The following is a 144,179-nucleotide window of genomic DNA, read 5'->3' as shown; positions in this document are numbered from 1 at the left end:
TTGAGAACTTGTGGTCAATCCTCAATAGGCGGGTGGACAAACAAAAACCCACAAATTCTGACAATCTCCAAGCATTGATTATGCAAGAATGGGCTGCCATCAGTCAGGATGTGGCCCAGAAGTTAATTGACAGCATGCCAGGGCGGATTCCAGAAGTCTTGAAAAAGAAGGGTCAACACTGCAAATATTGACTCTTTGCATCAACTTCATGTAATTGTCAATAAAAGCCTTTGACACTTATGAAATGCTTGTCATTATACTTCAGTATTCCATAGTAACATCTGACAAAAATATCTAAAGACACTGAAGAAGTAAACTTTGTGGAAATTAATATTTGTGTCATTCTCAAAACGTTTGGCCACGACTGTACACATAATACCCCTTAATAACAAGGTAAAAAGGTTTTTAGAAATGTTTGATAATTTATTATAAATTAAAAATAGAAATATGACATTTACATAAGTATTCAGACCCTTTACTCAGACCCTTTTTTGTTAAAGCACTTTTGGCAGAAATTACAGCCTTGAGTCTTCTTGGGTATTCTTGGCAAGCTTGTCACACCTGTATTTGGGGAAGGTTCTCCCATTCTTCTCTGCATACCCTCTCAGGTTGGATGGGGAGCACAGCTATTTTCAGGTCTCTCCAGATATGTTTGATCAGGTTAAAGACCGGGCTCTGGCCAGGCCACTCAAGGATATTCAGAGACTTGTTCCGAAGCCACTCCTGTGTTGTCTTGGCTCTGTGCTTAGGGTCATTGTCTTGTTGGAAGGTGACCCTTCGCACCAGTCTGAGGTTCTGTGCGCTCTGGAGCAGGTTTTAATCAAGGATCTCTGTACTTTGCTCAATTCAACTTTGCCTCGATCCTGACTAGTCTACGAGTCCCTGCTTCTGAAAAACACCCCCAAAGCATGATGCTGCCACCACCATGCTTCACCGTAGGGATGGTGCCTGGTTTCCTCCAGATTTGACGCTTGGCATTCAGGCCAAAAAGTTCAATTTTGGTTTCATCAGACCAGAGAATCTTGTTTCTTGAGTCTTTAGGTGCCTTTTGGCAAACTCCAACTGGGCTGTCATGTGCCTTTTACTGAGTAGTGGCTTCCATCTAGCCACTCTACCATAAATGCCTGATTCGTGGAGTGCTGCAGAGATGGTTGTCTTTCTGAAAGGTTCTCCCACCTCCACAGAGGAACTCTAGAGCTCTGTCAGAGTGACCATCGGGTTCTTGGTCCCTTCCCTGACCAAGGCCCTTCTCCCCCGATTGCTTAGTTTGGCCGGGTGGCTAGCTCTAGGAAGAGTCTTGATGGTTCCAAACTTCTTCCATTTAAGAATGATGGAGGCCACTGCGTTCTTGGGGACCATCAATGCTGCAGAAATATTTTGGTACCCTTCCCCAGATCTGTGCCTCGACACAATCCAGAGCTCTATGGACAATTCCTTCGACCTCACGGCTTGGTTTCAAGTCTCATAGCAAAGGGTCTGAATACTTACTGTTGAAGTCGGAAGTTTACATACACTTAGGTTGGAGTCATTAAAACTTGCTTTTCAACCACTCCACACATTTCTTGTTAACAAACTATAGTTTTGGCAAGTCGGTTAGGACATCTACTTTGTGCATGACACAAGTAATTTTTCCAACAATTGTTTACAGACAGATCATTTCACTTCTAATTCACTGTATCACAATTCCAGTGGGTCAGAAGTTTACATACACTAAGTTGACTGTGCCGTTAAACAGCTTAGAAAATTCCAGAAAATGATGTCATGGCTTTAGAATCTTCTGATAGGCTAATTGACATAATTTGCGTCAATTGGAGGTGTACCTGTGGATGTATTTCAAGGCCTACCTTCAAACTCAGTGCCTCTTTGCTTGACATCATGGGAAAATAAAAAGAAATAAGCCAAGACCTCAGAAAAAAATTGTAGACCTCCACAAGTCTGGTTCCTCGTTGGGAGCAATTTCCAAACGCCTGAAGGTACCACGCTCATCTGTACAAACAATAGTATGCAAGTATAAACACCATGGGACCACGCAGCCGTCATACCGCTCAGGAAGAAGACGAGTTCTGTCTCCTAGAGGTGAACGTACTTTGGTGCGAAATGTGCAAATCAATCCCAGAACAACAGCAAAGGACCTTGTGAAGATGCTGGAGGAAACAGGTACAAAAGTATCTATATCCACAGTAAAATGAGTCCTATATCAAAATAACCTGAATGGTCGCTCAGCAAGGAAGAAGCCACTGCTCCAAAACCAAAAAAGATCGTACTTTTTGGAGAAATGTACTCTGGTCTGATGAAACAAAAATAGAACTATTTGGCCATAATGACCATCGTTATATTTGGAGGAAAAAGGGGGAGGCTTGCAAGCCGAAGACCACCATCCCAACCGTGAAGCACGGGGGTGGCAGCATCATGTTGTGGGGGTGCTTTGCTACAGGAGGGACTGGTGCACTTCACAAAATAGATGGCATCATGAGGAAGGGGAAATTATGTGGATATATTGAAGCAACATCTCAAGACAACAGTCAAGAAGTTATAGCTTGGGTCTTCCAAATGGGTCTTCCAAATGGACAATAACTCAAAGCATACTTCCAAAGTTGTGGCAAAATGGCTTAAGGACAACAAAGTCAAGGTATTGGAGTGGCCATCACAAAGCCCTGACCTCAATCCTATAGAAAATGTGTGGGCAGAACTGAAAAAGTGTGTGCGACCAAGGAGGCCTACAAACCTGACTCAGATACACCAGCTCTGTCAGGAGGAATGGGCCAAAATTCACCCAACTTATTGTGGGAAGCTTGTGGACGGCTACCCAAAACATTTACCCCAAGTTAAACAATTTAACAGAAATGCTACCAAATACTAATTAAGTGTATGTAAACTTCTGAGCCCATGGGAATGTGATGAAAGAAATAAAAGCTGAAATAAATCATTCTCTCTACTATTATTCTGACATTTCTCATTCTTAAAATAGTGGTGATCCTAACTGACCTAAGAAAGGGAATTTTTACCAGGATTAAATGTCAGGAATTGTGAAACTGAATTTAAATGTGTTTGGCTAAGGTGTATATAAACTTCTGACTTCAACTCTATGTAAATAATTGTTTTCAGTTTTTATTTTTAATACTTTTTCAAAAATGTCTAAAAACCTGTTTTTGCTTTGTCATTATGAGGTATCCTGTGTAGATTACTGTGGATTTTTATTTGTTTAATCCATTTAGAATAATGCTGTAACGTATCAAAATGTGGAAAAAGTAAAGTGGTTTGAATACTTTCTGAAGGCACATAGGGCAGCAGTGTACTGTATGTGTGTTTCTATGCAATTTATCTAAGTAGGTCCTTTAGAAACAGCATCGCCTACCCCTGGTGGTACAGTCAGAGGAACAGAAAAATATTTTGTGTATAGGCAGCCATTGTCCCGGGCATGCTGGTAGGACGATTGTCACCCCATAGAGTTGTTCCAGACACTCCAGCAGGGAATGCACCGCACAGTTCCGCTTGGCCCCTGAGTACCTAGACACACATCAGTAGCACATTTCCTGGGCCTCTTAGTCATGCATGCGTCACTTATTTTTGCTCCCACTGAACAAGATCCCTCTCCTACACATGCTGGCGGAAGCCATGCGTCACAAGAGCTGAGCATCACACTGTAAAATCCCAGAAGTGAGTCCCAGAGTTGAAATATGTCAGTAGTTAAGGAAAGAGTTGTGCCCAACAAGTCAAGACAGACATAAAACTCCTCAACACATAAATTAAAGTGCCACTTAAACACACGTTAGGCAGTGTGGATTGTCTGCCAAACTAATTCCAGGCCATGAGATCTTCTCTTTGCTCAGCTCATCCAGTGTTTTCCATTGTGTGACTAGACTCTGTGTCATACACACTGGCCGCACTGCAATAGTCCATTAGCTTTGGCAATTACATCATTATACAGCTAAGGAAATATAGACGTCAGTGTGGTCTGCAATAACATGTGTGCACAATTAGCAACAAAAATCCAATCTCCTCTGTCATAGTAAATTTGATCTTAATCACTCTCTGCACATGCTCTTGCAGTACCCAAGAGATCTTGATATCATGGTAGTTTGAGAGTGACTTTATGACCCATTGCTTCACTAACACATTATTACAGTCTTCCCTGAACATGTCTAAGACATGAGTGTGAACACAAAGTGTGCCTCCATCCCTAATCTCAGAACCAGGTCACCATGGTGAGGAATGGTGGCAGAGGGCCACAGCAGACAGATTCAGATCCCTATTTGTATATTTCCCAGGGTGCCTTTTCGAGTGAATTTTACAGTTAGCAGTACCACCCATGACTGTGTTTGCTAGTGACAGAGACATTGCTTTTGCAGTCATTCATTTTCAGATCTGTGGCCTTCACCATTATATCCTAGGTGAATATGTCATCATTGAAATACAATTATTTAAGACAATACTTTACTTACAATATTTAATACAGCCTTCTATGAGGGCCTAGTTTTACCCATATTCAGTGGCCTGAAACTCACAGGTTTCAGGCCACGTCGGGCCTGCAAGTCGCATTATGTTGGCTTGCAAAGTGAAGTGTAATTCCTATTGGAATCCAGCCAGAGTTCGCATATTCACCCTCAACCTGCATTCAGAATGACTGCCATGGTTGGGAAGACTAAGATATGAGACTACCTAAAGGATCTAAATTGGAATAACCATTTCAGTAACGGGTGCAATAAGTCCAACTAATTTATTCTGATCTTTTTTTCACTAATTAGTCTTTTGACCAATTAGATCAGCTCTGTAGAAGAGCTGATGTGAAAAGATCTGGTGTGATTGGTCAAAAGACCAATTAGTGGAAAAAACATCAGAATTGGGCTGCCTGACTAAACGCCGTCAGATTGGACTAGTTTATAAAAAAATATGCTATTTATATTTGTGTAGAATAAGATTAATTAATCAATCAATGTACATGCATAAACATAGATATTGAACAGTGGCAACCCGTCATTCAGGGCAGGTGGGGCTTTTCTCCACGAGGAGGTGATATTATAATGTTTTTGGGTCTGTAACCATGTTTCCCAGTGAAAGTTCAGTAATAGACCCATGAAATTCCAGTTGATATTGCAAGGATTGTTTTGTTTGCGCAATGCACTGTTTGTGCTTCGGTATAGGCCTATTCTCTATAAAGTGGATCCCTGTGATTGTATTTTCCTTCCTTTTTAGACAACATAGGCCTAATAAAATACTATTAAGCTAACCGCGTCTCACTCTCGCTCTCTCTATCTCTGGTGACTTAAAGAAGAGTAAAATTAACGCCTCAGCATCTGCTGAATATATCTGAACTAACACCTACCTGAATCTCTATCTGTGTCCATTTTGAAGGTGCTGAACGAAGGCCTACCTCTTCGCAGCTCGTTTTCTTGCACTTACTGTACTTATAATTAGAGCTTAGTGTTAATGATATAAGAACAAACATTATGAATCTACTGAACATAAATGTAATAATGTTTGTGTTTGGTTCAAGAGTCAAAACTCATGTCGGCATTCATTATTATTGAAGGAGAAAATGTTTTTTATAGAGTTACACAAATCCACAAGGAGTCAGTAGAAACTATATTTATTTAAGCAAGTCAGCCATATCAGCTATGGTTTTTAAAAAGGCTGAGGCTGAATTAAGGTTTTCGCTGCAAGATGAGGCTCCACTGATAGCCAGGTGTAGCGGGGGTAAAGATACAGGGGCTCCAGAGTGGCGCAGCGGTCTAAGGCACTGCATCTCAGTGCTAGAGGTGTCACTACAGACCCTGATTTGATTCCAGGCTGTATCACAACCGGCCGTGATTGGGAGTCCCATAGGGTGGCGCACAATTGGCCCAGCATCGTCCGGGGTTAGGGTTTGGCCGGGGTAGACCGTCATTGTAAAAAATAATTTGTTCTTAACTGACTTGCCTAGTTAAATAAATGTTAAATATATATATTTTTTTTAAATACACTCCATGGTGCTGAAAGAAAGCTCCACTGTCAGAACAGCTTTATGTAGGCCCTAACAGTTTGTGGGCACTGCTTGTCACCGTTATAGTGGAATTAATATATTGTTCAGTGTTGTGTTGTGTAGTGGCTTTGCTGGCATGCATCTATTTTTTTGTTGTTGAGTTTGCCCCACCAAGATTTACATACTAAAATCGCCACTGATATTGAAACAAACAATTTTAAAAAATCTACCTGCAATAGAGCATGCTGGGAAATCTGATAATGATGGGCGTGGATTTGGTTTAACTCTGGTTGTTAATACCAACACTGGGGTTATTTTACAACAAAGAGTGTTGATTTAACTCTTTACGGTATTGATTTAACTCCTGAATCAACACTAGAAATGTTACATGGAAAAATCAACACTCCTTAACAATTTGCTATGTGCTATGAAAGGGACACATCTGCCGGCTTCCATACATTTCAAAGACCTTTTAGAATTCTGAAGAACGGTAGATGCCATATTAAGGTTCCTTATTGGGCAAGAGTTCTCCAAGGAACATCAAGTGCTAAGGAAGAACCATTTAAGAACTTTATTTTGTCCACTGTGTTTGACACAGCATATGTCAAAAGGCTGAGTGCGGTGAAAACAATACAATTACCTAAAGAGCAACAACAATATATAGTACCAGTCAAAAGTCATCTAGTCACCTACGCATTCAAGGGTTTTTCTTTATTTTTACTATTTTCTACAATGTGGAATAATAGTGAAGACATCAAAACTATGAACTACTGCATATGTGTGAAAGCTGTCATCAAGGCAAAGGGTGGCTACTTTGAAGAATCTAACATCTAAAATATATTTTGATTTCTTTAACACTTTTTTGGTTACTACATGATTCCATATGTTTATTTCATAGTTTTGATTTCTTCACTATTATTCCACAATGTAGAAAATAGTACAAATAAAGAAAAACCCTTCAATGATTAGGTGTGTCCAAACTTTTGACTGGTACTGTAGATGGTGGAGGAGATACATAGTGGGGCTAGTGCGTCAGACTGTTATTGTCGACACGCTCCTGCACTGAGCCGGGACAGATGTTATCAGGGCAGAGGCAAGCAGGCAGGCAGGCAGTCCTCCAGTCTAGAACTCCCTCACCATAAGTCTGTTGCTGAGATGTGTGTAATAGTCAGAGGAAATAGATTCCATATGGCCACAGGAGTTCACTGGGGGTACATTGTTCCCTTCTGATGAGAAGGGAATTCTCTGCAGTTACTTTTGCTATCTAGTTGTGTCCTTGTGTTTAATCTATCAAGTTGATATAAATTGTCACTGTTTGCTTGTATCTTCGAAACGTTGATTTATGCTGCTGAATGTGCACTTGTCAAAAGGTTATGCATAACTTCTGTGAACGAATACAACCAACTATCTATGACAAATAGGCAGGCATTTTGGCCCTATCTTGAGCCAACGTTTATAAAATAGTTACTACCTGTGTCTAAATTAGCCCACCGAATGTAGGGCAGTGATGTTGCTGATGGTGTAAGAAACAACATATGTACAGATCTACTCAGTTGACTTTGGGTAAGACTGGGAACATTCAGTTATCATAACTTCCCCCAATGACGCATTCAACCTGTGCCCGCACCTGGGTTCAATCAGTGACCTTGTCATCACAGGGTGCAGAGGGTCAATCAACAATAATCCTATCCCATTCCTAGACCAAACAATTAAATGGTTGTTTGTCACAGCTGTAATATTTCGCTGAGAATCTGTATGAAAATGATATCACACTCCAGAAAATCCAGCTGCCGTCTCCACTGACTCAATCAGACCACACACAGACACAGTCAGGGGTCAGGCTGTCCCAGTAGACGCATCCAGGAAAATAAAAGTTGCATAATTGGGGACAATTAACTTTTTGCGCAACTTTCCAAATCTGTTGATCTCTTGTCTTGATGGTCTGATTATCCCCCCGCAATTGAAAGCATGGCCCTCAATTGCTAACAGGGCACTGCTGGTGTTTAATGGTGCAGGTGGAGTGATATGTTAGCCTAGTGGTGGCACAGTGGATGGCAAGTTTATGTTGACAACGTAATGATGTAGTCAAAGGGATACATATCTTGCTGTACTTGAAGCCAATTACAAACAGACTCAAAGACAGGTGCTCATCACATATTAAAATAGTTGTCTACTATGCTACTAATTAAAAAAGGTTGTATTTTATATATTTATTAAGGCACATAAATTATATTTGACTATTTTATTAGGTTCCATCAATATTTTAACTAAGCAAAAACTGGTTTGTAATTTTTTTTGCTAATTTATAAAATAAAATTAACTGAAATATCACATTTACATAAGTATTCAGACCCTTTACTCAATACTTTGTTGAAGCACCTTTGGCAGTGATTACAGCATCAAGTCTTGGGTATGATGCTACAAGCTTGGCACACCTATATTTGGGGAGTTTCTCCCATTCTTCCCTGCAGATCATCTCAAGCTCTGTCAGGTTGGATGGGGAGCGTTGTTGCACAGCTATTTTCAGGTCTCTCCAGAGATGTTCGAGTCCAGGCTCTGGCTGGGCCACTCAAGGACATTCAGAGACTTGTCCCAAAGCCTCTTCTGCATTGCCTTAGCTCTGTGCTTAGAGTCGTTGTCCTGTTGGAAGGTGAACCTTCGCCCCAGTCTGAGGTCCTGAGCACTCTGGAGCAGGTTTTAATCAAGGATCTCTCTGTACTTTGCTCCATTCATCTTTTCCTCGATCCTGACTAGTCTCCCAGTCCCTGCCGCTGAAAAACATCCCCACAGCATGATGCTGCCACCATCATGCTTCACCGTAGGGATGGTGCCAGGTTTCCTCCAGACGTGACGCTTGGCATTAAGGCCAAAGAGTTCAATCTTGGTTTCATCAGACCAGAGAATCTTGCTTCTCATTGTCTGAGAGTTTTTTGGTGCCTTTTGGCAAACTCCAAGGGGGCTGTCATGTGCCTTTTACTGAGGAGTGGCTTCCGTCTGGCCACTCTACCCTAAAGGCCTGATTGGTGGAGTGCTGCAGAGATGGTTGTCTTTCTGAAAGGTTCTCCCATCTCCACAGAGGAATTCTAGAGCTCTGTCAGAGTGACCATCAGGCTCTTGGTCCCCTCCCCGACCAAGGCCCTTATCCCTCGATTGCTCAGTTTGTCTGGGCGGCCAGCTCTAGGAAGAGTCTTGATGGTTCCAAACGTCTTCCATTTAAGAATGATGGAGGTTACTGTGTTCTAGGGGGCCTTTAATGCTGCAGAAATTGTGCCTAGACACAATCCTGTCTCGGGTCTGTACGGACAATTCCTTCGACCTCATGGCTATGTTTTTACTCTGACATGCACTGTCAACTGGGGGACCTTATATAGACAGGTGTGTGCCTTTCCAAATCATGTCCAATCAATTGAATTTATCACAGGTGGACTCCAATCAAGTTGTAGAAACATCTCAAGGATGATCAATGAAAACAGGATGCACCTGAGCTCAATTTCGAGTCTCATAGCAAAGGGTCTGAATACTTATGTAAAAATATCTAAAACCCTGTTTTTGCTTTGTTATTATGGGGTATTCTGTGTAGATTTCTGAGGAATCTTTTTTATTGAATCAATTTTAGAATAGGGCTGTAATGTAACAAAATGTGGAAAAAGTCAAGGGGTCTGAATACTTTCCGAAGGCACTGTATATTAATTTGTTTCAGCTGTGGGGTTGGGGATGTTTAAAATCAAGTGGTGTGATGTGGAGAGTGGGTGGTCTCTTTGCGAGCCCCAGCATGTTTTTGTCGAGATGTCTATGACAATCAATCTATTGGGCGTAACTTACTGGAAGTTGTCAGTCGACTGTAGGAAATGACGCACCATGACGACGAAAAATAGACAAACATAGGCATGGAGAGAGAGCAATGAGGAATTGTGTATGATCAAAATGGATGGACCCAACAGCTCTCAAACTTGAGTGTGTAGACTTAGTTGCTACAAATGTTTGTTTCAAAGTCTAAACATTTCACTTGGAGCTCCTGACAGAGGGATTTGTGCATCTGTTAGATTCATAGCAACAGAGCAGTGTGTTCTGGGAAAACCCACGGATTTGCATGACGCATCATCTACAGCAGGATTACACACTCAGTCCCACTCCCTCCATTCAGGAAGTGGCCTTCAGAACAGCCCCCTTATGTGTAGAAAACAGATTGCTCTGTGGAGCATGTGATCATGGTGTGTTACGAATCGCAAGCCCCAGGCCGGGCAACACACAAATGGGAATGGACGCGAACTGGCAGCTGGAAGGCTGTACCATTTCCTGCTGTTGTGCCCTTGAGCAAGACACGTAACCCCCCACAATTGCGCTCCATCCAGGGGCACTGTACTGCTGCTGACCCTGTGCCTCTCGACATGTGTGTATGTGTCCGGCAGTGGAGGCTGGTGGGACGAGCTATAGGAGGACAGGCTCATTGTAATGGCTGGAATGGAATTGTGGTTTTCATATGTTAGATGTGTTTGATACCGTTCCATTAATTCCAATCCAGCCATTGCCCGTCCTTCTATATCTCCTCCCACCAACCTCCTCTGGTATCTCAGGTGTTGGGAAAGACTGAAAAACATTTCATTTTCAACTAATTGACAATAAATTTGTTTTCTGTTCTACTGTTCGGTCACAGATATTCCTTTGGGTCACAGTTTAGTCTAGATTGGTGCCAGAAACATTGGTTTTGTTTATTGGGTGGGTCACAAGACAATTGAAAAGGCTTTAGATGGGTCACATCCCCAAAACGGTCTGGAAACCACCGCCTTAAAGCGTGTACATTTTCCCATGCTCTCTCCATAATTAAACTTTACTTTAAATTCCTTACATTTTAGGCCCTTTGGTACTTAACTGTAATATAGAATAGCCTGTGGAATATACTTTTATATGCCAATTATCACCATATGAAAAACTGAGCTGGCATTATTGAGTGGTGCATGCCATTGGATCACATTGAGGTCAGATCTTGGTTGCTGATGACAAGATCATCAGGCCATTAAAGTTTGTACCAGAACTCAGTAAACTAGGCTAAATGGAATGGGTTAGCAGCGTCACACATTCTTCCCGCTATGTCATCTGATACCGTATAATTTCATTAGAAAACAGAAAAGGAAATAACATAATTTACAGTAGAGAACAAGAAATAAGATGCATGCATATCAGAAAAACAACCACTTTTCGATGGCATTGTTATTGCCCGTTCGAGCAAACATTTAAGTCCTTTCCCAATGTAATAAAAGGGTGCTTGGATCAGAATATAAACATCTCCCAAAGTTAAACCAGATGCTGGCCCAGTCAGTCCAGGAGTGGTTCTCAGTCAGAGTAAGGAAAACAAGGAAGGTATTTCATACAGAAAAGTGAGTCAGTCAGTGGCCCTCTGTCTCTCACCTCACCCACCTCCTCTCCTCCAGAGGAGGCTCCAAAGGGACAGGAAACGAGGGCCTGTCCCCCTGCTTTGATGCTCCACCGCCCCTCTCCTCTGGTCTCCTCTCCTCTGAGGCCTGTCAGTGGGCTGTCAGGCGCCAGGGCCATTGCACGCACAGAGGCTGCAGCATTGTAAAAGCCGTCCATCACTCTAGCCCACCTGCTGCTCTTCTGTCAGGGTAGTTAACGTGGACAGTTCACCACAGTTCATAATCATGAACGCGACCTCCTTTTGGCAGTAAGTGATAGATGCTGTGCATATAAGCTTGTCGCGCAGCCACATGAGGCTTGCAATGACTGCCATTGATACATTTCTTTACTATTGTGTGTATTTTTAGACTGACAAAAGGCATATAAACATTACATATAGAATGGCAATTACTGTGCATGCAGTGTCTGTACTGTAAGTGATATGTTGTATGATAGATAGTTAATAACAGAGGGTAGGACAAAGCCTGTCTGGAATTATACACTAAACCAGAGAGACCATAGCCTGAGTAATATTTTCTTTAGCTAACATTCCACTCCTTGTCATTGCCAATGAGACAATTCTGACTTGTGTAACAGGTGTTGCTCATTTGTGCTGAATTTAATGACGGTTGAAGTCGCACCAGAAATTAAAGAGGCATCATGACAAATACTATAGTTTATGTTGAGAGTACAAAAATATAAAAATAAGAAGATACATTTATCATTTAAATTTCACAGTAGGTACACTGGTACATGTACATGAAATGGAGTTGTATTTACAATAAACTACTTTTAATTGTTCAACAACAGTATGTATTTATTTATTTTTTATCCCAAAATTAATTAAATCATCTAGATAAATGGAAACCACTATTCATTCACATTACAATAACCAATAGCTATTTGCAAATAGCTATCTGCCCATTTGGTTCAAATGGTTGACAGTATTTCAACATTGAACAGATATATTCAGCTGCATCGTCTGGGGATCCGGTGAGTTAACTTGAGGTCATTTGGCATTCCCAGACAAATTTGATTCTGTTTTCAATTTGATAAGGCTAACAACATTTGTCAGATTTTTCAGTTCCACTGTTATGGTGTATTCAATAACCCGAATGGCATTATATTGAACTCGTATGACCTACAAACATATGAAATAAACAAAGCCAAGACTTCAACAGCGGAAATATTGTAAAGGCTTGGTGTCGAACAAACAGCCTAATAAAACTACTGCAGACAGAACTAAACTTTTAATTTCAGTAATCAGCGGGTGGCTCAGAGTTTTGATTGGGCTCCAGCGTAAACAGTATCATACTCTGTGCAGGCAGAGCAAGAGGAGACATGCTGTATACTTTGTTTTGGCTGAGTCTTCCCTCACCTTCAAACAAAGACTGAAACATACTTGACATACATGACTTCACATGGTTGACATCTACTACATGTGGTATCCAGTAACCAAACAAATTGAGGTTGCGTGCCATGTTGCTTTTAGGGGACTAATGCACTTAATTTAGGGATATGAAAAACACAAAAATAAAAACAACTCTCTGAAATAAAAGAATGTCAGTGACCATTGAAATACATTTACATCTAAAACCAAAATACAATATATACATTTTTTTGTAAAAGCTGACCTATGGATATATGGATTTGTATACAGAGTAAAAACATAAATATAACAGATTTGATACCTTCTCCAATAAATAGTAGTGGTATTTATTTACAATATACACATATCTTCCTCTACTCAAAGTCGACTAGATATTTATTTTTTTAAAGATATATGCCTTTCATCTGTTTCCACAGTTTTACGAGCAAATCATCCAATTTAACATACATTGCATGCATCAACAAATACAGTATTGGTTTCCTTTTGGAATAAAAATGGTTTCTTCCAGCAGGTTCTCCCACATCAAATGTATCGTCATTCTATGTACAGGTGGTAGATATGGAGGGGATAGGTGATTGTAAAAAAGATGTCAACATCAATCAGAGCTTGGGGAGTGAACAGCGGGACAACACTGGTTCACCTATCGAACGTGATCTCTTGGAAATCTTCTTACCAGGTGGACTGTAGTACCAGGTGGACCACATCAGAACTGTCCCCCTAGAGTGAATTCTCCTCACTGCCCTCCAAATCCAGAGTGTTCCTCGGAACACCTGGGAGAGAGAACCCAAGAGAAAAAGATCAAGCACAGCCAACACATGCCAAATCAATGCAAAGTACGAAATATCTAAAGTTACTAGAAAATGTATTTAGGTTGTTTATTCATTTCTATACTTAGGCTGTGTTGACAGATCAGGAAAGGTGAAGGGGACTTACTAGAGCAGTTGCCATAGTGACGCACTCCTATGGAGCGCCCCAGAAAGCAGGTGGCTCTGCGGAGGTGGCAGGCGCTGGGGTAGGTGATGTTGTCATTGCCACAGATAGGCACCTCGGACTTCAGCGGTATTGGGCAGGGGGTCATGCGGCACATGACACAGTGGGCACTGTTAGTCTGGTCCGTCACACAGGTGTGGGTACCCGGGCACACCACGTTGGAGCACGACTCTGGACAGAACAAGGACACATATTTGTATCCGATATTGTGTGTAATATTGCTTCAGTAGCACAATGAGTACTTGAAATAACCAAACTGCTGACATATGCAAGATAACTTGTTCGAAGCACAGGTGTCCTCACTTTTGCATTCTCCCTGGTACATGACCTCCAGATCAGGGTGGCCCTTACAGCGGGCCATCAGCAGAGCACACTCATCACGGTAGGACTTCCCATCGCTCCCACACACAGCATGCTTTATGGAGATGTTAGTGCAGTCAGGAGAACACACACACTGAGGACGTCCAACCATCATCTTACACACCTTCCCTGGGCCGCATTTCACACCATCACAGGTCTCTGCCCAACATAGAGTAGAAAATCAGTATTATTGTCAAAGCGTTAACTTACATTCAATGTTCTGTCATCAAGTGATCCAGATCATCTGACGCTCAAGATTCATTCTCCACAGAACAGAATAAAATGGATGAAAAATTTTGTCTTCACTGCAGCATGATTCATCCAGCAAAACATTTGCAATAAACACATATTTTGTTTATGGTCATGCTCGAGGATGTCTAATCTGTAGGAATGTGTCTGAGGTTGTGTCTGTTTCCATGACAGTGGAATGGATCCCTGCAATGGGCTAAGTCTCATAGATGGATGGAGGGGTGTTCGAGCAGACCGAGCCAGTTCAAAGGCCTGTCACTGGGTTTTACAGGCTGATAGATGTGGCAGGAGGAAACGCAGGCTAAACAGACACTAGTAGACTGTCCAAGGCCCAGCCAGGTCAATAGGAAGTCTCCAGGTACTGTAACCCTAAAACAACACAGATACCATCGTCACTTTTCAACAGGCTTCTCGGGACCCGTTTGATCCTGATACAGAGTGATGTTCGGCCCAGATCCCTGAGATCCTGTAAAAAAGCCGGACTTTATTTCCTTTCTCTGCGAGCACTTGCTTTAATATCCTGTTATTCTCCATCTCCAAAGAGGCCAACTCTGCTACCTCTGGGTTTCTCACACAAGTATTAGATTCAGGGATCCAAGCAGTTCCCTTTTTCTGTTATGTTTTGGTCCAGCTTTACTGGCAGCCGGTTATGATTTTATACATTTTCACAAATCAATGCAGATTGAAAGATAGGCCAGTCATGGAGTTCTAGTCAACACCCAGGAATGCTTTGAACCACTGGAAATCAGTAGCCCCAAGAGGACCAACTGTGGAGGTTCAGTCTGAGTCTGACAGGGAGTGCTACAGTATGATAATAGAACAGCACTTCCCCACAGTATCACATGTACATTGATGCTGTAGTTTTGTTCTTTCAGTTGGACTAATGATCCAAATAGTGCTCCACATTATGAGGAACAGACGTCTGGGCATGTGGCAGACATTTCTCCTGTGGTAAACAGGAATGTGTTTTTTTTTCTCTGAGGGGAGGCAACCAGGCCTGTGTCCCAGCCAGCATTGGGAAATAATTCATGCAGAGTGAATTAGAGGAGGGAGGGAGGAGGAAGGTTATTTCCCATTTATTCAATTTTTTCAATGTCATTCATTTGCACTGCAACTTTGAGGAGATATATTAGTGAACAATTCCATTGTGGTAGACCAGCCTCTCGATAGAGAGATACAAATGCAGATAAATGATTGAATTTTGTAGCTTGTCTTTTATAACTTGTCTGCTTCTCATTCTGGATCACTTGAGTTCATTCACTTATCATTGAAGCATCATGTTATTAATGAGAACATTTCATTGTTTCCTTATGCTGACATGTCATTCTAATGCTGTTGTTGATTTGGCTCATAGCGTTTTGGTAATAAACAGCATGCTGGAATAGCCTTAATCTTGGATTAAAAAACATGATCCATCATACACTAGTTGGCAGGGATGCTACTGCATTTTGAATCTACGATTCAATTGGTATTTGGTAGCTGCTCAAGGCTTCAGCCTTGCTGACACTAATCATCCTCACATGGTTTAAAATAATCCTCTCTACCCTGGCCAGAGATCACATGCACATGTTCAGGTGCCTTAGTTTCTAAAGACAGGAATAAATATCCTTGAGTGAACCTGAATACCTGGCCAAGGCTTCCAATAGTGGATGCGACTCAAAACAGCTGGACAGAGTTAGATGGAACGCCTGGCCCAGATCCACAGCTAACTTTTCAAAAAACTTAGAAGAGACCTCTGGAAATCAACTTAGCTTGGAAATTCCATATGGATCAAAGTTATCCCAAGAAGAAGACAGGTGGTCTGGTTATGGCCAAATGAGCTGCCATTTGGAGCTATACTCAAATGTGGCCCCTAAACTTCTTTGCTTTTTGTTGCTATGTATTAAATGTGATCTATCTCTTATTCATCCAAATAGGCTCCAACACATCTAAATGAAATGTGGCAGTATTCAAAATGTTTTGAGAGGAACACAAAGGTAAGGAGGTTTTGGTGCTACATGTGAGCAGCTGTTTCTCATTTCAGATCGGCCACTGCTTCTCAGTGACTACATTTCCCCACAATGACAAATGAAGACCTGCACCCAATCTTGCATTTCGCCACTTCTTTATCAGAGGCTGACAACAAGGGGGGACCATATGAAGAAGCTTAAACCAAACCTAACTTGTCTGAAGTACCTTTAGGACACTTCCTGGGATGGTGGCTTGCAATGAAATGATAAAGCGTCAAGGATTGTGATAGTAGGGAATCATAATCAAAATAAATCAGCATCTACTTTTAAGTCCAATAGTTTGAGAAAAAGCAAAACACCCTCATTGATGATAGGGTTGACTAATGTTGTCATTTTGACACAGTTGGTTCACAGCAGGTCATTGTGGGAACTGTAGTGTGCTGTTACCTTTGCAGAGTTTGCAGGACACGATTCCCAGGAAGCCCAGCAGGCTGACCTCGTTGATGGGCAGACTGGTGTTGGACCAGGCCGTGTCTAGACGGCCCCCGGCGCAGCATTCCTCCCTGCTGACCCCACGCATCAGCACCATGTCACAGCGCTGCTCCTGGCTCTGCTGCAGCCAGCACATCCCCGCTGAACACACCACAACAAACACGTCTAGTTGGATTTTATTTACATACTTGACATACATGACTTCACATGATTGACATACTTAAAGTAGACATACTTAAGCAATAAGGCCTGAGGAGGTGTGGAATATGGCCAATATACCATGGCTAAGGGCCGTTTTTCTGCACAACGCAACGTGGAGTGCCTGGATACAGTCCTTAGCCGTTGTATATTGGCCATCACAAACCCCAGGTCTGCCAAGTGGTGCAGTGGTCTAAGGCACTGCATCGCAGTGCTAGCTGTGCCACTAGAGATTCTGGGTTCGAGTCCAGGCTCTGTCGCAGCCGGCCATGACCGGGAGACCCATGGGGCGGTGCACAATTGGCCCAGGGTAGTCCGGGTTAGGGGAGGGTTTGGCCGCCAGGGATGTCCTTGTCCCATCGCACACTAGTGACTCCTGTGAGCAGTACACGCTGACACGGTCGCCAGGTACACAGTGTTTCCTCCGACACATTGGTGCGGCTGGCTTCCGGGTTAAGTGAGCATTGTGTCAAGAAGCAGTGAGGCTTGGTTGGGTTGTGTTTCGGAGGATGCACGGCTCTCGACATTCTCCTCTCCCAATTCTGTACGGGAGTTTCAGCAATGAGACAAGACTGTAACTACCAACTGGATACCATGAAATTGGGGAAAAAAATGGGTGAAAGTAACAAACCCCAAAAATGTAAATATATATTTATCACAAACCCCAGAAGTGCCTTATTGCTATTATAAACTGGTTACCAACGTAATTAGAGCCTTAAAAATAAATGTTTTGCCATACCCGTGGTATACGGTCTGATATACCACGGCTGTCAGCCAATCAGCATTCAGTGCTCGAATCACCCAGTTTATAATTGAATGTATACAATGGCCTCATGGAAATACAAATAGCCCACTTAGGTTGACTTCAGAGCCAGAACCCACTTGTACAATATTCAGGACTCAGTCTACTCTACATCAAAGTGGGCTGAATGGACCAGACCAGTCATAGCCAGACCTGGCTGACCTCTCTCTCCACACACAATACACTTTACCAGCATTTAATCCACCAATTCAGACAGGAGAATAGAGACCTGCTGTTGCACTGTCATATAGTTTTGTTTATAGGTTTTAGAACTCATCACTTACACATCTCTCATATTGTTTAAAAAATAATATATAAAATATACTAAAGTAGCCAAAATGAGACATTAAAATTACTTTGGAATCCAGAAATATGCAGTTCTGTATACTAATTCCAACCAGTGATGAAGTAGCTAACTGTATGTAATACATACATTATTACTAAGCTGTAGTAACACCATGTGCACCTGCACTCTGTAAATATATAATTCTCAGTATCAAGCGAGTAAAAATATGGCTTTAGTTGGTTTATTTTCATTATACTTTTTTTTACTATCAATTTTGAATGATACAAAAAACTTTGAATAACGTTTAAACATGAACTAATAAAGTTAGACTATTATTTTTTTAGCAAAACTTTTCTAATTAATCATAATGTATAAAACATAATTTATTAGAAAATACATTTGAAAAGCTTTACTCACCATTTACATGGTAACTTCCAAAGATTTGACACAAAGCAACAAGTGTCACACCGAAAAGAGCAGTCAAAAAGCCCATGGTGACAAGAAAATATAAAGTTCTAAAATAAAAGTTGTGGCAAAACTTGCAAAAAAAATGTGTTTGTCCTTTTGCAAATGGTTTCAAATATTTTGAACTTGCCAATGGAGAAGTTTGCAGAGTTCTCTCTCTTAAGTGAATGAATGTGTAAGTGATGGTGTTCCCCTCTTTATAAATATTTAGGCCTAACCCACTGAGTTATGCTGCTGGGATAGGCAATGGTCTCAGCCAGTTAAAATGCTGGAACGGACAGTGTTCTACGTGAGACGTCCCCTCACCAGAGTGCAACAGATGTAACTGCACCATGCATCTTCTGATAATGTTATTGTGATTGTAAAGTAGGCATACCACATTTCGAATTGGTGTTGCGTCATTTTAAATTATTATATGGAAATAAGTACTACATAATTTTTCACATAAATATTTCAAATAATGTAGAACCACTTTAGCACTTTTCAGCTTTCAATTGTGTTACATAGAGATAATCTGTGGACAATGTTAGCTATAATCAATAAGAACAATATCACAATTCTGTCTTTAAAAAATTGTATATACCGATAACAGGATATACAGTTCCTTCGGAAAGTATTCAGACCCCTTGACTTTTCCCAATTTTTTTTACGTTACAGCCTTATTCTAAAATTGATTAAATAAATAAAATAAAAATCCTCAGCAATCTACACACAATACCCCACAATGACAAAGCGAAAACAGGTTTTTAGAATTGTTTGCAAATTTATTACAAATAAAAAACAGAAATATCTTATTAACATAACTATTCAGACCCTTTGCTATGAGACTTGAAATTGAGCTTAGGTGCATCCTGTTTCCATTTATCATCCTTTAGATGTTTCTACAACTTCATTGGAGTCCACCTGTGGTAAATTCAATTGATTGGACATGATTTGGAAAGGCACACACCTGTCTATATAAGGTCCCACAGTTGACAGTGCATGTCAGAGTAAAAACCAAGTCATGAGGTTGAAGGAATTGTCTGTAGAGCTCCAAGACAGGATTGTGTCGAGGCACAATTTCTGCAGCATTAAAGGTCCCCAAGAACACAGTGACCGCCATCATTCTTAAATGGAAGAAGTTTGGAACCATCAAGATTCTTCCAAGAGCTGGCCGCCCAGCCAAACTGAGCAATCGGGGAGAAGGGCCTTGGTCAGGGAGGTGACCAAGAACCAGGGAGGTGACCAAGAGTTTGTCTGTGGAGATGGGAGAACCTTCCAGAAGAACAACCATCTCTGCAGCAATTCACCAATCAGGCCTTTCTGGTAGAGTGGCCAGACGGAAGCCACTTCTCAGTAAAAGGCACATGGCAGCCTGCTTGGAGTTTGCCAAAAGGCACCTAAAGACTCTCAGACCATGATAAACAAGATTCTCTGGTCTGATGAAACCAAGATTGAACTCTTTGGCCTGAATGCCAAGCGTCACGTCTGGAGGAAACCTAGCACCATCCCTACAGTGAAGCATGGTGATGGGAACATCATGCTGTAGAGATGTTTTTCAGCAACAGTGACTGGGAGACTAGTCAGGATTGAGGCAAGGATGAATGGAGCAAAGTACAGAGAGATCCTTGATGAAAACCTGCTCCAGAGCACTCAGGACCTCACAAGTCTCTCAATGTCCTTGAGTGGCCCAGCCACCCAATCGAACATCTCTGGAGAGACTTGAAAATAGCTGTGCAGCATTGCTCCCCATCCAACCTGACAGGGCTTGAGAGGATCTGGAGAGAATGGAAGAAACTCCCCAAATACAGGTGTGCCAAGCTTGTAGCGTCATACCCAAGACGACTCGAGGCTGTAATCGCTGCCAAATGTGCTTCAACAAAGTACTGAGTAAATGGTCTGAATATTTATGTCAATGTGATATTTCATTTTTTTCAAAAATATATCAAAAATATTTGTCATTATGGGGTATTGTGTGTAGATTGGTGAGGGTGAAAAAACGATCTAATCAATTTTAGATTAAGGCTGTAATATAACAATGTGGAAAAGGTCAAGGGATCTGAATACTTTCCAAATGCACAGTATGACATGCAGCTTTTCTTATAGCCTGGATTGTTTTAAGAGTGTAGTGACCATAGTGACTTATTAGGAATATTTTCTTTGCAAATGGAAGCAGTCTCTTTACACTTGTCTGGCTCTGTTGTCTAGGTTCTGTCTGGTTTCTGTTGCATGTCCTCTCCTCCAAACGGAACTCAGCAGATTGTGAGATGTGATTATGGGAGACTGCTGTTACACAAGTACTTAGTGCTTTGTGGATGTGTCAGATTTTCCTTATGGGTTAATTAACTCAAAAATAAAGAATGGTTTATGAATTCAATAATGATTCTTAATTTCCCTCAGTGCAGACGAGCCTAATTTCCTCAACTATACAGACTATTATTGCGCGATAGATTAACCTAAACTGTATGCAAAGTGAATCTGTATCATAACTAACCTATGAAATCAGACACATCCTGCCTATAGACAGTCTACTACCACTGAGCTCGATGTGGTTAGATAAATACCCACATATTAGAGATGGGTTGTCAGTCTTTGGGCAAGCTAGGGGACAGGCTTTTTCACTTTTTATGAGGGAGGGCACATTAAAGCTAATACGTGATAAAATCAATTTGTGGCCCCAAGTCAGTCTTCAACAGCGGCAGGGCCACCAAGGCAGAGAAGCAGAAGCAGATACAAAACATCTGTATCAGAGTGATGGCAGGTGATTGTGGTGGCTTGGAGGGGGACTGGCACCAAGGCAGGGTAGGTTACTTTCAAAATGTTAAAAGTTACTAGTTACCTGTCCAAAATTTGACTTTTTTAGATTACCCAAACTCAGTAACACACTCTGATTACTGTTACTTTTGGATTACTTTCACCTTAAGAGGCATTAGAAGAAGACTAAAAGGATCCTTCAAACTCATTTGGTGTGTCATCATAGTGGTCTTTGACTTGTAGTCAGACTCGCTCAGGTGGGACAAACTTAAACTTGTGCCTTTTTTCAACGCTGAATTGAATGTCATTGAGAAAACAGAAAGGCGTCATAATGTTTTTTTTTCTATTTCACGACATCCTTTCTGAATTGAAGTAATGATCAAGTTATTCAAAAGTATCTGTAATCTAATTACAATATTACTGCTGGTTAAGTAACTGATTACAGTTAGAGTTTTTTTTGCAATCAAATGACATGTAACTGATTACATGTAATACATGTAATCAGTTGATCCGTAACCCTGTCTGGCACTCATTTCACCGATAGAACCCCTAAGTGAGAATGGCAGAGTGAGCCCCATTTTAGCCACACGTATGCCTCCATCATTCTTCCTGCATCCCTGGATCCCTGGTTGTCTATATGAGAGCCGTCCTTGTGGTCTACATGGACACATCTGGCTGCTAGCCAATTGATTTCTGTGGAAAGGAAATACCTTTCAGACCCCCCCCCCCCCCCCCCCCCCCAGCCGGCTCATTTCTTTCTCCTGTCCCCTCTCACTGCCTCTTTCTTCTGTGGAGTATGATGTTGCTTGGGAGCCAAAGTTGTGTCAATCTTCCCATCTGTCTGTCTCTGGCATTAATGTAGTCCCTTTGATGGTGGAGAAAATTAAAGTAGCATATGCTGTTGCTGTAAGTTGTGATGAATGATGTTGCCTTCTGTTGCTGTACAGAGACCCTAGGGCACAGCAGGAATGCAGACCCGTCAGAGTGGTGCAGTGGGTGGGCTGGAGCACTGGGTCACTGCAGCAGCTCACATGGTTTGGATCATTGGGCCACACAGATAATGAGGCCAGTGCATGACAACCCAGACTAACCACTTCAAATCTCCATTATTTATGTAATCTATGGCAAAGCAATACTGATGGGACCTTTCAAGTTGGAGAAATGTTGTGAAACAGCATGAAATTGAAGTATGTGTGGAATCTAGGGTTTTCACAAAGCTATCAATCATATATTCTGTCTTCTGTTTGTATGTCTGTCTTTTCTCTTCCATCCATCTGTCTGTTTACTTGTAGGCTGTGTAGTAATGTGCCACTGTATCATTGGGGCCACTTTGCATTTGTTCCAGAAAAATATAATCTACCAGTGCTGCCATCAACTGGTGAGTGTTAACATCACATCCACATAAGAGAAGGCTGAATAAAATCTAGCTAATTATTATAATTTATTAGCATAATCCAATAATGTATTCATGCAGCATCACCAGCTGATATTGACATGATAGGGCCCTTTCACAGGGCCCTCAATCCTTTGCTCATAGACATGTTTTCATTGAGGTCAACTCACAGAAACCATCATGTTTCTTCGGAAAAAACTACACATGGTAAAAACACAGTATTTTTTTGTTTTTGTTTTGTTTTGAGCATAACCAACCTTAGTAGCAGACTACTGTATGACTTTGATATGGAGAATTTTAACCCCTCGGAGGATCACGCCATGTATTCTTATACCACAATTCTTAGCGGTTGAAATATATTTCTGCATGATACATTTCTATGGTTTGGACACAGCGTTTCTAAACCCAGAGGTCAACATAGCGAGACTTCCGGGAACGCTTGCGAAACAGACCAAACAGACCAGGCCGGGGTTTGGGGCTTGATAAGTTAATGAGAGAAAATAAGAAGTATTCCTTAGTTGTTAATTTTCTCGAAATCTAAATGCACAACCTAGATTCAAGACAAGTACTTAAGTAGTTGAACATGTTATTCCTCCAACCTCGAGAAAGTGACAAAATGAAACGTTTTTATTTTAGTCTAAAACAACTTTATATCGAAGGAGTGCCTTTGATTTGTTTGAGTTTAGCGCGAGACGACCATTAGACACGATGACGTATTGTCACGCATGCGCGTTGCTAGTCAACGTCGCCATGACATCGCCTACAACGGTGATCGGGGATTTCTATTGGAGAAGCAGTTTTACCCTATCTTCATATTGTACTGTCTTTGGTTTGGAGCATGGAGTATGTAAACAAGATGGAGGCGTTTCTGACATCCAGCACTTCTACATGGGCAATCGGTGATATCGGTCAAGTAGCATTCAAGGTAAAGTTGACCTCTTTCAACATACAAAACATGTACCCCGTAACTGCAAATGCTATAAAAAATGACGTGGCGACTGGGGACGTGAAATAAATGTAGCGTTCGTTACGTTATCTAGCAGGTTTGTCGCACATAGCTAGCTAGCTAGTATGTATGCTTGCTAAGCTAGCTAGCCGAATGCTAATAACATTGCTTGGTTTGTGGATGGGACTGCGAAGCGTTACAGTAGTGAAGAGCTAGTTGGCAAACTGACTAGCTAGTTGGGGAGATATTGTTATTACACAAGAGTTGGCTGCTACAATCAATCGAATCAGAAATGTTATTGTGCTTCTGTGTGCCCGTACGGAAGCTATCTAGCCTCGCTAGCTATCTGCTGGTTTGCACTATCCAAGCTCACTGATTACTGTATATTACCCATGACCTGCTATTGTTGTTGAATGGATGTGATGTTCATAAGAAGATTTAGCATTTCTTGTTGTAATTGGAGCTAGTATTCAAATGTAAATCGTTATGATAGCACATCCATATCATTGGTAGTGTGTATTTGTCATATTCCAAGCATTTGGAAGGTGCCATCTCATGATGTGAATTTCATCAAAATGCTTATGCGATTGTGCATTTGTAATGCAGATCTGAGGATCCCTGCAACGATTCATTGACGCTGGCAGACCAGTTTTGCAGTCTTGGCAAGTACCCCGGATTTATTCGGTACATGGGATGGAGGAAGAAAATTTGATCAGCTAAACATTGTAGAAGAACTCAATGAAAATCATATACCAGATTCACAATTAAGTTGCCCAAAACATGACATTCACCAAGAACCAAAGAAAGCTGCACACATCACAACACTGCAGGTCCCAGGTGTCACAAGGACATGGATAAGAAGGAGGGAATAGGCCTATATCATCAGAGAACAAAGAACCAAACCATTCCCTCATACCATAGCCAGACATTGTAATATTGGACAGTACCCAAACCCAGTCCACTCACTTCTCTGCTCAAGCAATGCTGCATGGTCAGCAGGTTAAGGAAAACATTCTGTAGCCTTTCTGCTGTTGCATTATCCTGCATTTCATTATTCAATATTGGAATATTTTTCTTGCAATTTCATATTGTCCGACCCAGGGCATCCAGAAACAAACAGTACAGTAGTATTAAAGAACAGTCAAGTTGCTGAAGGGGCAACCATGAATGACGAGGACATCCATGAACACATGGACTATTTGGAGAATGACTTGACCATGTGCATGGAAACCTTCATCCACCGCATCGACTCCACTGAAGTCATCTACGAGCCGCGGAGGAAGAAGGCCAAGCTGATTGGGAAGTACCTGATGGGAGACCTGCTGGGGGAGGGCTCCTACGGGAAGGTGAAGGAGATGCTGGACTCTGAGACCCTCTGCAGGAGGGCAGTCAAGATCCTCAAGAAGAAGAAGCTGAGACGCATCCCCAATGGGGAGCAAAATGTGAAAAAGTATGTGGAATGCTTTGCATGGCTTTTCAGTGCTTTTAGTGTTGATCTACAGAATAAGCTAGCTGTGTTGATGGATTTGTTGTTTTGGTGTGTGAATATGCTTTATATGATTATATACTTCAGGAGTTACTCTGAGGAATTACTGAATGTAAAATTAACCTCACTATTGATTGAAGTGGGATGTAAATTGAGCTTTTCAGGACACTAATGTTTATCTCAATAAGTCTTGCCTTTGAAAGGCCAGAAGATAAAACAACATGAAGGTTGTTCAAATTACTTTTGCCCTGTGTCTTTTGTTGTGAGTGCTGATGAAAATGCAGTATTATTCCATAGTGCAATTACTCCAGTTTTCTTATTACCATATCTGAACACTTTTATTTCTTTACAGAGAGATTCAGCTGCTACGAAGATTGAGGCACAAGAATATTATCCAGTTGGTTGAAGTTTTGTATAATGAGGAGAAGCAAAAGATATATCCTTTAAAAAATGTTTTTATTCTTTAGCATTAGTACCTAAACCAAGGGGGGGCAAAGTACGCACCGCGGGTCCTATCCGGTTCGCCGTGCACTTGAATCCGGCCATTGAGACATTAAATGTACTTTTTTTTGTAGAAATATATATATATATATCTCGCCAATTTCGTGGTATCCAATTGGTAGTTACAGACTTGTCCCATCGCTGCAACTCCCTTATGGACTCGGGAGAGGCAAGGGTCGAGAGCTGTGCGTCCTCTGAAACACGACCTAGCCAAGCTGCACTGCTTCTTGACACGATGCCCGCTTCACCCAGCCGCACCAATGTGTCAGAGGAAACACTGTGCACCTGGCGACAGCATCAGCATTGCACTGCGCCCGGCCCGCCACAAGATTCGCTAGAGCGCAATGGGACAAGGAAATCTCAGTCTGCCAAACCCTCTCCTAACCAGGATGACGCTGGGCCAATTGTGCGCTGCCTCATGGGTCTCCAGGTCACGGCCAGCTGTGACACAGCTTGAGATCTAAGCCGGGTCTGTAGGGATGCCTCAAGCACTGCGATGCAGTGCCTTTGACCGCTGCGCCACTCAGGATGCCCCCGCAAATTGATTTTAACAAACAATTGGTCCCCCAAAAAATGCGGTCCTCTGTTGAATTTCAAAAATCCCGATGTGGCCCTCGACCCAAAGTTTGCCCACCCCTGATCTAAACCATAGTGATGTCATACAAGTCGCACTAACAAAGCCTTCGCAAGCACTGCATAAGATTTGCCCAAGCATAATAATGTGTGGATAGTGGGTTAGACTAGTCTATTTTGGGGTGACTTTTTCCTCACATCTGGAGAATTATCTTGTCCCATGGAACAGTTGTCGAGTAAGCTATGCAGATCAACTGTAAAAACTATGCAGTCCTTCAAAGCTCATGTTGCTGTAATTCAGCAGTATGACCACAAGGGGTCTCTGTTGGCCTCTTGGGGAGAAAAAGGCAAGGTTAAATCAGATGGACTAACTAACCTCACAAGGCATTTACCTTCTGCCCCTCCAACTCACTGTCTTTGATTGTAATGATCTCTGGCTTGTCCTTAGTCTGCTGCTCTACACCACATAGACACTCAGTAAACTTTGTCTGACATTAAAAGGGTCTCCCCAATAAATTTTAGTACAGTTAACACTTAAGATGGCTTTAGGATTGCTCTTTAGGACCATGAAGGATTCTGCCAATGTCAGGTCAAATAAATCCCAATTGGCATTTTAGGGTAATTGTTGAGGTGAGAACATTATTATAGGAACTAATGATCCCCTTTCACGCCTCTCTCCACCCCGCTCTGGTTGAGGATGCTGGCTAGATGAGTGCCTTCTAAAAGTGACCCTGAGGAGTGTGAATACAGAAATGAGTATTGTTTTGACATTCATTTTCACAATTTGTACGCTTTTATTGCCTTGTCATCTTCAGTCCATTCAGGAAGATTAATGTATTCTCAAGGACATTGCATGTTCCCAGACTTGGATCGATTTATATTTTGTGTATCTAGCTAGTTTCATGGATTAGTGACTAGTCAGTCAACCACATATTGATCAGTACTGTAGTAGACATTAGGATTCAAGGTTATTTGTGTAGAATTAATATAGATCCTTTGGTGATGAAGATGTATAGCACGTTTGTTTTGGCACCTTGCTAAATGACCAGTATGAAGCCATTGCCACCTTGTCTCTTTTCCTTGACTCTGCCTACGTATATGGTGATGGAATATTGTGTATGTGGAATGCAGGAGATGTTGGACAGTGTTGATGAGAAAAGGTTTCCAGTCTTTCAAGCTCATGGGTATGTGTATCTTTCATCTCAATTCAATAGTTATAGATATGTGGCTTAAAGATATCTGGCCAAACACTAACACCAAACAGTGACATTAATGCAGATGTATTCCTATTTTTCCCCAGGTACTTTTGCCAGCTGCTAGATGGCTTGGAATATTTGCACAGCCAAGGAATAGTTCACAAAGATATTAAACCAGGGAATCTACTGCTGACGACGGATGGCGCACTAAGAATCTCCGACCTGGGTGTAGCAGAGGTGAGCCCCTAGTCCTCTGACTTTTCCGATATCCACTTTATATTGCAGTTTAATTGGGTTACCTTTATGGGGCCGAATGATTATCTGTGTATTCCTGTTCTCCCTCCCAAGGCGCTGCACCCATTTGCAGAGGATGACACGTGTTGTACGAGCCAGGGCTCTCCGGCCTTCCAGCCCCCAGAGATTGCCAACGGCCTGGACACCTTCTCAGGGTTCAAAGTGGACATCTGGTCTGCTGGTGTCACACTGTGAGTGGCCACTCCGACATTAATTGTTTCGGCTGGTATATTTATTTCATGCCTCTTGGGTGAAAAATACTATTTATTGAATTGAACATGCTTTGCTGTCTAATAATGTGATTTGAATTGCAAATGATCAGGGGCGTAACTTTGGTTTTAGAAGTGTGGGTGATATGTGTATATATATTATCCAGTCGGATAAACACTCCAAACAGCCTACATGACTGCTCGGAGGCGTCCGCATGGTCCTAAACCACACTGTTGCCATGTTTTTGTGTCACATTCCAATGATAATACTGGGGGGGGACAAAAATGCAATTTTAGAATGTGGGGGGGCCCTCCCCCATCCCCAGTGAAAGTTACGCCCCTGCAGATTATTCTTCATTAAAGTACTCTTCTTGATTTTGGAATTGTATTTTTTCTTTCAGTTATAACATAACAACCAGCCTGTACCCTTTCGAAGGTGACAACATCTATAAGCTGTTTGAGAACATTGGGAAGGGAGACTACAGTGTTCCAGAGGAGTGTGGCCCTCTGCTCTCTGGCCTGTTAAGAGGTAAGAGTCTAGACCAGGGCTCTCCAACCTTGTTGCTGGAGAACTAACCCTACTCACTCCAACCCTACTCAAGGTCACCTGATTCTAATAATTAGCTGGTGGATAAGCTTAAAACCTGTTTGGGGTGCAAGCCCGACCTCGGACCGAAAATGACACCCCTGCAGAGCGCGAAATTCAAAATCTATTTTTTAAAAATATTTAACTTTTACACATTAACAAGTCCAATACAGCATTTGAAAGATAAACATCTTGTCAATCCAGCCAACATGTCCGATTTTTTTAAATGTTTTACAGAGAAAACACCACATATATTTATGTTAGCTCACCACCAAATACAAAAGTGGACAGACACGTATGAATTATGATTATGAAGTATGAATTATGATTGAAGTAGCATGCACAACCAACCGAAATAAACTAAAACCAACCTAAAGAGCCCAGAAAAAACGACCTCAGATGACAGTCATATAACATGTTACACAATAAATCTATGTTTTGTTCATAAAAAGTGCATATTTTAGCTATAAATCAGTTTTACATTGATGCTACCCAAAAATGCTAATACATAGCTACAGTCTGAATCCAGCCGGGAGTAGCCAGAGAAAATACATACACCAACGTCGGCTACTAATTACACCTCATAAAACATTTCAGAAAAACATATGGTGGATAACTAATGAAAGACAGATATCTTGTGAATACAGACAACATTTCCGATTTTTGAAGTGTTTTACAGCGAAAACACAATATATCGTTATATTAGCTAACATCATAAGCTAGCATAAGGCAGCATTGATTCTAGTCAAGCGCTAGCCTAGCATAGTTAGCAGAGTTAGCATTCAACAGTTCGACATATATATGAAAAAGCATCCCAAATTGGGTCTTATCTTTCTTGGTACTCCATCAGAATGTTGTAACGGGGTCCAATGTCCAGTAGAGTCTTTAGTTGGGTTCCAGAACGAATGATTTCCCTCTTTGGTTAGCTAGCACGGTAGCATTGCTGCGCCAGAAAGCGTTTCTTCAAAAAATTCTTCCGTCGTTTCACATCTAAAGTCCAGAATAAATTGCAATAATATAATTAAAGTATATTGAAAAAACACACTTTAGGATGATTTTGTGACATGTAGCAAATAATATCGTAGTCAGGCATCATATTCAACGTTATCTACCTTGTTCCAGAAGCCGAGATCAAATTATCCTTCGCGCCCGGATTTTTATTTTAACTGCGCAGGTCTCACAAGAAGTTCTGTTATTCAGTCCAGGGAAGAGATATTCGACTCCTTTCAATTCTCACTTCCGCATTACAGTCTGGCGAACGCCTCTGACGTGTCCCTATGGTCATAAGTCAAATGGCCTTTTATAGAGAAGGTCTTAAAGAGACACATCGCATTTTGGGAAACTCAATTCGGCTGGGAAAATGGCTGTAAAAATATTTCTGTTCGACTTAGAGAAACAATTCAAACCTTTTTAGAAACTACAGACTGTTATCTATCCAACAGTAGTAAATATATGCATATTGGAAAATAAAAAGTTTCTTAGGAGGCCGTTTGAAAATGTGCACACATTTTCCAGTTTTTTCAATATTCAGCGTGCAGCCCAAACAGGTTAATCAGGTTAGTTATAACTGGGGTTGGACTGAACCTACAGGAGGGTAACTCCAGGAACAGGGTTCAAGAGCCCTGGTCTAGACTAACACTGCTGCTGGCGCTCCCAATATTCTATGTCATGTTATTATGCCTTATTAGAGATGAAAGCATTAGCTGCAGTCGTAAGAGTATTTGAGGGATGCCAATTTTGATAACTTAATTCTCAATATGCTTTTAGATATACATGTCAACAATTATTCCTCCAAAGGACCATTCAGTCGATAACATTTTGTGAAAATTCCCCAAATCATGGCGTCTTTTTGTCCCGGTTTCGTGACTCATTACAAGAAGGGTATGGCCACAGAATTATAAATGTTCCTCTTTATTGGACTTAATTTGACCACTCAAATGTACTTAGCAGTTAGTAGTGATTCATTCTTGGAGGTTTTTCTTTTGGAGATGGCTCTGTGGTGATTGTACCTTCTGTGTCACAACAATTGTTATTTTGATGCATCGCGAATATGCAGTGTATTGAAAACATTTCTCAGATAAAGATGTGTTCGAAGGACAGCCACTCTGTTTTTCTCGATGGAAACGGTCATTATGCTCAATTGTCTGTTTTCATTGTTGTCAAATAGCCCTGATTTTAAACACCGCACAAAAATAAGCACATAATGAAAAGAATAAATGCATCTCATCAAATTATTTCGAAACTGTCTAATTTATTTTTGTATTTTTTTTCCAGGAATGCTTGAGTATGACCCTGAGAAGAGGTTCTCAATACAAAACATTAGACAACACAAGTAAGTCCTCGTGCTCCCTTTCTAGCTGAAGCAGCAATTGAACTTACCTCCATACTTGCTGAAGAGAGGGCTCTTAATTGAAATGCAAATTAAATCGAAGATTCCAAGCGATGTCCAATCTATTTCTTTTCAACATAGGATGATGAATGTAAAGTGCTCGAGGAAACAAGCTGTCACTTTAGTGATTGATTTGTTGTCATTTGCATCTGTGCTCTGCTGAAGGCCAAATTGTATCATTTTGATAATGATGGGAGGAGAAAACAGAACCCACTGCCTCTTTCTTGTATCATGTGGAGGTCTAATGTGAGGCCCATTGTGTTGGAACAGGCTTTTATGGTAATGCAGCTCCTGTTTGTTTACAATACATAACCTATATGATATAGGCTACTGTACATTATGCACCACAGAAAAACATAATAGCCCATGGGGCTTACAAAGTTACAAGTATGGGCTAGCAAATTTTATTTTAATTTTGAAATGTAATAGGGCCTGTTTATGTAATCAGTAGGCTGACGCATATATATCTTTAAATATTTCCCCTAATGTTAGAGCCTACCTCCTCTTTCTCTCTTGTTGCTTCATTCCTTCCTTGCGTTCAACAGTTAAATGAAATACGTTTTGTTGTCCTTGTCTTCATCATTCTAATAACATCCTTGAATAATATAGGTTTAGAATTGGACGCAAAAGGCTTTCACTTCTCTTCACGAAGATTGAACGGTTAAGGATCTGAACAAATAACTGCTACAGACCGCTATTGCACGTTCGCTCTTCTTTCAAACTACCCATGAGTTCTATTGGCTGCTGTATTTAGCATTCAGGAAACAAGAGTTTGCGTCCCTATTCGAATAGTCTATTGGTATAAGAAATCATGTCCAGCAAGCTATTCCAGTCTAGCTTTTCCTGCATGGGACTCCAAGAGCTAAGGAGCGTTGTTTAAGGAGAGAGGCCAGCGGAACACAGGAGGTTCCGTATTGCGCAAGAGACGACGGCTGTAAGTTAGAAGCTTATTATGCATAACCCATCATTAATTAGCCTAATATAAAGGCTGATACTGCATTTAATTTATTACCTGAAAGAGGTAGACTGGGACATCTATATATAAATCTAGAACGTCTGTTTTGGAAGCAATTTGAATGTAGTTGATGGAGAGAGAGGACATGGAGAGAGTGTTCGGGCGTGCAATGATTTAAAGTAAAGATATTCGAGTGATGGGCTGTTTTTAAACTGCGACTGCAGTTTAACGCCAGATGGATGGGTAAATTAGGCATGCATTCTGTCTTTATATTATTGTAACATAGGCTATGTTGTAGCAAGTGTAGGCCTACCTGTCACAGGAAAAAAAAAGTTACCGTGATGAGATCATAGGTCTACATGCAACTGCTGCTCCATAGTGACCCTGAGGATTGATTAATCATGCAGAGGCCGTAGCGAAGCCAGATTTAGACATTGCATATAATTTAACAGTTCCATTTCACGCCATGCTTTTCATATAAATAATTTACCGGGTTCTCGCAGCTTTTTATCCTGGGAGAAGGGAGTGGTTTTGGGCAATAAATCTCGGTAACCGGGTTCCCGCTATTCAACCCTAGTTACAACCAATTACGCTTCCAACTTTTTGTATGCCTCTATGTAACATCACCAAGAAGTCATGTGGTAGTGAGAGCCGTTGCCTTATTTGGTGCTACCTCAGGGCTTCTGGTGAGCTGTAGTTAAAAAGGCATCAGTCAGACTGGCAGCATTTCCCTGCCCAGCCAATCTATCGCTCCCTCTCTCCTCCTAACTTTCCAGTTTTTCCCCCTAAGCCCTTAAAGACTCTTGACTACATGGGCTGATGCTCTGGTGAATGCCGGCTGCAGTTACCATGGCAACAGATGACTGAAGCGTATCTGTGTGATGCTAGAGCTTGGGGAGGGAGGGAAAATCACGTATTGTATTCACCGTGGGCGTCTCAACTGCTTTAAAATCCTATTTCATTTTGGCTCGCTGTATTGGGTGCAAAATGGAATGAGAGAGAAATGATGAAAACAGGTAGTGTAGATACATACACATGCCGAGTGGCGCAGCGGTCTACGAGCACTGCATCGCATTAAATGAACTATGTTTTAGAGTTGGTTTAGATATGTCTAGCATATGCTTTTTCAATATTCAGTTTATTAACATGGCTTATTCATAGTTTTATTAATTTGATAGCAAATGTGTTTTAACTTCAAGTTTCTTTCACTTCCATGTATGGATTGCACATCACGATAGGATGTAGTGCGTCCCGTGTTGCCTAACCTACCTTAGTGCATGTTAATAACAAGCAATTATTCAAAAGTATGTAATCAATTGCTCCTTCATATGTGGTCCTTCTATGTGTGGCCATGCCAAAATAAACCAAGGATAAGGAGGCGTAAAAAGGAGCTGGAGAAAAATGAAAGTATAAATATTTAACCAGGCAAAAGGGCAGATGGGTCTTTAAAATTAATTACCCAGCTCTGTGCAAATATTAACATTAAGGAGAATTACAATGGGTAGCGACACCATGCTGGAGTTGATGCAACTTTAATGTCCCGGCTCCTTAGGGGCCCCCTTCTCGTAGCATAAAGCAGCTTCACTAGGCTGCTTTATGGAGGCTTGATACTTATTATCCTACCCTACACACACACACACACACACACACACAACTTATTATCCTACCCTACACATTTTACTGGTCTTGTCTTAAATCCACATCATAATTATACACTGAACACAAATATAAACGCAACATGCAACAATTTCAAATATTTGACTGAGTTACAGTTCATATAAGGAAATCAGTCAATTGAAATATATTCAATAGGCCCTAATCTATGGATTTCACATGACTGGGAATACAGATACGCATCTGTTGGTCACAGATACCTTTTTAAATGTTTTATTTTATTTTTTATGTAGGGGCATGGATCAGAAAACCAGCCAGTATCTGGCGTGACCACCACTTGCCTCTTGCTGTGCTACACATTTCCTTCTCATAGAGTTGATCAGGCTGTTGATTGTGGCCTGTGGAATGTTGTATGGAACATTTCTGTGATCTTTTATTTCAGCTCATAACCCATGGGACCAACAATTTTGCATTTTATATTTAAGTAACTGCTTATTCCATTGGTTAGCCTTCTTTATATAACTAGTGAGCGGAGGTGGAGGAGATTGGCTGCAGCACTTGATCAGCGAATAGCAGTGAGTGGGAGTGTGTCCTGTTATAATCATGGAAAAGATGGAGAAGATTTTGGACGGAGGTGTAGATTGAACGTAAAAGAAGAGTTGTACACACAACGTACAGAAAACGCACACAATCAATCCCACGTCACAATGTACAGAAAAAGCATGCACCCACACACGCACTCGTACTGTGCGCACATACACCTACCTCTGTGGCCCCATGGCAAGGCTGTCGTCACTGACGCTCCATGTGTTACGAAACAAAAGGCCAAGGTCTCCACAGGCCTCTCTACCATTACTCACTCCTCTCAGAAAGGAAGCTGCCTGTTACATAGTGTGTTGCTTAGCTCTTCACTATTTCTGGCAATAGGAGGAAGGGGACGTGGGACATTTCTGTCTCCTAAAATATGAGCCCTGTCAAGATGATTCTGCTTCATGACATGCAGGAGATTTAGTGGTGACACATAACTGCAGTGAGAATGACAAAGAAATAAATCATTGGTCAGTTGTCATGACACATCCGCTCTATTGTTGTGCATTGCGGCTCTGCTTCTGTTGTCCTCAATCCGCACTTATAGTCTGCCCACTTCAGAGCAAATCATGCCTGGCTGCAAAGACTACTTTGTTGTCCTGTATTTACTAGGGCTGGGAATTTCCAGGGACCTCACAATACGATATCATCACGATACTGTATTGTGATTTTATTGCGATTTGGTGTTCCAAACATATTGCTCACCATATGTCTGCTGCAGAGAGACGAGGGAACCCCCCATTACTAGTAGTTAGCCCAATGTGATGACACTGGAGATTTGGCTTTGAAGCTGGCTTGGGAGTAGGCTTTTTACACTAAAAAGTCTCTCTCTGTACTGTACTTCAGTACAGTAGTTGAGTATTTGCATGTCAAATTACTATGATAGTAATGGATGACAGGGAGTGTCTTTTTTAATATGAAACGCATGAAAGGCCTGTGCTCTTGGGAGAGACCAGCTGTTTCCACCATGCCCCCTAATTAGGAGCCCCTAACGTGTGTGTGTGTGCACATGCTATTTGATGTGTAAATGAGTAAGAGAGAACCAGACCTAGCTTCAAATACATTATCTAAGTATTTGTTATTTAAATACTCAATCTATGTATTTTCTAATAATGTGGTGCTGAATCAACTACCTGCATTAGGAGTATTTTTCAAATTTTCTATAAACGGCCTGCTATTTGAAACTATTTTCAAACACTTATTTCCAAATACATTATTTCAAAACTCTAGGACCAAACCGACCTGGATTCAAATGCAAGGGAATATTTGTATTTGAAAATACACTTGCCTGTGTATTTGAGTATTATCAAATACACGCCGATACTTTCCAACTATATTTCCAAATACAATTAGTGGAATATTAGAATGTATCTTCAAAGGACAAAATCTAGAAATTCTTACTTTGAAATGTATTTAAAATAATTGAAATTATATTTGGAGAGAACACACACTGCCTAATGACGTGGCATATTACAGAAGCTTGCCTCTTTGTCATAGAGATGTCAAAGCCTGTCCCCATGTTCCTCTACATGTCAGCTGCAGAGCCCTGGGACATTCCCCCTTAAGCAGTTTCTTTCACACATTTAACAAGGATGTTGCATATGTTACATATACAGTGCCTTCAGAATGCATTCATACCCCTTGACTTATTCCACATTTTGTTGCATTCAAAATGGATTCTACAAATTTATAATTCACCCATCTACACACAATACTCCATAATGACAAAGTGACAAAATGTTTATTTTTTATTCAAATGTATTGAAAATGAAATACGGAAATATCTAATTGACATAAGTATTCACAACCCTGAGGCAATACATGTTAGAATCACCTTTGGCAGCAATTACAGGTGAGTCTTTCTTTGTAAGTCTCTAAGAGCTTTGCACACCTGGATTGTACAATATTTGCAAATTTTTCTTTTTAAAATTCTTCAAGCTCTGTCAAGTTGGTTGTTGATCATTGCTAGACAGGCATTTCCAAGTGTGCCATAGAATTTCAAGACGATTTAAGTCAAAACTAGAACGTGGAACATTCAATGTCATCTTGGTAAGCAACTCAAACGTGTAGGATTTGCCCCAAACATAATGCTTTGTATTACTTTAGTATTGCAAACAGGATGCATGTTTTGGAGTATCTTTATTCTGTACAGGCTTCCTTCTTTTCACTCTGTCATTTAGGTTAGCATTCGTGAGTAACTATAATTTTGTTGATCCATCTTCAGTTTTCTCCTATCACAGCCATTAAACTCGGTAACTGTTTTAAAATCACCATTGGCCTCATGGTGAAATCCCTGAGTGGTTTCCTTCCTCTCCGGCAACTGAGTTAGGAAGGATGCCTGTATCTTTGTAGTGACTGGGCGTATTGATACCCCATCAAAAGTGTATTTAATAACTTCACCATGCTCAAAGGGATATTCAATGTCTGCTTTTAAAATGTTTACCCATCTACCAATCGGTGCCTTCCTTTGCGAGGCATTTATTTCTTTCACCTTTATTTAATCAGGTAGGCTAGTTGAGAACAAGTTCTCATTTACGAGCATTGGAAAACCTCCCTGGTCTTACTGGTTGAAATTCACTGTTCGACTGCGGGACCTTACAATTATCTGTATGTGTGGGGAAACAGAGATGTGGAAGTAATTCAAAAATCATGTTAAACACTATTATTGCACATGCAACTTATGTGACTTGTTAAGCAAAGTTTTACTCCTGAACCTGCCATAACAAAGGGGTAGAATACTTATTGACTTGAGACATTTCCACTTTTCATTTTTAATTAATTTGTAAAAATTCAAAAAAACATAATTCCACTTTGACATTATGGGGTTGTGTGTGAGGCCAGTAATTCACAATCTCAATTGAATACATTTTAAATTCCGGTTGTAACACATTTCTTGGGAGAAAGAAGTAAAGGGATGTTAACTTTCTAACGGCACTGTATTGTAATGTTTCCAAAAGCAAATCCTCTTGTTTAAAGGGATACTTCGGGATTTTGACAATGAGGTCCTTTATCTACTTCCCCTGAGTCAGATGCGTGAAGTTTGAAGGAAGTTGCTAACTAGCATTAGCGCAATGACTAGAAGGGGATAGCACAATGACTGGAAGTCTATGGGTAACACTATTTAGCATTGTCTTGTGAAACTACCTCTAACATACTGGACACAGAGATACACATTTTATCCACAAGTTAATCTGACTCTGGTTAAGTAGTATAAAGGGTCTAATTGCTAAAATCCCAAAGTATCCCTTTAAGCAAATAAGGTGTCACTGAGTTTTTTGCCTTGAGCATTATTAAGAACTGATTCTCAACTGACTCACCTGGCTAAATAAACGCAAAATTAGCTGCACAAATAAAGAATAAGCTTTATGGGTCCAAAATGAAAGGCATATGTCGCACCCAAAAATGAGGTAGGGGCCCAAAACAAAGATTGTATCTTATTTTAAGTTTCTGGAATTTTTATTCTGTAACCAATGTTCTGTGGTTTCAGCTGGGTGAGGAAGAAACACCCTGCAACGGAGCCTCTGGTGCCCATGCCCCCTAGTGCTGACCGGAGGGACGCGTGGCGTAGCATGACCGTACTGCCCTACCTGGAGCACCTGCACGGCTACGCCGACCAGGACGACGAGGATGACGACGAACTCTTCTACGGAGACGGAGAGATCATCTACTCTCAGGGTTTCACTATGACAGGTGAGAGATGGAGGGATAGAGATCGATGGAGAGGTGGAGCGATAGAGAAATGGAGAAGAATCTTTTGATTTCTGAACTTTACAGCTGGTAGGCAGATAAGGTACATGCAACATAAATACAGTGTTATTGTTACAACAGCGTTACGTAGGGGTTGGTGGAGTCTTCAAGTAAAGGTTCCCTGGACAATAGTGTCAACTGTGCATTACATCCATGAGAATATTAAACATCTATAGTTGAAGTCGGAAGTTTACATACACCTTAGCCAAATACATTTAAACTCAGTTTTTCACAATTCCTGACATTTAATCCTAGTATTTCAGCTTTTATTTCGTTCATTACATTCCCAGTGGGTCAGAAGTTTACATGCACTCAATTAGTTTTTGGTAGCGTTGCCTTTTAAATTGTTTAACTTGGGTCAAATGTTTCGGGTAGCCTTCCACAAGCTTCCCACAATAAGTTGGGTGAATTTCCTCTTGACAGAGCTAGTGTAACTGAGTCGGGTTTGTAAGCCCCCTTGCTCGCACACGCTTTTTCAGTTCTGCCCACACATTTTCTATAGGATGAGGTCAGGGCTTTGTGATGGCCACTCCAATACCATGACTTTGTTGTCCTTAAGCCATTTTGCCACAACTTTGGAACTATGCTTGGGGTCATTGTCCATTTGGAAGACCCATTTGCAACCAAGCTTTAACTTTCTGACTGATGTCTTGAGTTGTTGCTTCAATATATGCAAAAAATAATAATTCCTCATGATGCCATCTATGTTGTGAATGCACTAGTCCCTCCTGCAGCAAAGCACAACATGATGCTGCCACCCCCGTGCTTCATGGTTGGGATGATGTTCTTCGGCTTGCAAGCCTCTCCCTTTTTCCTCCAAACATAAGGATGGTCATTAAGGCCAAACAGCGGTATGACGGCTGTGTGGTCCCATGGTGTTTATACTTGCGTACTATTGTTTGTACAGATAAACGTGGTACCTTCAGGCGTTTGGAAATTGCTCCCAAGGATGAACCAGACTTGTGGAGGTCTACAATTTGTTTTCTGAGGTCTTGGCTGATTTCTTTTGATTTTCCCATGATGTCAAGCAAAGAGGCACTGAGTTTGAAGGTAGGCCTTGAAATACATCCACAGGTACACCTCCAATTGACACAAATGATATAAATTAGCCTATCAGAAGCTTCTAAAGCCATGACATAATTTTCTGGAATTTTCCAAGCTGTTTAAAGGCACAGTCAACTCAGTGTATGTAAACTTCTGACCCACTGTAATTGTGATACATTGAATTATAAGTGAAATAATCTGTCTATAAACAATTGTTGTAAAAATTACTGGTGTCATGCACAAAGTAGATGTCTTAACCGACTTGCCAAAACTATAGTTTATTAACAAGAAATTTGTGGAGTTGTTGAAAAACGAGTTTTAATGACTCCAACCTAAGTGTATGTAAACTTCGGACTTCAACTGTATGTGTTTGGCGGAAAAAAGCAGGAAATCGGTAGAATGGAATTAACATTAACGCCACATCAAACAGCCGTGTTGCGTTGGCCAGTGCTTTTTTCTGCTCACATCACTCTAGACATGCTATTCGTTTCCCAACATTTTTCACATGAAAGAATACAATTAATGAAGTCCCTCCAGCCCACCTCTACTTCCTTCCACTCTAATAATTCAAATTGCCTTTCATCTTATTATAACTATTAGATAGAAACCTTTTCCAGAATGCGTTATTAGATCAACCACTCAGAATGGAAGTGAACTACCTAACATGACAGATAAAATGTCGCCGGTAGAAATGGCAGCAGTTTTACAGGCGCCCAACCAATTGTGCTATTATGTGGGGGGGTTTTCGTGTTATTTTTAACTTATTTGTACATAATGTACACAATGCTTCTGCAAAAAATAGCTTCTGGATATCAGGACAGCAATCACTCACCTCGGATTAGACAACGTTTTTTTTCTTCAACAAGCAAGACGCACAGGACATTCTCCAAACACCCGACAGGGCCAACATCCCCGTTATTTGCAAGAGGAAGAAACGCAGGTACAGGGGACACAGAGCGGGATGCCTCGTGAGGACCCACAGAAGGCGAGTGGGAAAGCTGTCGTTACCTTCAATATTACTTGCCAACGTGCAATCATTGGACAATAAATTAGACGAGGTACGATCACGAATATCCTACCAACGGGATATCAAAAACTGTAATATCCTATGTTTCACGGAATCGTGGCTGAATGACGACATGGATATTCAGCTAGCGGGATATATACGCTGCCACCGGCAAGATAGAACAGCACACTCCGGTAAGACGAGGGTGGCGGTGCATATTTGTAAACATATTTGTAAATCTGAGGAAGTCTAGATTTTGCTCGCCTGAAGTAGAGTATATTGTGATAGATTGAAGGCCCCACTACTTGCCAAGAGAGTTTTCAGCTATACTTTTCGTGGCTGTTTATTTACCACCACAGACAGATGTCACTAAGACCGCACTCAGTCAGCTGTATAAGGAAATAAGCAAACAGGAAACCACTCACCCAGAGGCGGCGCTCCTAGTGGCCCAGAGACTTTAATCCAGGAAAACTTAAATCAGTTCTACCAAATTTCTATCAACATGTTAAATGTGCAACCAGAGGGAATAAAATTATACATCACCTGTACTCCACACACAGAGACGCGTACAAAGCCCTCCCTCACCCTCCATTTGGTAAATCCGACAACTCTATCCTCCTGATTCCTGCTTATAAGCAAAATTTAAAGCAGGAAGCACCAGTGACTCGGTCTATAAAAAAGTGGTCAGATGAAGCAGATGCTAAACTACAGGACTGTTTTGCTAGCACAGACTGGAACATGTTCTGGGTTTCTTCCGATGTCATTGAGGAGTACACCACATCAGTCACTGGCTTTATCAATAAGTGCATCGAGAACGTCGTCCCCACAGTGACTGTACGTACATACCCCAACCAGAAGCCATGGATTACAGGCAACATTCTCACTGAGCTGAAGGGCATAGCTCTAATTCTCACTGAAAGCAAGTCTAAGAAGCAGTCGGTCTGTTCTATGTGCACTATTTCTATGCTTCCCGTTTAAGTTTGTTTTTGCATCTTTTCCTTTCTGCTTTGTACACCAGCTGAAAATACATTGACTTTGGTTATGAAAAATATATATTCTCTACACTATACTTGCTTGTTTTGTCACAAACTGAAATTAGGCAAACTATTAGAATTTTTGCAACCAGGAAATTGCGGAGCGATTTCTGCGTAGGGAATCTTTTAATATTTGAAATGTTATCTGTATTCTTTAACCTCTACGGGATCGCCCCCCCCGTAGGACAGTTGAGCTAATGTGATTAACATGAGGTTGTAAGTTACAACAACAACAAAAATCCCAGGACATAGATCTATCTGATATGGGCAGAAAACTTATATTCTTTTTATTCTAACTGCACTGCCTTATTTACTGTAGCTATTATAGTGAAAGAATACCATGATATTGTTTGAGTAGAGTGCTCAATTATGAACTTGTATATGTATTAATAAACCAATTAGGCACATTCGGGTAGTCTTGATACAATATTTTGAACAGATATACAATGGTTCATTGGATCAGTCTAGAACTTTGCACATACACTGCTGCCATCTAGTGGCCAACATCTAAATTGCACCTGGGCTGGAATAATACATTATGTCCTTTCTCTTGCATTTCAAAGATGATGGTAAAAAAAACGCATGTTTTTCTTATTTGTATTATCTTTTACCAGATCTAATGTGTTATGTTCTCCTACATTAAAATTGAAAAAAAGGGTCAGATGGCAAAAGCTTTTGACAAATTATTTTGTAAAAGAAATGAGAATTGTGTTGTTAATGTCTGTTTTGAATTTCTTTTGAATTGGGAGTTAAATGCTACTTTATTTCAAATTCTGCTTCCGTTGGGGTGTGGACAATTTTTTTTTTTAATTCATGGGTTGAATTGAATTAAATTCTGAATTGACACTCACTCACTCACACACCATCCTCCAACTACCTCTCTCTGTGTCAGCCACCTTTGTTCTTGTCACAAATCCACAGACACACACAGGGGAGGAAGTGGCTTCTCTCCAGCCTGATCAGTAATTAGTCATCTCTGGGTAGACTAGATGGTAATGGGAGGTGATTGTCTGGGACTGACGAGCCACGCTCATATCTAAAAGAGACTGTGAATTTCCTTCTGTTCTGTCTCCATTTGGTTTTTCCTCGTCCTCCCGTTTCTCTTTCATAATTATCTGATGTAGCCAGACGCTTATCTAGTGCAGGAGAGGAGACCGTCGGGTCTGGTTGAGCCTAGGGAATGCTGCTGACATTGTGCACTGCACTACGACCTACTAAGGACCCACACCATGACACAAATGTCAATGTTTTGTGGGGTTTTTATGAAAAAAAAGTTGGAGTACTATGTATGTAAAGGGTGGAAAGCAGAAAGTCCAGGTAGCCGTTTGATTAACTGTTCAGCAGTCTTGGCTTTGGGGTAGAAGCCTTTTTGTACCAGACTTGGCGCTCCGGTTCCACTTGCTGTGCAGTAGCAGAGAGAACAGACTGACTTTGACAATTTTTAGGGCTTCCTCTGACACTGCCTCCTATAGAGATCCTGGATGGCAGGGAGTTTGGTCCCAGTGATGTACTGGGCCATACGCATTACCCTCTGTCGCACCTTGTGGTCGGATGCCGAGCAGTTGCCATACCAAGCGCCGATGCAGCCATTCAAGATGCTCTCAATGGTGCAGTTGTAGAACTTTTTGAGGATTTGAGGACCCATGACAAATCTTTTCAGCCTCCTGAGGGGGAAGAGGCATTGTCGTGCCCTCTTTATGACTGTGTTGGTGTGTTTGGACCATTATTGGTCGTTAGTGATGTGAACACGGAGGAACTTGAAGCTCTTGATCGTCTCCATTACTGTCCCGTCGATGTAAATTGGGGTGTGCTTTGCCCTTTGTTTCCTGTAGTCCACAATAAGCTCATTTTGTCTTGCTGGTGTTGAGGGAGAGGTTGTTGTTCTGGCATCACACTGCCAGGTCTCTGACCTCCCTGTAGGCTGTCTCATCGTCGTCAGTGATCAGTTCTACCCCCGTTGTTGTGTTAGCAAAGTTAAAGATGGTGTTGGAGTCATGTGCGTCCACACAGTCGTGGGTGAACAGGGAGTGCAGGAGGGGGCTAAACACACGCCCCTGAGGTTAGGTGATTGATTTGAGGGTCAGCGCGGCGAATGTGTTGTTGCCTAGCCTCAGCATCCTGTCAAATTCTAGTATCCAATTGCAGAGGGAATTGTTTAATCCGAGGGTCCTTATTAGTGAGCTTGGAGGGCACTATGGTGTTGAACGATGAGCTGTAGTCAATGAACAGCATTCACATGTAGGTGTTATTTTTGCCCAGGTGGGAATGGGCAGTGTGGCGTACCATAGAGATGGCGTCATCTGTGGATCTGTTGGGTCGGTATGCGAATTCGAGTGTGTCCAGGGTGTCTGGGATGATGGTGTTGATATGGGCCATGACCATCCTTTCAAAGCATTTCATGACTACAGATGGGATTGCTACGGGCGATTTTAGTAATTTAGACAGTGTTCTTGGGCACGGGGACTATGGTGGTCTGCTTGAAACATGTAGGTATTACAGACTAGGTCAAGGTTAGGTTGAAAATGTCAGTGAAGACACTTGCCAGTTGGTCAGCGCATGCTCAGAGTACACATCCTGGTAATCCGTCTGACCCTGCGGCCTTGTGAATGTTAACTTGTTTAAAGGACTCACACAGTCATCCGGAACAGCTGGTGCTCTCATGCATGGTTCAGTGTTGCTTGCCTCGAAGCAAGCATAGAAGGCGTTTAGCTCGTCTGGTAGGCTCGTGTCACTGGGAAGCTCGCGGCTCTGTTTTCCTTTGTAATCTGTGATAGTTTGCAAGCCCTGCCACATCTGACGAGTTTAGTAATCACTGTTTTGATGTCCAGAAGCTCTTTTCGGTCATATGAAACGATGGGAGATTTTATATATTGTTTTAACTCAACAAAAAAAGAAATGCCCCTTTTTCAGGACCCTGTCTTTTCAAAGATAATTCTTAAAATCCAAGTAACTTCACAGATCTTGTAAAGGGTTTAAACACTGCTTTCCATGCTTGTTCAATGAACCGTAAACAATTAATGAACATGCACCTGTGAAACGGTCGTTAAGACACTAACAGCTTACAGACGGTAGGCAATTAAGGTCACAGTTATGAAAACCTAGGATACTAGAGGCCTTTCTACTGGCTCTGAAAAACACCAAAAGAAAGATTCCCAGGGTCCCTGCTCATCTGCGTGAACGTGCCTTAGCAGGCATGACTGCAGATGGGGCCCAGGCAATAAATTGCAATGTCCGTAATGTGAGATGCTTAAGACAGCGCTACAGAAGGGACAGCTGATCGTGTAACAACACCTGCACAGGATCGGTACGCCCGAACAACACACCTGCGGGACAGGTACAGGATGGCAACAACAGCTGCCCGAGTTACACCGGGAACGCACAATCCCTCCATCCGTACTCAGACTGTCTGCAATGGGCTGAGAGAGGCTGGACTGAGGGCTTGTAAGCCTGTTGTAAGGCAGGTCCTCACCAGACATCACCGGCAACAATGTCGCTTATGGGCACAAGCCCACCGTCGCTGGACGAGACAGGACTGGCAAAAAGTGCTCTTCACTGACAAGTTGCGGTTTTGTCTCACCAGGGGTGATGGTCGGATTCGTGTTTATCGTCAAAGGAATGCGCGTTACACCGAGGCCTGTACTCTGGAGCGGGATCGGGTTGGAGGTGGAGGGTTCGTCATGGTCTGGGGCGGTGTGTCACAGCATCATCGGACTGAGCTTGTTGTCATTGCATGCAATCTCAATGCTGTCCGTTACAGGGGAGACATCCATCTCCCTCATGTGGTACCCTTCCTGCAGGCTCATCCTGACATGACCCTCCAGCATGACAATTCCACCAGCCATTTTGCTCGTTCTGTGCGTGATTTCCTGCAAGACAGGAATGTCAGTGTTCTGCCATGGCCAGTGAAGAGCCCGGATCGCCCGGATCCCAGCACGTCTGGGACCTGTTGGATTGGAGGGTGAGGGCTTGGGCCATTCCCCCTCAGACATGTCTGTGAACTTCCAGGTGCCTTGGTGGAAGAGTGGGGTAACATCACAGCAAGAACGGGCAAATCTGGTGCAGTCCATGAGGAGGAGATGCACTGCAGTACTTAATGCAGCTGGTGGCCACACCAAATACTGACTATTACTTTTGATTTTGAACCCCCCCCCCCCCCCCTTTGTTCAGGGACACATTCAATTTATGTTAGTCACATGTCTGTGTAACTTGTTCAGTTTATGCCTGTTGTTGAATCTTGTTATGTTCATACAAATATTTACACATGTTAAGTTTGCTGAAAATAAATGCAGTTGACAGTGAGGATTTATTTATTTTTTGCTGAGGTTTTTATATATATATATAATGGCGACAGAGGGGATGGCCGCCGTTTTATGGGCTCCTGACCAAGTGTGTTATTTTGTGTGTTTGTGCTGATCCTATTATATATATATATATAATAGGATCAGCACAAACACACAAAATAACACACTTGGTCAGGAGCCCATAAAACGGCGGCCATCCCCTCTGTCGCCATTATTTGATTAGATCAGGGCTCTCCATCCCTGTTCCTGGAGAGCAACCCCCTGCAGTTTTATTTTTGCTCCAACCCCTGTTTTAACTAACCTGATTCAGCTTGTCAACCAGGTAATTATTAGGTTCAGATGGGTAGATTAGGGTTTGAGCGAAGACCTACAGGATGGTAGCTCTTCAGGGACAGGGTTGGAGAACCCTGGATTAGATGATCATCCCAGATCTGTCCTCAGGAGGATATTGAATTGTCCCAGGTGTCATCTATACTGTTGAGTGAGTGAGTCCATCCGTCTCCCGGAAGAGCTGGTCAGTCTATCTGTAATTGCATCAGCCCAGTGAGTCTGTGGGCTGGCTGGCTGCTACTCTGGACCAGTGAGTCACTTTGCCCCGGCTGAGATTAGTGATTGGACAAGGTCATCGCTGAGAGGAGTCTGGAAGAGGAGGGAGCAGATGAAGTTGAGTACCTCATGCTCTGAGAATGTCCATGGACTTGGTTGTTGGGTTCTTTTCTACTGTCCTTAGTAGAACTCTTTTTCTCTCTGTCTGTAACTTGCTGTGATGTGCACATATTTATATGGAGTATTGATATTTATGTTTTGCATTGAGGACATTGGTTTAGCATTGGTAATTTCTCACATTTAACAGTTTGTCATAGTAATATAGTATAGCAGTAGCTAATGCCTGAAGGTAGACTTATATTGGCTGTCTTGTACAAATGTTGTAACACAAGGTGCTAGAAGCGCTCAAGTCCTCGCCTGCCTCTGCTAATTACTGCATGCTGTTGGTGTCATGGGTCCGGTTAGAGACACGGTATAGTCATTCTTGGCCCACTGTTAAAGCCCTAGGCACCGGCTTTGATGTAGGATACATTACACACTATATATTTCAATGCTATAGCAACTACGCGTTTCACTCCCTCAAAGCGACAGGGATCCAGTATTGAATTCATACAAAAAGCCCATCAGGCATATTATATCAAAAGATAAGATGGAAACAGTGAAGATTAGATTGTATGGCATCTAGGAATCTAATCTGAAATCGGATTGTTCCTGTGTCCCTGTAATCTTCTGATTTTGTTAACTGATAGCAGTACATTGGATAGATGCCATGATAAGCCATTTAATGACTCATTCTAGTATGGGTTAGTTTTGGGTTTTGGGTTAATGTTTTCCTTTCCCCTGTTGACTGCAGTGATTCGCCTACCTGAGTCATAATATAGAAGATTGGCCAAACTGCCTCCTCTCTTATAACCACTGTGAAGTTCAAAAACAAAATCAGCCATTCCTAGCCATTCTGTCTTCTTAGAGATAAGAAGGGATGGAAATTGTTTTCATTAGCTTTTTTATTATATTGGTTTTCAAGGAGATTACATAATTTATCTTTCCACAATAGACCTTTATGGGCTTGTTTGAACTGTGGTAATGTTTCCAATCGGTCCATACCCAATTACATGAGGACAGCATGCAGAGAGAGTATCCATCATTCTTTAAAAAAAAATCCTTTCAATTCACTATTTCCTGGCAGTCTTTTATTAAGTGATTTGTCTGCCGTGGCTTCTGGTGCATTGTGTGTTGCCAATTAAAGTTAAGTCAATTTAAACCGGAATCTTGTTTATGTTCTGGGTACATTTTATTCCGTACTCTCCTCTTCAAAGGGAAGCACAAATATATTATTTGTATTTTTGATTTGATTCACCACTGCTTCCTCTTGGGTGTCCTGTGGAGGATATTTTGTGAAATTATACCCACTACCCTTAAGAGTCCGATATAATATGCCAATATTGGCTTTTTACCTCTATATCGGTATCGGACGATATATCCACCGATAAGCAATATTTAATAAATAGGATGAAAAAAGGGAATCTTATGCTTATCTGAACACTTGTATTCATTCTCATGTTATTCATTTCACAATGTAAGAAATCAACATTTGAAGCATATTTATTGGACAGTTGCTGTTTTTGGATGTCAATTTATAAGAACTCAGTGTGGAAAACATACACTTTTTAATTTCTCCGACATAAAATACAATATCAGCAGATATGTCAGTATCGGTAAGTTTGTCCCCCCCAAAAAAGGTAAATGACCAAAAAAATGTTCCCCTCACTGTCATCGGAGTCTGTTGTGTTTGCTCTCTGTGCCATGCTGGAGCTGTTAAATTTGGAAAATAGGGCTTTAAAATAACAGGAATCACAGTGTGGCTTCGTAGGGCAATGTCTGTTGGGAGGCTGATTTGTGAGAAAGGTGAACAACCGTGTGAGTGTGTAGGGGAACAACGGTGTGATAGAAATGTTAATTAGAATTTGTATCTGTCATATAGTAGTAGTCTGTTTTTTTTCTTGCCCACTTCCTCCCCAGTCTGAGCCTCCTGTACTGCACACCACACACTCCTGTATTTTTTCTCTTTCTCTCTCTATTCCTCTTACGGTTGAAGCATTCTTAAGCAATTTAAGAACTCCTAAAGGATTTGTATGTGTGTAGGGATGCGTAGTACATGGTTGCTGCTCATTTAGGCCATAGAAACCACCCCAGCAGCACCCACTCATACTGTGCAACAATGCAACCCATTATAGAGGGAGCACAGCTTGACTGCATTAGAGAGGTGAGGTGTTTTAGAGAGGGAGGTGTATGTATGGCCTGGGGTGTATTTGACGTCAAACGTCCTAGTTTGTGACCCCGGCGTTAGCCTTGTGCTCATTTTGTACACACACACACACACACACACACACACACACACACACACACCCACCACGTATTTTAATGATTTCCGGAAACATAAACCCCCCCCCCCCTTCTCTCCGCTCGCCGGCTCCATGAGCAGCAGTTCAAAATCGCCGATTAGAGAGTAGCGAGTGTTTAAGTTGCCATGGCAACTAGGTGAGTCATCCTGCTGCAGTTCGTTAAGTCACTTGCACTGTATATCCCCCTCTTCCTCCGCCTCCTCTCTCTCTCCTCCCTCTCTCTCTGCTCTGACACTATGATTCTACCTGCTCTTTTGTCACCTTTGCTGTTGTCAGAAAGGGGGTGACAGGCACAGGTCTTCACAGGTTAGCCATTGTTGGAGTAAAGGAGAGGAGACGTGCTGTGAGGGGGAGGTTAATGAGGGCGAGCCCGGTGTCGCTGTGCTGCCTTTGATTACATATTTATGGCCCAGGCTAATCAGTAAGCCCAGTGTCGACAGCTTCACAGGGGGTTTAGAGGGAGAGCGAGGGCCCAGTCAGACTTCATTTAGCTGGTGTTCAATTACTGAGAGTGTCGGAAGCACTTTGATTTCTGATTGAACAAGTCTAATAATGTGCAGATGTCAATTGTGGTTAATTATGGTGATGATTGTCGTTATGACCGGGGTTTTAGTCATCTTTTGCCTGGTGAACCTGTGTGCCTAAATCAGGGTGACTTCATCACCCCATTCATGAAAGGTCATGATTAATGATTATTAATGTCATGTAGTTTGCTTTGAGAAAATTTAGTTTTCTTTTCCTTTTTCAACTTGCATGTTTTACTAAGCTGTTGCACACTTTATCTTGGTTCCTGAAGCAACATATCACTGAGAGATGTCATGTTCTGTGCTCTATAATGAAGCAAAACCAGTTCAGACAAGAAACTTGAGTGTTTGCATCATCTGAGATGGCACCAATCTGATTCAAACATTTCCTACCTTATGACAGTCTATTTAAGTTGACAAGTTCTGCACAAACATTCTAACTGAGCAATCTGGGGAGAAGGGCCTTGGTCAGGGAGGTGACCAAGAACCGAATGGTCACTCTGACAGAGCTCTAGAGTTCCTCTGTGGAGATGGGAGAACCTTCCAGAAGGACAACCATCTCTGCAGCACTCCACCAATCAGGCCTTTATTGTAGAGTGGCCAGACGAAACAAGATTCTCTGGTCTGTTGAAATCAAGATTGAACTATTTGGCCTGAATGCCAAGCATTACGTCTGGAGGAAACCTACATTAAAGCATGGTGGTGGCAGCATCATGCTGTGGGGGTGTTTTTCAGCAGTAGGGACTGGTATACCAGTCAGGATCGAGAGAAAGATGAACGAGCAAAGTACAGAGATCCTTGATGAAAACCTGCTCCAGAGTGCTCAGGACCTCAGACTGACACACCTTCCAACAGGACACCGACACTAAGCACACAGCCTAGACAATGCAGGAGTGGCTTTGGGACAAGTCTCTGAATGTCCTTGAGTGGCCCAGCCAGAGCCTGGACATGAACTCGATCGAACATCTCTGGAGAGACCTGAAAATAGCTGTGCAGCAACGCTCTCCAACCAACCTGACAGTGCTTGAGCGGATCTGCAGACAAGATTGGGAGGAACTCCCCAAATACCGGTGTGCTAAGCTTGTAGCGTCATACCCAAGAGACTCTAGGCTGTAGTCCTGCCAAAGTTGCATCAACAAAGTACTGAGTAAAGGGTCTGAATACTTGAATCACATGTAAATTTGATCTTTCTATGTATACATACAGTTGAGGTCGGAAGTTTACATACACTTAGGTTGGAGTCAATTAAACTCGTTTTTTCAACCTCTCCACCAATTTCTTGTTAACAAACTATAGTTTTGGCAGGTCGGTTAGGACACCTACTTTGTGCATGACACAAGTAATTCTTCCAAAAATTTGTTTACAGACAGATTGTTTCACTTATAATTCACTGTGTCACATTTCCAGTGGTTCAGAAGTTTACATACACTAAGTTGACTGTGCCTTTTAAACCTCTTGGAAAATTCCAGAAAATGATGCCATGGCTTTTCAAGGCTTTTTCTTCAAACTCAGTGCCTCTTTGCTTGACATCATGGGAAAATCAAAAGAAAAAAATTGTAGACCTTCACAAGTTTGGTTCATCCTTGGAGCAATTTCCAAAACGCCTGAAGGTACCACATTCATCTGTACAAACAATAGTACGCAAGTATAAACACCATGGGACCATGCAGCCGCCATACCGCTCAGGAAGGAGACGCGTTCTGTCTCCTAGAGATGAACGTACTTTGGTGCGAAAAGTGCAAATCAATCCCAGAACAACAGTAAAGGACCTTGTGAAGATGCTGGAGGAAACGGGTACAAAAGTATCTATATCCACAACCTGAAAGGCCGCTCAGCAAGGGAGAGGCCACTGCGCCAAAACCGCCATAAAAAAGCCAGACTATGGTTTGCAACTGCACATGGGGACAAAGATTGCACTTTTTGTAGAAATGTCCTCTGGTCTGTTTGGCCTTAATGACCATTGTTATGTTGGGAGGGAAATGGGTGAGGATTGTAAGCTGAAGAACACCATCCCAACTGTGAAGCACGGGGTGGCAGCACCATGTTGTGAGGGTGCTTTTTTGCAGGGGGGACTGGTGCACTTCACAAAATGGATGGCATCATGAGGAAGGAAAATTATGTGGATATATTGAAGATATGTCTCAACATCAACTGCGTGAATCAGGCCTTCAAGGTCGAATTTCTGCAAAGAGGCCACTACAAAAAGATACCAATAAGAAGAGACTTGCTTGCGCCAAGAAACACAAGCAATGGACAGCAGACCGGTGGAAATCTGTTATTTTGGTCTGATGAGTCCGAATTTGAGATTTTTGGTTCCAAACGTTGTCTTTGTGAGACGCAGAGTAGGTGAACGAATGATCTCTGCATGTGTGGTTCCCACCGTGAAGCACGGAGGAGGTGTGGGGGCGCTTTGCTGGTGACACACAGCATTCTGCAGCAATACGCATCCCTTCTGGTTTGCTCTTAGTGGGACTATCACTTGTACAAAATACAAAACCTAGGAGGCTCATGGTTCTCACCTGCTTCCATAGACTTACACAATAATTATGACAACTTCTGGAGAAATTATGCCAACCTATCAGAGCTCTTGCAGCATGAACTGCCATCCAATCAAAGGATCAGAGAATTCATCTAATACTGAAAGCATAAGCTACAGCTAGCTAGCACTGCAGTGTATAAAATGTGGTGAGTAGTTGACTCAAAGAGAGAGAAAGACAAGAGTTGAACAAATGTAATTCCTTACAAAATGAGGAAGCAAGAGGGAAATAGAGATGTCATTTATTTTTCAGTTTCGCTTAATGTTACTTAGCTAGCAAATGCAGCTAGGTAGTTTAGCCTACTGAAAGAACCCCTCTGTTTGAGCAGGGTGTATGTTAGCTAACTGGCTTTGACTTTCCAACACAATGTAAGCTTTTGGTATTAGAAATATATTGCCACGAGGCCCGCTGGTGTAACGGCTTACTGACTGTACACTAACGTTGATGTAGGCTGTGTAGTGGATCGGTTTGGAAAAAGATTTATGTATTTTTTGCCTGGTGACATACAGCTGATGTGTTGTCCACACATGAAGAGAAAAGGTGAGAGGAGAAGAGTGAATAGAACGTGGCTGCTATGATCAGGGGTGTAGGGGGTGTAGTCATCCACTGATTCTGTTGAAAAACGTTTCTTAAACGGAAGTTAACAAAACGGGATGAAAATGCCTGAATTTGTCCAATAGAAACTCGTTTGCAAGCTAGATGCAGGCAAGATTGTGCAAGGCGGTATATAATGTGTAACTGTCTGCCACTGTGTCACCTCAAATTTCTCTTTCGACCTGTGTGCGCCTACGTTGTAAACTTTCATTCATAGGCTCGGTTGTGGCAACCTCTTGATGGGTACAGGGAAAATGTGAGTATCATGTAGTAGCCTAAACCTATCAATGTTACATTGAACTGGGTGAATGGAATATGAATGACAGTCATCCAATAAACTGTAATAGAAATAAGGCCATGCTCATAAAAAAACCATTTGTCCTCACTTATCTTAAACGACACTGACCGCCGCTGCGTAACATGTGGTAGGCTATGTATTGTATAACAGCGCAATCATTTTAATTCTGTTTTTTCTTTCGGGCTTGGGCTCATATATAGGCATATGCATAAGCCCTGATATTCGTATGGGTGTTCGACATGCAATGTCTTAAAGGCTTTTGAATGAATCATCACCTTAGAAAGCGCTGTCCATTTCATTGTGTTTGGCTTTGAAACAACATCCACAACAACCATGTTTTCCACTCAGATCCAACCTGTTGTTGAACTTCTTTCTTCACATTGATCATCACAGATGTAACAAAATGTAGCCTTATGGTGGGTTTTTAAAAAAGCATGATACTGTTTTGATGATAAGTGTTTGCTGTTATTTTAGATTTCATTTGCATTAACGTCAGAGTGGTTAGAGGGACAATAGAGCCCTGAGTATCAGGTCATTAGTAACCTGATGTTCATTAGTGAATTGGATACCAACACATTCTTGAGTCACGTGGTTTTTGACTGCAGTCATGACTCCTGGTGTGGTGGTAATACTGTCACCGCAACAGCCCTAATGTAGGGTTTCCCGGACATAGAAGCATAGTCTTGGACTAAAAAACAGGACTGGTGGGAATACTGTTTGCGTCTGGAGGATTTGATTTGGCAAGCGGACCCAAATGTGCTCAGTCATTACTTAAGCTAAAGCCCACCTCACCTTTAGTTTTACAAGACTTTTGTGCTCAGTCATTACTTAAGCTAAAGCCCACCTCACCTTTAGTTTTACAAGACTTTTGTGCTCAGTCATTACTTAAGCTAAAGCCCACCTCACCTTTAGTTTTACAAGACTTTTGTGCTCAGTCATTACTTAAGCTAAAGCCCACCTCACCTTTAGTTTTACAAGACTTTTGTGCTCAGTCATTACTTAAGCTAAAGCCCACCTCACCTTTAGTTTTACAAGACTTTTGTGCTCAGTCATTACTTAAGCTAAAGCCCACCTCACCTTTAGTTTTACAAGACTTTTGTGCTCAGTCATTACTTAAGCTAAAGCCCACCTCACCTTTAGTTTTACAAGACTTTTGTGCTCAGTCATTACTTAAGCTAAAGCCCACCTCACCTTTAGTTTTACAAGACTTTTGTGCTCAGTCATTACTTAAGCTAAAGCCCACCTCACCTTTAGTTTTACAAGACTTTTGTGCTCAGTCATTACTTAAGCTAAAGCCCACCTCACCTTTAGTTTTACAAGACTTTTGTGCTCAGTCATTACTTAAGCTAAAGCCCACCTCACCTTTAGTTTTACAAGACTTTTGTGCTCAGTCATTACTTAAGCTAAAGCCCACCTCACCTTTAGTTTTACAAGACTTTTGTGCTCAGTCATTACTTAAGCTAAAGCCCACCTCACCTTTAGTTTTACAAGACTTTTGTGCTCAGTCATTACTTAAGCTAAAGCCCACCTCACCTTTAGTTTTACAAGACTTTTGTGCTCAGTCATTACTTAAGCTAAAGCCCACCTCACCTTTAGTTTTACAAGACTTTTGTGCTCAGTCATTACTTAAGCTAAAGCCCACCTCACCTTTAGTTTTACAAGACTTTTGTGCTCAGTCATTACTTAAGCTAAAGCCCACCTCACCTTTAGTTTTACAAGACTTTTGTGCTCAGTCATTACTTAAGCTAAAGCCCACCTCACCTTTAGTTTTACAAGACTTTTGTGCTCAGTCATTACTTAAGCTAAAGCCCACCTCACCTTTAGTTTTACAAGACTTTTGTGCTCAGTCATTACTTAAGCTAAAGCCCACCTCACCTTTAGTTTTACAAGACTTTTGTGCTCAGTCATTACTTAAGCTAAAGCCCACCTCACCTTTAGTTTTACAAGACTTTTGTGCTCAGTCATTACTTAAGCTAAAGCCCACCTCACCTTTAGTTTTACAAGACTTTTGTGCTCAGTCATTACTTAAGCTAAAGCCCACCTCACCTTTAGTTTTACAAGACTTTTGTGCTCAGTCATTACTTAAGCTAAAGCCCACCTCACCTTTAGTTTTACAAGACTTTTGCACCTTCAGAAGAACTGCATCTTAAATAAAGCAGGCTGTTTTTGGTTGTGCTGAGTTTCACACACAGAGGAAATGGCATGAAACGCTTTGGCATTAATTAGGAAATGTGTTCTCTTTAGGTGAGACATTTGACATTTTCAGGGATATGTGCAAATGTGTTATTCTTGTCAATGTTTGAATGGAGTGTTTTATTTCTATGCTACATTTGCTAATGCAATTATATTGGGAGGCTGAACAGTCTCTTTTGTAAAAATGCAAAACTGCTGAAGAACACAGTAAACATATGCTTACATTTAGTGAAGGTCTCCCAACAGTTTTTGCCCGTCTACAAACTTTCTTCAAGGCTGCTCAGTGCTCGCTCACCTCCCCCATTATCTCGGGTCACTCTGACCTGTTACTAACAGTGTGGAGGAAAATGTCCTCCTAGACCTAGATACTTATCTGACAATGATTTACGGGCATTTTTTCATTTCCGCCGAATGGTTTGGGGGGAGTAAGCTGATCCCAGATCTTTGCATAAAACTGACTTCCACCAGGAGTCTAACCTGATGGCTGACAGCGTATGTTTCTCTGAGTCAGCTTAGACCACTGACCTCCAAGCTCTAATTCTCGTCTCTGTGTTCTCTCCACAGGTCGGGTGCATGAGGATGGGCTGGAGCAGAACGGGCACCAGGGGGGTTGTGTGGGGCCGGGGCTGGGGCTGGGGCTCAGAACCCTATGTGTGAACGGTACAGAGACAGACCAGGACCACTACCCAACCACCAGCAGGACCAGGTCCCGATCAGAACGCCTCTCCTCCTCCTCCTCCTCCAACCCCTCACGCAAAGGAGTGTCCACCTACAGCCGCATCCGCAAGCTGTCCAACTGCAAGCAGCAATGAGGGCAGCCCCTGGACCCCCAGCCCTGAACACATATACTGGACAGGTGAGGAGGAGGAGGCATTGGGGGAGTGTTTAACAGCTGTACAATATGATGTAGTTTAGACCTTGTCGCATCCCTGTGACCTTCAGATGATAATGCTACTAAATCCAAGTACGATGACATTTTTATCAATTTAACTGAGATGACATACTCCTTTGATCCCCTTCTGAAACCTACAGCTAACTGTATACAAAAAAAGCAAATGGAAGTAAGGTTCTGGCTACACGTCTGCCTGGTGTAATTACGCATGTGTGCCTTGATTGTCTTCCAAGCTGCTCTCAAGGTAAAAAAAACACAGGCCTGAGGAGTCTAATTATGGAGCCAAACAGTAGAATGGCGTCTCCAGGGAGGAAGACTCTGTTATTGGAGAGGCAGGATTGGGCTGGTTGACGCAGCGTATGGTGCTAGGGACAGGGTGGGGTTGGAAGAGCCCTGACTGACGCTCTCCTCTGTATGGATGGAGAGCAGGAGTGTGTGGGCGGACTGCGTGGGAGGGAGATGCAGCATAATCTGCTTTCTAGGCTTCTCTCCTCTCTCTTCCCATTTCCCCTCCTCTGTGTTCCCCTTGAGGCACCTGCTCATTCATGTGGGTTCCCCTCTTTCTCCCTCCCTGTCTCTCTCTCTCTCTCTCCTTCTTTCTCTCCCTATGAGTCATTGCTGAGTACGGGTTCTGACTCTTTAACAAGCTCCCCCTGCCTCACGCCTCACATTCCTCTTTCTGAAGAATGATGAAGGATCCCATCATGCACTCCTGCCTGGTTAACAGGTTCATGCAAATGCATTTCATTTGAACACAACCGTCACACCATCTCCTGGGCCAATAGGGGATTCTGATGCTAATCCCTTCCTAACAAACATGTTTCCCCGTTTTATCACAATTTACAAAATTGTGATCGTGCTATATGCAACACATTTGTTAAAATAATTATATATAATACAGTACCCCGGGGAAATGATTTTATTGGCATATTTGAAATGCTACATCTACAGTACTGTATGAAATTGAAGATTACATAATTTCCCACAGAGGCTTACAGCACCAACTGAGTGGAGAAGCAATACAGATGCAGAATATTAACCATACAATCTTGGTTCCATTGTTCTTTTAGACTGTAATACTATGTGAATCCTCCATTATTTAGACTGTAATACTATGTGAATCCTCCATTATTTAGACTGTAATACTATGTGAATCCTCCATTATTTAGACTGTAATACTATGTGAATCCTCTATTAATTTAGTCATCTTTAACTGTATTGTGCAAATGTTTAATTGAGGGGTGCTGATAACTGATTGAGTAATACTGTAAATGATTGTAGCTAATTGTCGGTTTGATTCCCTCAGGTTTGTGTTCTCTATTTTCCGGCTCCCTGACGTTTGGGTGATGAATGTTTTGACAGCCTGGTCTGCAGCATGCAATAACAGGACATGATGCACTACAGTGGTTTATTTCACTAGTTATTTTCTGTCTGACGACTGACAACGTGATGACGTAAGAGTGAAGCTCCAGAGAGAAATGGAGAAGAGGCTAGGACTTACCCCCTTCTGCAAATCATACTGGGAATCCCACCCCTCACTGTATGAATGTAGCTCGTTTTAGACTACTACACTGTTTATCCTACAGTTACTCTGTATTAAAGCGCACATTGTGATGTGTATTGAATGACATGGATCATTTCAATAAACTACAATATTTGTAACGGTAATAATTATGGTCATTTAATAAAAAAATGCATTAACGGCATACGCAGGCTAAAGGAAAGGGAACTATAGACACGCCAAGTATACATAACTATTCAAGAATGTCTTTGCGTTAGATTTTTTTGCATCTTTAGCTTTGTTTTGGTGTTTTAGTCCCCAAAATGGGTTTTAATTATTATTTATATCAAATGCACCCCAACCTCACCAGCTGTTTGTTCTGTGATTTCTCTTTATTTGTGGCTGTATTATAAATAAATGTATCTTGTCAATCAAACAATAGGCAGTGTGAAACTTTATAACCGACTCGTCCCCAGGCTCAATTGCTAGGTTCTGAGAGCAAGCCAGTTGATGGACTTTGACATTTCACTGAGGTATATCAGTTCCGTCACTAATTTTGTTTGGTTTTTCACTTGTTCAGATCTGTCATCCTCATTGAAAGCAGGTCTAAGAAGTGGTAGATCTGTTCTATATGCACTCTTCCTATGCTTCCCGTTAAGTTTCCTTTTTGCGTCTTACTTTCGGTTTTGTACATCAGCTGAAAACACTATTTGGTCCAATGATTGATTCTCTACGCTATACTTGCTTGTTTTGTCACATATCTAAAATTAGGTGAACTATTATAATTTTTGCATCCAGGAAATGACAACGATTTCTGCATAGTGCATCTTTAAGGAACATCTGTGTGTGCTGCTGCAGTCAAACCTGCAGGTCCCTCTGGCACTACACTGCAGATTGCTTCACCTTGACTTTGATGTATTATTCTGATTGGTGTATTGGCTGGTGGGAGGGTTGGCTGCAGCCTACTTTGATAAGATGATATGTGGCCCCTGCTGTGATGGGCTTGTTTTAGTGGAGCTGGTCTGGCCACTATTGATCTGGACTGTCAAACCTTGTACTGTACTGGACCATCCCTGAGAGTGATGTTCACACAGACCAAAAAGGCTACCCCAACACGGCATCGTTTATAAATCTAAGAGCAAAAGCGAACAGAAGTCATAGCTTTGCTGCAGGTTGGTAAATAAATCCACATGGTATTAGTGGTTGATCATTGCAATAATGACTTGAATGATTGGAGTAAAGCTATTGGGGAATCTGATGGAATGCTGGCATTTTCTATTGTCATATTTGCTGATGTAGTGTTGGTGATGCAGTTCTTCTGCAGGTTGAGACTGCTGTCCTACTTTCACTCTGCTTTGCAATCGATTGGGAACCCTAATCACTGGGAAGTCATTCATTGATGTGCATGGGCTCTGGTGCATATTAACAGCTCCACACACTGTCAGACCCTCAACACCTGAAATGAACAACACACGGAGTGGGATGGAGAAGAGGGAGGATAGTGTTGCAGTCCCCTTGTCTTCCTCTTCTTCCCACTCTTTTTGCTTTGGAGTACCATTAGAAATGAGACACAACCATTAATGCCTTATTCATTTATTTACTTATTGGAAAAAAAACTAATAACGGTTTAGTTGTTTGGTCCGTCAAGGTTCATATAGTTCTGGGTCAACAAATCAGTTATTTATAAAGCTCTACTTAACTAGTTTGAGAAATATAGCAGTTATAACAAGCAGGAATACAGAAATAGATTGTATATTTTTCTCTTTCATGGAAATAAATCTCAATTGTAGATTATCAGTTAGCATGGCATGACTCCTAAACAAAGGTAGATTCCATAGAATGCAAAACCTAAGTACCAGTACCAGTGTCAGTCGACAGAACAGACATTTAAATGTCTGTTCTGTCGACTGACAACCATGGAATCATTCATTTGGTGCAGTAGTTCTGAGAAATCATGAATATATGTACTAAACGGTAAATTATCATGCAAACCTATACACAGTAATGCGTCAATGCATTGGACAGGCTACTTGTGTACAAAACGTCTTTCACCACAGTGTCGCCAGTTACATCTACACCTAATAAAAGAGACTACACTAGTTCCTGCAACATTGTGCTTGTATACACAACAAAGTTAATATTTGTACAAATGTACTAATTTGTTTGCGCCTCTAGTCTTTTTCATTAAGTTGGTGTTGTCACCCCCTTGCTAAGTCCAGAAATGATGCACCATTCCTCTCATTACTGACAAGAATCAGAGAATGCTGAGTAACCAGTAACCTCAAAGGCATCTGATCTTGTTTGTTCCCAAGGTGACTGGCGAAAGGATCCGTCTCCTTCCTTGACGTTCTAACACCTCCATAAAAGGCACCTGGTAATGACACAAAATGGTGCTGAGACATGTGAAGCCCCTGGGTTTCCTTCCCATGGTGACATAATGTGCACTGTCTGATGTGAAGTAGGTGAGAGAAAGGAAGGATATCACTAGCCTCCACGCTAGAAGACCAATTCAAGCCCTCTCACCAGCTTTCATCTTGGCCATTGTTCCCCTAATGAGTGTAGGAGTAAGTGACATATGTAGGTAGATATCACACTATTAAACAATAGATAGGTAAATAGTATAAGAAGGTAGATGTGAGTGTGTTTGCCATTCTGGTAAATACAGGAAACCAAAGATTAGCAGATGATGTAGTAGTAACATAAAATACATGGATAACATATAAATATTAAAGATAGCTGAACATTAAAGTAACAAACCACATGGTAACATAGATCATGAGACCGTGGTAATGGAAATCTACTAAGGGACGTTCTGACCCTCTGACCCTTGTAGATTCTCCATTATGCTGTCAGACAGATAGGCGCTTAAAGAAATTGGACACTAGACACACAGTCTGCTGATTCTTTAAAGAGATACACATGTCAGAGAAATATGTGTTTAGGGCACTTAGACCCACTAGAAATATAGTCTACTCATTCCACTAGAAAAGCATACATACCAGAGAAATATGCCTGAGATGGCTGGACACTAATGAACAAGAAACACATAGTCTGCTGATTCCATTTGAGTGAAACTGACCAGACACATAGACGCCTATAAGCAATTGGATGCCCTAGAGAGGGGGGGGGGGGCACAAAGAGTGCATTGATTTAGTGGTAAAGGGAGGGTCCGGCCACCATTATAAACTGATTGAAGGCAGATGGTGGGGAATGACGTCATAGGGGACGGACAATACTATGTGGGTATAAATATAAAGGACTGGACTTCTGAGGGGGGGGTTCCGCGGTGGGGGTTCCGCGGACATTCCAGATGGCTGTACAATTGTAATAAAGAGCATGATTGAATTTACAAGTTCTGATAAAGCGTTATATTTCTGAGATGATTTTCCACGACATATTTTGGCGAGCTAGCCAGGAGCTGATAGGGACTGGGACGTTCTTGGCTGATGATGGGTTCTTTGGACAATCTAACAAACAAGGGTGGCCGCCCAACTAGACGGTAAGCAAGTTCTTACAATGGTTGAAATGTTTGTGTAAGATTGCTTCAGAGATACTGTCTCAGCGAGAGGAGCGCCACGTAAGTCTCTCTTTCAAATTTCCTAAAATGAAACCAGTAAATACAAAAGAACTTTTAAATTCAATGAATTTGCATGTATGTGTAATTTGGGGAATTGTATTAAATATAAATGCATGTGCATGTATAGAGAATGAGTGAATAGGCGATGTGAACTTTGCTTGTGTTGGGTGTTTAGTGGAGCATGCGCTCGTTCTGATTAGACCGTTCGAATGTGTAGCTTAAATGATGTGCTTGTTTGTGCCATCTGGCTGAGATGGCTGGCTATAATGTGGGACAGCCCATACGGTAAAAACAGATAATGTAGGTAGAAAATCCTGTGATACTTCTTCAATAAAATTAGTAGAAGGAATGCTTGGACAGGTTACTTATGAATAACGGCTCTAAAGATAACAGAGAACTGCATGAATAAGTAGTTAGAAAGCCACGATACCGCTCGTTAAAAAAGGAACATTTTTAAAGAGGTCTGATTGGGTGGATATTTAGTAAATAAATACTTCATGGATACCGCCTCAGAACGGGGGACTGTACGGATGAATATTTAGAAGGCAGGAAAAACGTTAGCCCGATTGTGCGGCGTTCAACTGCAAAAGTAGCTTATAAATATTAGGTTGTAGGAAAACGTTAGCCCGATTGTGCGGCGTTCAACTGCAAAAGTAGCTTATAAATATTAGGTTGTAGGAAAACGTTAGCCCGATTGTGCGGCGTTCAACTGCAAAAGTAGCTTATAAATATTAGGTTGTAGAAAAAACGTTTGCCCGATTGTGCGGCGTTCAACTGCAAAAGTAGTTTATACGGTCGAAACATAAATCAGTAGTTAAATAAATATTTCATGGTTAACGCTCTGAAAGGAGGACTGTACGGATGAATATTTAGGACGTTTGCCCGATTGTGCGGCGTTCAAATGCAAAAGAAATCCTGCGAATAAAAAACCGCTCTGTCTAGCTAACAGGGTTTTGTAATTCAGTAGGTCACGCCATAATACTACTCTAATAAAAGAAGAAAAGATCAGTATTGGGGGTTGGGTAGGATATGAAGACAAGCTGATCCGATTAGACAGTAGTCTCTCGTCATATCGTAGAAATCCTATTAGCCTAGGCTTATGTTGAACAAAGGGATTAAGTCAATAAAGAAAGAACTGAGTTGTTTTGAGGTAAAAACAAAAGGATGAATGATAATGTTGTAAGAAATGAGTAGATCTGTGTAGAGATAGAACATTAGGAAGAAAGAAAGGACAGGTTGGGTTGTGTGTGTGTGTCTGTGGTAGGAAGAGGCATGCGCAAGCCTCTCTGATAGTTAACTGAGTGTAATTTGAGAAGGAGAGTGCAGTTAACTGCTATTAGGCAGATGGAATGAAATTAAGGAACATCGAAGTAAAATAAGTTATAATCAAGGATAAAAACACTGATGTGATAAAGTAATAAGCGACCATAGTAGAATACTAAAAAAGGTGTTAAAATAAATAACCATAAAGATAATAAAAGAGGATTAAACCAAATAGTGTGTAACAAGACAGAAAGTAGAATCGTCGATAAATTGAAATTGTACTATAAAGTTAAAAACGAATCTAGGTTAGTTAAGATAAATAGTGATAAATAGTGAAATTCAGGACAGATTAAGGATTCACGAACGGTGTAACAAAGGAAGAGGAAAAAACAGGCCGTCGATCACTCTGTACCCACAGAGACTGCGGTCTAAAAATAGCCTGAAGGACAGAGACCAAAATATGAGAGGTTTGTTTCACTAAAACCGTGAATCGGGAATTAAACAGTAAAATGGGATAAAAGACAATGAAATAATAAGAATATAGATAAGAGGTAAGAAAGTATAGACAAAATAAATTAATAAAGGTAAACGTAAGACGTTAGATAGAGATCGTAAAGGAGCGGGCAGTGGACTGGTGTGACTCAGTTGGTAGAGCATGGTGCTTGCAACACCAGGGTTGAGGGTTAAATTCCCATGGGGGACCAGGATGAATATGTATGAACTTTCCAATTTGTAAGTCGCTCTGGATAAGAGCATTTGCTAAATGACTTAAATGTAATGTAAATGTAATCATAAAATTGATTAGAATTATAAAATGAATAAATAATAATATCTGTAATGGGAAAAACACAGTGATATTTGAAGTATTGTATTAGAATAAGACATTAAGTCATCTGTAGTATTCAGAAATAATGTCTGTACTATATAGAGCTTGGTTTGAGAAGAGAAATTAAGTGATGGGACAAATGCATTTTTAATTGGAAAGGGGATTCGCTCTACCTTGGAAAAATAGTAAATAAAAGGTGTATAATACATGGGAGTATTTAGAAAAAATAAATAAATAATTAGTGGCATGACAACGAAATGACTGTTTCCATAGAATAGGGAGAGAAGGACACTATTACCTGATGAACAGGATAAATAGGACAAGGGAATTAAACAGTCACATGGGACCAAAATGTGAAGCTCGATTTGCAGGCGTTCTGATGTCAACATTCTATCATCAGAAAATACATTGCGATGGGGTTGTGTGTGTGGTTCCTCTAATCCTCGCAGACGTGCGGGTGATTGGCAGAACTATTGACAAGATCTAAGAACCAATAAGAAAATAGCTCTCTGTTCTGGATATAGGTATATCGGTTATGGGAAAATTAGTGTAATGTGACATTAGAACTTAGTGCGGTAGCAGGAAATGCCGCTATACAAGAGTTTATATCCTTGTCAAAATAACAGACAACTAATTGGTTTGAGGTTAGTGAGAATGGAATTTTTACTTGGCGGTGTGTAGTCTCTGAGGGAACAATGAGTGTTTCATAGAGATTACAGTTTATATGTGGTCAAGAAGAAGTATTAGATCACGTTTGACTTGACATCTAGTAAAGTAACGATGGAATATTAATTGTTAGACATTATATACCACAATTCTCTGGAACTGTTAAAGACGCTTTAGAATAAAATCTATGGATAAGTAAAATTATTGGTTTGCTGACTAAAAGGTAACATTGTGAATATTAACGATATGTACACTTTCTTTTCCAGAAAGAATAAGGGAAAAAAAGGGTTTTCAATCTTCTCTGGTCAACAATGTCATTGGAGACTAATTAACTGCTTTCCACAGTAATTAAAGTCAGCCGCTTTAAAAATAAAAATATCTGGATAAGGCTAAAACATGGAGTTCTGGATGAGTGAGTCCAGTTCGTTTGCTATTATTAGCTTATGGTTCACTAGTGAGTACACCATGTACTGGGAATGAATATGCATTAGTAGATATATTGGAAGGGTTTTTTCCAATTCAGTTTCAAATTGGGTATGCAAAAGGATGAACATGTTTTTGAAAAATGTATTTAAGTTGCTCCTAAAGAAAGGGGGAGTGGAAACATATTAATGGTGTCAAAATGCCCTGAATCCTAGGAATTTCCTGTGAAAGACTGATCACCTTTTACTAGAAATTGTTGGAACAGGTGGGATTTACTTATAAAATGTTTAAGACACCAGACTCTATTCAAACTGTATAATTACTTTGAAAATCTATTATGTCTCTGGGAAAATTATGAAGAGTTGTACCCTTAAATTGAATAAGTTATTCGAATAGGTTTATTTTAATTTTTATTTTTGATATAACATGGGTTCATGGGTAAAACTATCAGTTCCTTGGGGTTATGGTCTTTGGGGAAATACACAAATGTGTTTTGTTCATTATGCATATAAAAAGTGTTGAAAGTTATTCCAACGGGTTTATTGGAGTGTGGGTTTGTGAGGGTTTTTGTTGATAAATACATCATCTGTAATTCATCTGAGAGAACACTGGTGGAATAAGGGAGTTATCATAAGAAGGTGACGTCAGAATGCTTTAAGGCATGGGAGAGAATATTACCACAAGTGGGTGTGGAGATCAAACCCACCCTAACCGACTGAACAGTGAGGGACAACTGTGTCTGATGACCTGTGAACTGTATCTAAAAAAGACATGCTGAAATGACATTATATTTGTTGGGAGAATAATGACTTAAAGTTATTGGGGTACTGATTTTTTATTATCAGGCCATTCATGAGAGAAACTGAGACAAAAGGGCTATTGGAAAATAGATAATACTGGTATTTAAAGTGTTTAGTATAAATGTTCATTATTAAAGGGATGTTGTGTATTGAATAGATAAGGTCAAATTTGAGTTAAAGTAAACACTAAGGACTGTTATCCTGAATATTGGGTTGGAAAATGTATTTAAGAAATAACTGTTTAGTTATTTAGATATAGAACTTTTTAAATTTAATAGGCCTAGGGAAGCTCTGGAAACTAATCCTGAGACAAGGTGGTTGACAACTTACAGAATATTAGATTAAAGGTTTTTTATTTTTTGTTTTATAATGTCATTGGAATTGGAATGATAAAATCTAATGTTTAATTGAATAAAAAGATAGTATGTTGTGCGATGATACCCAAGAATGAAGAAGAAAGAGACCAATAATAACATGGGCATAGAATGAAACAGATGGACGTTTTTCTCCAGGTTTAATTACATTACGAATAGTGGAAATTTATTGCAAATGTGTAATTATTATAAAAAAAATTATTATTATTTTTTTTTTTTTTTCTCTTTTTCTCGTTTGGTCAATTTATTTTTGTTTTGAGGAACATAAGGTTGTGTATATGTTCCTGAGGAGGGACTGATTGATATAAATGATATATAAATTGACTTAAGGATGTATTAAACAATGGTTGCTATGGGTTAGGGGACTCATAAATGAAGGTAATGGTAGTGAAGGGGTGTTATTTGTAGAAACTATGTATAATAATAGAGATAATTCACAGAAAAGGAAAGACAGCTGACTGTGTAAAATATAGGGAAAATTCTAAAGTAAATAGAACAATTCACATATCTAAAGATATGGTAAAAAGAATAAGTGGTGGCATTTTGAACACTAGAGCAAAAGTTTAAGAAACTTATGACTTAGTTTTGTGAGGATTGGATATTCTTCCAACTGGAAGACACTTGACTGAGTACATGTTATTTTACAGCAGTTGCCGTAGGGACCATCATTTAACTATCATTATGAATATTTCTGTGGCAGGAGGCCAGGTATTTGAGGCAGAATGGTTACATAGGGCTGTTATTAAAAATTAAGATTTAGTGATCTTGCTAATGTTGTCAGGAAATAACCCATGTGTAAGTGTGTATGTCCTCAGGAAAAAACAGCCAGAAATGGAAGGGCTTGGGCTGCATTCTGGAGACTGAGTGTACATCAAGATACACCAGGCTGGTGGTATACTTCTTACAACACTGCAGTGGTAAAGTTCTTCTTGTCTCTCTTTGGTGGGTGCATAAGTCTCACGAGAAGTAAGGTCCAGCTGAATAATGGGTGAGCTTGAAAACACCATGACAGAGGATGTGGAATCAGAGAGAGAAAGAGAGAGAGACTAGATTCCACTATAGACATACTGGGTTGAGTTTGGAGGCTACTTGTTTTATTTTTAATACATCATGTGAAAGAGAATGGATGATAGGATATTATACTCTAAACAAACATGTTAAAGGGATTGATATGAAAGCATATACAGTGTTGAATTAATTCAAGAAGAGAGAATGTTAATTGTAGGTTATGCACATGATTATCAGTTGAAATGGAGTAGATGGGAAACTAAGTAAAAATGACATGATTTGGGAACACCTCTCAGAACCTGGGGCCGAAAGGGGAAGACTGGGTGGAAGCATGAGGAAGCTTTTTAGGGCTTTTATTTTTGTGGAGTCCAGCAGAAAAGTATCCTGGAGGCATAGAGTCAGGTAAAGAGAGAGTGGGAATTGTCATGGTCTCAGATTTCAGTTTGCATGAATATATTTATGCATAACACATAACATTGTCAATGCTGTTATGTTTTGTCTGTTGTTTTCCAAGTCTTATGTTTAGGAAACCAGAAGGAGAGGGGTTCGCCAGCTTCAGCTGGAATGTCTGTTTGTTGTGTGATGAGTGATGGAAGTAAGAGGATGTATGGTGCAATCATAGAACAGAGGCCATAAGTCTCTAAGTATGAATGCTTCACAGAAAGTAGGCAGAAACCTGAACCAGGATGAGAGATTCTGCGTCTGATGATCCAAGGGGACCAGAAGGACCTCTCCCAGTGATACCAGGAGATCTAGTCCACGTTGGAGGGATCCGGAGGAAGTGGGATCAACCGAGGAGAGATGGACCCTATGAGGTGGCCAAAGCAACAAGAACGGCCGTCCAAGTGAAAAGAAGCCAGACGTGGTACCATCTGAACCACTGCACATGAGTCCCAACAGAGAGAAGGATACAACCACATAGAGATGAGGACACAGAGGATGCTGATTCACCAGGAGGGAGCCTGGAGGGAGCAGGAGCAGCGGAAACGATTGAGACGCAAGGGAGGAGCCAAGAAAACAGTAAATCAAGTGAAAGCCAAAATATGACACGTGCACCGACTAATGCACCCAGAAGAGGAGAAGAGGCCTCACAAGGAACAGAATAAGAACGTTTCTTTCCTAAAATTGAAAGCCTTCCAGATGGAAGCTAAGTCCGGCCTGAGGAGGGAGCCTCAGGTGAAGAAAGAGGAGGAAAAGTCCGGCAAGCTGAAGAAAATGGGGATTACCCACAATTGACTTTTAAACTTTTGAATGGCCTCCTTTACAGACAATTGATGTTAGAACAACAAAAGAATAATGACATTGACATAACAGAAGTAACAGTGAATGCTAGTATAGAAACAACAGACTAATGCACAATCAAGATGTATTGTGGGAGCAGGAAGAGAAGAATGGAATCAGCCAAACAATCCAAAAAGACTGACAAGGTTAGAATCTATGTTCCACCTCAATTTATAACAGAAGTAGGAGAACTGAAGTTTCTCAATCATAAGGATCAAACCCTTATCGGAGATTGCACTCTGTGGATGGACATATCACCAAACAAAGGGACAAGTCATTTGGGATCCGAAAGGATGTGACCTGACATTAATCAAAGAAAAAGACGAGAGGGTGCTCATCATGAATCAGATTGAACCAGTTGAAGGTGAAGAATTAATAGTTGAAATAACAAGAACAACAGTGACCGAAGGGAGTAGCACCACTGTCATTAAGGTTGATTCTACCCCTGCACATGAACAGGAAGAACCTGTGACAACAACAAGGGTGGCGGCTGCTGTGACGACCACAGTAGCTATCACTAGATGACATCGACTGCCCTTACCAAGCAGACCACCGTGCCACAAAGCAACCTGAGACATCTGAGTCAGGAGAGTTTTTTACTGACAATTGGAACTTTCTGATAAACTCTAATGATCTACTTCAAGATAAGAACATTGAAAAAGCAACAGAATTAGATATATCAGAATCAGAACCACTCAAGGACACCACATGAGAAGAAGTAGTGAAGAAGGAGTGATACGAATGGGCTAAGTATATGGCAAACAGACACAGAATGGATAATTGTATTTTGTGAAGAAAATCACCTTTGTCTGATCTTTTAATAGTCTCTGAACCAGCATCATGTAAAAACTGTGTAAGTTGGGAAAAATGACTATTGTACCAATAGAAAGTATTCTATTCCCTTGTGTGACATAAAATGTAGGATTGCTCTGGGTAAGGACTAGGGGAAAAATTATGTTGAATGAGACCATGCTGGGAGACAATGATTGTGCTGCCTATAACATTAGAACTGAATTAAATGTACCTTAATTAGATAGAGGTACCGTGGTTAAATTAAAATATGAATGTTTTTACAGACATCACACCGAAGGAATTGATGTAGGAAACACCACTGTAGAAGTGATACTATTTGGGTGTTGGAGAATGTGGGAGTTTGTAAAAGTAATGATAAAGGGTTGATTATGAATAGAAAAGGGTTGTGTAGTTACATAACTCAGGTTACGCCATCTCTTACTATGTTGAAAAATCAAGACAGAGTTATTGCTGATAGTTTATGGATGTGTGGAAAACACTAACTGTTGAATGTATTGTCTGATGGATGGATTGGTCCTTGTGCCTTAGTTAGAGCAATTAAATAGGTTACTATTATTGAATCACTCCATGATGACTATGTTAAACCTAGAGTTAAAGTGGTTTATGATAAGGATCCTGAGGTATACCTTAATGCAATTGGACTGCTTAGAGGTCTACCTAGGGATTTCAAGGCCAGAGATGAGGTTAAATCAGGATTTGAATCTATATTTTTGTGGATAACACCAAATAAGAACTTAGAGTGGATTAATTATATATGCTATAACCAACAGGGATTCATTAACTATACTTAATTGGCTCTTAGTGGAGAAGGGTGGAGTTTGTGTCATGTTTGGGGATGACTGTTGCACCTTTATTCCCAATAATGCTATGGCCAAACTCAAAGGATTATGAGCAGAAGTAAAGGCTAATTCTGGTTTGGACTCTCATGTTTGGGATTGGTTGGACCTAGTGTTAGGAAAGTGGGGAGCCATGTTTGCTAGGATGGCCATCATTTTGGGAGGAGGGTTATTGGCTCTGGGTATTGTATTTTGTTGTGTTATACCCCTGCTAAAGTCAATTGTGGTTTAGACAACAGTTAAACAGATGTCTGTAAGGAGAGAGGGGTGGTCATGCGTGTCATGGTTTCCATGTATATGTTAAATTACCCAGTTCAGATTAATATTTACTCATACATGTCCACAAAAAGTGTAATTTGCGTCACAATTTCAAGTGGTGTACAAAAATTCATGAGGATGGTCATTATCATCACCTAGAACCTTTTTTCTGTCAAAGTGTCAAAGAAGAGATTGTCTTATATGTAAGGATGAGGACTGTGGTCTTATGTAAAGGGGTTTTAGCATATCTATTTTGCCTAATGCTTTGTGTTCTTTGTAACCTTAGGCAGGGATTCATACTACATGCTCATTGCTTCATCAAAATATAATGGTTGATTATTAGTATTTTTTATTTTAACTAGATCTTTCATTCCTATTTTATGTTATTAATTGGAGATGTTTGGTCTAGTTGGGTTTTGTAAGAATATTATGTTTCAATTGGATCTTTTCTTCCTGTCTGTGTTTATGTATTGGAGATGTTTGGTACAAGTGATTTGTAAGCTTTATTTTGATAATGTTTTAGTCAATTGTTGGTATTGATATCTACTCTCTATATGTCATTTTTAATATGGTTTTTGAGGTTATTTACCCTCAAGAGGAGGGATTATGTAGGAGTAAGTGACATATGTAGGTAGATATCACACTATTAAACAATAGATAGGTAAATAGTATAAGAAGGTAGATGTGAGTGTGTTTGCCATTCTGGTAAATACAGGAAACCAAAGATTAGCAGATGATGTAGTAGTAACATAAAATACATGGATAACATATAAATATTAAAGATAGCTGAACATTAAAGTAACAAACCACATGGTAACATAGATCATGAGACCGTGGTAATGGAAATCTACTAAGGGACGTTCTGACCCTCTGACCCTTGTAGATTCTCCATTATGCTGTCAGACAGATAGGCGCTTAAAGAAATTGGACACTAGACACACAGTCTGCTGATTCTTTAAAGAGATACACATGTCAGAGAAATATGTGTTTAGGGCACTTAGACCCACTAGAAATATAGTCTACTCATTCCACTAGAAAAGCATACATACCAGAGAAATATGCCTGAGATGGCTGGACACTAATGAACAAGAAACACATAGTCTGCTGATTCCATTTGAGTGAAACTGACCAGACACATAGACGCCTATAAGCAATTGGATGCCCTAGAGAGGGGGGGGGGGCACAAAGAGTGCATTGATTTAGTGGTAAAGGGAGGGTCCGGCCACCATTATAAACTGATTGAAGGCAGATGGTGGGGAATGACGTCATAGGGGACGGACAATACTATGTGGGTATAAATATAAAGGACTGGACTTCTGAGGGGGGGGTTCCGCGGTGGGGGTTCCGCGGACATTCCAGATGGCTGTACAATTGTAATAAAGAGCATGATTGAATTTACAAGTTCTGATAAAGCGTTATATTTCTGAGATGATTTTCCACGACATGAGTTACGGTACCTTCTGCCTGTGAGTCCACACAGCTATAACAAGGGGCTATCTGATGTCCCTATTAGAGGAAACATATCTGATTCACCGGGGCTGTGAAGTAGCACGGTCACACCCAAAAGGAGGGAAATGAAAGCTAGAAATATCTCCCTCTTTTCCATTTACGGCAATTTCTCTATCTTCATTGTGTTACACCCTCAGCAAGAGACCAGGCAGAGTGGACTTCAACTACGGGAGGGGGACTCCCCTTCGTTTTTGATCAAATATTCCTGCTGATTGTGGAATGTAGGAGAAGCAGACTCCCAGCCACTACACAGTTAAGTGCAAAATAGTTTCCAAGGTAATTCTGGAACGGGCATGCCATTCCTTGCCTTCTTTTGGCACATAAGACATAATCTGATAATGGGGTTATACTTGAATGGCATTGGGTTGCAAAGTCCACACAGAGGATGTCAAAGGAGAAGATGTGGAATCTGCTCCAAATAACAACTTTGTTCTGGTTTGGTAACGGACAAGAAGTGCAGTCCTTTTAGCCCAGAGGGATGCGCTGCTGCGTTATCAACTTTCACAGGAGAAGGAGGGGAAAGAAAAGAAAGTGAGCAAACAAATAAAGCCTGTTTGGTAAACCCATGCACAAGAAAGTATGCCTTTATGAATAAATTCAATAAACGCAAATGTCTGCGAGGGGAACATCGGCCCCATTCAAAGCCTTAATTTAAACCTTTACAGCTATAGACCAGCACTAACCAACACTGTTGGGGGAGGCCAAGGGAGCCTTGCCTTTGATGTGTGATTCTAACAGAGTTGTCAGCAGGGATTGGAACAAAGGAACAACATTTTTAAAGGAACAGAAATGGAACCTGGAACGAAAGTGATCCTTACTGTTCCAGAACAGAACCGTTATTTTTAAAAGCTTTGGAACTGATTAATAACGTTATTTTACATTCCAGGCATTTTTTTTAGTCCCACAACAAAACACCTATGCAAAGCTCTCACTCAAACTTATTCCAGTTACTGCCTGCAAGCTGAAAATCTTTGTGTGTGTGTGTGTGTGTGTGTGTGTGACACACCTGCTCCTCTCCAAAGCATAGGCTACTGTACTGAGGTTACAAGCTGGATTCAGAAGTCAGGAGACCTTTTTAATTAGCTAGAAAATAATGGATGGACTTTTTCAATGCTAGTTAAGGATACTATAGGGTTAGTTATCATGTTTTATGTCGAATTTATTAACTACAAAAAAATATGTTTTTAATTATGGTGTGGCTCTGCACACACTAGCTAGCTAGCTTGCTCGAAGGACATTCAAAGTTCCTCCATAGAAGCCGCTCCTCCGTAGGTATAATTCTGTGGACCTAATTCAGATAATGCATGTCATAACAAGATGCCCAGCATTTCAACCCTCGCTCGCTCTCTCCACCTGCAAAATTTCTGTCGCATCATAGGCTACACTTGCCTGTCCATCACGCATGTAAACAACTAAATTAGCTAAATGTAAAGAAATTAAATAAATGATTTGACAGGTTAAAAAAGGAACAATATAAACCAGGACTTTTTGGGGGGTTCTAAACTCTTGCTGGTCGGAACAGTGGAACAAAATGAAAAATTAGAGGTTCTGTTCAAAACTAAACGATTGGAAAAATGTTTTGGTTCCAACCCCTGGTTCAGTAACACTTGAGATCCCTCCATTAGCTAACAAGGTATTTTTGGCACAGAAATTAGGTAAAAACCTGCCATTTAAGTTGCTCTCACCCTGGCCTCCAGTATGCCAGATATTACAGTCACAACCAGAGTGAAATTTAAAACAAGCATAGACACATGTAAATGAAATGTGTCAACAAATACAAAGGCATTGAATAACATGTCCTAACAACCATCACTTTTCTGGAAAGCAGTAAGATTTTTTTTATAGAAACATGAGGCCAGACTTAAACAACAAGGATACTTGATGAAGAATATGCTCTGCTCCAGTGTGGATATGACGAGGCGGTCCTAATATGGATACTGGAATTTATTTGGTGTCCAAATTAGGACAGCATTTTCATACCCATTTAATGAGTGTTTATGAGAAGAAAAAAAATGCATTTTCAAATTCATGGTCTGATCTGTTTTTGTTCCTAGTACCATAGATTCGGATGAAATTACATCACATTACAATTAAACAGTCTTGGCTGGACTATCAGTCAAGACTGGCCTATTACGCCCAGATAAACTTTGTATCCAGATCTTGAGATGACTTCAAGTCTAATAGCACCTAGTTTCACAGTGGATAGACTAGTGCAGACGGCATACTGGCTCTTTACATCATCACTTCTCTAAGAGGAGAAAGGAATCACAGCAGTAAGAGACACTATGGTACTATAAATACTATCTAGGGGTGTATTCTTCATATAGCCTACATGATACTGTATAGTGTAGCCTGTTTTCTTGTTACTGGTCTGGGACCAGCTAATTCAGACAGACGGAGAAATTGTAGTTACCCGGCATAGAATGAAATCAAATGAAACACAAAAGATCAGGGAGGAGTGGAGGAGGACTGGAGACATGCTACACTGGGCTGTGGTCGGGGGAGGCGTGAACGACCTTCACCACACACTCTGTCACCGCCGCTGTGTCCTTGGTCCGTCGCAGGCCTGTGTACAGCCGCTCATCCAGAGTGGCGCTCAGCTTGTCCGTCAGCTCGGCTGTGATGGTCTGTCGGCCGTTGCCCGTGTCATGAGCCTTGTAGGGCTCGTAAGGGGCCTCAGGGGGGTGTACCGCCTGCCTAGTGTCTTCCTGGGGGTCGGGCTGCTCCCCTAGCAGGCCCTCTCTTTCCGGAACAGTGGGAGGGGAACAGGATGCCCTCCCTTCCAGGTCTCTAATGGTCACGGTGCTGCTGCCACAGCTACTGCTGGGACTCGCCCTCCTCCTGTCTCCTTCCTCCACCTCTCCTGCTCCTCCCGCCACCACCGCCTCGGCCTTTGGCTTCTGGGGGGTACTGGGGGCCCCCTCGCTGGCCTCTTCATCAGGCGCACTGACGATGCGTGGCAGTGTGCTGTGGAAGCCCGTGTCCAGAGGGTAGTTGACGCTATCGCCTCGTCGCAAGGGGGTCCGCTGCCTCTCAAAGGAGTGGTACTGGTAGCGAACGCCCGGGTCACTGTACTGCTTGTTGCGCTGCCACTGTTTGCGGAGGTGGATGCGCGAGCGATGTTTCCTCGGTGACTCCTGCTGGTCGAACTGGGGGTCGTGGCGGAGGAACTCATGGAAGAGCGCGTCAGTTTTCTTGTCGATGCTGTAGTCGCGGCGGTGTAATGATAAGGGTGGGTGGGAGTGCGGCTGCGCCTCTCGTGGAGTGAACATCTGCCCATACGGAGACCAGCCCAGGGGAGACCTGGACGTTTCTATTGCAATGCCGCCCGTCGCCCCCACCAGCATCTCCTCGCCTGGCTCTTCCTCGAAGATGCGGGCCTCGAAGCTCTCGCCCACTGTGCCAGTGTGCCCTGCACTGGTGAAGTAGTGTCTCTTCTCCAGGGCCGTCCTGTCTATACTGCCACTACTGCCAAACAGTCTCAGCTCCTCTGGCGCCCGTGATGGAGCCTCTATAGACGTATAGCCACTGTCCATCTGCATGAGCTTACGGTTCCCTGACTCCCCGTCACTGACCCTCTCTGACTCCACACTGTCCTGCTTCCCCCCTTTCTTCTTCTCTTCCTTCTCCTCTCCCATCCCATCATCCACGGGCAGCTCTACATCCCCTTCGGGTTCATCCCCGATGTCCTGGGAGGGGTTACTGGGCAGCTCCCCCCTCTCGGTCCGGCCCCCCAGGGAGATGACACTGTCGGCGTCGCTGCGAAAGGAGTCCCTGTCGTTGTTGATCTGGTCTGAGGAGCCGTACTGCTCTAGAGAGGCCCGGAGCGTCCAGATGTCTCTGTACAAGGCCTGGTGGTCTGAGGCCAAGCTCTCCTGTCTACAGTCCCCCAGGCTCGCTGCCTCGTCCTGGGGCTCCGGGGACAGGCCGATCAACCCCGGTACCTGGCCCCTGCTGCAGCTGGGCTCCACCACCACCTCCACCTCTAACCTGTGTTGACACACACACACACGTACAAAGACAGGCGCACACACACACACACACAGTATAACAGTCAGTCACAGAGTCCCCATACACAGATCTGATGTCTGATGTTTGAGTATGTTTGCAGCCACTGTGATTACAAATGATCACCATGACTTCTTATGGTTGTAGCATGTTTTCCACAAACCACTGAACTGCAATGCACAAATGTCATGTGTTTTGCAAATGTGTAGAATTTCCCTACATTGTGATTTCACTGGTCCCAGTTAGTTATCCATTAGAAGCATGACATATGGCTTGCATTATGTTAGCAACTATGCATGTTCAGGAATCAACATGAATACGTTCAACTTCCAGCACTGTAGAAGAAACAAATATGGATTGGCTTTGATTATTACTTAAAAGCTGATCGTATACAGTGGCTCGGAGAAATAGAGAGAAATACATGGTTCAAGTGGTTTACAAAGTTATTTTTATTCAGTATATGAACACATATTTATATTCCTTAAAATCCATCACAACTCTGCGTCCACAGTAACTTCAAGTAAGGGGGTCACTAATGGAAAATCTTAATTGCACACTGCTTGGGTCCCCTCGCGAGGAGAGGAGAGAGGATGCGAGGAGTTGGCAGTTGAGATTCTCCCATTGACCCCAAAAACTATTCCTGTCCATGACATCATCACTCTGCATCAGCAATGGAATGGGCTGGCTTGTTAAGCAGCTGTGGGTAAAAGTTTCCTGTAGGCACAGATCTAGGATCAGCTTACTCTCCTCAAATCCTAACCTTAACAGGTAAAACATACACAAAACTATCCATAATATTGTTAGTTACCGTATTGATGACTGAGGCAAAGCGGTGAGGTGGAAGGATGGCGAGGGAATTAAAGATACCTGCCGAGGGAGGGTGGTGGCTTGGAGGAAGAGGAGGGGGAGAGGAAGCGGGCGGAGGGGCTGGGGTGGTAGGTGACGTCCTGGGTGCGGGCGATGTACTGGATGAGGTCCATGTGGTGGGCGTCGTTATCCTCCTGGTCCATGCTCTCGCTGGCGGCGCGCTGCCGCTGGAACTGCCTCCTCTTAGGGGACCCTGACACACAGGACGATGCAGGGCAAACATTAGTCCACAGAGAGACATGGGATGTTGGCACCAACATTCACCATGGTATATCAAGTTTCAAGTTGTATTAGGTGTATGATTGGGATACACATGGTAAACACCATCCAACGAAATGCTTACTTGCAGGTTCCTTCAACAATAAGAAATAATAAAAGATAAGAATATGAATAAAGTAAATGGCTCAGTAGAATACAATACATTTTTTAGCATAAGTCTAATACAGGAAGGAACAATTTATAGTCCAATATTTACACGTTAGTTTTGGGGAAGGGGGAACTGGGGGCAAGTGTTTAAATTGTGCAGTATTTAGAAATCATAATAAGAGTCTGGTAGCAGCAGTTGTGTTGTGTGTAGCATGAATACAGTGCCTTCAGAACATACTCATACCCCCAGACTTATTCCACATTTTGTTATGTTACAGCCTGAATTCAAAATGGATTAAATATAATTTGTTTTACTCATCTACACACAAAACCCAATAATATGACAAAATTAAAACTTGTTTTTGACATTCTTGCACATTTATTGACAATGAAATACAGAAATATCTTTATGGGTAAGTCTCTCAGAGCTTTGCACAACTGGATTGTACAATATTTGCCCATCATTCTTTTCAAAATTCTTCAAACTGTCAAATTGACCACTCAGGAACATTCACTGTCTTCTTGGTAAGCAACTCCAGGCCTTGTGTTTTAGGTTATTGTTCTGCTGAAAGGTGAAATAATCTCCCAGTGCCTGGTGGAAAGCCAACTGAACAAGGTTTTCCTCTAGGATTTTGCCTGTGTTAAGCTCCATTACGTTTATCCTGAAAAACTCCACAGTCCTTAAAGATTACAAGCATACCCATAACATGATGAAGCCACTACTATGCTTGAAAATATGGAGAGTGGGACTAAGTAATGTGTTGTATTGGATTTGCCCCAAACATATAGGTGAGCTACAAATGTATTGGGACAGTGACACATTTGTTATTTTGGCTCTGTACTCCAGCACTTTGGATTTGAAATGATACAATGACTAGGGATTAAAGTGCAGACTGACTGCTTTATTTTAAGGGTATTTTCATCCATATCGGGTGAACCGTTTAAAAATAATAGCACTGTTTGTACATAGTCCCCACATTTTAGTGGACCAAAATGTTTACATTTTTTTTTACTTATGTGTATAACCTAGCATGCAATGATTACATTAAGCTTGTAACTATACAAACTTGTTGGATGCAATAGAAATTAAAATGGTAAATAATGTAGTGTCAATTTTATTGTAAATGAGAATAGAATATCTTTCTAAACACTTCCACATTAATGTGGATGCTACCATGATTACGCATAGTCCTGAATGAATCGTGAATAATGATGAGTGACAAAGTTAGATGCACAAATATCATACCCCCCCCCAGAAATGCTAACCTCCCCTGTTATTGTAATTGTGAGAGGTTAGCATGTCTTATCTGCTTATGTACTGTACCAGTCCGCTGAAGAGATACCAGCAGGCATTGAGATACACTACATTACCAAAAGTATGTGGACACCTGCTCGTCTAACATCTCATTCCAAAATCATTGGCATTAATATGAAGTTGGGGAAGCTTTCCACTAGATGTTGGAACATTGCTGCAAGGATTTGCTTCGATTCAGCCACAAGAGCATTAGTGAGGTCGGGCACTGAAGTTGGGCTATTAGGCCTGGCTCACAGTCGCGTTCCGATTCAGCCCAAAGGTGTTCGATGGAGTTTAGGTCAGGGCTCTGTGCAGGCCAGTCAAATTCTTCCACACCGATCTTGACACACCATTTCTGTAGTGACCTCGCTTTGTGCTGAAACAGGAAAGGGCCTTCCCCAAACTGTTGCCACAAAGTTGGAAGCACAGAATCATCTACAATGTAATTGTATGCTGTAGCGTTAAAATTTCCTTTCACTGGAACTTAAGGGCCTAGCCCAAATCATGAAAAACAGCCTCAGACCATTATTCCTCCTCCACCAAACTCTACAGTTGGCACTATGCATTGGGGCAGGTAGCATTCTCCTGGCATCTGCCAAACCCAGATTCATTCGTCAGACTGCCAGATGGTGAATCGTGATTCATCACTCCAGAGAACGCGTTTCCACTGTTCCAGAGTTCATTTGCTGTAAGCTTTACACCATTCCAGCTGGCATTGCGCATGGTGATCTTAGGCTTGTGTGCGGATGCTCGGCCATGGAAACCCATTTCACGAAGCTCCCGCTATACGCTTTCGGCGGCCCCGTTCTGTGCGCTTGTGTGGCCTACAACTTCGCGGCTGAGCCGTTTTTCCTCCTAGATGTTTCCACTTCACAATAACAGCACTTACAGTTGACCGGGGCAGCACTACCAGGGCAGAAATTTGACAAACTGACATGTTGGAAAGGTGGCATCCTATGACAGTGCTAAGTTGAAAGTCACTGAGCTCTTCAGTAAAGCCATTCTACTGCCAATGTTTGTCTATGGAGATTGCATGGCTTTGTGAACAATTTTATATACCTGTCAGCAACGGGTGTGATTGAATCGCCAAATCCACTAATTTGAAGCAGTGTCCACATACTTTTGTATATATAGTCTATTTGGGGGGTGTTGGAACTGTGTGCTCTGTTGTTAGCTGTGTGTAGGGGGAGCAGGAGGGGGAGCAGTATTTGTGTGCTTGTGAGGAAAGCTGTGGGGAGGCTTCAGTTAGGCTCACAATGCCTTGGAAGAGAAGAGTCCTGCGTCATAAAGCCATCTGTCAGAGGGTGTGTGTGTGTGTGTGTAGTGTAGTGTACACAACGTGCCTTAGCAGTTAAGTGAAGCCTGTTACAGTTGGACCTCATTCTTAAGAAGCATTGTCTTTAAAATAGAATTTGTACACTAAATTTGAGTACAAAGAACCATTTAAATGAGGCCGATGCTCCATCTATCATTCTGTACATACAGTAAGCCTGAAACATACTTCACATAAATATTAATAAGAAGTCTGTTCTACCTCTGGTGTCCAGACTAGAAGCCCGCTGGCTGCTGTCCAGCTTCCACTTCTTGATCTTGAAGTATGGGCTGGCCCCCTCTAGGCTGGCATGGCGCCTCAGCTTGGTGAAGAACTGCAGGACCGGGCCCTGCCCCACTCCCGCGCTAGGGGACGCACCCGCCACAGACGTCACCGACGCCCCCTCACTCAAAGACGGACTGCCCCCATTCCTGGAGCAAGAAACCATCACCTCAATCTGGGGGAGAGAGAGGGAAAGGGGAAACCTAGTCAGTTGCACAACTGAATGCATTCAACCGAAATGGGTATTCCACATTTAACTCAACCCCTCTGAATCAGAGAGGTGCGGGGGGCTGCCTTAAATTGACATCCACGTCAAGGAGGGGATATAAGGGAATTGTCCATATTGTATGGGCAATAACGTTTTTGTAATTGTAATATGAAAGGTACTCAACACCTTAAAGAAAACATTGAAGTTGATATAAAAATGAGTTTTTATTTGCTCGCTCTCTCCTCCCAAAGTTAAGAAACAACAAAAATGTGAACATTTGCCATACAACAGTTAACTTTCTCCTATCTACCACGGAGAAGGAAGTGGGGCCGGTGAACAGCCAGGAGCGATGAAGAGATGTGGGGAGCAGTGGTGTCTGTAATCTTCCCCGAACAAGGCCTTTCCAGAGTCTATCCCTTGTTTACACATCATCCTCCACCACTGTGGATGCACATGCGTTACTCCTCCTCTAATGGTTCAGAGGCTTCATGATGACCTCTAGGCTCCAACGTTTCCAGACCAATTAATACTCGTGATTAGCGGCTAACTGTATTCCATGGTTAAATTAGGATTTTAATTTAAACGTTAGGGTTTATATCCAACCCAATAATACGGTCATTCAAAATTCGGCCCTACCATACGTACAGTGCCTTCAGAAAGTATTCATACCCCTTGACTTATTCCACATATTGGTGTGTTACAGCCTTGAATTCAAAATGTATTTAAAAAAAAATGTTTTACCCCTCTACACACTATACCCCATAATGACAAAGTGAAAACATATTTTAGGAATCGTTTGCAAATGTATTTAAAATTATTTTACTAAATACTAATTTACGTAAGTATTCACACCCCTGAGTCAATACTTTGAAGAAGCACCTATGGCAGCGATTAGAGATGTGAGTCTTTCTGGGTAAGTCTCTAAGAGCTTTCCACACCTGGATTGTGCAACGTTGTTCAAAATTCTGAAGGTCTATCAAATTGGTTGTTGATCATTTCTTGACAAACATTTTCAGGTCTTGCCATAGATTTTCAAGAAGTGTCAGACCCTTTTCCAGTACATGACACACTGACGTCACACACAGATGTGCACAACTCTTTGCGGGAGTAAGAAAGCCATAGCCATCTGCGCCCATTCAACATAGCCTAGATTTACGTTTTTCTTTTTTCTAAACAATATACCTTTTTTAGGGTTCTCATAATCTTACAATTAGGTTTCTATTCCAGCTTGAAAAGTCACTAAGATTATACACTACCGGTCAAAAGTTTTAGAACATCTACTCATTCAAGGGTTTTTCTTTATTTTTACTATTTTCTACATTGTAGAATAATAGTGAAGACATCAAAACTATGAAAAAAACACATACGGAATCATGTAGTAACCAAAATAAACTTTAACAAATCCAAATATATTTAATATTTGAGATTCTTCAAATATCCTCCATTTGCCTTAATGACAGCTCTGCACACTCTTGGCATTCTCTCAACCAGCTTCACCTGGAATTCTAACTAGCTTCATGAGGTAGTCACCTGGAATGCTTTTCCAACAGTCTTGAAGGAGTTCCAGATATGCTGAGCACTTGTTGGTTGCTTTTCCTTCACTCTGCGGTCCGACTCATCCCAAACCATTTCAATTGGGTTGAGGTCGGGGGATTGTGGAGGCCAGGTCATCTGATGCAGCACTCCATCACTCTCCTTCTTGGTAAAATAGCCCTTACACAGCCTGGAGGTGTGTTTTGGGTCATTGTCCTGAAAAACAAATGATCGTCCCACTAAGCGCAAACCAGATGGGGTGGTGTATCGCTGCAGAATGCTGTGGTAGCCATGCTGGTTAAATGTGCCTTGAATTCTAAATAAATCGCATACAATGTTACCAGCAAATCACCCCCACACCATAACATCTGCTCCATGCTTTACGGTGGGAAAAACACATGCGGAGACCGTCCGTTCACACATACCGCGTCTCACAAAGACATTGCAGTTGGAACCAAAAATCTCCAAATTGGACTCATCAGACCAAAGGACAGATTTCCACCGGTCTAATATTCATTGCTCGTGTTTCTTGGCTCAAGCAAGTCTCTTCTTATTATTGGTGTCCTTTAGTAGTGGTTTCTTTGCAGCAATTTGACCATGAAGGAGAGATTCACACAGTGTACTCTGAACAGTTGATGTTGAGATGTGTCTGTTACTTGAACTCTGTGAAGCATTTATTTGGGCTGCAATTTCTGAGGCTGGTAACTCTAATGAACTTATCTTCTGCAGCAGAGGTAACTCTGGGTCTTCCATTCCTGTGGCGGTCCTCATGAGAGCCAGTTTCATCATAGCGCTTGATGGTTTTTGTGACTGCACTTGAAGACACTTTCAAAGTTCTTTACATTTTCTGTACTGACTGACCTTCATGTCTTAAAGTAATGATGCTGTCGTTTCTCTTTGCTTATTTGAGCTGTTCTTACCATAACATGGACTTGGTCTTTTACCAAATAGGGCTATCTTCTGTATACCCCCCTACCTTGTCACAAGACAACTGATTGGCTCAAACGCATTAAGAAGGAAAGAAATTTGACAAATGAACTTTTAAGAAGGCACACCGGTTAATTGAAATGCATTCCAGGTGAATACCTCATGAAGCTGGTTGAGAGAATGCCAAAAGTGTGCAAACCTGTCATCAAGGCAAAGGGTGGTTATTGGAAGAATCTCAAATATAAAATATATTTTGATTTGTTTAACACTTTTTTGGTTACTACAGGATTCCATATGTGTTATTTCATAGTTTTGATGTCTTCACTATTATTCTACAATGTAGAAAATAGTAAAAATAAGAAACCTTGAATTAGTAGGTGTTCTAAAACTTTTGACCAGCAGTGTATTTGATTGTGATCTTTGCAAAATAACTATTTTGGATGCAGCAGTTGTTAGCTAGAATGCTAACTCTCATTGATATAGGATGTAGCAAAAGCTAGGCAAAGAGCCATTTTACTGGTTGAAATTGATGTGTTTTTAAGAATAATGCAATTGATTTGATGATGACAAACATTATATTAAGCAGAACATTCATACCAGCCTTACAATCCAATTATAATCCAAAAGTTGTTGCTTATGAGTGCACATCACACATGTAAATAGAGACTTTTTTTATGGTGTCCTATAATGAACTCATTCTTGTTCTGCCATCAACTTACGCGCATCGCCCTCGTGTGGCAATGTTTTCCAACACAGAAAGGGTCTATTAAGTTAGTATTGTGGGGTAACTACAATGCTGTTGATTCCTCCTCAGTTTTCTCCTATCACAGCCATTAAACTTTGTAACTGTTTAAAGTCACCATTGGCCCCATGGTGAAATCTCTGAGCAGTTTTCTTCCTCTTCGGCAACTGAGTTAGGAAGGACGCCTGTATTTTTGTAGAGACTGGGTATATTGATACACCATCCAAAGTGTAATTAATAACTTCAATGTTCAAAGGGATATTCAATGTCGGCTTTATATATTTTTACCCATCCACCAATAGGTGCCCTTCTTAGCGAGGCATTGGAAAATCTCCCTGGTCTTTGTGGTTGAATCTGTGTTTGAATTCACTGATAAACTGAGGGACCTCACAGATAATTGTATGTTTGGCGTACAGAGATGAGGTAGTCATTAAACACTATTATTGCAAACTAAGTGAGTCCAAACAACTTGTTATGTGACTTGTTTACTCCTGAACTTATTTAGGCGTTGAATAGTAAAAAAAAAAAAATCTAAATCCACTTTGACATTATGGGGTATTGTGTGTGTAGGCCGGTGATAAAAAAGTATTTTTTGAATACATTTAAAATTTAGGCTGTAACACATCAAAATGTGTCAAGAGGGTTAACACTTTCTGAAGGCACACACTTTGTATGTGATGATGAGGGATTAACTCAGTGTTTAATACTGTAGATAACATTTGATTGATTGGTTCGTTAGTGGGTTGACTGATTGATAGATAGATAGGGGGTAAGTGACTCACGCTGCTGCTGGGCTTCTTGAGTCCCGGGACCAGGGAACTCTCACTGAAGCTGGAGTCCACCATCGAGTTGAGGGTGTCCCCAGGGAGGGCTGAGCTGGGGCTGACACTCAGACTGGTCAACACTGTCTGGGGTAGGGGACATAGGGGCCGCAGGGCACACAGTGCCGGCTATACACATAATGATTGAGAAACTTCAGTTAAATGCAAAATCAATGTATATGTCTCATTGGAAAGAGGAGGCAGAATGATCCCTGGGCTGTATCTGATAGGGCTGAAACACGCTGTGGGCCCCACAATGATGGACGGCCTAATTGGTCAAGTCATGACTAATGATGTATCAATGCTAATAGCAGCACGGCTGTCACCTGGAAGATGGAAAGGCTGGACTTGGCGGCGGGGCGAGTCGTCATGGCCATGCTGTTCTCTGATGTCTCACACTCGTGGATGGTGACGATCTTGAGGGCCAAGGGCGGGATGTGGAGGTGTGTGAGTCGCGCATTCTTCAGGTGGTGGAAGTCACCCTCAGTCAACGTGTACCTGAGGTGGAAAACAGTTGAGAAACAGTTCAGAGAGTTCAAGGCTGATGCAATATAAATTCTATGGTGCAATCCCTTACAAGGAATGTTCTTCTATCCTTGTCCTCGGGAGCCACAAGGAGTGAAGTATTTGTTCTCAGCTATCCCTACACCTGATTAGACAAATCATCAACCGTTTCCTTTGTTGGAAGTTTTCAGTACTGGGCTAGGAAAAAAGCTTGCACACACTGTAGGTTCCTGGGACCAGAATCAGAGAACATTTGTTTAGGGAAAGATGGTGAATAGAGAATGCTGATGCAACATGGGTGCAGTTACTGAGCTGTGTTAACTTTCAACCGATAAAAAAATGATTTTCTCACTTCAAACTCAAGGCTCAGCTGTAATATATATTTTGCCCTACAGAATCTCTAAACTTAATTTGCATATCAGAATGAGGTGGGGCTCATGCAAAGAACCCGGACAGTCAGAAAGAGAGAGCACAGAGCTTAGTTACCATACATAATACATTTAAGCAATAAGGCCAGAGGTGTGGTATATGGACAATATAACATGGATAAGGGCTGTTTTAAGCACGACGCAACACGGAGTGCCTGGACACAGTCATTAGCCGTCACATGACCGAATAAAAACAGTGTAGCTATTCCCTCCGCAAGGCAATCAAACAAGCTAAGCGTCAGTATAGAGACAAAGTAGAGTTGCAATTCAACAGCTCAGACACAAGAGGTATGTTTATTTTTTTATTTTATTTTACCGTTATTTTACCAGGTAAGTTGACTGAGAACACATTCTCATTTGCAGCAACGACCTGGGGAATAGTTACAGGGGAGAGGAGGGGGATGAATGAGCCAACTGTATGTGGCAGGGTCTACAGTCAATCACGGATTACAAAAAGAAAACCAGCCCCGTTGCGGACCAGGATGTCTTGCTCCCAGACAGACTTAATAATTTCTTTGCTCGCTTTGAGGACAATAGAGTGCCACTGACATGGCCCGCTACCAAAACCTGTGGACTCTCCTTCACTGCAGCCGACGTGAGTAAAACATTTAAACGTGTTAACCCTCGCAAGGCTGCAGGCCCAGACGGCATCCCCAGCCGCGTCCTCAGAGCATGGGCAGACCAGCTGGCTGGTGTGTTTACGGACATATTCAATCAATCCTTATCCCAGTCTGCTGTTCACCATTGCTTCAAGAGGGCCACCATTGTTCCTGATCCCAAGAAAGCTAAGGTAACTGAGCTAAACGACTACCGCTCCGTAGCACTCACTTCCGTCATCATAAAGTGCTTTGAGAGACTAGTCAAGGACCATATCACCTCCACCCTACCTGACACCCTAGACCCACTCCAATTTGCTTACTGCCCTAATAGGTCCACAGACGACGCAATTGCAACCACACTGCCCTAACCCATCTGGACAAGAGGAATACCTATGTGAGAATGCTGTTCATCGACTACAGCTCAGCATTTAACACCATAGTACCCTCCAAACTCGTCATCAAGCTCGAGACCCCGGGTCTCGACCCCGCCCTGTGCGACTGGGTACTGGACTTCCTGACGGGCCACCCTCAGGTGGTGAGGGTGGGTAACAACATCTCCACCCCGCTGATCCTCAACACTGGGGCCCCACAAAGGTGTGTTCTGAGCCCTCTCCTGTACTCCCTGTTCACCCACGACTGCGTGGCCATGCACGCCTCCAACTCAATCATCAAGTTTCCGGACGACACTACAGTGGTAGGCTTGATTACCAACAACGACGAGACGGCCTACAGGGAGGAGGTGAGGGCCCTCGGAGGGTGGTGTCAGGAAAATAACCTCACACTCAACGTCAACAAAACAAAGGAGATGATTGTGGACTTCAGGAAACAGCAGAGGGAGCACCCCCCTATCCACATCAACGGGACAGTAGTGGAGAGGGTAGTAAGTTTTAAGTTCCTCGGCGTACACATCACGGACAATCTGAATTGGTCCACCCACACAGACAGTGTTGTGAAGAAGGCGCAGCAGCGCCTCTTCAACCTCACGAGGCTGAAGAAATTTGGCTTGTCACCAAAAGCACTCACAAACTTCTACAGATGCAAAATCGAGAGCATCCTGTCGGGCTGTATCACCGCTTGGTACGGCAACTGCTCCGCCCACAACCGTAAGGCTCTCCAGAGGGTAGTGAGGTCTGCACAACGCATCACTGGGGGCAAACTACTTGCCCTCCAGGACACCTACACCACCCGATGTCACAGGAAGGCCATAAAGATCATCAAGGACAACAACCACCCAAGCCACTGCCTGTTCACCCCGCTATCATCCAGAAGGCGAGGTCAGTACAGGTGCATCAAAGCAGGGACCGAGAGACTGAAAAACAGCTTCTATCTCAAGGCCATCAGAGTGTTAAACAGCCACCACTAACATTGAGTGGCTGCTGCCAACATACTGACTCAACTCCAGCTCACTTTAATAATGGAAATTGATGGGAATTGATCAAAAATGTATCACTATCCACTTTAAACAATGCCACTTAATATAATGTATATGTATATACTGTACTCTATATCATCTACTGCATCTTGCCATCTTTATGCAATACATGTATCACTAGCCACTTTAAACTATGCCACTTTTATGTTTACATACCCTACATTACTCATCTCATATGTATATACTGTACTCGATACCATCTTCTGCATCTTGCCTATGCCGTTCTGTACCATCACTTATTCATATATCTTTATGTACATATTCTTTATCCCTTTACACTTGTGTGTATAAGGTAGTAGTTGTTGAACTGTTAGGTTAGATTACTCGTTGGTTATTACTGCATCGTCAGAACTAGAAGCACAAGCATTTCGCTACACTCGCATTAACATCTGCTAACCATGTGTATGTGACAAATAAAATGTGATTTGATTTGATATATTGGCCATATGTCACAAACCCCTGAGGTGCCCAATTGCCATTATAAACTGGTTACCGACGTAATCAGAACAGTAAATAGTACATTTTTGTCAAACTCGTGGGGTACAGACCCACATCCTATAGCTAAAGTGGGCTACATCGCACAATTATGTTACACGAGTATGTCTGCATTTTGGAAACCCTTTCTATGAATGTGTATAATCCATTTTCAGAGCATCAGTCCCTATAATTATCCTGTAATAAACCATCCATAACAACTATTTTAAAACTGCCTTTATAATGTATTATACAGTTGTCTCCATAATGTCTTCCAATGTAACAAACTATGCACCAATCTTCTCACAGATTTTTTAAACAAACACTTTGTTGCCAAGGCAGTCATTGTCTTGTAGTGCAGAATACTGAGCATTTTCAGCATGGTCTAGTGCGGGGGAGTGAGTGGGCGTCTGGATCTGTCTGACCTGCGTCCTTTATCCAGGGCCTTCCTGCCGTGGTTGAAGAGCGCCGCCTCGTTGAAGGAGACCCGGCGGCCGCCCTGGGTGCCCGTGGACAGGAAGCGCTCCGTCTCCATGTCCATGTGGGAGCTGGCGGCCGACAGGCAGTCTGACTCGTCGACCCGGATGGTGATCTCTGCTGGGGGAAGAGTGGGGTGTATTGAGGGATAGGTAAAGGTCTGGTCGAAGAACATCACCACAGCCTCATTTACTACTGTCTTGTTGTCATGCAAATGTATCTATGTCTAGTCTTTTATGTATTCGAAATGGAGCTGTGCTTGTTCTAATATATTCAGAGACATAACAGATCTGATAGTGTAGTAAATGTACTTTCTATTAGGGACAGCGCCTTCAGAAAGTATACACATCCCTTGACTTTTTCCACAATTTGTTGTTACAGCCTGAATTTAAAATGGTTTTAATTGAGATGTTGTGTGTCACTGGCTTATACACAATAATCCATAACGTCAAAGTGGAATTATGTTTTTAGAAATGTTTACTAATTAATTAATTAAAGCTAAAATGTCTTGAGTCAATAAGTATTCAACCCTTTTGTTATGGCAAGCCTAAATACACAGAACAAAAACATAAACGCAACATGTAAAGTGTTGGTCCCATGTTTCATGAGCTGAAATAAAAGATCCCAGAAATGTTCCATATGCACAAAAAGCTTAATTCTCTAAAATGTTGTGCACAAATTTGTTAATATCCCTGTTAGTGAGCATTTCTCCTTCGCCAAGATAATCCATCCACCTGACAGGTGTGGCATATCAAAAAGCTGATTAAACAACATGATCATTACACAGGTGCACCTTGTGCTGGGGACAATAAAAGCCCACTCTAAGATGTACAGCTGTCACACACAGCACAATACCACAGACGTCTCAAGTTGAGGGAGTGTGCAATTGGCTTGCTGACTGCTGGAATGTCCACCAGAGCTGTGGCCAGAAAATTGAATGTTAATTTCTCTACCATAAATCGCCTCCAATGTCGTTTTAGAGAATTTGGCAGTACGACCAACTGGCCTCACAACCGCAGACCACGTATATGGCGTTGTGTGGCGAGCGGTCTGGTCATGTCAACATTGTGAACAGAGTTCCCCATGGTGGGAGTGGGGTTATGGTATGGGCAGGCTACGTACAATGAACACAATTGCATTTTATCAATGGCAATTTGAATGCACAGAGATACCATGACGAGATCCTGAGGCCCATTGTCATGCCATTCATCTGCCGCCATCACCTCAAGTTTCAGCATGATAATGCACAGCTCCATGTCCCAAGGATCTGAACCCAAATCCTGGAAGTTGAAAATGTCCCAGTTCTTCCAAGGCTTGCCAGACATGACATGTCACCCATTGAGCATGTTTGGGATGCTCTGGTTCGATGTGTACGACAGTGTGTTACAGTTCCCGCCCAATATATAGCAGCTTTGCACAGTCATTGAAGAAGATTGGGACAACATTCCACAATCAACCGCCTGATCAACGCTCTGCGAAGGAGATGTCAGGCTGCATGAGGCAAATGGTGGTCACACCAGATACGGACTGGTTTTCTGATCCACGTGCCTACCTTTCTTTTAAAGGTACAGTTGAAGTCGTAAGTTTACATACACCTTTGCCAAATACATTTCAACTCAGTTTCTCACAATTCCTGACATTTAAGCCTAGTAAAAATTCCCTCTTAGGTCAGTTAGGATCCCCACTTTATTTTAAGAATGTGAAATATCAAAATAATAGTAGAGAGAATGATTTATTTCAGCTTTTATTTCTTTCATCGCATTCCCAGTGGGTCAGAAGTTTACATACACTCAATTAGTATTTAGTAGCATTGCCTTTAAATTGTTTAACTTGGGTCAAATGTTTTGTGTAGCCTTCCACAAGCTTCCCACAATAAATTGGGTGAATTTCGGCCCATTCCTCCTGACAGAGCTGGTGTAATTGAGTCAGGTTTGTAGGCTAGTGTTCTTCGGCTTGCAAGCTTCCCACATTTTACTCCAAACATAACAATGGTCATTATGGCCAAACAGTTCTATTTTTGGTTCATCAGACCAGAGGACATTTCTCCAAAAAGTGCGATCTTTGTCCCCATGTGCAGTTGCAAACCGTAGTCTGGCTTTATGGTGGTTTCTTCCTTGCTGAGCTGCCTTTCAGGTTATGTCGATATAGGACTTGTTTTACTGTGGATATAGATACTTTTGTACCTGTTTCCTCCAGCATCTTCACAAGGTCCTCTGCTGTTGTCCTGGGATTGATTTGCACTTTTCGCACCAAAGTACGCTCATCTCTAGGAGACAGAACACGTCTCCTTCCTGAGCGATATGACGGCTGCGTGGTCCCATGGTATTTATACTTGCGTACTATTGTTTGTACAGATAAACGTGGTACCTTCAGGCGTTTGGAAATTGTGCCCAAGGATGAACCAGACTTGTGGAGGTCTACAATTTTTTTTCTGAGGTCTTGGCTGATTTCTTTTGATTTTCCCATGATGTCAAGCAAAGAGGCACTGAGTTTGAAGGTAGGCCTTGAAATACATCCACAGGTACACCTCCAATTGACACAAATAATGTCAATTAGCCTATCAGAAGCTTCTAAAGCCATGACATAATTTTCTGGAATTTTCCAAGCTGTTTAAAGGCACAGTCAACTCAGTGTATGTAAACTTCTGACCCACTGGAATTGTGATACAGTGCTTACAGATAAGTGAAATAATCTGTCTGTAAACAATTGTTGGAAAAATGACTTGTGTCATGAACAAAGTAGATGTCTTAACCGACTTTCCAAAACTATAGTTTGTTAACAAGACATTTGTGGAGTGATTGAAAAACAAGTTTTAATGACTCCAACCTAAGTGTATGTAAACTTCTGACTTCAACTGTATCTGTGACCAACAGATGTATATCTGTATTCCCAGTCATGTGAAATCCATAAATTAGGGCCTCATGAATTTATTTCAATTGACTGATTTTCTTATATGAACTGTAACTCAGTCTAATCTTTTCAAATGTTGCATTTATATTTTTGTTCAGTATAGATTTCAGCGGTGCCGTGGAAATCGACTCTAGTGGCTTGATTTTTTGAAAGACTACCTCATCTTTGTACCCCACACATACAATTATCTGTAAAGTCCCTCAGTCGAGCAGTGCATTTCAAAAACAGATTCAACCACAAAGACCTGGGAGGTTTTCCAATGCCTGGCAAAGAAGGGCACCTATTGGTGGATGGGGTATAAATAAAAAAGGCAGATATTGAATATCCCCTTGAGCATGGGGAAGTTATTCATTGCACTTTGTATCAATATACCCAGTCCCTACAAAGATACAGGCGTCCTTTCTAACTTAGTTGTTGGAGAGGAAAGAAACCGCTTTCTGATTTCACCATGAGGCCAACGGTGATTTTAAAACAGTTAAAGAGTTTAATGGCTGTGATAGGAGAAAACTGAGGATGGATCAACAATGTTGTAGTTACTCCACAATAGTAAGCTATGAGAGTGAAAAGAAGGAAGCATGTACAGAATAAAAATATTCCAAAACATGCATCCTGTTTGCAACAAGGTACTAAGTAAAACTGCAAAAAACATGGTAAAGAAATTGACTATGTTCTGAATAAAGTGTTGTTAGGGGCAAATCCAACATGTCACTGAATACCAGTCTTAATTTTTTTCAAGCATGGTGGTGACTGCATCATGTTATGGATATGCTTGTCATTGGCAAGGACTAGGGAGTTGTTTTGGATAAAAATAAAACCCTAGAGGAAAACCTGTTTCAGTCTGCTTTCCAACTGACACAGAGACAAATTCACCATTCAGCAGGACAATAACCTAAAACCCAAGGCCAAATATACACTGCAGTTGCTTACCAAGACAACACTGAATGTTCCTGAGTGGCCTAGTTACAGTCAAAACTTGACTTAAATCGGCTTGAAAATCTATGTCAAGACTTGAGAATGGCTGTCTAGCCATGGCAGAGCTTGAAGAATTTTTAAAAGAATGTGCAAATATTGTATACTGAACAAAAATAAACACAGCAATTTTCAAATATTTTACTGAGTTCCAGTTCATATAAGGAAATCAGTCAATTGAAATAAATAAATGAGGCCCTAATCTATGGATTTCACATGACTGGGCAGCGGTGCAGCCACTTGGGAGCCAGGTCCTACCACTCAGGAGCCAGGTCCAGCCAATCAGAATGAGTTGTTCCCCAGAAAAGGGCTTTATTAAAGACAGAAATACTCCTCAGCACCCTACCTCCCCCTCCTCAAGTGAAGAAGTCGGATGTGGAGGCCCCGGGCTGGCGTGGTTGCACGTGGTCTGCGGTTGTGAGGCCGGTTGGATGTACTGCCAAATTCTCGACAAATGTCTGGGATTTTTTATTTCAGCTCATGAAAAATGGGACCAACAGTTTACATGTTGCGTTTACATGTTTGTTCAGTATACAATCCAGGTGTGCAAAGCTCTTAGAGACTTACCCCTAAAAGACTGACAGCTGTTATCAGTGCCAAATGTGATTCTAACATGTATTGACTCAGGGGGTTGAATACTTTTGTAATCAAGACTCTTTATATTAGCTTTTTATTTCTAATATATATTTTTATAAATGTTCAAATTTTTCTTCCGCTTTGACATTACAGATGATTTTGTGTAGATCGTTTACAAAACTGACATTTAAATCCATTTTTATCCCACTTCGTAACACAACAAAATGTGGAAAAAGGGGTGTGAGAATACTTTCTGAAGGCACTTTAAGTACTTTGTCTCACTTAATGAATGTAAATGTGTTACTGAATTATCATACCCAGAAGAGAGCAGAGATCCTCAGAAAACCCACATCTAAATGTTTGTATTTACACAGCATGATTACGTATCAGAGGAGCATGACCTCAATTTCACAGAATGTTGTGTTCCTGGGATAAAACATGGCAGCTAGCTGCCGAAACAGTGACTTTAAAGAAATTATTTGCATCGGAGCAAAAGTGTTTATTTTATTCGGCTGCTATACATTCTTTTCCCAAGTGCTGAATAATGAAAAACATGGTTTTGACTCTCCCTCACTCACCATGGACTGGTTGAGACACCTCAGTGTAGGTCGTGTTGGTTTTCTCAGGGTCGTCGCTGGCACTGCAGCACAGAGGAGCAGATCAATGCACAGACATTATTACCCTTGATGTCTATGGCTGTCTCAAATCATACGCTAGTCTCTATTTAGTACTTTTGACCTATATAGGGAATAAGGTGTGATTTGAGAGGTTTCCTATGCATTTAGAACTTTAGGCCAGCTGACAGTAGCACATAGAGAGGACCAGGATACTCTCACAGCAAGGTCAATCAGACTAGTAGCAGCAGAATCAATGCACATGTAAATCATGTCAGGTGACATGGAAACCTTCAGGGAGAAGTAACCTCCTGACCTCTTCAATAGAGAATGGGATGTCAGTTCTATACTATGGGTTTCAGTGGAGGCTGCTGAGGGAAGGATGGATCATAATAATGGCTGGAACGGAGCAAATGGAAGGGCATCAAACAAATGGAAACCATGTGTTTGATACCATTCCACTGATTCTATTCCAGCCAATACCACAAGCCCGTCCTCCCCAATTAAGGTGCACCAACCTCCTGTGATGGGTTTTCTACTAATAAATATTACTAGATTAAATCTCTACGAATACCTATGGTACAAATTAAAAGATTTATGATCTGCAGTTTTAACCCTATACATTTCTCTAAGGAGAGGAATTGTTTATTCCCTATATTATTGCTTATTGCCCTGAATGCAGTGTGTTTTTGACCCCCACCACAACTTATACTGGAGCAGTGGAGGTCTCTTCCCTGTCAGTGCGTCTGCGGTTCCTTTGTGCTATATTATCTGTGAGAGAATGACTTGAGGGATTTCTCTGTCCGCCCGGCTCTGCACTTTCATTTCCTCTGTGCGCTCTGCCTGTGGTGTGTGTGTTTCACAGGGCTGCAGCAAGAGCTTATAGCAGTGTGAGACGCAAGATGAATCACCGCCGATGGCTGCAATGAAATCTCATTACACTCATCATTTGTACCAGTCAGCACTACTCTACCCTGGCGAGCCTGCAGCCTGCCTCTATATGTGCTGCTGTGTACAGAAAGGAGAGGCGCATGGTAATGGAATAAACATGGCTTTCTATACAAATATTTGGATGGTCTCCATCTCACTCAGACATACATAGCTACATCACTAAGCCATGCAGACTAGTGGTCTGACCTGTTATAGTGGCAGTCTCCATCACAGCAGCGTCTGGAGACAATCAGGATGACAGACAGCAGGACCAGTGTCCCCCCTAGGAAGATGGACAGGAGCACCAGCAGTAGGACGTAACCATTCTGTTGTTTACCAGGCTCAAATGGGACCCCCTGGAGAAACATTGGAGAGGATGAGGGACACCTGGGTGCACAGGTGTGCTGATTGTTCTGGGGTTGAGACTAAATGCATGACTAACATCCCGAGAGGAATGGGTGTTTACTGAGAGACAGGGACCACTGAGGCTGTGTGTGTGTAGGATAGAGTGGAGAGAAAAAAAACTGTCTTTCTCACATGAACATCAAAGCCCAGGGTATAGCTGCTTGTAGCAGGGCCTCCTGGCTAATTGCTCCCCTGATGTCTGTATGATCAGGCTATTCATGTGAGACAAGGCAGCAGGAAGGCTAAATGGAAAAAGCACTGCACCACACTTTCCTCAGCAACAGTTCCTTTTAATTGCTTTTACTTGTTAGAGAGCAATTATTAAGCTCTACATACAGTACCAGTCAACAGTTTGGACACACCTACTCATTCAAGGGTTTCTTTATTTTTACTATTTTCTACAATGTAGAATAATAGTGAATACATGAAAACACATATGGAATCATGTAGTAACCGAACAAAAGTGTTAAATTAAAAATATTTTATATTTGAGATTTTTCAAATTAGCCAGCTTTTGCCTTGATGACAGATTTGCACACTGGTCATTCTATCAACCAGCTTCATGAGGTAGTCACCTGGAATGCATTTCAATTTACAGGAGTGCCTTGTTAAAATTAATTTGTGAAATTTCTTTCCTTCTCAATGCGTTTGAGCCAATCAGTTGTGTTGTGACAAGGTAGGTTTGCTATACAGAAGATAGCTGTAATGAAGACGCTGCGAGACGAGACGCAGGTGAAACTTTTAATAAAACAAACATGGAACCAGACAACATAACAGTAGTGTCTTTGCATAAACACAGGATCAATACTGACTGGGGAAGGAACCTAAGGGTGTGCCAGATATAGGGGAGGTAATAAGTGAGGTAACGGAGTCCAGGTGTGCCTCATGACGTACAGGTGCGTGTAATAATTGATGGCAGGTGTGCGTAATGATGGATCCCAGGACCGGTGGTTAGTATACCGGTGACGTTGGAGGGGAGGGGAGGAGCAGGAGCAGGAGTAGGAGTAGGAGTAGACGTGACAGTACACCCTGACGCGCGGCTTCAGCCGCAGGATGACGCCAACCATAGGGTTGGCCCCGAGGATGAGGAGCGGGCCAGTCCAGGCGGTGAAGGTGGTATTCACGGATGATGTTGGGATCCAGAATGTCCTCCACTGGAATCCAACACCGCTCCTCTGTGCCATACCCCTCGAAGTCTACCAGGTACTGAAGCCGACCCCCACAACGGTCGGGAGTCCAGTAGAGATCTGATGGCATAGGCCAGACCACCCTCGATGTCCAGCTAGGGGACCAGGAACCACCAGCCTGAAAAGGGAGACATGACAAAAAAAGTGAGATACGGTAGTCACTGCGAAGCTGTAACCTGTACATCACCTCGTTGATCCTCCAGAGAACCTTGAACGGCCCCACAAACCGGGGACTCAGCTTCTTGCAGGGCAGGCGGAGTGGGAGGTTCCTGGCAGAGAACTAGACACGATCCCCAGGGCACATACGGAACAGGAGTTGACGTAGCGAGTGACGTCCTGCACCAAGGTGGCCCACCAGTACTTCTCAGAGATGAATTGAGTAGTGTGAGAAATACCTGGATGTCCAGCGATGACAGCTCGGTGTGCTCAGGTCAGCAGCCAATCCCTTATCCCTGTAGGAACATAGGATGTGCTCAGGAGGACAGTTAGGGGGTGTGGGCTCCCTCTCCAAAGCCAGGTGAATGTCCACATCTACGTCCCAGACCACTGGAGCTACGACTCAGAAGGGATTATTGGTGCACTCTGGACAGGACCTTCTCCCGAATTGTAGGGACAGGGCATCGGCCTTGGTGTTCTTTGAACCTGGGCAATAGGTCAGTGTGAAGTCGAACCTTGTGAAGTAAAGGGCCCACCTTGACTGGCGCGGATTCAGCCTTCTCGCTGTCCATATGTTCTCCAAGTCCGATGGTCGGTGAGGATGACGAATGGTTCCTTGGCGCCCTCAAGCCAGTATCTCCACTCCTCTAATGCCAACTTCACTGCCAGGAGCTCTCAATCGCCAACACTGTAATTCCTCTCTGCAGGGGACAGTTTCCAATAGTAATATGCACATGGATACAATTTCTGTGGCTTACGCTGTCGTTGAGACAGAACTACCCCCGTGCCCACCTCCACTTCCACCACAAAGGATATCGTGGGATCTGGGTGTTTGAGCAATGGGGCGGAGGTGAAAAGTCCCTTCAGTAGACGGAAGGCCTCGTTGGCTGCTGGGCTCCACACCAACCTACAGGGCCCACCCTTGAGAGGTGACGGACCTGAAGTTCCTGATGAAATGGCGGTAGAAGTTGGCAAACCCCCAAAACCATTGTAACCCCTTTATGGTGGTTGGAACTGGCCATGACCTGACCACATCTACCTTCTTGTCATCCATGCTCACTCCCTGCGGGCTGATTGGATTAATTAATGCCTAAGTAGACAGCCTTCTGATGAAATTGGCACTTCTCAGCCTTGAAGAACAGGTGGTTAGCCAGGAGACGTTCCAGGACTGCTCGAACGTTAGTGATGTGATCATCCAGGGTAGCCTAGTAGACCAGGATGTCATCGATATACACGACCACCTGGCATCCGAGTATGTCCCTGAACACCTCATTAATGAATGCCTGGAACACTGATGGAGCATTGGCTAAACCAAATAGCATAGTGACCAGACATCGTGCTAAATGCAGTCTTCCACTCATCCCCCTCCCGGAACTGGATGAAATTGTATGCACACCTCAGGTCCAGTTTGGTAAAGAACCTGGCCCTGTGGAGCTGTTCGATGGCTGCCGGCACTAACGGGAGGGGTAAAGGTACTTTGTGGTGATTGCATCGATTCCTATGTACTCAATACATGGGCGTAACCTTCCATTTTTTTGGGCCACGAAGAAGAAAACAGCCAACACAGGAGAAGTGGACGTGCGGATGAAACCTTGTTGGAGCGCCTCTTGGATGTAATCATCCATGGCCTGGGTCTCAACCACTGACAGAGGGTAAATGCGTCTGTGCAGAGGCACAGACCCTGCCAGCAGGTTGATGAAACAGTGCCAGGGGATAATGAGGGGAAAGACAGGTGGCGCCGGTCTTGGAGAATACCTCCCGCAGGTCCTGGTATACCTCCGGGATATTGGGCTGAAGGGAAACCACAGGACTTTCAACTGACGTGGAACCACATGGGATGGGGAAGCAGGTCCTCTGGCATTCGGGTGACCAGTCTGTGATTCTCACCCTCGCCCATGAGATGGTGGGGTTATGGCGTTAGAGCCAAGGGAGGCCGAGGATGATCTTGTGACCTGGTGCATTGGTGATGAAGAAGGATATTCTCCTGATGAATGGACTCCATGGTGAGGGTGAGTGGTTGGGTGACATGTGTGATGGTTCCAGATCCTAGTGGCCGATTATCAAGGGCTTGAACCGGGAAAGGAGAGGAGAGCGGGTATGAAATGATGTTAAGAGAGGAGGCAAGGGTCTGGTCAATAAAGTTAAGAGGCACCAGAATCCACTAACGCTGTAGACCGTACATGAGGGACAGTCAACTAGTGTGAAGGACACCAAAAAGAGTTTAGTAGAAAGTGATGAAGATGGAATACTCACTCCTGTCCTATGAGGTGGAAATCACGTGACCATCCCTCTGCTCTTGTGGATCCCGGATTAGGAAGCACCAGACACCGCTGGAACTGGTGCCCCCCTTGACCACAATACAGCCCCAGCTGTCTCCGTCGTTCGGCCGCAGGGAGGTGTGAGACCCCTACCTCCATGGGTTCAGGCTCTGATCCAAAGTGTTCTCTGAAGGAGGGAGAGACGCGATGAGCGTTCCGACACTCACGTAGTAGCAATGAGTGTGTCCAAAGAGGTTGTCTTTGACAGACCAATTCCATCTGGAGCTCCTCGCGCAGACCTCTTTGGAAGAGCATATGAAGCGCCGGCTCGTTCCATCCTCTGGATGCTGCTACTGTCCGGAAGGTGAGCATGTACTCGGCAGCCGTCTGGTCCCCCTGCCGTCATTGGAATAAGCACTCACCCCCCTCTCTTCCCTCCTGGGGATAATCGAAGATGCATTTGAACAGAGCCATGAACCCCTCATATGAATCTAGCTTGTCCTCTCTCCCAGGCGGCCATGGCCCATTCCAAAGCCCGCCCAGTCAAAGAAATAACCGTGGCAATCTTTGACCTCTAGGTAGTGGGGGCTCCCCTCTGGTGCATAAAGAAGAGGGAGCACTGAAGTAGGAAGCCACAGCATTTAGATGGGTGCTGCCATCACTGACCTGAGTGGACTGCTGAATGGGCTGTTGTGTTGGCGCGACTGGTTGTAGAGTATCCTCCGCTAGTTGACGGCAATGCATCCCAAGGTATGTTCGAGACTGAAGAACTTTTCCCATAGCCGTCCCCAGTTGTGCCAGCTGGTCCTGGTGTTGACGTAGAAGGTATCCCTGCTGGTTTGGACCAAGTCCATATTATGGCAAGAACCGCTCAAATAAGCGAAGAGAAACGACAGTCCATCACTTTAAGACATGAAGAAAATTTCAAGAACCTTGGAAGTTCTCAAGTGCAGTCACAAAAACCATCAAGCGTTATGATGAAACTCTCATGAGGACCGCCACAGCAAAGGAAGACCCAGAGTTACCTCTGCTGCAGAGGATAAGTTCATCAGAGTTACCAGCCTCAGATAATTGGCAATTAACTGCACCGCAGATTGCAGCCCAAATAAATGCTTCACAGAGTTCAAGTAACAGACATGTCAACATCAACTATTTAAAGAAGACTGCGTGAATCAGGCCTTCATGGTCAAATTTCTGCAAAGAAACCACTAAAGGACACCAATAATAAGAAGAGACTTGCGTTGTCCAAGAAACACGAGCAATGGACATTAAACCTGTGTAAATCTGTCCTTTGGTCTGATGAGTCCAAATTTGCGATTTTTGGTTCCAACCGCAGTGTCTTTGCGAGACAGAGTAGGTGAACAGATGATCTCCACATGTGTGGTTCCCACCACGAAGCATGGAGGAGGTACACCACCTCCTCCATGCTTCGTGGTGGGAACCACACATGCGGAGATCATCTGAAGATGCATTTGAACAGAGCCATTAACCCCTCATATGATGATGCTTTGTTGGTGACACTGTCAGTGAATATTTTTTATTTTTTTAAATTCAAGGCACACTTAACCAGCCATCCCATCTGGTTTGCGCTTAGTTGGACTATCATTTGTTTTTCAACAGGACAATGACCCAAAACAGTGATGGCGTGCTGCATCAGATGACCTGGCCTCCACAATCACCCAACCTCAACCTAATTGAGATGGTTGGGATAAGTTGGACCACAGAGTGAAGGAAAAGCAGCCAACAAGTGTTCAGCATATGTGGGAACTCCTTCAAGACTGTTGGAAATGCATTCCAGGTGACTACCTCATGAAGCTGGTTGAGAGAATGCCAAGAATGTGCAAAGCTGTCAAGGCAAAGGGTGGCTACTTTGAAGATTCTCAAATATATTTTGATTTGTTTAATATTTTGCTTACTACATGATTCCATGTGTTATTTCATAGTTTTGCTGTCTTCACTATTATTCTACAATGTAAAAAAATAAAGAAAACCCCTTGAATGAGTAGGTGAGTCCAAACTTTTGACTGGTACTGTACTTCTACCTATTGTGTAAGACCAGGTATGGTAAGGGTGATCAAAACTCTAGTAGCTTTCAGATGTTAAAAACAGACAAACAAACCACTGTGCAGATGCATAACCTTACCAATTACAGCATGCAGGTTGAAGCCATTGATTTACCCCCACTGGTTTGTGCACTGTGAATCTATAAATGCCACAGAGCGATTTATCAATTGTGGCCTGTGCTATTAACCTGTTTGCACCTAAGACAGGACAAGGTGTTCTGAGGGTGGTGCTGGAGCTGACTGAATTACAACAGGGAGGAGATTTTAGGCCGGCTGTTCAACGCATAGTTTAGGTTCGACCAAAAAGGTCATATTCTGAATGAGGTTGGAGCTTCCTTTCAGACAGTAAACCTGCACCCCGACAACAGCATGTCAAGGCACTTTGACTCTAGAGAAGCTGTGTGTGGCTAATTGAAAAACCATCAGACAGGCAGAAAGTCCCTTTGATAGACTACTATCCAAACAAAAACCTTGGAAACTCCAGCTAGTTTACTCAGAAACAAACTTTTGGGGCTTCCTTTATCCATTGCATTGTTAGATGCAAACCGCTCAAGAGCAGCAGTACAACGGTTGTACAGAGGCATGCTGCTATTGTACGCATGTTCAATACCAGTCACAAAGGCTACAGTCCATGTAGTAACCAAGGTTAAAAACTGTAGTCTGTACCATAAACTCAGTAATATGCATGTTACCCCAGTGTTGACTGCTGACATCAGAAAATAATTTCTCTAAAAAGTAGGAATTACATTAAGATTAGATCAGGGATTTAATTATTTCAGACCCAGCCCAGGATGTTCCCTCTATCAGCCATTCAGGCAGAATAGAGGAAGAACAGTCAGCTCTGTCAGTTAGCAGAAAACACACACAGAAGGGGCCCTGGCAGTGACTTACGGTGGAGTTCTCGATGACGTTGTTCCAGACGGTAGACTCATTGCTCATGGTCCAGGCAAGCGTGAGCGTCCCCCTGAGACAACAAACAGGAAGTTAGGCAGCTGTTCGAATAGACACCACAAAACACTTCAGACACCAGTTATATCTGAGAGATCTACTGTAAATATATCTGCAGACATATGTCCCTCTAAAATAATTGAGGAATATGGAGGAAAAACAAAAAAACAGAATGACAAAGGCCTGTAACATAGTTACACTGTAGGCCACCTTTATCAACCTGCTGCATATACAAGTGGCATTGAATCTGAACAAACACACTTTAGAACATATACCAACATACAGTGGCAAGAAAAAGTATGTGAACCCTTTGGAATGACCTGGATTTCTGCATAAATTGGTCATAAAATTTGATCTGATCTTCAATAGAAAAACAGTCTGCTTAAACTAATAAACAATTATACGTTTTCATGTCTTTATTGAACACACCGTGTAAACATTCACAGTGCATGGTGGAAAAATTATGTGAACTGTAGGATTTAATAACTGGTTGACCCTTCTTTGGAAGCAATAACCTCAACCAAACGTGTTCTGTAGTTGTGGAGCAGACCTGCACAACGGTCAGGAGGAATTTTGGACCATTCCCCTTTACAAAACTGTTTCAGTACAGCAATATTTTTGTGATGTCTGGTGTGAAGCGCTCGAGGTCATGCTACTGCATCTCAAATCAGGTTGAGGTCAGGACTCTGGCTAGGCCACTATTATTTTCTGTTGAAGCCATTCTGTTTGTTGATTTACTTCTGTGTTTTGGGTCGTTGTCCTGTTGCATCACCCAACTTCTGTTGAGCTACAATGGGCGGACAAATAGCGTCATATTCTCCTGCAAAATGTCTTGATAAACTTGGGAATTCATTTTTCCGTCATGATAGCAAGCTGTCCAGACCCTGAGGAAGCAAAGCAGCCCCAAACCATGATGCTCCCTCCACCATACTTTACAGTTGGGATGAGGTTTTGATGTTGGTTTGCTGTGCATTTTTTTCTCCACACAGTGTTGTGTGTTCCTTACAAACAACTCAAATTTAGTTTGATCTGTTCACAGAACATTTTGCCAGTAGTGCTGTGGAACATCTAGGTACTCTTTTGCAAACATCAGACGTGCAGCAATGTTTTTTTTGGACAGCAGTGGCTTCATCCTGTTTAGTGTTTTACATACCATAGACTCACAGATGTTAGCATGTTCCAGAGATTTCTGTAAGTCTTTAGCTGACACTCTAGGATCCTTCTTAACCTCATTGAGCACTCTGCGCTGTGCTCTTGCAGTCATCTTTGCAAGACGGCCACTCCTAGGGAGAGTAGCAACAGTGCGGAACTTTCTCCATGTATAGACAATTTGTCTTACCATGGACTGGTGAACATCAAGGCTTTTAGAGATTTTTGTAACTCTTTCCAGCTTAATGCAAGTCAACAATTCTTAATCTTAGGTCTTGTGAGATCTTTTGTTTGAGCCATGGTTCACATCAGGCAATGCTTCTTGTAAATAGCAAACTCAAATTTTGTGTATTTTTTAACAGGACCGGGCAGCTCTAACCAACATCTCCAATCTTGTCTCATTGATTGGACTCCAGGTTAGCTGACTCCTGATTCCAATTAGCTTTTGGAGAAGTCATTAGCCTAGGGGGTTGACATACTATTCCCACCATACACTGTGAATGTTTAAATTATGTATTCAATATGGACAAGGGAAATGCAATAATGTGTGTGTTATTAGTTTAAGCAGACTGTGTTTGTCTATTGTTGTGACTTAGATGAAGGTCAGATCAAATTTTATGACCAATTTATGCAGAAATCCATTGCAATTCCAAAGGGTTCACATACTTTTTCTTGCCACTGTATGTACATACAACTTAAAATATTTTTCCCATAAATAAAACCCAGCAAACTGGGAATATTCCTAGGATTTTAGCTAACATTACTATTAAGTTGTCATTAGGGTTTGAGCTAACATTAGAATGATAACAACCCACAAACATTAAAATATATATATATTTTTTTTAAATCACCAAATATTTTATCTAAGAAATTGTTTGGAATTAAATTTCCTTGGGATTCTCTAACATTAACAAAAATGTTGTTCATAAAATCTGTAAAAAACACCACAGAACATTCCCCTAAGGATCTCAGCTTGCCAGGGAATGTATACTGAACAAAAATATCATTGCAACAATTTCAAAGACTTGACTGAGTTACAGGTCATAAGGAAATCAGTCAATTGAAATAAATTCATTATTCCCTAATCAATGGATTTCACATGATTGGGAATACAGATACGCATCGGTTGATCACAGAAACAGTGCATTTGGAAAGTATTCAGACCCCTTGACTTATCAATTTGTTACGTTACAGACTTATTCTAAAATTGATTGAATTCCCCCATCAAATCAACACAATACCCCATTATGACAAAGCAAAAACAGGTTTAGACATTTTTGCAAATGTATAAAAAATTAACTGAAATATTACATTTACATTTGTATTCAGAACCTTTACTCAGTACTTCGTTGAAGCACCTTTGCCGGTGATTACAGCCTTGAGTATGATGTTACAAGCTTGGCAAACCTGTATTTGGGGATTTTCTCACATTCTTCTGTGCATGGGTAGGTTGGATGGGGAGCGGCGCTGCACAGCTTCAGGTCTCTCCAGAGATATTCGATCGGGTTCAAGTCCGGGCTCTGGCTGGCCCACTCAAGGACATTGAGACTTATCCCGAAGCCACTGCTGCGTTGTCTTGGCTGTGCGCGTAGGGACATTGTCTTGTTGGAAGGTGAACCTTTGCCCCAGTCTGAGGTCCTGAGAGCTCTGGAGCAGGTTTTCATCAAGGATCTCTTACTTTACTCCGTTTATCTTTCCCTCGATCCTGACTAGTCATCAGACCAGAGAATCTTGTTTCTCATGGTCTGAGAGTCCTTTAGGTGCCTTTTGGCAAACTCCAAGCGAGCTGTCATATGCCTTTTACTGAGGGGTGGCTTCTGTCTGGCCACTCTACCATAAAGGCCTAATTGATAGACTGTTGCAGAGATGGTTGTCCTTCTGGAAGGTTCTCCCATCTCCACAGAGGAACTCTAGAGCTCTGTCAGAGTGACCATCAGGTTCTTGGTCCCTTCCCTGACCAAGGTCCTTCTCCCCCGATTGCTCAGTTTGGCTGGGTGGCCAGCTCAAGGAAGAGTCTTGGTGGTTCCAAACTTCCTCCATTTAAGAATGATGGAAGCCACGGTGTTCTTGGAGACCTTCATTGATGCAGAATTTTTTTGGTACCCTCCCCCAGACCTGTGCCTCGGCACAATCCTGTCTCGGAGCTTTATGGACAATTCCTTCGACCCTCATGGCTTGGTTTTTGCTCTGACATGCTCAGTCAACTGTGGGACTTTATATATAGACAGGTGTGCGCATTTCCAATCAATTGAATTTACTACAGGTGGACTCCAAATCAAGTTGTAGAAGGATGATCAATGGAAACAGGATGTACTGGAGCTCAATTTGAGTATCATAACAAAAAGGGTCTGAATACTTATGTAAATAAATACATTTGAAAAAGTGTGTGAAGATGTATAGAAAAACATTTCTCATCAAGTTCATAATAAGGCTGTAATGTAACAAAATGTGGAAAAGAGAAGGAGTCTGAATACTTTCAGAATGCACTGTATAGACTGAAATATGTTCCCCGGATTCATCCAATGGCGTTGAAGAGTATAACACCTCAGTCATCGCCTTCATCAATAAGTGCATCAACGACTTCGTCCCCACAGTGACCGTACATAGTGGGGTCACTCAATGCTGTGAATGCAAATTAATTACTTAAAATCATACAATGTGATTTTCTGGAATTTTGTTATAGATTCCGTCTCACAGTTGAAGTGTACCTATGATAAAAAATTACAGACCTCTACATGCTTTGTAAGTAGGAAAACCTGCAAAATCGGCAGTGTATCAAATACTTGTTCTCCCCACTGTACATATCCCAAAAAGAAGCCATGGATTACAGGCAAAGGCCGTATCGAGCTAAAGACTAGAGTTGCCGCTTTCAAGGAGCGGGACACTAATCCGGACACCTATAAAGAAATCCCTCTACGCCCTCAGACGAACCATCAAACAAGCAAAGCGTCAATACAGGATTAAGATTGAATCCTACTACATCGGCTCTGACACTCGTCGGATGTGGCAGGGCTTGAAAACTATTACGGCCTACAAAGGGAAACCCAGATGTGAGCCTACCAGACGAGCTAACTGCCATTTATGCTCGGTTCGAGGAAAGCAACACTGAAGCATGCACAAGAGCACTAGCTGTGTTTTAACGCTCTCTGTAGCCGATGTGAGCAAGACCTTTAAACAGGTCAACATCCACAAAGCCGCAGGGCCAGATGAATTACCAGGATGTGTACTCAAAGCATGCGTGGACCAACTGGCAAGTGTCTTCAGTGACATTTTCAACCTCTCCCTGACTGACTGAGTCTGTAATACCTACATGTTTCAAGCAGACCACCATAGTCGCTGTGCCCGAGGAAGCAAAGGTAACCTGCCTAAATGATTACCGCCCGTAGCACTCAGGTCAGTAGCCATGAAGTGCTTTGAAAGGCTGGACATGGCTCACATCAACACCATCATGCTGAATCTCTATCGCACTCCACACTGCCCTTTCCCACCTGGACAACACCTATGTGAGAATGCTGTTCATTGACTACAGCTCAGCATTCAACCCCATAGTGCCCCCAAACGCATCACTAAGCTAAGGACCCTGGGACTAAACACCTCCCTCTGCAACTGGATCCTGGACTTCCTGACGGGCTGCCCCCAGGTGGTAAGGGTAGGCAACTACACGTCTGCCACGCTGATCCTCAATACTGGGGCCCCTCAGGGGTGTGTACTTAGTCCCCTCCTGTACTCCCTGTTCACCCACGACTGCGTGGCCAAATACGACTCAAACACAATCATTAAGTTTGCTGACGACACAACAGTAGTAGGCCTGATCACCGACAACATTGAGAGCTTATAGGGAGGAGGTCAGAGAACTGGCAGTGTGGTGCCAGGACAACCGCACCCTCAATGTGAGCAAGACAAAGGAGCTGATCGTGGACTACAGGAAAAGGTGGGCCGAACAGGCCCCCATTAACATCAACGGGGCTGTAGCGGAGTGGGTCGAGAGTTTCTTGGTGTCCATGTCACCAACAATCTATCATGGTCCAAACACACCAAGACAGTCGTGATTTGGGCACAGCAAAACATTTTCCCCCCTCGAGACTGAAAAGATTTGACATGGTTCCCCAGATCCTCAAAATGTTCTACAGCTGCACCATCGAGAGCATCCTGACCTCACCTGACATCACCGTCTGGTATGTCAACTGCTCGACATCTGACCGTAAAGCACTACACTGGGTAGCACGTATGGCCCAGTACATCACTGGGGCCAAGCGTCCTTCAATCCAGGACCAAGCGTCCTTCAATCCAGGACCAAGCGTCCTTCAATCCAGGACCAAGCGTCCTTCAATCCAGGACCTATTTAATAGGCAGTGTCAGAGGAAAGCCACAAAAAAAAAAAAAAAAGTCAGACTCCAGTCACCCAAGTCATTGACTGTTCTCTTTACTACCGCACGGCAAGCGGTACTGGAGCGCCAAGTCTAAGACCAAAGGCTCCTTAACAGCTTCTACCCCCAAGCCATGAGACTGCTGAACAATTAATCAAATGGCCACCAGACTATTACATTGACCCCCCCTCCATTTGTTTTGTACACTGCTGCTACTCTGTTTATTATCTATGTATAGTCACTTCACCCCTACCTATGTACAAATTACCTCTAACCTGTACCCCCGCACACTGACTCGGTACCCCCTGTATATAGCCTCGTTATTGTGGTACGTTTTAGAGCCAGGCACCAGAGGGTAATAGAGATTTTTTTTCTTTACTCTGACTGAAACTTTACCAGTTGAATGTATACATAATACAATATATTGTATTGCAAGTGAAAATATTGTAAAATATGCAAATGAGGCAAACTGTCCTTAAATATGCACTAATTTGCATATTACAATAATCTGTTTTTCAACACATTGCTTCAAGGCAGAATGTTTTATTATGATAAGACACTCAATGGTCAGACTTTTACAGATCAGTATATAAAAATACCATCATTTCATGGCATCATAAAAATAAAAAAACACTTCACATGTATGAAGGATGCATATATTTACACATAAAATGACACTTAAAATCAAAACGACACAAGATTGTCATTATCGTCTGTAGAATAAACGGACCAAGGCGCAGCGTGCCTAGAGTTCCACATGTTTAATTAAACTCACCAAAACAATACAGAACAAACAAAACGTGAAGTAAAATGCAGTGCTCACAGGCAACTACACACAAATGAACAAGATCCCACAAAAACTCAGTGGGAAAAGGCTGCCTAAATATGATCCCCAATCAGAGACAACGATAAACAGCTGCCTCTGATTGGGAACCATACCAGGCCAACAAACATATAACCTAGATAACCCACCCTAGTCACACCCCGACCTAACCAACATAGAGAATAAAAGGCTCTCCATGGTCAGGGCGTGACAACGATATAAAAAAAAAAAAAAAGGCTTCAAGTATGACACTAAGACCCTGTATGTGGAATAATGTGAATGCACGTCCTTTGAAGACTGAGAAAAATGAATTGGCGCACGGGGAACATGTCATTTTTAGAAAATGGCTGATAAAGATATGATAATGCAATTAAAATGTACTTTCCATAAATATGACAATTTGTCACATTAATTAAACTCTTATTTATAGATAACTTCTAAACATCAAATATACCTTTACCTACATTTGTTTCAATTGAGCATATGCTTCGAATACTGGTCTGTTGGGCAGTTTTGGGCAAATTCTCATATCACTTTGCTCAATTTGTCACATACAAGGATTTTGTATGGCTGTTGAAATGCGCAGAACATTAATCAGCTATGCCTGCCCCATATGTAAGGCCGGGTGGATATTATAACAGTACATGGCCAAGCTGTTCAAGCGTTCATAGATGACCAGTAGGTCAAATAATAATAATCACAGTAGTTGTCGAGGGTACAACAGGTTAGCACCTCAGGAGTAAATGTCAGTTGGCTTTTTATAGCCGATCATTCAGAGTTAGAGACAGCAGGTGCGGTAGACAGAGAGAGAGTTGAAAACAGCAGGTCCGGGACAAGGTAGCACGTTCGGTGAACAGGTCACACCTATCCCGTAGTTGGAAGGAAATCCTCTCGTGCCAAGTGCCATCAAAGGATACATTAAGGTCTATGATGGAATCCTCATCCAACAACTCTGCTATGTCTGCACATGCTCTTCTAATTATCTATGCAGCACTCTGATTGTAGCCCTCTCTGAATCTCTGCAACTAAAGAGGGGGGATAAAGTACTTATGTCTGTCGACATCAGTCATAACTGCAGGACTAAATATCAGCATATTACCCAATGTTAATATTAGCATCTATTTACTTTATGTAAAGCTAATTTCTCACTAATCACATTATGCTACAGCCCTATGACACTGTAGGCTAATGTGACAGTCTCATTGTATAGTTGTTTTCCTATCATTCTGTTCTGTTCACTTTGAATACATTTGCTGGAGCAAGGAAATAAATATTATTTATACACAGGAAGTCACCTGACAATAACGGGCTACTCTCATTTTTATTTATGTGTCACTCTCTGGTCATTTCGCTGATATGAGCTGAGACTCAAGGAAGGAATCCCGAGGACTTTGTTAATTTTCTTTATCTGCATAACCAAGTCCGTGGGCTAGAAGAACCATCCTCACATTTATATCAAATGCCACATCTCCCCTGGAGCACTCCTGCAGCCTGGAGGAAGTGTAAACACTCTTCCTAAATGCATCATGATCTCCTCATTCTATCATGACAGAATCCCTGGTTGGTGAAGTCAATGGTGATTTTCAGTCCAGTGTTTAGACACTTAGGGCAAATCAAATCATGTTGGTTTATTTGAGACATGTGGAATAAAAAGCCACAGTTATTTTTTTGGATCAGCTTTAATGTTGCAGATAGATTGTTGCTTCCATCAATGTAATTTGCTCCATCATTTCCAATCCCCATATATTTTTTGGAGTAAATACACACATTTTAGAATATACCTTTATTATTCCACGCAAACCCTACCAGCCCTCCCCCAATTGGAGTAAACACTTAGGCTTCTACATATTATACACATTTTACAGACACAAGTTATATTTTGTTTGTTTTTAGTCCTTCCTCTATTTCTGATGTCCATCCAGTTTGATTTCTATTTGCAACTGTGCTATTTCACAACATTTCTGAACCTATATACATTGGTTCTCTTGTTGTTATTAATCTCACCCTTCAGCTTCATTCAACCCTTCCCATCTATCTCTTAACACCATCCATTTTGGATTTCTAACTGTGCTGTGATGCTTCACAAAAGTACTGCCCCTTTGTTCTCATAGCTTCTAAAGATTGTAAATGAAAACATTTTTTTTGCTAAAATAATTATATATTAGTGATTGACTAGGACTCAAATCACCCAGTATTGTCATCTGCAGCGATAGTTCCAGGTAAATGTTGCAATTCCTCAGCCATTCCTGGATCCGTGACCAAAAACAAGCTACATATGGACAGTACCAAAATAAATGATCTAATGGCTCTGCCTCCTCACAGCAAAATCTTCAGAGCTGGGAAGGTTGTATCCCATATATACAGTGGGGAGAACAAGTATTTGATAACCTGCAAAATTGACAGTGTTTCCTACTTACAAAGCATGTAGAGGTCTGTAAGTTTTATCATAGGTACACTTCAACTGTGAGAGACGGAATCTAAAACAAAAATCCAGAAAATCACATTGTATGATTTTTAAGTAATTAATTTGCATTTTATTGCATGACATAACTATTTGATACATCAGAAAAGCAGAACTTAATATTTGGTACAGAAACCTTTGTTTGCAATTACAGATATCATACGTTTCCTGTAGTTCTTGACCAGGTTTGCACACACTGCAGCAGGGATTTTGGCCCACTCCTCCATACAGACCTGCTCCAGATCCTTCAGGTTTCGGGGCTGTCGCTGGGCAATACGGACTTTCAGCTCCCTCCAAAGATTTTCTATTGGGTTCAGGTCTGGAGACTGGCTAGGCCACTGCAGGACCTTGAGATGCCTCTTACGGAGCCACTCCTTAGTTGCCCTGGCTGTGTGTTTTGGGTCGTTGTCATGCTGGAAGACCCAGCCACGACCCATCTTCAATGCTCTTACTGAGGGAAGGAGGTTGTTGGCCAAGATCTCGCGATACATGGCCCCATCCATCCTCCCCTCAATACGGTGCAATACAAATTAGACCTCTACATGCTTTGTAAGTAGGAAAACCTGTAGTGTATGAAATACTTGTTCTCCCCACTGTATGTATGTATGTATGTATGTATGTATGTATGTATGTATGTATAATTTTGGTTGGAAGAGTTTCATATAATAATGAAAAAAAAATAAGGTTTTGAATCCGGCGTTGTTTTGCGTGTCAATTCATAAACCATGTGCCATGGAATCGGTAGGTCGAAAATCTCTTCAACTATTTTTCAATTTATAATGACCAAGCTGTCAATTTTTTTGTCCTTAAATGAAATTGGTATATGTTTTATTTATCACAATTTTCTTTAACCATGTGTGGTCTTTAATGCAGGGCCAACAGACAAGTTCCTTACACCCCCCCCTTCTACTTGCCTCTTCCATTTGTGGTAATGCTGCAATTAGTTGGTTGTAATTTTGGGTAGAGCAGACATTTCCATATGTCCGTGTTAACGGCATGTGACAATTTACAAAAATTATACTTTTTTAAAAATCAATTAATATATTTGAGTTTAACCACAATATTTGTTATGTCTTTTCAGGTGGATTAAACTGAAATTGCAACCAACTTTAAGGCTTGTTAAAAAAAAAAAGTATGATTTTGTTTTCAAATAACCAAAAGTGAGCAGTTGTAATCTGAATAAAGGGAAAAAGGCCATTCTTGAACATGGAGTGAGACATTCTTACTAATTTACTAGAGAACCAGTTTGGATTTAAGTATAACTTTTGTATGACTGAAGCCTTTAGAGAGAGGTCTAATGCGTTAATATTTCATAATTTCTGCCCTCCGAATTCATATATAAAACAGGCCCTTCTAATTTTGTCTGGCTTGCCATTCCAAATAAAATTGAATATTTTTGGATCATATAATTTAAAAAGCAGGTCACTAGGTGTAGGTAAAACCATAAGTAAATAGGTACACTGTGATATGACTAAAGAGTTAATCAGGGTGATTTTTCCACAAATAGACAGGTATTTTCCTTTCCATGGTAGCAAGATCTTATCTATTTTTGCTAACTTTCATTTCTTTTGGGATTTGTATACCAAGTATGTCCACATCCGTCAGACCATTTTATTGGTAAACTACACGGTAATGCAAAAAGTAGCATTGTTTAGTGATCCAATACGTAATATAGTACACTTATAATTTGGTTTTAATCCAGAGAGGTTAGCAAAATAATCTAGATCCTCTATGAGGCTGTGGAGTGATTCAAATTGTGGTTTTAAAAGAAAACATGAATCAGCATATGACACCTTTGTTTTTAAGCCACGGATTTCTAATCCCTTAATTTAGATCCAACAATAATATTAACAACTAACATTTCGATGGCAATAATAAATAGATATGCCGATAGTGGACAACCTTGTTTGACTCCTCCTGACAGTTTAAAACTTTGAGATGTAGCCATTATTTACTAAAATCCGAAAGAAAGAAAACATCCCTTTTTCAGGACCGTCTTTCAAAGATAATTCTTAAAATCCAAATAACTTCACAGATCGTTTGAAATGGTATCTGTAGACAGTGTTCTTGGGCACGGGGACTATGGTGGTCTGCTTGAAACATGTAGGTATTACAGACTAGGTCAGGGTTAGGTTGAAAATGTCAGTGAAGACACTTGCCAGTTGGTCAGCGCATGCTCAGAGTACACATCCTGGTAATCCGTCTGACCCTGCGGCCTTGTGAAGGTTAACTTGTTTAAAGGACTCAGTCATCCGGAACAGCTGGTGCTCTCATGCATGGTTCAGTGTTGCTTGCCTCGAAGCAAGCATAGAAGGCGTTTAGCTCGTCTGGTAGGCTCGTGTCACTGGGAAGCTCGCGGCTCTGTTTTCCTTTGTAATCTGTGATAGTTTGCAAGCCCTGCCACATCTGACGAGTTTAGTAATTACTGTTTTGATGTCCAGAAGCTCTTTTCGGTCATATGAAACGATGGGAGATTTTATATATTGTTTTAACTCAACAAAAAAAGAAATGCCCCTTTTTCAGGACCCTGTCTTTTCAAAGATAATTCTTAAAATCCAAGTAACTTCACAGATCTTGTAAAGTGTTTAAACACTATTTCCCCATGCTTGTTCAATGAACCATAAACAATTCATGAACATGCACCTGTGGAATGGTCGTTAAGACACTAACAGCATACAGACGGTAGGCAATTAAGGTCACAGTTATAAAAACTTAGGACAATAAAGAGGCCTTTCTACAGACTCTGAAAAACACCAAAAGAGAGATGCCCAGGGTCCCTGCTCATGTGTGCAAACGTGCATTAGGCATGCTGCAAGGAGGCATGAGGACTGCAGATGTGGCCAGGGCAATAAATTGCAATGTCCGTACTGTGAGACGCCTAAGACAGCGCTACAGGAAGACCGAACGGACAGCTGATCGTACTCGCAGTGGCAGACCATGTGTAACACCTGTACAGGATTGGTACATCCGAACATCCCACCTGCGCGACAGGATGGCAAAAACAACTGCCCGAGTTACACCGGGAACGCACAATCCCTCCATCAGTGCTCAGACTGTCCGCAATAGGCTGAGAGGCTGGACTGAGGGCTTGTAGGCCTGTTGCAGGTCCTCACCGGCAACAATGTCACCTATGGGCACAAACCCACCGCCACTTGACCAGACAGGACTGGCAAAAAGTGCTCTTCACTGACAAGTCGCGGTTTTGTGTCACCAGGGGTGATGGTCAGATTCGCGTTTATCGTCGAAGGAATGAGCATTACACTGAGGCCTGTACTCTGGAGCGGGATCGATTTGGAGATTGAGGGTCCGTCATGATCTGGGGCGGTGTGTCACAGCATCATTGGACTGAGCTTGTTGTCATTGCAGGCAATCTCAATGCTGTGAGTTACAGGGAAGACATACTCCTCCCTCACGTGGTACCCTTCCTGCAGGCTAATCCTGACATGACCCTCCAGCATGAAAATGCCACCAGCCATACGGCTCAATCTGTGCGTGATTTCCTGCAAGACAGGAATGTCAGTGTTCTGCCATGGCCAGCGAAGAGCCCAGATCTCAATCCCATTGAGCACGTCTAGGACCTGTTGGATTGGAGGGTGAGGGCTAGGGCCATTCCCCCCAGAAATGTCTGTGAACTTGCAGGTGCCTTGGTGGAAGGGTGGGGTAACATATCAGTGAGGAACTGGCAAATCTGGTGAAGTACATGAGGAGGAGATGCACTGCAGTACTTAATGCTGGTGGCCACACCAGATACTGACTTACTTTTGATTTTGAACCCCCCCCCTTTGTTCAGGGACATGTCTGTGTAACTTGTTCAGTTTATGTCTCAGTTGTCGAATCTTATGTTCATACAAATATTTACACATGTTAAGTTTGCTGGAAGGGACAAATTCACTTACTGGATAGGGAGAATGCTAGACATCCATCTATGGAGAAACATAAAAAAATTACCTCTTTAAAATTTGAATATAATCAGATTCTCTCAGCTAAAATTGCTAAATCTTTTCTCTACGTCAAGCAAAAATATTTTGAGTTTGGTGACAAACCACACAAATTACTCGCCAGACAACTTCGAAAAAATGTGAGTGACCGAATGATTCACAAAGTTAAATCTGCATCTGGGGAATTACTCTCTTCCCCCAAAGACATCAATGACAGATTCCGTCAGTTTTATGAGACTCTATATACATCTAAAGCAGATCCTAACCCCTTAATTATGCAAAACTTTTTAGAGGACTGTAATCTTCCTGCCCTGAACCAGGAAGATTCTAACTTCCTGAATAAGGAAATATCTCTTGAAGAAATTCGAGAAACAATTAAATCTCTAAAGAGTGGCAAGACCACGGGCCCAGATGGATACCCTGGTGAATTCTATAAAACATTCAGCAACATGCTCTCTCCCTACCTGCACAAAATGTTGGTTCAGGCCAAGGAGGATGGAGCTCTTCCATCTACTTTGGATGAAGCATTCATTACAGTTATACATAAGAAGGGTAAAGATCCGGAAGAGGTAGGGTCATACAGACCAATATCCCTCCTTAATACAGACCAAAAGATTTGAGCAAAAACTAACAGGCTTAGCACTTTAATTGGCAAATTGGTCCATTCGGACCAGACCGGCTTTATCCCGAACAGAAACTCATTCTTCAATCTCAGGCGCCTCTTCAACATTATGTATTCTCAGAGGTTACCAAACGTGGACCTTGCCGTTATATCTCTTGACGCCGAGAAGGCTTTTGACCAAGTTGAGTGGTCCTATCTATTCAAAGTCCTACAGAAATGTAATATTGGAGATGGGTTCATAAATTGGATCCAGCTTTTATATAGGAACCCCTGTACGAGAATACTCACTAACCAATCATTGTCGCCCCGATTTAATCTTTACAGAGGGACAAGGCAGGGTTGTGCGCTGTCGCCTATGCTCTTCGCCCTAATCATTGAACCTCTCGCTCAGGCGATTAGATCTGATGCAGCAATACACGGCTATAATACTAAAGATACTCTAAATAAGATTTCCCTATACACAGATGACATTCTCCTCTATGTAACAGAACCCCAAGCTAGTATTCCAGCTATTCTTGATGTGATTAATTTGTTTGGTACCTTCTCGGGATACAGAATAAATTGGAACAAGAGTGAATTAATGCCCATACGGTTACAAAACACCTCCTGGCTAGAACATCTTCCAGTTATCTTCAGAAAAATGTACCTAAGAATTGTAGTTACCAAACAATATTCCTTACTATTTAAAGAGAATTTCCCCTTTCTGATGCAAAAACTCAAGACAAACATACAATTTGAGAACTCTCCCAATGTCTCTGCTTGGAAGAATTAATGCCATTAAAATGGTCTTTCTCCCACAACTGCTCTACCTATACCAGAACATCCCATACCTAAATCCTTTTATGAACAACTGGACTCAATTATCAATCCTTTCATCTGGGATTATAAAACACACAGGATAGGTAAAAAACACCTCTGCAAATCCAAAATGGAAGGAGGATTGTCTCTCCCAAATTTTATTACTGGGCCGCTGACCTCCGCGCTGTTACGTTTTTGCTGGATGACGCACGTCCGTCACCCAGCTGGCTTAGTATGGAGCGGGAGGAGTGTCACCCCTTCTCTATTGGTGCTGTGATTTTGTCGCCTGTCAATCTGTAGAGGTCACTTTATCGTAACAATCCTATTATACATAGCACAGTGCGAATCTTGAAGCAAATTAAAACCAACTTTGAGCTTAGACCAATGTCATTCATGCTCCCTGTTGCCAGGAACCCCTCCTTTGCCACCTCTAACCTTGATAACACCTTTGAGCAATGGTGAGAGTTGGGGATAAGTACCATAGTGGATTTATATATAGAAGGGACCTTTGCTTCCTTTGAGATGCTGAGGGAAACTTATAATCTTCCCAGAAATAACTTTTTCAGATACCTACAAATCAGAGACTATGTTAGAAAACACCTCCCAACATTTGGGAACGCTAAGCCTTCCATGTTTGACGGATGCATAAAAACATCCCCCACCTCAGACAAACTGATATCTCGTTTATATGATGCTTTTCAATCTGTTAGCACACCTTCTACAGATGCCATTAAGGCAAAATGGGAGGAAGAACTAGGGACTGACATTTCAGTGGCAGACTGGGAAGATAGCTTGGAGTATATCCACACCTGCTCCATTAACTCCAGACATCGTCTCATACAATTCAAGGTATTACACTATTCCAAAACCAAACTGCATAGGATATTTCCTGATACATTCCCTATGTGTGATAAATGGCAGGTTGCACAGGGTACACTACTCCACTGCTTTGCCCTATGCTCTAGCTTGTATGGTTATTGGTGTGGATTTTTTAGGATCCTCTCTGAAGTTCTGGAGACTTCAATTGACCCAGACCCGCTTCTGATAATCCTGGGAGTGTCTGATTCCCTAAACGGATTAACCAACCCTCAAAAACAACTCATCTTGGCAAAAAAACAAATCTTGTTGTTTTGGAAAAAGAGGGAAGCGCCCACTACCAAATTATGGCTCAGCGAATTGGCAAACACTGTACACTTAGAAAGAATTAGATATATTCTGAACAATAAACAATCAACATTTGATCAAATCTGGCAGCCTTTCCTCTCTTACTTGGACCATTCGGCGCTGTGAATTTGTACTTGTTAACGCACTCTCAATTGTAATATTTTAATCCACCTTTGGGCAGCATGTGCTGGCACCGCCACCCGAGCAGTCGGGAGGGGAACAAGGGGAAGGGATAAGGGGGGGGAAGAAGTGGGGGAGGGATAAAGGGGGGGAGACACCTACCCTCTTTCTTTCTACCTGTCCTTGTTCTGTATGTCTTGTAATATTTGTTTTGTACCCAGAACTCTGGGTCTTTTTGTTTGTCTGCTCTTTTATGTTTAGATAAGAATTGTATACCTGTCTTTTATACCTATACACCATTCTTGTGTGTGTGTTCAATAAAAAATATTTGAATGAAAAGTTTGGTGAAAATAAACAGTTGACAGTGAGAGGATGTTTCTTTTTTTGCCGAGTTTATTTTACACCTAGGGTTCCTATACATAACTTTAACCCATTTTATAAGACATTCTCCAAATTGAAATATCCTAGGCATTTATATATAAACTCCAGTCGTACTTTATCAAAAGACTTTTCAAAATCAGCTATGAAAACCAGGCCTGGTTTCCCCGATATTTCTTAGTATTCTATCATTTCCAGTACTTGTCTTATCTCCAATGCATCGTCCATGCAAAAAACCTGTCTGATTAGGATGAATATCTGACAATACCTTTTTAAATTCTATGCGCCAAGCATTTAGCATCACAACACTGAAGTGTAAGACGCCTCCAACTTTTCAAATGGACTGGATCTTTACACACACACACACACAACTTGGATCCTGTTTCAGTAATAATGAAATCAGACCTTGTTACGTGTTCAATAACCACTCCTATATAAAACACGCTAATAATGGTCCTCTGAATATATATCAAAAACAGTTTGGTATACTTCCACTGGTATGCCAGCCAGCACTGGAGTTCTCAGCCTTAAAGGCTTTAATTGCATCAAGAAGTTCCTCCTCTGTAGTTTGGCCTTCACATGAGTCTCTGTACAGTTAATTTTACATTATTAATAGGAGAAAAAAAAAATCCATATAATTAGTTTTGGTTAGTGGAGACTGAAAACATATTATTAAAGTACTTTACTTCCTCTTTCAAAATATAAATTTGGTGAATTATGCGTGACATCATTTGTAACAACTTTCAATGCATTTTTTTGGTAGCATTTCTATGTTAAAGATGGGAAGAATACACCAAATTCTTTCACATATTCCATCCAGTGCTGTATTTTTAGAATATATATATATATAAACACTGGATCTTGAATAAGTTCCCCCATTTCTTTTCTCTAACTTACTATGTGCCTCTATTGCTATCCAACTGTACTATTAGTCCTTCAACTTCCTTTGTTAACACGGACTCTTGATCTAAATTGCTTTTGTTTTATAGATGAGTACTGAATTGCATGGCCTCTAAAGGCCCATCAAGGGCAGATCCCCTTAATGTATGTCAGAAAGTCAGTTATAAAGTCTTCTGTCCTAGTTATAAACAAGTTATCATCCAATAGGCTTTGATTAAATTTCCAATATCCTCACCCACGTGGAAATTCTGTAAGAGTAATATGCCAATTATGTGATAATCCGACTGTATTCTGTCCCCCATCAACACTAACTTTTGGTGCCGGAGAGAATGACATAAGAAAGTAATCAAGATGACTAGCTTGATTAAGCCTCCGCCATGTATATCTCACTAGGTCAGGGTATTTAAGCTTTTATATATCCACTAATTCCACATTTATCCATGACATTCATGATTTACTTAAGTGCCTGAGGGTGATAGTTTGTAGTGTGATTTCCTTTACGGTCCATAGAGGTATTGAAAACCGTATTAAAATCCCACCATAATAATAATAATAATAATAATAATAATAATAAGAGTCTAGTGTTGCTTGTAGAGTTGACAAATACTTACATTTTCAAAAGAAGCTTGGATCATTATTTGGACCGTATAGGTTAATAAGCCATATCTGTTCATTGTCCAATAACATTTCAAATAATCCATCTACCTTGATGATCTGTTTGGACAATTTGCACATTTGGAGCAAAATTACTGTTAATATCATCACCCCTTTTAAATATCTTTGCCCATGGGAGAAATATACTTCACCCCTGAAGTCCTTTTTCCACAAAACTTCATCTAAAATTGTTGAATGAGTTTCCTGTAAACAATAGATCATATATTCCTTCTATTTTAGCCAAGTAAATACTGATAGTCTTTTCTTATTATCTGCTAAGCCATTACCATTATAACTGGCTATACTTATCTCACCACAGAGACAAGTTTCAATTCTATTTATCAAAATATACAGTTGAAGTCAGAAGTTCACATGAACAAGTTAATGACTCCAACCTAAGTGTTTCAACCACTCCACAAATGTCTTGTTAACAAACTATAGTTTTGGCAAGTCGGTTAGGACATCTACTTTGTGCATGACAAGTAATTGTTTACAGACAGATAATGTCACTTATAATTCACTGTATCACAATTCCAGTGGGTCAGAAGTTTACATACACTAAGTTGACTGTGCCTTTAAACAGCTTGGAAAAATCCAGAAAATGATGTCATGGCTTTAGAAGCTTCTGATAGGCTAATTGACATCATTTGAGTCAATTGGAGGTGTACCTGTGGATGTATTTCATGGCCTGCCTTCAAACTCAGTGCCTCCTTGCTTGACATCATGGCAAAATCAAAAATAAATCAGCCAAGACCTCAGAAAAAAAATGGTAGACCTCCACAAGTCTGATTCATCCTTGGGAGCAATTTCCAAACGCTTGAAGGTACCATGTTCATCTGTACAAACAATAGTACGCAAGTATAAACACCATGGGACCACACAGCCGTCATACTGCTCAGGAAGGAGACGCGGTCTGTCTCCTAGAGATTAACGTACTAAGGTGCGAAAAGTGCAAAAGACCTTGTGAAGATGCTGGAGGAAACAGGTACAAAAGTATCTATATCCACAGTAAAACGAGTCCTATATCGACATAACCTGAAAGGCCGCTCAGCAAGGAAGAAGCCACTGCTCCAAAATCCCAATAAAAAAGCCAGACTACGTTTTGCAACTGCACATGGGGACAAAGATCGTACTTTTTGGAGAAATGTCCTCTGGTCTGATGAAACAAAATAGAACTGTTGGCCATAATGACCATCCTTATGTTTGGAGGAAAAAGGGGGAGGCTTGCAAGCCGAAGAACACAATCCCACCCGTTAAGCACGGGGGTGGCAGCATCATGTTGTGTGGGTGCTTTGCTGCAGAAGGGACTGGTGCACTTCATCATGAGGTAGGATTTTTTTATATAAAAATATTGAAGCAATAGCTCAAGACATCAGTCAGGAAGTTAAAGCTTGGTCGTAAATGGGTCTTCCAAATGGACAATGAGTCCATACATCCTTCCAAAGTTGTGGCAAAATGGCTTAAGGACAACAAAGTCAAGGTATTGGAGTGGCCATCACAAAGCCCTGACTTCAATCCTATAGAAAATGTGGGCAGAACTGAAAAATCGTGTGCGAGCAAGGAGGCCTACAAACCTGACTCAGTTACACCTGCTCTGTCAGGAGGAATGGACCAAAATTCACCCAACTTATTGTGGGAAGCTTGTGGAAGGCTACCCGAAACATTTGACCCAAGTTAAACAATTTAAAGGCAATGCTACCAAATACTAATTGAGTGTATGTAAACATCTGACCCACTGGGAATGTGATGAAAGAAATAAAAGCTTAAATAAATCACTCTACTAGTATTCTGACATTTCACATTCTTAAAATAAGTGGTATCCTAACTGACCTAAGACAAGCAATTTTTACTCGGATTAAAATGTCAGGAATTGTGATAAACTGAGTTGAAATGAATTTGGCTAAGGTGTATGTAAACATATATATATATATATATATATATTAGTCAACATCTCCAGACATGAAAGAAGCAGAAGCAGAAACAAAACTAGTGTCTGTCTGCCGAATTGCGAAAGAGTCGCCAGCCAGGCAGCCTAGCTTCAATGCGTAAATCATCCTTACATCCTCAGCCCCCAGACCTCTCTTCATCAAATAGAGGCTCTGCCATCACATTACTACGAGACAGCTTTGGTGGTCCAACAGCTGAGGCCCAATGCATTCCCTCATACAAAACAAATCAGCCATTCATTCTGCTGCAGTGTTCCGTCCACACTGCGCACACACAAAGCAGGGGAGAAGCAGCATGGCAGCAGCACCTATTCTTCCTCCCCCAGCACCGCTGCCTTTGCTACAGGGGAGATGCCTGTTGCCGTGTCTTACCCTGATGGAGGGCTGTGTGCAGCAGCTCTGGCTGTGGGTCTCTCCCTTCTCAGCTCCACCTCAGCTTCCTTGCTGCATGCTCAGCCTGCCTCTGCCCACCCACCTGGCTGGCCAGCCTCCTCAGGGCTGTAGTATCCTCTCAGCATAGGCTTGCCTGGGCTCTGACCAGCAGCTCAGCAACAAGGCACCGGCAAATAATATACACTACCGCTAGCAAAACAATACGTTGCATTCTATTTTATTTTATTTTAAGCCATGGAAACAGACATATCCCAATGTGTTACTTGTTGTGTATTAGGGTTGTATCATTTGCACCTCCGTACTTAAGGTAGTTGTATAGGCAGAGCATCATGGGTAATATGTGTTGAGATGAGCACGTTCAAGATTAATGTTTGAACTGATTCCGGTCTCGTCATTATTGACTTGTTATAAAGATGTGGTTGAAGATATCCCTCGTGGTGTGGGGGCTGTGCTTTGGCAAAGTGGGTGGGGTTATATCCTGCCTGTTTGGCCCTGTCCGGGGGTATCGTCGGTGCCTGTGTGAATTTAAGTATGCTCTCTCTAATTCTCTCTCTCTCAGAGGACCTGAGCCCTAGGACCATGCCTCAGGACTACCTGGCATGATGACTCCTTGTTGTCCCCAGTCCACCTGGCCGTGCTACTGCTCCAGTTTCAACTGTTCTGCATGCGGCTATGGAACCCTGACCTGTTCACTGTGATTACAATTATTTGACCATGCTGGTCATTTATGAACATCTTGGCGATGTTCTGTTATAATCTCCAGCCCGCACAGCCAGAAGAGGACTGGCCACCCCTCATAGCCTGGTTCCTCTCTAGGTTTCAGCTTTCTAGGGAGTTTTTCCTAGCCACCGTGCTTCTACACCTGCATTGCTTGATGTTTGGGGTTTTAGGCTGGGTTTCTGTACAGCACTTTGATATATCAGCTGATGTAAGAAGGGCTATAGAAATACATCTGACTTGAAATTTGGCTATGAAACCCACAAGACATAAAATATTGACGATGAGTAAGTCTGAACCTACAGAAAATATTCTGTCCAGAAGAGGACCGTTTTTAGAAGTTTAAACATATTTTCCTTGGTACAGTCTAGGCTAATGATAGCTCATTGTATTGCTAGCAGAGGCAAGTGCATAGTCGAGCTAGCTAAGAGGGAGTTAGTGTCGCCATGGATGGCAGAAACAGATTTGAGAAGGACGTTGGAGCGGGAAAACAACGTGATTAAAAAAAAGGGAGGATATTTAGTTCAACTGTGAAGACTAACTTTAAAAATGAGCGAATTTGGAGTAAACATCAGTGCGTGAAGTGAAGAACACTAAATATTGCCATGGCAGAAGAAAACAATATTTAAGTGAGTGACAATCAGGAGCCTATTGAGAAATGAAAAATGTCTGGAATGGTTGGAAATATTGGACAGTTTGCTGAAAGTATTGAGCAGTGGAGCTCATATACAGAACGGTTTGAATATTTTGGTCTTGCAAATAACATTGATGAGGACAAAAATTGGGCCTACATTCAATTTACTTCGCAGCCTGCTACAGCCAGGCACTTTTCACCAAAACCACTAATTATTGCTCAAAGGTTTAGGTGCCACAGGAGAAATCAGAAAGTTGGAGAATCAGTGACAATGTTTGCTGTGGCATAAAATAAAAAAATGTTTATCAGAGTACTGTGAGTTTAATGATGTTCTAAATGACACCATCAGAGATCGACTAGTATGTGGGCTACGGAGCGAAACTACACAAAAGAGACTATTGACTGAAAGTAATCTGATTTTGGCAAAAGCAATTGAAGTCAGTGTGGCCATGGAAGAGGCTCAGCATTAGAGATCATCAGGATAAGTGCACAGTTGCAACTGAAAAGCAGAGACAGGGAAATCAAGGCACATGCTTCCACTGTAGTAAAGCAGGACATCAGGCATCTATGTGCTCGTTTAAGTACATGGATTGCTGAGTCAGTGGTAAAAAAGGTAAAAATTAAGAATGAAAGTCACACACTAATTATGCTGCAAAACATTTAATGGGTATAGCAACCAATGTTTTGTCACACAGTGCCTTCTCACTTGAAGGCACTGCGTGCCAAAACGTTGGTTTCTATACCCATTAAATGTTTGGCAGCATAATTAGTGTTAAACGTTTTCTTTTCATAGATTACTCTGTTAGTCAGCACTGAAAATACTTACTGTTGCTGGGGGGGGGGGGGGGGGGGGCATGGCTGTCTCTTGCTAGGTGCTTGCTAATGCGTATGGAGATTGTCTGACATGATACAGCTGTTCCCGTGTCATTCTACAAAAAGACACAAACACCTTCCACGTCGGCCAGCACACATTGTGTTAAAGACATACACAGGTGAATCCTTTGCTGTGAGAGGCCTCACGGAGGCCTCAGTTCAGTTAAACTTAAACGCTGCCACTACATCATGGAAGGAGACTATCTATCACTACTGGGTTGTTTGCAGTTAGATCACACTGGACTGGCAATCAGTGCGTACAATGACCGATGGAGACACAGGCCTATCCGCCATCTTAAAGAAACATGGAGAGGTATTTAATTGAGAACTGTGTATCATGAAAGACATTACAGTGAAGCTCAGCATTAAGCCAGACAGCAAACCAAAGTTTCTGAAAACATGACCTGTACCTTATGCTATCAGACCGAAAGTCGAGACGGACTTGGACACTAGTCAAGAACAAAGTACTGAAGCCGGTCAGTGTGAGTCAAGACACACAAGGGGCTCTTCAGGTAATGTCGTCTACCATTTGGAATCACAAGCACAGTGCTGTTCCAGAGGGTGACCATATCTTGAGTGGATTGCCAGGAGTACAATGCTACCTGGATGACATCCTTGTTACTGGAAAGGATGAGGACCATCTCCAGAACTTGTAATCTGCCTTAGAGATTGAAGGACTACGAGTTCGTAAGAACAAATGTGCATTCTTCCAATCGGTTCAATACCTCGGCCACGTCAGGCGCGATGGGACTTCACAAGGCTCCATCCAAGGTTAAGGCTATCTTGGATGCCCCAGCTCCTCGGATACTTTATCCTGAGCTTGGCAACAAAGCAGAAGTCACTGCATCAGTTGCTTTGTCAGGAAAAAACATGAAAATGGACAGAACAATGTGAGGAAGCATTCGTCAAAAAAGCAAGGAAATACTCCTGAAAACTGAGTCACTGACAAACTTCGACAAGTCATTGCCCATCCAACTAGCTTGAGATGCTAGGCCCTAGGTTGTGGAAGCAGTCAACCCATATCATGCCTTCAGATAAAAAGAAGCCGACTGCTTTCACATCAAGGACATTAAAAGCAGAAACTACGCAGCTGAAACGGGAATCCCTAGGCATCATTTTTGGAGTGGGTTTCACCAGTATCTGTAAGGGAGGAAGTTCAGCTACACTCATTCTGCAAGCAAAATGCAAAGGTGGGCTTTGTTCTTGTCAGCACACGCATGACATCAAGTACCGCAAGGCAGAACTGCATTACAACACAGATTGACTCTATAGATTACACTACCTGTAGTCAAAACAGAGTCACATCTCCTACCTCAGATAAGTGGAAAACGCACCAGTCACTTCAACACAAGTGCAGAGAAACACCAGAAGTCACCCGGGGTTATCTGAATGGATGAACATCAAAAGTAAAGCCGCAGGTGATGCTCCAGAACTGAAACCTTACCAGGAGAACTGAGCTGTCAGTACAGTCTGGTTGTCTGCTGTGGGCGAGGAGTCATCATTCTACCATCGCTGAGGAAACCATTGTTGCAACAGCTACACTGTGGAATGGTTTGCATGAAGGAAATCACAAAGCTACTTCTGGTGGCCTGGATTGGATGGAAAAATTGAGGAGAAAGCAAAAACATGTTCCTCATGTCAGAAGGTTCACAAAGTACCTCAACTTGCTTCTCTTCATCTGTGGGATTGGCCGGAGGAGGCGTGGCATCACATAAGTGAACTTCGCAGGTCCATTCAAAGACAAAAAGTTTCTCATGGATGCTCAAAGTAAAATGGCCAGAGTTTGCCATAATGAGGTCTACTACTGCTGAGAAGACCAGCAAGAAGCTTGTAGAAGTGTTTAGTCGGTTGGGAACCCCACTCCAACTCATTAGCGACTAAACGGACCAGAGCTAGTGTCCCAAGAAATTGCCACATTCCTACAAGTGAATGGTGTACAGCACATCAGGTCTGCACCGTATTCCCCATCTACTAACGGGCTGGCGGACATTCGTACAGACCATGAAACATGCCTTAAAAGCCTATCAGGGTCAAGGTACACTGCATCAATGCTTGAACAGCTTCCCGCTATCCTAAAAGGAGCACCCCACATGCAACCACCAAAGCTTCATCTGCATCACTACACATGAGGAGAGCTATGCACAAGCTTCGACTTACTCAAACCTCTGAACATAAAGGATACAGTGCGACAGCAACAGGAGAGTCAATTCAAAAGTCATGAACTAAGAGCAAAGGATGGGACTTTCAATCCTGGAGAAACGCTCTTAGCTAAGAACTACCTCAAAGGACCAAAGTGGGTTCCTGCTACAGTCATCTGGAAAAAGCACACAGATCAGTTACTGTTGAGTAAAGCAACACCATCAGAAACACCATTTGGGAGCGGTCCAGAACTGTTACTGGGTGACACCCTGACCCAGCAGTCGTCACCTAGGGGCTCACAATCACGTGACAAGACTGACACAGATTTTTTTATTTCACCTTTATTTAACCAGGTAAGCTAGTTGAGAACAAGTTCTCATTTAGAACTGCGACCTGGCCAAGAAAAAGCAAAGCAGTGCGACAAACAACAGCGTTACACATGGAATAAACAAGCGTACTGTACAGTCAATAACACAATAGAAAAAGAAAGTCTATATACAGTGTGTGCAAATGGCGTAAGGAGGTACTGCAATAAATTGCTGCAGCTGTACATAGTCCATCGGTATATAGCCCACCCAATTGACCTACCTCACCCCCCATACTGCTTTTATTTATTTACTTTTCTGCTCTTTTGCACACCAGTATCTCTACTTGCACATGATCACCTGATGATTTATCACTCCAGTGTTAATCTGCTAAATTGTAATTATTCGATTTATTGCCTACCTCCTCATGCCTTTTGCACACATTGTATATAGATTCTCTTTTTTTCTACCATGTTATTGACTTGTTTATTGTTTACTCCATGTGTAACTCTGTATTGTTGTCTGTTCACACTGTTATGCTTTATCTTGGCCAGGTCGCAGTTGCAAATGAGAACTTGTTCTCAACTAGCCTACCTGGTTAAATAAAGGTGAAATAAAAAATAAAAAAATAGGCCATAGTAGCGAAGTAATTACAATTTAGCAAATTAACACTGGAGTGATAGATGAGCAGATGGTGATGTGCAAGTAGAAATACTGGTGTGCAAAAGAGCAGAAAAGTAAATAAAAACAATATCGGGATGAGGTAGGTAGATTGGGTGGGATAATTACAGATGGGCTTTGTACAGCTGCAGCGATCGGTTAGCTGATGTTTAAAGTTAGTGAGGGAAATATGTCTCCAGCTTCAGCGATATTTGCAATTCGTTCCAGTCATTGGCAACAGAGAACTGGAAGTAAAGGCGGCCAAATGAGGTGTTGGCTTTAGGGATGACCAGTGCGATATACCTGCTGGAGCGCGTGCTATGGGTGGGTGTTATCGTGACCAGTGAGCTGAGATAAGGCGGAGATTTACCTAGCATAGACTTATAGATGACCTGGAGCCAGTGGGTCTGGCGACGAATATGTAGCGAGGGCCAGCCGACTAGAGCATACAGGTTGCAGTGGTGGGTGGTATAAGGGGCTTTGGTGACAAAACGGATGGCACTGTGATAGACTGCATCCAGATTGCCGAGTAGAGTACTGGAAGCTATTTTGTAAATGACGTCGCCGAAGTCGAGGATCGGTAGGATAGTCAGTTTTACGAGGGCATGTTTGGCGGCGTGAGTGAAGGAGGCTTTGTTGCGAAATAGGAAGCCAATTCCAGATTTAATTTTGGACTGGAGATGTTCACACCTATATCATCGCCCCAGTCCAAAGACATGGTTGTTGAGTCAGGTTGACTGCTATGAGAGATTGGTGGGTACCTAGATGCTTGATCTTGTAAAACAGACCCTCTCAACAGTTAATGTAGGAGGGGAGGTGTTGTGTATTAGGGTTGTGCCATTTGCACCTCCATACTTACTGTAGTTCTAGACACAGCACATCATGTGTTGTAATGAGTACTTTCTAGATAAATGGTTTAACTGATTCCGGTCTCATCATTATTGTAAAGATGTGGTTATGAAAGCCAGGGGCATCATGCACCCCAAAAATTGAAGGGGCACAAAAAGCTTCTGGATCTGCACTTGAGACAGCGTTTTTCACCACAACCATACAAAACAAATGAATTTCTCCCAGAAGAATGGCGTTGCATCCCTCCAATAGCATTTCAGACACTTGTAGAACCAATGCCAAGGTGCATTGAAGCTGATCTGGCTACCTGGGCAGCAGGTAGCTGAGAGGTTGAGTGTTGGGACAGTAACTGAAAGGTTGCTAGTTCAAATCCCTGAGCCAACTAGGGTAGAAATTTGTCACTGTGCCCTTGAGCATCACACTAGGCACTAAATGTTCTAGATAAGTGTCTACTAAAATGTAAGACACTTTGTTAGTATTTCCTTTATTTTGGCAGTTACCTGTAGTTAGACAAGCCATCTACTCGAATTTGATTGATAGACAGAAATGGCTTCTTGTTAATTAGTTATGAGGTTGGGGACATATCTGGGCTATCTAAAAGCAACTTCCTAAACTTGTTAGTTGGGGGGGGACATGTCACATGTCCCTGTGCCCCCTATGGGCATGACGCCTCTGATGAAACCCACAAGACATAATCGCACAAGCAAGAAAAACCTGAACTGTAACGTCACTCAAGCTGGCTTTTATAGATAATACAATAAAGATAATAAGAAAGCCTCAGTCAATGTATATGTTGTATTTCCATGGTACTGTAGGACTCCTAAGAATTTCCCCTGCCCATATTAAGATGCATTAGACTACTGTAACTCTCAAAGTGTGAAGCAAACCCTAGGAATGTTTACTGTAATTTAAGTAGCTTACTGTAAAACCATGCATGCAAATAAGCCACCCATCAGGTACAGTTTCAGATGTCTGAATGATGTCACATGTATAATCAGACATGATTCATCATTATGCAAGGTGACTGTTCAGTTGACTGCTACTGTAAATCAGTAGGAAAACAATTACAGCCTTTTCTTGCTCTTTGATTCCGCTGCATTCCTCATAAACATGGCAATAGACCTTCGAAAATACTTTGAATTAAAAATGTTTGCCTTTGTTGCTATAAAAAGCACATAACATCTTAATTAATGGGTTGTCTCTGTATGGATCCATCTCATGCTATTTCATTTGTACAGTCCAAGACGTTGGGATGAATTTGCCGTGCTCAACAGAAAGGTGTAGCGCTCGCTCCAAATAATAGCCTCTTCTAGAAGAACGCGTATCGGTGCGTGCCTCATTCCACAGGCTCTTCCATTTCGTTAAGGGTGTTAAGGAGCGCCTGCTCTAGAAGCGACTATTCCAATTACATTCATTTCCTTCTATTTACACAAATACATACTTATAGAACAGCTTTCCTTGCACTGCCAACTGTTTCCATCCAGTCTATACGGACTATCTGCAATATCATCGACTTAGGCTGGTATTCAATGTGTAACCGATAAGCTACGGGTTGATGTTCATCACAAACATGCATGTGCAAAAAAACTGAAATGCCACTCACCTAATTACAATTCAGGTGATCCATGTATGGGGACGTACAGTAGGCAGAAGCCAATAGCGCCAAACCTTCGCCGAACACTGTAATGTTGCTTTAACAGCTAAAACTATTTATGAATGAAACCCTATGCTTAAGACACACCCACCACCAGTCAGAGACGCACCACGTGACGTAAGTGATTGACGAGCAGGCGGAGGCGAGTGCTGAAGATCATCTGCATCCCTCCCTTCAATTAAAGTATTTGGGGGTGACGTTATGAATAGGCTTTCGGTGGAACATAATGAAAATAGGTACACCTAAATTCATATTATGTTTGGAATGAAGAATCGGTTCATTAATTACATTTTAGAGGTATATACAGATCGACAAGATGAAAAGTGAATAGGCCTTCTGGATGATAAGGTTATGTTCTGAACATTCTTATGTAGTAGGCTACTTTAATGTAGGCCATTTGAGCACCCATGGTGGGTAGGCCTGCTTGCAGCTCTATATTATTTACATCTGGTAAAACAGATCAGTAGGCTATCACAATGTAACTTTTGATTTTCTTTAATAAGGCAAGTCAGTTAAAAACAAATGATTTACAATGAAGGCCTACCAAAAGGCCTCCTGCAGGAGCGAGGCCTGGGATTAAAAATTAAAAAATGAAATATAGGACAAAACACACATCACGACAACATAATACTACATAAAGAGAGACCTAAGATGACAACATAGCATGGCAGCAACACATAACACAACATGGTAGAAACACAACATGGTAGCAGCACAAAACAGGGTACAGACAACATCACAAAGGGCAAGGAGGTAGAGACAACAATACATCACGCAAAGCAGCCACAACTGTCAGTAAGTGTCCATGTTTGAGTCGTTGATTGAAGAGATTGAGGTAAAGCTGTCCAGTTTGAATGCTTGCTGCAGTGAACTGAAAAGACGAGCGACCCAAGGATGTGTGTGCTTTGGGGACCTTTAACAGAATGTGACTGGCAGAACGAGTGTTGTATGTGAAGGACGACGGCTGCAGTAGATATTTCAGATAGGGGGGAGTGAAGCCTAAGAGGGTTTTATAAATCAGCATCAATCACCTTGATGGGTCAGCCAACACCTGATGATCGATCAAGGATGAAAAGTCTAAACGGAATCCTTGGGACGTCACCCCACTGAAGTGAACATCTGTAAGGGTTAAGGCAGGGTTTCCCAAATTTGGTGCACGTTTTGGTTTTTGCCCTAACATTACACAGCGGAAATAATCATCCACTAATCATCAAGTTTTGAATCAGCTGTGTAATGTTAGGGCAAAAACCAAAACGTGCAGCAAAGTTTGGGAAACCCTGCCTTAACCCTTACAAATGTCAACTTCAGTGGGTTGACGTCCCAAGGATCCCGTTTAGACTTTTCATCCTTGAATGATCATCAGGTGTTGGCTGACCCATCAACGTGGTTGATGCTGATTTATAAAACCCTCTTAGGCTTCACTCCCACCTATCTGAAATATCTGCTGCAGCCGTTCTGCCAGTCACATTCTGTTAAAGTTCTGGGGTCCCCAGGACCGAGTTTGGGAAACGCTGGGTTAAGGTTAGGGTGAGTGTTAAGGATAGCACTAAACAACAGCTGATAATTTGTTACATTCTAACAGCGCCACACTCTGGCAGTAAAGTATGAGATGTTTCACACGACCATAAATAAGCATATACTTATTCTGGTTATTTACAATAGCAGAATATACACAAAATATGACTTATTTAATTTTAAAGATCACACTGAACGACACACGGATTTCAGATGAAACATTGAATCTTTGGATTGAATGCGTCTCTGCTGGAAAATAACTACATTTCCCTTCATGCTTTGAGCACTCATAAGGAATTGTGGGTAGGCTACCAACGTCCTTGTCCTATCAGGCGCACACTGTTTGACTGACTTCACACAAGGGCTAGGGGATCCTTTCGCTTCGGGTTGAACCTGAATTAGATTTATTCCACGAAAATGATGGCAGCAAGGTTTCTCCGTCGCTTTATTCCTGTATTGAGGCACGCAAGATGTTATGCCGATGCACCCTCAGGCGCTTCCCAGATGTCCTTCACATTTGCGTCGCCAACTCAGGTAAGCGAACCCGGGGTTGGCAAGGCTTTTGGGCCTACTAACGTAGTAAGTTGTCTAGATAGCTCCTTCTCATTTTAATATACATTATGAAAACCTTATGCATTTTGCTAGTTATTCATGTAAATATGACCAACATTACCTATATGCTTAGGTGTGGTTAGTTAGCTTGAACTTGTCACCAGTCTGTGGTGCACATAGTTGTAAAAAGGGACGGTCGAGCATGGATATTCCAACCAAGCCTACAAAGCTTGTCAGTTTGACATTCCTACTGTCAGTGTTGGCACTTGCTAGCTTGCAATTGTTAACCGTGAGTTAACTACTTTAGCTAGCTAACGTTAGCTACCAAAATGTTTGGTCACAGGGCCTTGCAGTTTCTGTTATTATGTCACCTTGAGAATAGAAAAGGAATACTATTCAATTGTTAGTAGTACTTTCTGAATTATAACTCGTTGGCTAAGTATTTAGTCGTGTGCGGACTGCACCATTTTAGGCACCCATATAGCTATTCTGCAAGCTATGTATAATTTAACCTTACACTTCAGCTAACTAGTTATTAGATATCACTAATACTGATTGCGTCTGACAGTACGCTATTTGCTTGCTAGTTGGATACACAATGTCATACCTCGCTAACTACATAACTCAACAGCCAACATTAAAGATGAATTGAAGAGAGAAGTATGCACTTGCTATTTAACCTCTGTCAGGCAGTAATGGCATATTAACATCATAACTATCTGGAATGCACCAGGACCTCAAAATGGAGTAACATAACACCTCAGTAAATATGCATAGACTTCATTCATTAGAAACAACAATCTAGTACTGCATGCACAGATTGTGTATATTTCCACATAATATTGAAACATCCCACTTCAATTCTCATCTGAAAGGCAATAATAGTCAAGTACAGTAATGTCTGCTTATGTTTCTCCTTCTCCTCCCAGGTGTACTTCAAGGAGGCCAGTGTGAAACAGGTTGATGTGCCCACACTGACTGGTGCTTTTGGTATCCTCCCTGCCCACGTCCCCACGCTGCAGGTCCTCAGGCCTGGCGTGGTCACAGTGTTCAACGATGACGGCTCCGCAGCTAAATTCTTTGGTAAGATGTGGCTTGATCATGTAGATGGAATAGTGGGTGGGTCTCATGACCTCTGTCGTACATGATGTGAGAGGGGATCATGGTTCAGAATTGCCCACTCCCAAATCAAACCCTACTCCTTTTCCCCTAATCTCTAGCTCCTTGCCTAGGCTACATCTAAAATGGTTGGAGTTGGATAGGTGTAGCAACATTGTGAAAATACCACTTTGTAATAATCCTTTATGAAATGGTAGGACAGTGTCTGACCAATGTATTTTCACTGCTGCTGTATTATCTCGATACTAAACTCTGGTTACTAAAAGCAATCATTTCAAAGTGAATTAACTTAATGTACCAAATGGGGACAATACTTGCACATGCTTTCAATGTTGAAATTCCTATTAATAGAAGCATGATTGCAAGGGTCAGTTCCATATCAATATCTGGCCACTAATATGGACTATCCAGCAGGGGTCAGGCCTGTCTCGATTTGTGGGGATAATGATGACTGTGTCCTAGACTGAGAGAGCTCACTTTTTAGTGTAACACTTTCAAATTGTAGGCTACTTCCATGATTTTGAAATCAACTAAAACAAAATGGCACATTTGTATCTGTGGCTGCACTGAACTTTAAGAGAGGCTTGCTGGTGCAGTCAGTGCATTTAATTAACTTCAATGGTGTAGTCCTACTGCTGGGTGGTATGATGGCTGGGTGGAACAGGTTGGTATGTATATTCACAGATGCTGTGTATGTTTTGCAGTGAGCAGCGGGTCAATCACAGTGAACGCAGACTCCTCAGTGCAGCTGCTGGCTGAGGAGGCCTTCCCCTTGGACCAGCTGGATGTGGCTGTAAGTAACACCAACTCCTATAGACCGATGTAGTAGTATTTCTATGGTAATGGGTGGGGAACTCTGGTCCTTGAGAACCACAGGTTTAGCAGGCTTGTGCCATCAACACACCCTGACTTTAGTTATCAACTAGGATAATCATAGTAGCTAGTTGGAGCGTGATTCGTTTTACCAGGTGTGTTAGAGCTGGTCTGGAAGACTGGCGTAGGGATGACCTCTGTTTTCGCATGCTTCAATTGTGGAACAAGTATTCTGGGTCATGCTCATTAATGACTGTCCCTCAGAAATAAAATGTTTGCCTAGCCTTAAATGGATTCCTACCCAATTTAAGAAGTGCCCATCCTCGACATTAGTTTTAAGCCATTCTCTAGATTAGGCTTACAGGAAGACTCACGTGATTGGGAAAGCCAGGCTAGAGAGGTGTGATTGGCAGGCTCATTCAGCCCATGCAGAGCCAGTCAGTCATTGATTGATTGAAACCCAACAGGAGCCCTTTACCAATCCCAGTGCCCTTTATAAAGACGATAACTGTGTACAGCTCTCCTCAGTCAGAACTTTGTAAAGCTATGAAGTAAACCTTCCATGAAATGTCCAAATCCCATCCTCAACATTAGTGTATTGCACAGCATTGGCCCAAATGTCAGTCAAAACATGTCAGTGTGTATGAAATGTCCCCAAGGCCATGTTGTTCATTCAGAGCCACATCAGCCAATTACACACGTTTATCATAGAGGTGCTCGTTCTCTCTTTGACCCTGCTCAAGGAGGGCACACACTGTCAACTTGACTCCATAGAAATAGATGATTCCCCCCCCCCCCTCTGTGAGATAAAAATGCACAGGAGGCCCTGCTGTTAATAAGGCAGGAAAGGTCAGTCACTGTTGAGTTATAACAGATGTGTCAAGTCCCCGCTGGGAGACCTTTAACTAATGTTTGGCATTTCTACGCTGTAAACACTACTGTGACAAATGGGCCTTTCACAGGAAAGAGGCAACGTGAATTTGCTATGCTAGTCTCTCTCTTCCCAGATATGCTCCCTGACCTGCTTTTAACATAAACTGGTATATTGGATTGAGTTCATGTGTCTGCCTGGAAGAATCATAAAGCGACATAGGCTATGCCCCCATTATGTTATTGCCCCAATGAGCCATAACTGTATAGGTTTCTGTAGCTGGAGCATCGCTGAGTTGATGAAGTGTTTCCCCTGACAATGCTTACACTGGTCTGGCTGCCGAGCTCTGACCCATGTCTAAAAAATTATTTGCCTCAATTGGTTATTCAGTAAAATGTGAGAAATATAAAGATAATGTTAGTACTGTGCTAGCATATTTAGTGTGCATGATATCTAACACATTGCATCATAGTATACATATGCAGAAACTGTTAATGTATTGACGTGTATCTGACGCCTCTCTTAGGCTGCCAAGGCCAACCTGGAGAAGGCCCAGTCTGAGATGGCATCAGCATCTGACGAGGCTGCCAGGGCTGAGGTCCAGATCAACATAGATGCCAACGAGGCTATCGTCAAAGCCCTGGAGTAGGCCGTGGGACTGGTCTCTGTGGTAAGTGCTGCAGACATATCTTTGTGGTGGTAAAGAGTATATGAGTCTTGCATCCTAGACCTTGTTGAAGTACCTTTTAAAATGCATCCCACCCATGATCATTTAGTCCTTGATGCTATCACTGATGCGTATTTCTAAAGTATTACCTGCTGTTCACACTTGCCGAGATAATCCACCACCTAGCTCCCAGCGACCGGTCATTTTTAATGAAAGGAGGAGACCTGAAGGGAGACACAGCGACTTAAAGGTCGGCGACTAGCGCAACAGCCAATCGGGAGGGCAGCTCTTGCTGGCAAGCTTTGATATTGGCTAGCAACAAATGATTGACATATGCATTGATCCACCCACCAGGGGGATCACAACGACTTGATGGCTGATTATCTTGGCAAGTGTCCATCCAGAGGTAGCATTCAAACAGGGTCTTTAGCACACTCAATGTTATTTCTAGATTACTTGTTGTTTATTTGTTTAAAGCCTGCGTACTTACCCAAATCATATTTTCTCCTTTGTTCTAGATGTCGTGTTGGTATAACAGAAATGAAAATTCTCCAACTTTGTTTGTTTCCCTGCCCCGTCAAGTCAGTAACTGCAAGATCTCATGCTTGCTTTGTACAGTGGAATGAAATTACCAATAAATTAATTTGGATTTACCTGTCAGTAATTTTTTGTTGTCAGTCATTTTTTGTCTTTATGTCCCTCTTATGTCGGATTCAGTGAGTGGCATTGTGAGCCCATTATTATAAGGGGAAAGTGAACGAACATTCTGTGTACAATGTGTTCCTATGGAGCTTGTTGCTGTTCTCATTTCTGCCACTTGGTGGCAGTGTTACCACATAAACCATGGTAGGCCAGTCACAGCAAGTCTGTCCCTTTGTGGTGAGACTACCACTTCAACCAAGGGTAGCTATTATAATCACATTTTGGTTCAGCTATGTTGTGATTTATCACGCCTTATGATTAAAGGCACTGAATGATATTTTTGTCCAATATTGAATTCTGTCTGCATGCTAATTTTGTTGTTGGACATTTTGTCAGGTGGTTCGCTTAGGTGTTACTCAATGACCCGGGGGGGTGGCTGCTTTTAAAGGTCTCCATTACTCCCTCTTTATCCCTAGGCGTGAGCATGTTTATACTGTGAGTCAATGTGGTGCTGCCAGGAAAGTTGCCCGTTTGAAACCGAATGCAGTGGCATTGAAGAAAATGCCTCTGGGTTCATGTTAATGTGAGCGCTCCAGAGTTCTAATCATGTGTGGACTGGATGCTTTCAGAGTTCCAACCACGACCGGTTTTCTGAATGTCACAACTCTAGCCAGGCCCATTTTACTAGTGAGCAAGCTTCTGTTGAAAGACTGGCCCCTAGCACCTTTTTTTGACATTAACTCTGTCATAACCACATTTGGACCCATGATGGAACTGTCAATTGTTTTTAAAGCCTGCTCATTAAAATTGGTATTTAATGAGGTGCTGGCTTGTCACCTCTTGAGGTTCCTACCTTGTCAGCAAACTCCTTACTCTGCCTTTGACCAGCACACTGTATATCCATAGACTAGACAGTGGAAAATGTGGATCAGTTTCTGCAGGCAGAAGCAGGAACATGACACTTTATTAGGTTATTCCATGCTAAGTGTTATGAAGCGGACAACGTCATGTGATTCACAATAGTGGAAACTCCAGTTTCCATTAACATGGGATATTTAAAAAGCCTCCACATCCTGTCTCCTTCCCAATCTGTCACTCTCTCACCGAGTCTTGTTCCAGCTGCACAGCCCCTGGGCCTGAAGGCAGAACCGCTCTGAACAGGCCAGGACCCGGAAGGAGATGAAACAATCCTGTCAGACATGTTTATTCAAGATTTATTATCAGTATGTAGAAACCTGATATTGATCCAGTTTAGTCCCCTTAAAACACCCCTTTTATAGAAAGCTGAAGCAGAAAATGTCCATGCGCTTCGTCAGCATGTGAGGTGTTTGTAAATCAAACTGCGCAGGCTTACTCGCATACTGGGCGTGAGATCCAAACAATGGGTTGTGATCAATTGACAATATCTACTTACTAGTTTCTAAGCAGTGACTCCAGTTGGTGACGCTGTGGATTGAGAAGTCATCTAGAGGGGGATGCCACTTTCGGGAATTGCAGTTAGTGTACAAATGACAGGGAAGGGGAGGCCATTTTGGGGCTTGTCCTGTGGCATTAGAATGAGATCCCTGAGGAAGCTGTAACTGAATCAAGTGAAGGCAGAGAACAGGGACACTGTGTTCCTATTGAGCACTTGAATGGCTCAACCATGTCACAACATGACTCCATAGGCTGGTTAAATGCTTTCTGACCACTAATCAGTCCCCCTCTGCTGCACCAGTCTTACTCAACTGCTATTAGAGTCTACGCTGAAAGATAGTTTCTTATCGCGGTTAACCCAGAACTAAAATCTTGCGTCATTTGGTCAGATATCTACGCTACCATTTGTTTACTAGTCTGTCCCCATTCATTTTTACGTATCTATTAACTTCACCCCTAAAACATCTCACAAGTGTCTTCAGTATAAAGGGCTCTCACTGGATACTTGTTTGTTACACCTATCCATTGCCTTTATTCCAATGTAGTTGTAAGGCTCAATGTACATATTCATGTACAGTTCCCAGTGATTTTTTTTTTTTTGTATCCTTTGTGGCCTCCGTCACTCTATCAGTGGTCTACCTGACAAATCCATCTTGTTATTAATATTAATACCAGCCCTTCACTGTAGGAAGGTAGCTCATTATGCAAAATAATATAACCTGTGTAATTATATAACAAATGAATAAGTACATTTTAGAAGTGTGTAATTTGGAGAAGATTTAAGTATCAGTGGTGAAAGTGTTTTGCTTGTGGCAGGTGGTCTTTTTTGAGATGGTATTGGGAGCGTGCTGTGTGAGAGGAAATGAAAGGCCTTCGAGCATTTGTAAAATTAGAGGGTTGGGAAATCAAAAAGGTATGTTAAATAAAATGTCTTGAGGATAGTTGCTAAAGTATATCTGAATTACACACATGTCACCAACAGCGAAATCATCAACCACCAATTAGATCGGTATTCAGACACACACAAAACAATAGAATTCAATCCAGGTTGTTTGTCTGTGTAGTGTGTACTAAAGCTAGCAGACACCTGTACAGCCTGGGGCAAAGTCAAGCTTGGCTGTGCACTGAGGCAGCAGAGGGCTAAACTGATTGAAGTACCTGACCTTTTGGTGGTTCTGTGTAAAGAGGGGGCCTGCAGACTCTCAGTCAGCTGTCAGATACTGCATCCAGGCTGGGAGTGGGAGTTGGGGCCTGACTCTGGCGCCCACGCCACTGACCCACTTCTCTTCTTCTCACAAACAGCCAGCCAGGGGACCAGCTAGGTAACGTTTCCACAAATAGGAGTTTGGGGCATTTCGGAGAAAGTCGCCAATCCGCAACAAACATCCTGCTGCTGGCTTGAGGTAATTAGCTTTGTGGCTAGGAGCAAATGGTCTTCACTCCACACAGAGAGATGCATCTCCCTGTGCTCCATTTGGCAAATCTGACCATAATTATATCCTCTATCCAGCTGATTCCTGGTTATAAGCAAAAACTAAAGCAGGAATTACCAGTCACTCGCTCAATACAGAAGTGGTCAGATGACGCGGATACTACGCTACAGGACTGTTTTGCTAACACAGACTGGAATATGTTCCGGGATTAATCCAATGGCATTGAGGAGTATAACACCTCAGTCATCGGCTTCATCAATAAGTGCATCGACGACGTCGTCCCCACGGTGACCGTACGTACATACCCCAACCAGAAGCCATTGATTACAGGCAACATCCGCATCAAGCTAAAGACTAGAGCTGCCGCTTTCAAGGAGCGGGACACTAATCCGGACACCTATACGAAATCCCGCTATGCCCTCAGACGAACCATCAAACAAGCAAAGCGTCAATACAGGATTAAGATGGAATCCTACTACACCGGCTCTGACGCTCTTCTGATGTGTCAGGGCTTGAAAACTATTACGGACTACAAAGGGAAACCCAGACGCGAGCTGCCCAGTGACGCGAGGCTAGCAGACGAGCTAAATGCCTTTTATGCTCGCTTCAAGGCAATCAACACTGAAGCATGCATGAGAGCACCAGCTGTTCTGGATGGCTGTGTGATAAAGCTCTCGGTAGCCGATGTGAGCAAGACCTTTAAACAGGTCAACATTCACAAAGCTCCGGGGCCAGATGGATTACCAGGACGTGTACTCAAAGCATGCCCGGACCAACTGGCAAGTGTCTTCACTAACATTTTCAACCTCTCCCTGACCGAGTCTGTAATACCTACATGTTTCAAGCAGACCACCATAGTCCCTGTGCCCAAGGAAGCGAAGGTAACCTGCCTAAATGATTACCGCCCGAAGCACTCACATCGGGAGCCATGAAGTGCTTTGAAAGGCTGGTTATGGCTCACATCAACAGCATTCTCCCGGATACCCTAGACCCACTCCAATTTGCATACCGCCCCAACAGATCCACAGCTGACGCAATCTCAATCACACTCCATACTGCCCTTTCCCACCTGGACAAAAGGAACACCTATGTGAGAATGCTGTTCATTGACTACAGCTCAGCGTTCAACACCATAGTGCCCACGAAGCTCATCACTAAGCTAAAAACCCTGGGACTAAACACCTCCCTCTGCAACTGGATCCTGGACTTCCTGATGGGCCGCCCCCCAGATGGAAAGGGTAGGCAATAACATGTCTGCCACGCTGATCCTCAACACTGGGGCCCCTCAGGGGTGTGTACTTAGTCCACTCCTGTACTCCCTGTTCACCCACAACTGTGTGGCCAAATACGACTCCAACACCATCATTAAGTTTGCTGACGACACAACAGTGGTAGGCCTGATCACCGACAACGATGAGACAGCCTATTAGGAGTAGTTCAGGGAACTTGCAGTGTGGTACCAGGACAACAACTTCTCCCTCAATGTGAACAAGACTAAGGACCTGATCGTGGACTACAGGAAAAGGCGGGCCGAACAGGCCCCCATTAACACCAACAGGGCTGTAGTGGAGCGGGTCGACAGTTTCAAGTTCCTTGGTGTACACATCACCAACGATCTATCGTGGTCCAAACACACCAAGACAGTTGTGAAGAGGGCACAACAAAACCTTTTCCCCCTCAGGAGACTGAAAAGATTTGGCATGTTTCCCCAGATCCTCAAAAAGTTCTACAGCTGCACCATCGAGAGCATCTGACCGGTTGCATCACGGCCTGGCATGGCAACTGCTCGGCATCTGACCGTAAGGCGCTACAGAGGGTAGTGCGTACAGCCCAGTACATCACTGGGGCCAAGCTTTCTGCAATCCAGGACCTATATACTAGGCGGTGTCAGATGAATGCCCATAATATTGTCAGAGGCTCTAGTCACCCAAGTCATAGACTGTTCTCTCTGCTACCGCACAGCAAGCGGTACCGGAGCGCCAAGTCTGGGTCCAAAAGTGTGTGTGTGTGTTTGTGTGTGTGTATTCCTGAAAGAGAGCATTTTAGAGTTTTTGCTATGGTTTATTATCTGTATCTAAAACCATGTGAACACACACAGTGCACCCCAGCCTTCCTTTGTTCTGTGCTGTTTAAAGCTGCCTGTCCCCTTCCTAGAGAGAGCCGAGATGGGGCGCATTTTATGTCTGAAATGTGCTGCATGTTTGCATGCAATGAGCTCTGAGTCATCGCCTTGGGCTTTCTTCAAGGAAATCCTTACATTTTTCACACCTTTGATCCTCATTCAGTTGTGCGTTCATGCCAGCATAAAAAACATCTTCCTCACACCTTGATTTTACAGACACTGCTAGAGTGTTCCAATTCAAAGACATCTGTTTCTTCCCCTCTCCGCCTGAGGTTGTTCAAAACAAAATGGTGGGGCTAGTCGTGACTGCCTTGGCTGGGATCAATGTGTAAAATATCCCTGGCTCTCCCTGGGGCTGCTAACAATGATGTTTGTGGCACTGGCATTCCAACAGTAGGGTAGGACAGAGGGGGAGACGGGGGAGAGATGAGTGGAGTGCCAGGGTGAGGCTGTGGGCACAGGGGTCTGTAAATGCGTTGACCCCCTCCACTTTCTAACACTGTTGTGTGATTCACTAGGTAATTGGGGGAGAGCTCATCGAGGCAAGCATGTTCTTTCAGAAGGCCTATGTGCTGTACATTTAGATTGAGTCAGATAGTCTGGTAGAAAGTAACCTTGCAGCAGTGCTGAAAAGATCATAAGTGTTCATTTGCCAAGCCATTCATGTTCCTTTGGCCATTAACTATGTTGGGAGAGAGAGGGGTTTTTGAGATGAGCGAACACTTTCATATTTTTGTATGTCCTCGTGACCTTTTTATATCATCCTGTGGTCACTTACAGTCAATTCTACATGTCATTCACAGCATGTTGCTACAATAATACTGCATGGCGGGCCGGACGGATGGGAGGGCCTCTTCTGGTGACAGTTGTGGGTGACAGTGCTAGCATGTAGATCCTGGCCAAGTCATTCCCTTTGCTCTTACCAAACAAGGGGCTAGGGCCTTTTGGTTGGCACCATCTTTTGAGTTAGTTGTGTTTTGGCTGTGGAACTTTCCTGTGAGATGTCCATCAGAGGGATCTGGGATGGGATGGTCTTTGTTTTCCTGCCCGATGGGAATTTAAAGAAGACTTGTGAACACACATTCTCCTGTTCTGGTTGATCTCTCTCTTGCCATAACACAGAGCACCACAAAGGAATGTGTTTGTTTTACACACACAACGGTGACACACACACATATACACACAGACAACTAGAACTCTTAAGAGGGTCAAGTGTTGTCTCAGACATGTCAGTGTACTTCTAATAGCCTGGTATGTCCAGATAAGTATAATGTGGTTATATGAGTGTAAGGACCTGTTATTGGAGGAATAGAGTCAAAGGTTTCAGAATGGAAAGTAGAGGAACACCTTCGTGAGTATCTCCTTTCTTTTTTTCTGCCTTTTGAGTTGTTTGGAAACTTTTGACAAGCATTGAAGTTCAGAGGACATTCATTTAGAATGTGCCCGCACTGCAAGGTCTGTCAAAGTGACTCACACCACCCCTCCCCCTATCCTCCCCTCCTTTTGGTTAGCTAACTGTCCCTCTTCTCTCCCTGTGTGACTGAGTGCTCAGTGGTTTCCTAATCACATGACTCTCCTCTGAAGCACTTGGAAAATATGCCATTGAGCTAGTTTCCACCGAGGACAACAAAGGCAGGCAGGCATAACTCCTTTAACACGCTTAGATCAGCTCTGGCAGGGCCCAGATTTCAGAGCTGTCCTCCTCATGCCTGCACGCAATCACCCCCTGACACCTTCCAGTCTGGGGGACAGTGGAGCTGGCACCAATGTCTGCTTCGGAGGCCAGGCCCATTGATCAAATTCTGTCAGATGGCTGTGGCCCAGCGCTAAGGGACAAGAGGAATGCAGTTATCACAGTTGTCCCCTCGGACTCACCGTGTTGATTGGCCAGTGACACTTTGGGGGACTCGATGACAAAAACAACAATGACAGGTTTGGCACTGTCTGAATTGATATAACAGTGAACCCCTTTAAACTGCAGAACTCCCCATAGATAGACACCTGTAGATTAATATAGGCCATGACTATCCCTGTCTAGAGGGGTAATGTTCCATAGAGGATTCCCACTGATATCCATCCTGGCTCCTGCGTCACCGTCCTCCCTGATTCTCCTCCCTACGTCAGCCCACTTTGGATTTTCCACCCTCTTCATGGTCTTGATGACGACGTTCACTGCTAATCCCTGCATATTATGGCCTGTGCCCTAGTGACCTAAGTTGCCAGACCAAACAGGGCTATAGGGACTGCTATGGTTCAATCTGACCATAACCATTGTAGCTATCTGTTTGTTAGACGACATTGTATTGTAGTGGTTGTGTGTGTGTTTAGCCACGGCCAGGGTGATCAGGAATCCCCAGAATGCCGTCATTGATCTGTGCGTCATGTGCATTTCCAAAAGCACAGTGGTCAGTCCAGGACTCCCTCCAACTAGAATCTCAGGGATTTTCCCGAAATGTTCGGAAAGGGACTGAGACTGGAGATGTTTAAAGTGAAGTGGTGTACTTATCTCTCTGGTGGAAGCTTTGCATCTATTAAGAATACTGTGAGGCCAGGAGTATTCTACATTGTCCAGGGGTCATTAATAGGGGTCTGACCCCCCCCTACCAAGTATTTTTTTAAATAATTGATTTAGCTAAACTTTGCCGTGCACGATAAACACATCCTTAACAAGCAGTTAATGCCTGGTACATCAACTGGACAGTAAAAATAGACACATCTGACTAATTAACTGTGAAGTTATAGTTGGCTGACTGGCTGTATCGAGTAACGTCAACAGAAACAATATTCAACATGACTAAACATAGCCAGATAGCGATCTTAGATCAAATCAAATTTTATTTGTCACATGCGCCAAATACAACAATACAACCTTACCGAAAGCCCTTAACCTTAACCAACAACGCAGTTCAAGAAATAGGGTTGAGAAAATATTTCCTAAATAAACTAAAGTAAACATTTTAAATTAAAAGTAACACAATAAAATAACAATAACAAGGCTATATACAGGGGGTACTGGTTCTGAGTCAATGTGTGGGGGTACAGGTTAGTCGAGGTAATTTGCACGTGTAGGTAGGGGTGAAGTGACTATGCATAGATAATGAACAGCGAGTAGCAGCAGTGTAAAAAGAAATGGGGGGGGCTCAATATAAATAGTCTGGGTGGCCATTTGATTAATTATTCAGGAGTCTTATGGCTTGGTGGTAGAAGATATTAAGGAGCCTTTTGGACCCAGACTTGGCGCTCTGGTACCGCTTGCTGTGCGGTAGCAGAGAGAACAGTCTATGACTTGGATGACTGGAGTCTTCAAAAAAAATTTGGGCCTTTCTCTGACACTGCTATGCTTAGTCTGAAGTATTATTACCCAGGGTGTTTTTCTAGACTATAATAGACAATGTGAGGATATTGTGCAACTTCAGATCTGGTGATCTAAATTATTCCCAGAATAATACAATCCTTGAAATAAAAAGATAAAAAATGTGTTTTTCCCCCACACATTTGAGAGCCATGAGGTGATCAAATTCTTTTTCAGTTGGCTGCTTTTGAACTCAAGTGTCTCCTTTGATCTCTCAAGTCTCTCCTACATTAGTCATATACTTCTGTAGATATACTGTAGAGGAGACGGTCAGTTTGAAGTTGCTGCTCTGACTCACTACTGATTGATGTAATGTAATCTATCCAGAATAATGCTTTAACTGCAGATGGAGATTGGTATAAAAACATGCCTTCTAAGAAATGACGGATTGAGATCATTTCAGTCATCAGTTTGTGCAATGTAGTTGTAACCAACTGGGGAAGTCAAGGGATGGGGAAGATAGCTACATTTGATTTGCATCTATTTGTCCTGCTCGTGACAATTCTTGGAACACCTGACTTCAGTCTAGAGTACAATGAACCCTCAGCTATAGATTTACAGCCCACACTATGCTGTTATCAGAGCGAGAGAAAGAGGAGCTGGCAGAGGGAGAGAGAAAAACAGCCGGGGCTGAGCCAGTAGGAGAGGTGAATGAATGACGTCACCAGTGATGATAGTGCTATTTTAAGCGTGCAATAGGGAGAAGGCCGCAGCCAGTGATTGCTACTCTGCTGACATCAGAAATGAAATCAGGCTCTCTGACTGATAATGACCTTTTGTGTCAATGATTAGAGAACCGAGAGAGGAAGAAACAGGGAGATAGGGATAGAGATGGTGAAGAGAGAGCGAGAGTCAGAGGAAGAGAGAGAGAAAAAGATAAATAAAGAGACCGCATGAAGAAAAAGGTGGTAGAGGGGGTTTGCCAGTTCAGTGCTGATTAGATTAGACCAGCTCGTCATCCAGCATTAAGCCCAGGATACACAGGGATTAGTGGCCAAGGGATTCTGCAGAGTCCTGGCATGTGGGTGTGGTTGTGTTCATACGTGTGTGGGAGGAGAGTGAGTGGGTGGTTTCTCAACTTGTTTGGACCGAGAAAGGAAATGGCTGCATCTGGTACTGATCATTGTGCACAGTACACAGTATCATTGCTTTGTTCCTTTTGAAAACACACCAGGAACATGACAGCCTTTATTATGTCACTGACATCTGGACAGATGTACAACTGATGGTATTCATATTCATAAGGGCAGTCTAAGATTTTCCAGAAGAAATTAGTCATGTCCAAGAAGTTCATTCCTCAGTGCCAAGCTATCCCGTTCTGCTCTGCCGGGCACTTCCCTACCATTCTGAGTCCATGAAGTCACGTTTAACCTTTTCCAGTCCACGCTTTGTCCCTCTCATACACTGCCTCTAGCTGCCAAACAAACAAATTGAGTTAACACCCTCCCGGCGTGACAAACTTCACCGCTATAAAGGTTCTTATCGTGCTTGGCTTCTGTCTGGTGGGTTGATTTAATTCGCTTATTTAGCACATTGAGGCGAGTTCCAGGGTGAGTCTTATTGTGGGGCCTTTCAATGTGACAACACCATAAAAGGCTGCAATTATCAGGTCCACTTTGTGGGGGTGTTAAGTTTACACCATTTAGATCCGGCTGTGCTCTGTAAGTGGCTGCCAGGACATTGGGATGGAGGGGTGAGGTCCCACTGAGGAGTCAGTCGAGGTGTCCGATTATCCGCCTCACGAACTGGGATGTGTTTTGAAATGAGAATGAGAAACGATTCTAAAACAATGAGAAATTATGAGAAACAATGAGAAACGATTCTGGCTAAAGACAGGATCTGATCGATACAACTGTTTGGTTAACAAAAATGATTTTTTTTAAAAGCCTCTCTTACCAGCCTGGTTGCCAGCTTTATGAGTCATTTCCTGATGTTTGTCCAATGATACAGCAAAGTAGCAGCAGTACAGTACATACTGTATGAAACAGTTTAAATTTCAGTCAGAGGTCTTAGTCATTGATGATGAGGCAGTTGATGTATCATTGTTGTGAATAGTGTGAATAGGAGTTAGCCATAGTTGACAATACAGCCTGGAGGGCCTGGCTTATAGCTGCACCCATATCTTCCTGTTTGACTCAACCCTGTCTATAGACATTGTTTCAGGTGTAAGAGATAGTCAAATGACTGAACTTTTGATTGACCAATAATTTACGAATGGTCCCTTGGATTACTTGCACTGTACACAATGTACATTTATCCGGCTATAACTGCCAGTTTGGAATGTGTTGACCAAGAAACTGTGTGATGATACATCAAATGTTGTGCAATGGCAGTTGGAAGTTGGAAAAACAATGTGTCAGGATATTCTGTAACTGCATAGCCATACTGTAAGTTGTATGTAGTAAATGTGAGCCTGATTTGTGAAATGTTTGGCCTTTATCTATAATGCCTTGGGGTCCTATCCAATAAAAAGAGACTACCAGGTTTGTGGTTCAAAGTTAAGCTCACTAGTGAGAGACTATACATGTACAGTCATGGCCAAAAGTTTTGAGAATGACACAAATATTAATTTCCA

At 42.2% G+C, this 144,179-nt stretch overlaps 4 protein-coding genes across 6 annotated transcripts; 2 read left to right on the top strand and 2 right to left on the bottom strand.

Annotated features, from left to right (window-relative positions):
- Nucleotides 1-13,071: 13,071 nt before the first annotated feature.
- Nucleotides 13,072-19,127, bottom strand: LOC129810883 (follistatin-related protein 3-like). Its single transcript, XM_055861852.1, has 5 exons — nucleotides 18,505-19,127; nucleotides 16,757-16,942; nucleotides 14,055-14,270; nucleotides 13,695-13,922; nucleotides 13,072-13,531 (listed from the first exon to the last, which is right to left on the bottom strand). The coding sequence occupies exons 1-5, from the start codon at nucleotides 18,578-18,580 to the stop codon at nucleotides 13,479-13,481; spliced, it is 759 nt and encodes a 252-aa protein (XP_055717827.1). The 5' UTR covers nucleotides 18,581-19,127; the 3' UTR covers nucleotides 13,072-13,478.
- A 4,308-nt stretch (nucleotides 19,128-23,435) lies between these two features.
- LOC129810882 (serine/threonine-protein kinase STK11-like) lies at nucleotides 23,436-57,073 on the top strand. The gene is made up of 11 exons (XM_055861851.1): nucleotides 23,436-23,603; nucleotides 24,231-25,074; nucleotides 25,463-25,546; nucleotides 27,279-27,368; nucleotides 27,485-27,617; nucleotides 27,729-27,865; nucleotides 28,285-28,412; nucleotides 30,744-30,801; nucleotides 37,503-37,705; nucleotides 54,806-55,097; nucleotides 56,440-57,073. Exons 2-10 carry the CDS (start codon nucleotides 24,788-24,790, stop codon nucleotides 55,051-55,053), a joined length of 1,368 nt encoding a protein of 455 aa, XP_055717826.1. The 5' UTR covers nucleotides 23,436-23,603; nucleotides 24,231-24,787; the 3' UTR covers nucleotides 55,054-55,097; nucleotides 56,440-57,073.
- Nucleotides 57,074-70,207: 13,134 nt separating this feature from the next.
- Nucleotides 70,208-127,169, bottom strand: LOC129810881 (voltage-dependent calcium channel beta subunit-associated regulatory protein-like). 3 transcript variants are annotated; one of them, XM_055861847.1, is made up of 10 exons: nucleotides 127,052-127,169; nucleotides 99,502-99,574; nucleotides 92,749-92,897; nucleotides 91,576-91,637; nucleotides 86,491-86,662; nucleotides 82,955-83,126; nucleotides 82,590-82,757; nucleotides 78,338-78,572; nucleotides 75,144-75,336; nucleotides 70,208-74,258 (listed from the first exon to the last, which is right to left on the bottom strand). In XM_055861847.1, the coding sequence occupies exons 2-10, from the start codon at nucleotides 99,547-99,549 to the stop codon at nucleotides 72,749-72,751; spliced, it is 2,709 nt and encodes a 902-aa protein (XP_055717822.1). In that variant the 5' UTR covers nucleotides 99,550-99,574; nucleotides 127,052-127,169; the 3' UTR covers nucleotides 70,208-72,748. The 3 variants fall into 3 exon arrangements, with proteins under 3 accessions (XP_055717822.1, XP_055717825.1, XP_055717824.1); XM_055861850.1 differs by having other exon boundaries at nucleotides 86,491-86,659; XM_055861849.1 differs by lacking the exon at nucleotides 127,052-127,169 and adding an exon at nucleotides 119,251-121,286.
- A 1,738-nt stretch (nucleotides 127,170-128,907) lies between these two features.
- On the top strand, nucleotides 128,908-133,292 carry atp5f1d (ATP synthase F1 subunit delta). Its single transcript, XM_055861846.1, has 5 exons — nucleotides 128,908-129,151; nucleotides 130,099-130,252; nucleotides 130,993-131,081; nucleotides 132,499-132,642; nucleotides 133,158-133,292. The coding sequence occupies exons 1-4, from the start codon at nucleotides 129,035-129,037 to the stop codon at nucleotides 132,619-132,621; spliced, it is 483 nt and encodes a 160-aa protein (XP_055717821.1). The 5' UTR covers nucleotides 128,908-129,034; the 3' UTR covers nucleotides 132,622-132,642; nucleotides 133,158-133,292.
- The last annotated feature ends 10,887 nt before the right edge of the window (nucleotides 133,293-144,179 follow it).

Source organism: Salvelinus fontinalis, chromosome 14 (genome assembly GCF_029448725.1).
Source record: "Salvelinus fontinalis isolate EN_2023a chromosome 14, ASM2944872v1, whole genome shotgun sequence".
Classification (NCBI taxonomy): Eukaryota; Metazoa; Chordata; class Actinopteri; order Salmoniformes; family Salmonidae; genus Salvelinus; species Salvelinus fontinalis.
The sequence above is the reverse complement of the archived record's forward strand: the minus strand, read 5'-3'. Positions and strand labels throughout refer to the sequence as shown.

What these genes read in the sequence shown, in the direction of transcription:
- LOC129810883 (XM_055861852.1), bottom strand. Translation starts at nt 18,580, where the DNA reads ATGGGCTTTTTGACTGCTCTTTTCGGTGTGACACTTGTTGCTTTGTGT. An exon ending in TGGAAGTTACCATGTAAATG is followed by an intron (nt 16,943 to 18,504) that starts GTGAGTAAAGCT and finishes TGGTGTGTTCAG; the next exon opens with CGGGGATGTGCTGGCTGCAG. An exon ending in GTCCTGCAAACTCTGCAAAG is followed by an intron (nt 14,271 to 16,756) that starts GTAACAGCACAC and finishes TATGTTGGGCAG; the next exon opens with AGACCTGTGATGGTGTGAAA.
- LOC129810882 (XM_055861851.1), top strand. Translation starts at nt 24,788, where the DNA reads ATGAATGACGAGGACATCCATGAACACATGGACTATTTGGAGAATGAC. An exon ending in CCGACCTGGGTGTAGCAGAG is followed by an intron (nt 27,618 to 27,728) that starts GTGAGCCCCTAG and finishes CTCCCTCCCAAG; the next exon opens with GCGCTGCACCCATTTGCAGA. An exon ending in TCAGGGTTTCACTATGACAG is followed by an intron (nt 37,706 to 54,805) that starts GTGAGAGATGGA and finishes TTCTCTCCACAG; the next exon opens with GTCGGGTGCATGAGGATGGG.
- LOC129810881 (XM_055861847.1), bottom strand. Translation starts at nt 99,549, where the DNA reads ATGAGCAATGAGTCTACCGTCTGGAACAACGTCATCGAGAACTCCACC. An exon ending in ACGTCATCGAGAACTCCACC is followed by an intron (nt 92,898 to 99,501) that starts GTAAGTCACTGC and finishes ATGTTTCTCCAG; the next exon opens with GGGGTCCCATTTGAGCCTGG. An exon ending in CCACCACCCTCCCTCGGCAG is followed by an intron (nt 74,259 to 75,143) that starts GTATCTTTAATT and finishes GTGTCAACACAG; the next exon opens with GTTAGAGGTGGAGGTGGTGG.
- atp5f1d (XM_055861846.1), top strand. Translation starts at nt 129,035, where the DNA reads ATGATGGCAGCAAGGTTTCTCCGTCGCTTTATTCCTGTATTGAGGCAC. An exon ending in CTCCGCAGCTAAATTCTTTG is followed by an intron (nt 130,253 to 130,992) that starts GTAAGATGTGGC and finishes TATGTTTTGCAG; the next exon opens with TGAGCAGCGGGTCAATCACA. An exon ending in TGGACCAGCTGGATGTGGCT is followed by an intron (nt 131,082 to 132,498) that starts GTAAGTAACACC and finishes CGCCTCTCTTAG; the next exon opens with GCTGCCAAGGCCAACCTGGA.